The following is a 112311-nucleotide window of genomic DNA, read 5'->3' on the forward strand; positions in this document are numbered from 1 at the left end:
AAGCAAGGGTTAACAGCCAAACCAATCTCAATATTTATGGACCTGATTCTGTAGTTTACAGAAACACCCCATATGTGGTCGTAAACCGCTGTATGGGCACACGGCAGGGCGCAGAAGGAAAGGAATGCCATACGGTTTTTGGAAGGCAGATTTTGCTAAACTGTTTTTTTTGACACCATGTCCCATTTGAAGCCCCCCTGATGCACCCCTAGAGTAGAAACTCCATAAAAGTGACGCCATCTAAGAAACTACACCCCTCAAGGTATTCAAAACTGATTTTACAAACGTCGATAACCCTTTAGGTGTTCCACAAGAATTAATGGAAAATAGAGATAAAATTTCAAAATTTAACTTTTTTGGCAGATTTTCCATTTTAATAATTTTTTTCCGGTTAAAAATCAAGGGTTAACAGTCAAACCAAACTCAATATTTATGGCCCTGATTCTGTAGTTTACAGAAACACCCTATATGTGGTCATAAACCACTGTACGGGCACACGACAGGGCGCAGAAGGAAAGGAATGCCATATGGTTTTTGGAAGGCAGGTTTTGCTGAACTGTTTTTTTTTACACCATGTCCCATTTGAAGCCCCCCTGATGCACCCCTAGAGTAGAAACTCCATAATGGTGACCCCATCTAAGAAACTACACCCCTCAAGGTATTCAAAACAGATTTTACAAACGTTGTTAACCCTTTAGGTGTTTCTCAAGAGTTATTGGCAAATGGAGATGAAATTTCAGAATTCCAATTTTTTGACAAATTTTCCATTTTAATCAATTTTTCCCAGTAACAAAGCAAGGGTTAACAGCCAAAAAAAACTCAATATTTATGGCCCTGATTCTGTAGTTTACAGAAACACCCCATATGTGGTCGTAAACAGCTGTACGGACACATGGCAGGGCGCAGAAGGAAAGGAATGCCATACGGTTTTTGGAAGGCAGATTTTGCTGGACTGTTTTTTTTTTACACCATGTCCCATTTGAAGCCCCCCTGATGCACCCCTAGAGTAGAAACTCCAAAAAAGTGGCCCCATTTTAGAAACTACGGGATAGGGTGGCAGTATTGTTGGTACTAGTTTAGGGTACATATGATTTTTGGTTGCTCTATATTAAATTTTTTGTGAGGCAAGATAACAAGAAATAGCTGTTTTGGCACAGTTTTTATTTTTTGTTATTTACAACATTCATCTGACAGGTTAGATCATGAGATATTTTTATAGACCAGTTTGTCACGGATGCGGCGATACCTAATATGTATACATTTTTTTTTATTAATGTAAGTTTTACACAATGATTTCATTTTTGAAGCAAAAAAAATCATGTTTTAGTGTTTCCATAGTCTGAGAGCCATAATTTTTTCAGTTTTTAGGCGATTACCTTGGGTAGGGTATGATTTTTGCGGGATGAGATGACGGTTTTATTGGCACTATATTGGGGTGCGTGTGACTTTTTGATCGCTTGCCATTACACATTTTGTGTGATATAAGGTGACAAAAAATTGTTTATTTAGCACAGTTTTTATTTTTTACGGTGTTCATCTGAGAGGTTAGGTCATGTGATATTTTTATAGAGCCGGTCGATACGAACGCGGCGATACCTAATATGTATACTTTTTTTTTATTTATGTAAGTTTTACACAATAACAGCTTTTTTCAAACAAAAAAAATGATGTTTTAGTGTCTCCATATTCTGATCCATAGTTTTTTATTTTTTGGGCGATTGTCTCAGGTAGGGGCTCATTTTTTGCGGGGTGAGGTGACGGTTAGATTGGTACTATTTTGGTGGGCAAACGCCTTTTTGATCGCTTACTGTTGTACTTTTTGTGATGTAAGGTAACAAAAAAATGGTTTATTTAGCAGTTTTTTACAGTGTTCATCTGAGGGGTTAGGTCATGCGATATATTTATAGAGCCGGTCGATACCGACGCGGCGATACCTAATATGTATACTTTTTTTTCCCCCCTATTTTTTACCAATTTTTTTAAACTTTATTTGGGGAAAATGACTTTTTTTTATTTTTACTTGAAACTTTGAATTTTTGGAGGGGAAAACTTTATTTTTTCAACTTTTTATTTCACTTTATTTTTTGTCCCACTTTGGGACTTGAACTTTTGGGGGTATATTCCTTTACAATGCATTCCAATACTTCTGTATTGGAATGCATTGGCTGTATGAGTAATACTGTGTGTATTACTCATACAGCTTCCGGCCTGTGAGATCCAGGTGGCTGGATCTCACAGGCTCTTCCCCGGAAGACAGCGCGATGGCTTCCTTAGACATCGCGCTGCCTTACATGTCATCGGGTCCCCCCACAGCCCCATGGGGACCCGATGGCACAGCCGCCGCACTATAGAAAGCCGCAAACCGCAGGTCTGAATCGCCGACACGGGGGTTTAAGTGCAATAAAGTAAAGAGTTGATGACTTTGCATAGAGGAAACCGGGGAAAATGGCCAAAAACATCCAGACTACAAAGTTCCTCTGCTGGAGGCCTCTACCAACAGGTGTGTGATACTCCACCCAACAGCTGGTGCCAGGTGGCCTCCTCCCGAAGAATAAAGCAGTTTAATCAATGATCTGCAGATGGTATTTTTTCTAGGGAAGGGACAGCCTCCTCGCTCCAGCCGCCCTCCTGATGTCCAACCCATGTAGGTTTCCTGTAGCAGGGAATAGTAAGGCCTGAGTGTTACAAGTAGAGGATAGCCGTCCACCAGAGACACCGGAACATTCCCATTAAATTACTTTCTTTTCAGCTTCAGATCAAGAAAACTTTTTTTCTGTAAAAAATAAAAACCACACAATTCTTACACTGCTCCCCGAGCCAACAGTTTATTGCAGTTCTTTCTGATCTCAGCTATCAAAGCTACTGAAAACTCCCAGATCTCAGGCGGACGGGGAGAAGGGATCCGCCATCACACCTCTCTGGGAGATCTCGCTGAAGGCAGAGGCCGCCCCATATACCTGACAGCTGGCGGGAGGAGGCTGACCCTTCCCTCCAACAAATACCATCTGCAGAGCATAGATTCCTGCAAACTGTGCTGCACGGCTGTATTATAGAGATCCGTCCTTCCCGCTCCTCCGCCCCTCATGTCACATGACCCTCATCATAACCCTTTCCCCACCTCCTCTCCACTGCTGAGCACCGCCCCCTGCACTGATAACATGGTGGTGACGTCATCACAGGTCCTATCCCCCACCTCGCCTCCACTCCACTGCTGAGCCCCGCCCTTTGCACTGATCACATGACGGTGACATCACCACAGGTCCTTCCCCACCTCTCCTCCTCTCCACTACTGAGCCCCGCCCCTTGCACTGATCACATGACAGTGACGTCACCCCAGGTCCTTCCCCCACCTATCCACTGCTGAGCCCCACCCTCTGCACTGATCACATGACGGTGACGTCACCGCAGGTCCTTAAGCTCTGGCAGTGCAGCAGATACTGGGAAGGTCCTGGTCGGTAGTCAGGGCTCTTGCTCTCTCTGGTATCAGCCATTCCTCCAGCCTGCAGGTAAGATGAGCTGTGAGGAGACAGTGTGGTGGAGAGCTCAGACATGTCACCTCTGGAGATTCTCCTCCATTACACACAAGGAATCCTTCTCCACTCCTCATGTCACATGATCATTATCACAGGCCCTTCACCACCTCTTATCCAATCCAGTTCTGAGCCTCGCCCCCTGTACTGATCACAAGACGTTGACATCACCCCAGGTCCTTCACCACCTCTTCTCCTTCCACTTCTAAGCCACGCCCCCACTGATCACATGACGGTGACGTCACCCCAGGTCCTTCAGCTCTGGCAGTGCAGCAGATACTGGGCAGGTCCTGGTCGGTAGTCAGGGCTCTTGTTCTCTCTGGTATCAGCCATTCCTCCAGCCTGCAGGTAAGATGAGCTGTGAGGAGACAGTGTGGTGGAGAGCTCAGACATGTCACCTCTGGAGATTCTCCTCCATTACACACAAGGAATCCTTCTCCGCTCCTCAGCTTAGTATGATGGGGGGAGGAGTAGTGGGGATAGGGGGGGTTGTCATCATTCTGTGCTGGATGAGGGAATCTGCTCCGTATGAATGAGGGAAACACTTTCAGGAGCTTAGATACACACAGAGCTCAGAGTCTCCTCCCTCCACACCCTGCACTGCCAGGAGCTTAGATACACAGTGCACTGCCAGGAGTTTAGATACACACGCAGCTCAGAGTCTCCTACCTCCACACCCTGCACTGCTTGGAGCTTAGATACACACAGAGCTCAGGGTTTTCCCGTCAGTGCAGCTTTATGAGGGTCTGAGTTTTGCGGGATGAGTTGTACTTTTTCTCGGCCTCGTTATCGGGGACATGGGACTCACTGATTAACCTTTATTCCCTTTTTTTGGAGGCGTCATGAAGAAAACCAGCAATACGAGCCTTCTCCTGAATAAGCCACCAAGGATGGACAGGAAGGAGATCAGCAGAAGAATATTAGACCTCACCTTGGAGATCATCTCCCTGCTGAGCGGAGAGGTAAATTTTTCTAGATTTCTCTCCTCTTTATTGTATTCTGTAACAAGTCAGACATCGGGAAGGAGAATCCATCATAGGAAGTGATAGGAAGAGTCCAGGGTCCTGGAGAACGGCCTCCAGACCTTCCAAGTGACGGAGAACCTGAAGATCAGCCCCCAGTATGGTGAGTGATGTATCATGTGACCAGTGACCAATAGTCATGTTGTAGGAGCCATGAGAAGGTAAGTAGGCACGTTGTACCCAGGAGGAAAGGGCTGCTGTGTGCTGCTAGTGGCGTTACAAATACATTGTTAAAAGCAGGATTTAAAATCCTAAGAACAATTCCTGTTCTCTGTTGTATCTGGGGTAATCGCTAGCAGGACTGGAGACTTTCTTCGGTGCACACTGTCATATGTTAAAGGTATACAGAACTGGAGCAGGAGGTCTGAATACCGCTGTGACAGGTGGGAGCATGCTGCCCATCTGAAAGTTCACATTAGAGTTCAGAATGAGAAAATTGGTGATCTGGAGAGGAGCATGCTGCTCATTGAGCAAGCATTCAGTGGAGTAGAAATGGCAGCTGGAGATAAGGGTCAGGAGGAGCAGGTAGGTAGCTGGGTCAATGTATACAGGGGGAGTAGAAAGGGATCCAAGAACAGAGAGGCTGATTCTATTACTGTGCATCTAAGCAAAATTGCCAAGTTGGGTAATGATACAAGGGTGTCAGTCCCAGAAATGGCAACCCTAGAGGATACTGCTCTAACAGCCAGGATGGGAGGGGGGGGGGGGGGGGGGGTGCAAGTACAGGTGGGCCTGTACAGTTAGGACTTATAAGGGATTTTATTATCAGGACGGCGGATAGTATACCTGAATGGTTTGACATCTCCCTCGTACCAGGGTTCGGCATGTGGTGGAACAGGTGGATATGTTACTGGGAGGAACTGGTGATGACTCAACTGTCTTGGTTCATGATGAAACCAATGACAGAATACATGGAAGTTGAGAGAGGGTCCTTAAGAATAATTTCGAAGAAGTAGGTTGCAAACTTAAGGGAAGGACCTGAAAGATGGTAATCTCTGGAATACTGCCTTTGCCATATGCAACACGGGAACCACAGCGGGTCCTCAGTGAGCTAAATGAATGGCTGAAGTCTGGGTGTAGGGCAGAAGGGTTTTGGTTCTTAGAGCACTGGGCCCACTTTTTATTTGGGTACAAACTGTATTCTATGTATAATATGCCCCTTATTGGAAGGGGGTCTGCTGTGCTGGGAGATATTTCCATAGAGATGTGAGGGTGAGACAGAAAATGAAGTGATAGATAGGTGACAGAGGGGTCAGGATATATTGGAGGGTGGAGAATCGATTATGGGGGATTATTAAGGCAGTGGACAGGGAGATCCACATGTTACCAACCACCAATAAAAACTGGAACCTGAATGTGGAACATTAAATAGTAACTTCAATGTATGTTCACAAATCCAAATCTACATGCATCCTTACCACATGCGAGTAAGGACCTCTTTACAAAGCATTGGTGCAGCCTCATCCGGAACATGCAGTTCAGTTCTGGGCATCAGTTTATAGAAAGGATGCCTTGGAGCTGAAAAAGTACCAAAAAGAGCAACTAAACTGATAAGGGGTATGGAGGGTCTGAGTTATGAGGTGTCGGGAATATAAAACAAATGGCTTTATATAAAAGGATCAAAGAAAAAATTTCAAATGCAGTTGATCCTCGAGGTGGACATACATAACACCTCAAAAGAGTTTGATCAGTTATTTAATTATATTGTGCAATCAGTAAAACAAGGTACAGGCATCTATGCAAAAATATAAATGATTTATTATACGATAATTTAAAATAAAAAGATTAATCAATGGGAAACTCAATAATCTGCAAAGATACACAATGATATGCAGTACCAAAAATTCACAAATACCAGCATATACACAGTTCCTCTCAGACAGAATAATATAATACAATCCGCCTCGACCACAATTTTTAGATATAAAAACTCAATAACGTTAATAAAAGATATGAATCCTTGCTCTGCACCCAACTATGACAAATCACGGATAATGGGGTAGCAATATAAATTATCAAGCCTGGTATTGACTATGGAATGAGATTATTCCAATCGGAGAGTTACCTCTGAAATAAATATTTAGGTCTTTTATTCAGTAATAATATATATATATATATATATATATATACAGTACAGACCAAAAGTTTGGACACACCTTCTCATTCAAAGAGTTTTCTTTATTTTTATGACTATGAAGGCATCAAAACTATGAATTAACACATGTGGAATTATATACATAACAAACCTGTGAAGTGAAAAGGGCACACCTGTGAAGTGAAGACCATTTCAGGGGACTACCTCTTGAAGCTCATCAAGAGAATGCCAAGAGTGTGCAAAGCAGTAATCAAAGCAAAAGGTGGCTACTTTGAAGAACCTAGAATATGACATATTTTCAGTTGTTTCACACTTGTTTGTTATGTATATAATTCCACATGTGTTAATTCATAGTTTTGATGCCTTCATAGTCATGAAAATAAAGAAAACTCTTTAAATGAGAAGGTGTGTCCAAACTTTTGGTCTGTACTGTATATACATATTTTATTTTATTCAGTAATATGCATTGATACTGAATAGTGACAATATTGCTGTAGCACTTTTAACAACTATACATCTGCCAACATGATGCCCGCTCGCACGTGCAAGTCTCTGCTGTTTCAAACAGCAATGCAATAATGCCGATCGTGGTAATTAAATGCTTTAGATGCCGTGATCAAGTGAGATCACGGCACCTGTGCGCAAAAGCTTAGTACTGAAGCCCCGTGCGGCCAATCAGGACTTCAGTACATGCGCTGAATGCTCAGAGTCTCTATGAAGAAATTCGGAGCATTAATGCTGCAATTCCTATATTGGCCACCAGATGGCAGGCCAATATAAGAAATAAGGAAAATGCAAAGAAATTGTCATTTTTTTTTATCCATTATAGGTCAAAATGAAAAATTTAAAACATCATTTATAAGGTCATTTATGAGCCTTAAAATGATTATAAAAAAAAAAAAAAACGTTACAAAATATATAAAAAAAATATAAAAGTTTAAATCACCCCCCATTTCGTATAATAAAAACCCCCCACCTAAATAACAATAAATATAAACATCCTGGGTATCACTGCGACCAAAAACGCCTATAATATTAAAAAAATAAAAATAAAAAATCCAATACGGCGAATGGTGTAACGGAAAAAAGGGTCAAAATGGCCGATTTGCCATTTTTTCATTTCTTCTCTTACCCCAAAAAATGAAATAAAATGTGATCCAAAAGTCATGCACACTTCAAAATGGTATCAATAAAAACTATGAATTGTCCCGCAAGAAATGAGCCTCTAAACAGCTCAGTAGACATAAGTATAAAAAAAAGTTATGGGGGTCAGAATATGGTCATATAAAAAAAAAATAAAAGTCTCAAAGTTTAAATGTATTTTTACACTATTTACACATAAAAAACCTATACATATGGGGTATCGTTGTAATCCTACTGACCCAGAGAATGAAGGGCATAGGTCAGTTTTGCCGTAAACAATACGCCGTGGGAACTACATTTTATGCCATAATTAATGGTGACATTAGAAAGTACAACTTGTCCTACAAAAAATAAGCCCTCATACAGCTATATGACTGGAAATATAAAAAAGTTATGGCTCACGGAAAATAGGGAAGAAAAATGAAAACGCAAAAATGAAAAAAACAAAAACAAAACTCTGGTGTCCAAAGGGTTAATAATACGTAACAATATAAAACGATACATATGTCTTATTGATTTTCTTATACAAAACTAACGTTGATTATAAGCGTATATAGATATCACAGATTTTCTGCTTCATTAATAAACACCAAACTGTAGAGGTTATTAGCACCAGCTGCGTCTAGAGAGCACTCTTATCTCCTGTCATAAATCCATAAGGAGACAAGAAGGCCTCTGTTCAGACTGGTACATCCATGAGAAGAAATATTATTAGCGGTGACCTTTCCATGAACTTCTTTCGGCCATCTTTAAAATACATACATATAACAATATGGCCTCTTATAGGTATATATAATCTAATCCACTATAACTAGGATACTTAGATAAATGTTTTATACACTTATGAAAAAGCACAACAGAGGAAAGATTTGCAAATTTTTTTTTTTATAGTCTTGCATAGAGGCGTCTAAGACGGGACATGATTAACCTATATGTATAAATAAATGTGCCACAAGCCAGGCACTCCCATTCTCTGCTCTGAGGACCTGAGGATGGGAGTGGTAGTGATTCTGGCTGCAACAGTTGTTCACAATGGCAGTTCTCACAGTGATGCTCCCTGGGGCCACGGCAGTGATAGGAGGGCGCAGCCTTTATTCCCTCAGGTCACACCCTGAGGTTGGGAGTCCTGCTTGATGGTAGTTGGGGTCACCTTGCTATTGTGAGTTTGATGTGGGTGCATGACAGGAGATGTAGGTGCAGTGGCCGGCGAATGGTGCTGGAATCAGTACCCGGGCCAGTTGTAGAAAATAAACAAGTCTCTCATTACTGAATTGCAAAATGAGGGTTGTAGTACATCCAACGGTACCAAACAAAGTTCCCAACAATATGTAAAGCCTCATTCACACGTCAGGGTTCGGTCAGTGATTGTGAGCCAAAACCAGGTGCGGCTCTAAATACAGAATAGGCGCAGATCTTTCCCTTATACCTTATGTCTGTGGAGGCTCCAATCCTGGTTTTAGCTCACAAACACTGATGGAAATCACTGACCAAACACTGACGTGTTCAGTTCTCAACCCATCCCTTGGTTTAACCATGCTAGCTATGTAACTAGTTGACCAGCTATATAGACATATAGAAGATGACAATAGGAGGAAAGCCCATGGCTACCTTAATAATCAGTCATACTGCCTGGTTGGGTTGATCCTGCTAATTAAAATGACTTCCCGCTTTCCTGAGAACAAAGACGTTTATTCTTTATACAAACTAGGTCTTCAGTGCACAGAGGGGCGGAAATACTGCACTTGATTTTCACAAGACAGGTATCATTTTAGTTAGCAGGGTCATCCCTACCAGCCAGTATACCTGGAGTAGTAGTAGTATTGAGCCTGCTGACAGATCTTCTGTAAGTATTGTTTTCCTCTTCATCCACAGGAGTACACAATAGTGAAGAAGATATCGGGGGACTGTGTGACTCCCATTATCCATCTCCAGGAGTCAGGAGAGCGGAGCAGGACCCCTCACCCCATCACAGAGCCTCCCCCTCCCCCCCTGACACAGGAGCAGAAGATCCTAGAACTCACCCACAAGATGATGGAGCTGCTGACTGGAGAGGTGACACTGCTGGGAATGCTGGGAAATTCTCCAGTAACAGCACTGGAGGGGTCTGAGTGATGACGGTGTCATTGTGTTGTCAGGTTCCTATAAGGTGTCAGGATGTCACTGTCTATTTCTCCATGGAGGAGTGGGAGTATATAGAAGGACACAAGGATCTGTACAAGGAGGCCATGATGGAGGAGCACCAGCCTCTTATATCACAAGGTGAGACCCGTCATGTGCAGTGTATACACGTGTGTGCAGTGACATGTAATGGAGGAGCACCAGCCTCTTATATCACAAGGTAAGAGCCGTCATGTGCAGTGTATACACGTGTGTGCAGTGACATGTAATAGAGGAGCTCCAGCCTCTTATATCACAAGGTAAGACCTGTCATGCAGTATACACACGTGTGTGCATGTAATAGAGGAGCTACGCAAATCTGCAGGCTTTTTTAACATCATGTTAGGGCCCTGCATTTGCCTTATAAGTTAAACATAATCATAGGGCTTTATTCACCTGACAGATAGTAAATAGGTGTCGTATTGGCACTGCGATATTCGTGTAGACTGCTTAATGATGACATCATGCACCAGACCACCGCAGCAGGACGCATGTGTTACTGTGAGCTTAGGCAATTGCAACTTATCAGGGACATGTGTCGAGTTCTCCGGCCTCTCAAAGCTACCGCCAGATGTGAGAGTAGAGAAATCATCGAGATCAACTAGGTCATCCCTGATCTTGATATTGGAGCAAAAGCTCATACTGATTCCACAAGAGATGTTGAAAGTAGAACAGCTTACACCTCTTGATCACCGCCCTGTAGCTGTTGAGGACCCACATGGATGAAGTTGCATGGAGAAGGAAGGTGGAGGATGAGGAGCTACGACTGGTGGGGAGGATGTTTAGGAGAAGTTGCTGGTGCAGGGGGAAAAGGAGATTTTTGTATAACTTACCAGTAAAATCTCTTTCTCGCTCTTCATTGGGGGACACAGGAACCGTGGGTATAGCTATGTCCTCTAGGAGGCTTTGACACTAGTAAAAGCTGTTAGCTCCTCCCCTGGGAGCTATACCCCCTCCAGCCTGGAGAGAGAGCTTCAGTTTGTGTACAAGCAGTAGGAGAAGCAAGCCAACCAAAGAAAAACCCGTGGAAAACCAACCATGTCAAAGGACCCAACGGGGTTCAAACCAGCAACAGCCACAACAGTGGCCGGAAAATAATACTGGGTGGGTGCCGTGTCCCCCATTGAAGAGCGAGAAAGAGATTTTACTGGTAAGTTATACAAAAATCTCCTTTTCTCGCCCATATTCATTGGGCGACACAGGAACCGTGGGACGTCCAAAAGCAGTCCACAGGGAGGTAAAAACCACAGACCCATGGAATCAAGCATCCCTGCAGGCATCTAAGAACTGTCGCCTGCAAGACCACGCGGCTCAAGGCAGGGACCGCCGATGCATAAGTATGCACCTGGTAAATTTTTGTGAACGTGTGTATGGAGGACCAGTAGCCTCCCTACACAACTGAGCAGCCAAAGCACGATTCCCTCAAGCCCAAGAAGTGCCCACCGCTCAGCGGAGTGAGCCGTGACACCTAAGGGCGGAATCCTGCTCCGGGCGCGGTATGTTTCAGCAGTTGCAGACCGAATCCAACTTGCAATCGCCACTGTGGAGGCCGCCAATCCCTAGCGAGGACCCTTCAGAAGACAAAAAGGGGTTCCTTACGCCGAAAGAGACTGGAAGCTGCCAAATAATGATCGGAGCTCTGACAACGTCAAATAATCGAACTCCCTTCCGTAGGGTGTTAAGGGGAGGGACGGTGAAGGAAAGGCAATGTCCTCATTTATATGGAAGTCAGAGAACACCTTTGGGAGAAGAAGGAATGAGCCGGAGAACCGCCTTATCCTTGTGAAGAACCAGGAAGGGCTCTCTGCAAGAGAGTGCCCCCAACTCGGACGACCGTCAGATGGATGTGATAGCCACAAGAAAGGACTACCTTCTAGGACAGGAGCCGGAGTGAGATCTCCCGCAAGGGCTCAAAGGGAGAAGACTGGAACGCTGAGAAAACTATATTCGGATCCCAAGGTGGTAAAGGACTGTACGGAGGAACCGTATGTGCCACTACCTGAGGAAGGTTTCCATGGCACCAGGGAAACCAGAGTACACTGGAAGCCGCCCCAGGATAGAAGCGCCAACACCTGACCCATCAAGGACTAAGGGCTAAACCGGGTCCAACCCTGATAGTAGAAAGGATAGGATGGCGGGGAGAGAAAAAACGGAGTGAGGGGATGTCCCGGCTTTCACAGAATAATAGATCCTGGGCGATGCAGGCTTCCTGACCTGAACCATAGTGCGAATGACGTCCGCCGAAAACCCTCTCCAAGTCAGAATGGCGGTTTCAATAGCCACGCCGTCAAACAAGACCCTAAATGCTGATGTAGGACCGGACCCTGTGAAGAAGGTCATCTCTGAGCGGCAGTGACCAAGGGACGTCTCCTAGAAGGGGAACGAGGTCGGCGTACCACGTGCGACAGGGTCAATTCGGAGCGACTAGGATTTGTCGGAATGTCCTCCAGCTTGAGATTTCGTAGAACTCTGTCAAGGAGGGGAAGTAACATGTAAGGAGGGAGAACTCCCGCCAAGGAGAAATCAGGGTGTCCACGTCGCATGCTTCCGGAACACTGGCTCTGGAGAGAAGGTGGGAAGCTTCGCGTAGATACCGTTAGCACACCCAGACCAATGGAAGAGTCCCTGTAAAAGGAGGGATGTGGGGGGCGCCACAGCCCACCAGTCGGGACTGGAGCGTGCCTGGAATGGAAGGCCACCAAACGAATACCCCGTGCAAAGGCAGATGAGGGAAGGTAGTAATGTAGGAACTACTAAGGCATGCGGGGGGTGGCTATGAACCATGAGCCAGAGGAGGAAAAGACAGGAGAAGGATAGGCTAGGTCTAAGCCCATTCCCTGTCTGAGACCGGCGCTATACAAAGTGGCCAGGATTAAGTGGCAGTGCAGAAAAACTCTGCCTGGGGGAAGCCAGGCAAGGGGAGTCACACTGTATTGCTAGCCCCATACCCCAGCAGAGGAGGGGGCCACCCACAGAGGCCACCGAATTTAGTGCTAAAGAGTCCACCGCCTGACAAAGAGCTGTGCAGTAAGAACCCAAACATGTAGTGGTAACACAATACCGCTCCCACAGTAGTAGCCAGCACTTACCCCGTCAGCGCAAAACTGAGAGGGAGGCCTGAGGCTATCCGTAGAAGCCACGTACCATACTGTCCCAGTTAAGTGGAGTTAACCTTAAAAAACCCTACCAGGAAGGGTGCTGAACAGGCGCAACTGCCAAGCTAGTGCCAAGGTAGTGCCCCTACCTGTCACCACCAGATCTCTGAGAAGTTCTGATAGACGTTCTTCAGTACCTCCTGCATGATGTTCTTCTGTTTTGCTTTCGCTTTGACATCTCTTCTCCCTCTCCCAGCTGTCACCTATTAGCAGTGATTGCCTCCCTATATATCTCCTCCCATACTGCTTCACTTTGCGGTTTACACTACTTCCTGGATTGGGTTCACTGCTTGAAGTGGCTACTGCTGGTTCCTCAAGATAAGTCTTTTTCTGTATTTGTGTTTTCCTGTTGGCTTGAATCTAGGTGACCCTGACTCCCTCCGTATTGAGTGCAGGGAGCCGGTGGTCGTGTCCCCTCACTATTATAGGGTTTGCAGGTGTCACTCCGTCTAAGGTACGTGGACATGCAACTTTCTATCATTGAGATCTTTGCATGGGCTGAGCAGTGAGGGGGAGCTCTAGGGCATTAATAGGGCTCACCCTTTTGTTCCTTAGTTTGGGATCAAGTCAGTCGGATCTTTATTTGTTACTTATTGTTTCCTGCAACACCATCCGTGACACTACCTGAGGGGGACGTCCCACTGCAGCGACCACGAACTCGAGCATGAGCGAAAAACTGCACCTGTGGATGAGATCCAGCATAACCACAGTCCCAGAGAAGGGGGAGTGGTGGATAGAGAACACAGAGTTAGAAACTCTTGACTCGCTGGAACGTACTCGCCATATATGTGCAATGGAGTAGGCACTACGTATTGATTCGGACAATATCATGACCGACTGGAACAACGGGGGCCCATGGAGACGGGGTCTCTAGGACACAGAAGTGATGCTAGGAACCCCCTGAGAAGACAGAGGATGTTATAATCATGCACAACACCAGCACCAAAGGAAAGGAAGGAAAAACCACTGTGTCCACTGATGGCACCCATATAGCACTAGGGTAACAGTTCCGGCACCTGCTAGTACCAACTGTTGCCACGCCCCCTTGTGAAATAAGCGAAGGCACCTAGAGCCATGGCGCCGCAGAATTTCAGCATCTGAGGATGTTTAGTTATTCCCCCGCTAATGATCCTTGTTGAAGGGGGTAATGCAACAGAAAAACACGTGATGTGCAACACTCCGCCTATGGAAGGATAGCGCGACAGTCGGAACCGTATTCAATCGTAGTTCAATTACCTACCTAAGGAACCACGCCGGCGGAGAATTATCAACCAAATGACCCCAGAGGGTGGACTGGGAAGTTCCAGTGGTCCCCCACTGGATTGCGCAGATGGAGAATTATCAACCAAACGACCCAGGAGGGTGGATTGGGAATGTCAGAGGTCCTGTATGGAATTGCGCAGGTGGAGAATTATCAACCAACGACCCAGGATGGTGGATTGGGAATGTCAGAGGTCCTCTATTGAATTGCGCAGGTGGAGAATCATCAACCAACGACCCAGGAGGGTGGATTGGGAATTCCAGAGGTTCTCTACTGTATGGCGTAGGCGGAGAATTATCAACCAAACGGCCCCAGAGGACAGATTGGAAATCCTGCAGAGGTCCTTCACTGGATTGCGCAAGTGGAGAATTATCAACCAAACGACCCGGAGCGAGGATTGGGAATACTTCAGCTGTCGTCCACGGGACTTGCGAAGGTGAAGAATTATCAACCAAACGGCCCGAAGATCGGATTGGGAACTATGCGAGGTCCTCCTTATCCGAAAAAGGACACAGGCCCAGGCTGGGACCACACAGACAGGGTGGCCTGCGGTGATGAGGGCTGAGGAGGGGGACCTAGTTTTTTTTTAGCGGCCTCAATGACAGGTTAAATTTCTCCACAATTAAGGCCCACTGTACTAGAGGTAGAACCCCAGTAATCAGGGCTGCTCCTGAAAGGGGTGGATGATGGCGTTAGGGGTGGAGAGCGGGAGCCTCTTCCACTCCCCCTCTGCATGCCTGACCGAGCGCCCCGGTCCACAGCGGTGCGCTCGGCCTCCCGCTGTAGAACAGAGGAATTAACCCCCTGTGTGCCTTGTAAGGAACTCCGCCTGAGGGGGGATGTTATGGCACACTGTACTTGCGACCTGATGGCGAGTCCAAGTGATGAGGGCTGAGGAGGGCCTATTGATTTACACAGACAGCGTGTCCCACCAAGGCCAGGTCCAACCCTGATTAAATTATGTAACCATTGGCCATCATGGGGTCTTGAACCCCTGAGTATAGGCTGGCCCTGCTGAAAATGATGACGAGGGAGGGAGGGGAGGGTTAAACATACTTACCTAGTCCCGTGTACTCACCTGATCTTCTGTCCTGCCGCCATCTTCACCCTTCCTCTGGTCCAGCAGGGTCACCCCTTCAGCTACTGGCACCGTAGTGGCAGGACGCTGGAAAGGGGGCTTGGATGGGTGACCCTTCTGCTGGCAGGATGCAGGGGAGTGAGGCTGCCCTGGTCCACCTTGTCTTCTTGTGGGGGAGGAGGCAGCGTGGCGGACCAACGCTAGCGTGCTCTCCCGGGAGGCGAGGCGTCCACTGTTTCCCACCTTAAAGAAGGAAAACAAGAAACTAAAATAAAAAGGGAGGTCTTGCCTCCTATTGACACTAGAAAAAACTGAAGCTCTCTCTCCAGGCTGGAGGGGGTATAGCTGCCAGAGGAGGAGCTAACAGCTTTTACTAGTGTCAACGCCTCCTAGAGGACATAGCTATACCCACGGTTCCTGGGTCCCCCAATGAATATAAGCGAAAAATGGAGTTTTCCCAGAGACAGCTAGGGGATGAGGCTGATGATGATGATAATGACGATGACACTGGCCGTGACCAACCATCTCAATGCAGCTCAGAATATGAAATCTGTTTGCTTGGTTGCTGACATACTCTCAAGTGTATTGTTATCATCCAGTTAAATGATGACTACTGCTTTTAGACCCTCGCTATAGAAGTTAAACGGGGGAATGTTTTCCTCGTACTGAAAGAGGCTAAATTTGGATTACTAGAATATGCTCGTTACCCAGCTTGCCACTGATTTTTCTGAGCAGATGCCTGCCACCAGGAGGCCTCTTTCTGCTGACTTCCCCCCGTCTTCAAGTAGCAGAAGCCACGGCAATTGTTTTTGAACAAAGCAGGTGATTAAATAGAACTAAAACCCCATTTATTACCCTGATTCTGCAGATTGTAGAAATATCCCATATGTGACCCTAGAGTTCTACTTGACTCGAATACGAATCTCAGAATTGAAGGAGCACCTTGTAGATTTTAGGGGGTCATTATTTTGTAGGACATTTTTCAGGCACCATTTCAGATTTGCACAGGCGTTGATGTGCTAAAGCCTAAAGAAACACCCCCTAAAGACCACATTTTGGAAACTATACCTCTCAAGGAATTAATATAGGGGTTTTGGTCGTTATTGGCTTTGGAAACTGGCTTACTCTGTCCTGCCGATAATCCTTCTGGTAGTGCTTTTACTAGCAGTATTGTTGGAAGTGCAACTTGCTCCTTCTTCCCCTGAGTATTTTGTTTTATCAAGCTATTCCTTTTTTTTTTTTTGTACCAGGAATATATTTTACTGGTACACTCCACTTGCAAGGCAGGGTGACGCTGGGTTGTGATAGGCGGTGGAATTGGTGCCTGATCCGGTGATGTTAGATGGACATTTAGGGTTTACTACATTTACTCTTTGATGTACTTTCTGGTCTGACTATTTTTCAGCTATCAAGGACTTTCAGACAGTTCCATGTTGCTGGTTTCTTCTTACTACAGCAAGTTATTATTTCTAGGGCGACTTTATACTTTTGGGGGGCTGTGGTGGTTTCTTGCCATCCCGCTCTTGTTTACTTTCTGATGGTTTCCCCTATATGGGATACTGCTGTTCCCAAATGAGGTGCGGGACCCACCACAGCCTTCTTTCTTTATACAGAGCAGTGTGTTGTTTTTTTTCCTTTCTTTTTTATCATATATTTCTCATGACACGGATCTGGATTCCATTATCTTCCCACGCCTAGGGTGTTTCAGGGCACGATATTAGCAAATTCTGTCCGATATGTGGCTCCTGACTGTTTTTGTATCTATGTTTATACTGTTTTTGTTTATTAGGATTGATGTTCCACTCCTATTACTGATTACATGAGTACTTTTATTTCTCTTTTGGAATGTGAAAGATTCTCTTTCATAATGTTAGGAGGTTCAACTCTCCTCCTAAGAGGCAAAAAGCCTTCTTACAATATGACCGCCTCAACGTTCAGGAATCACACTTTGCCCACTCCTCTTGTCCTCGATACTTCCATAACAAGTATACGTTACTGGCTCATGCTCCACACCAGTTTACATACACTGCAAGACATAGCTGATTACTGGCAGAAGCCTGACACAGCGGGTCAATGGATGGAGAGGTACCTGCTCCGGAGTAGCAGGTGCGGACCAATACAACCAAGAGATAAAATTGTGGTCTTCAGCCAAGGTGGTGGAAGCAGCTAATGTAAAAGGAAGTGACGCATGCTGGCAACTCTCCTTTAATACGAGAGGAGGACCAGGAGTGGGTGGACTCGGGCCCAGCGGGCATTATGATAGACTATACAACTGCCTATTAAGATAGCAATAAAACTTGCTCCTGATATCAAGTAAACCATCACGACCACCATTTCAGCCTCACTGCAGTTACTACAGATGGAGGTAGTGGCTCATGCTGGGAGATTGGAGGAGTTATAACATTGAGTGAATATGCTGGAGTCTGAGTCGGGAAACACCCATGCCCATATAAGACAGCTACAGTTGGATAACTGTGTTGAAGGACCAGCTGGATGGCCTTGAAAATAGGTCAAGAAGAAACAACCTGAGAATCTTGTGGTTGCCAGAATATATTAAACTGCATTTGCTCCACAAGCATTGTGAGGAGAAAATGCCAGAGGCCTTAGCCTTACAAGGTACCAATAGGGTGGAACTGGTCCACTGCTATCCTCAGAATTTACTCAATCTACCAGAGCAGTGGTGACCTTTAGCTCCCCAGCGGAGACAGCTTCTCACTTAGAAGATGAAGGTCTGATGCTGAGTAACTGGGAGACCCAGGCTCACTCTCCCAGGAGTGACCTTGGCAAGATTGCTGGGCGACATATCGTAGATAATTGCGAGAGGGTCCCCGGTCCATGGAATCAACCATCTCCAAGTTATGGGCTACAGTCGCTGTGCCCAACTGCAATACTTCTTTCCTGAAGGAGCAAAGGCATCTGAAAACAAGTTGCTATGAGATTGTCCAGACGGACGGCTGAACGGTTATGTAACATATCTTCCGGTTCTCTTTGATATCATAATATACTTTTGATAGGCTGTTTGTCTTTCTTTGAATACTGGTTGGACTTCTCTTTAGGAATAGTCAACCCCTAAGCTTTAAGTTTGCTATGCCAATCTGCACGGGTCTTTCTGCAGGGGCTTGACTAAATGAGCAATGTTACTCCCAGAAAAAAGGGAAGTCTCTTGGTACGATAAATGCAGTCCGAAATGGAGGGAGATATGTGTACTGTGCTAGTTTTACCTCGTACATGTTCTTTTGTTTGGTTATTTTTCTTTTCTTATGTTATATTTGAGATGTTGATTGCTGTATGCCTACGATAGAGCACTCAGCCTTAGATTTAGAGGCAAATGTCCGTTCCCCCAGATGGTCTCCTATGTTGGAATATATCTCCTCTATTGCACCGCCATTATGCAAGTAATTTCTTGAAATGTTAAGGGAATTAGATCCCCTTTAAAGAGAAATAGCTGAAAACTGACTTAGATTTGTTACAGGAGACTTATTTGTGTAAATTGTGGGTAGGATCTGCTGGAGGGTTATATATCAGCCAGTCTGTTAGTCAGATCCATGATTAGAGATGCTCCTTCTCCTTTGAAGTTGACAGCATGGCGTGAAGCACAGCAGGCTTTTAATGACTGGACACTGCAACGCGAACCGCACTACAGCTCGGGCCTGAAGGCTTCCTTTTTCAGATATGGTAATAAGTCAGGCAAACTATTAGCGACCCTAGCACAAAGCAGATTTCAAACTACATACTTTAATACTTTACCTTGAATGTAGATGCAAAAATCCTCTCGCAGCTTATAGCAGATTGACTAGCGAATGTTATGCCTTCCCTTCTTGGCCCAGAACTAGTAGGCTTCACACAGGGAAGGTCTGCTATCACAAACATCAGGATGGTGTTGTCTGTTCTCGACCTTGTTTACCATCAATGCTGAAAAGGCTTTTGACAATGTCCGATGGCTTAAAATAGCCCCGTTCACTGATGATATATTATTTCTGTTAGATCCAGAGAAGGGAGTCCCGGTGATATTGTAGGCACTCACAGATTTTGGAATGTCTTCTGGATACCGTGTCAATATCTCTAAATGCGAATTGCTGTGGATAGGGGGAAAACCTAAAGTATCCTCTGTCTCTGTTCATGACCTCGGTTTATCTGTAGTTCAGGAAAGCGGGACATACTTAGGAGTGAAGATAGGGGCCACTCTCTGTACCAACCGAATTACTCTCCTCTCATCCATAGGATGCAATCTGATCTGTTGAGATGGTTAGGACTACCTCTGAATATGGAGGGTCGATGCCATCTGGTCAAAATGTCATGCTTTGCACAGCTTCTCTATCCCTTCTCTACTGTTGAAGAGCGCAGACGTGCAATATTTACACTCCAGTTTCACCAAGTTTACCTGGCCTAGGAGGAAGCCTAGGATAGGTTTATCTAAATGGATGTTGTCTAGAGATGAGGGAGGTGTAAATTTCCCTAATCTCAGAGGGTACGACTTAGCCTGCCGATTTAGACACCTCCTTGACTGGACACATGGTAACTCCTTTTATTCCAACAACTTGCCTTTTCCTGGGCTCTTATGGCCCTGGCTCAGTCAAGGTTGGCAACTCTCCCTCTATAAAGGGTTCTTTCCTTCTTAGGGATACCCTGGTGAAATGGAAAATCTCGCACCAACATTTTAAGCTTTCTTATCAATGCACAAACACAGAAATATAGTGGCAAATCTGGGGGAGCTGCTCAACCCCTAACACTGTAGCGTGTTTTTCATTGGGGGAGCAGCCCCACCGCATGTGGACCGCAGCAAACGACTATCCCCACCAAAAAAATGCATTTCTTATCAATGCTCTAAACACTTACCTCTTTGAAACAATCCTGACTTCCAAGTTAAAATGAGAAGCATTTTGTTTAGGGATCGGAAGGCGAAAGGAACTTGCCGTCCTGGGAAGTTGAGGCATAATGTGGAGGCAGGAGTTGTGCACCCTAATTAATTTGCAAGGAGTTTACTTATACCTGTATCAGCAGATCAGACACTTATCTCATAAACTAAATGACATTACGGGGTAAGCCTGGACGAATCCCTTTGACGGCCTTTTAGGGGTTGCCTCTAGAAGATCTATTTCTCAAATATATGGACAATTATGGAAATCCATCTCTTCCATACGACCAGAAATAGCATTCAGAGGATGGGTTAAAAAATTGCAGTTCTCTGAGGTCCTTCCATGCATTCTCATTGGATGGGCTTATTTCCGAAAACACCTAACTAATGTGGGTTCGAGACACAACGCAAAATACTTCAGAGAGCAATATATCATCTCCAACCTCCCCAGACCGGAAATCTTCTTGTCAGCGATTTAAGCCACAAACAATTTTATATTATAGACTCTGGGACTGCCCTAAACTTGTGTCCTAGTGGGGGGAGGTTTTAGACTGGGTGCACCAAATCAGTAGATTTAAGGGAGCTCTAGGTCCAACGGAAGTACTATTCAACTCTTGGCAAAGGCCACTTATCTCTCCCAAAAAACCCGCTCATCTACCTCCTATAGTTTATGCTGTTATTTTTCTAGCTAGAAGTGTCTGCTATCAGAGTGGTTGACATCTCGTTTCCCAAGTATGCAGCAGTTAATCTCCAGGCTCACCACTCTTTTTTTATCTGGAGAGATTGGAGACAATGAGACAAAGAAAAGTGTTTACTTCACATGGGATGATGTACAAGCAGATTGTCGGGAAGGAAGCGTTCCTTCCCGACAATCTGCTGATTGCTAGCAGTGCATTTACATGCATCGATCTCCTACAGCTAATGCCACCACTCTTCCCCATACTGTCTCGTTGTTTCCTGGCAGCAGATGGTGTTTACACAGCACAATTTACCACCGGGAAACAAAGATTTTTTTGTGCTGCACAAACAATCCAATTACCTGATCAACGAGCGTTCCTCTCGTTCATCGGGTATTCGACGGTGCATTCACACCACCAGATCATCCCTAACGAGCATTCACAGTAATGATCTGTTCAATTCTCGGCCCGTGTATAGGGTCCTTTAGACGCTCTATGGGAAGGTGGAAGTTTTTCCTAACTCACTTTTTTTTCTGATACTGAGCTGGAGGAGGCGATGATACCCAGTGGTAACAGAGAAAGAGACAAATGTATGCTGGGACGTCTGACAGTGTCCTGATGGATGTAAACGGTTTACGCTTGACCTCTTTTACTACAAGGTTACAGTTCTTATATCTGGTAACGGAGGATATATTTTTGGAGGTTTCATTGTAGGCACATTGCTATTACTTTATAATTGTTACTTTCTGTATGTTGAATGAGGATGATAGGAGTCCTCATTGCTTGCAACTTTTATTGAAAAACCATTAAAATATTTTAAAAAATCAAGAACATAATAAGGTTCAGAATAAAAACTATTCCGACTGGCACTAGCTAATCAAAGACAACCTTCACTGTATCTCATTTAAGCTTTTTGTGATGTTAAACTACAGCTGGATGCCACCCTCTTATACCGTACTGAAAAGGCGCATGGATGGACCCAGGCGAAATTTTATAAATTAGCCAACAAACTGGATAAAGTGCTTACAGTGCAGCTTTGCACCTGCCAGCAAATTAATATATCTATCAAATTTGAGACGAGAGAGGTCAGGTCACATCCAATCCTGTCAAGATATGGTATATCACAAATTCCATGCATTTTGCCAAAAGTTGTATTCTGACCCTATGGATGCTCCTGTTTCTGAGGTGTCTTCAATTTTAGCTCATTTACCAATTCCAAAACTGTTGCCTTTGGACACTGCCACTCTTAATCTCCCCATCAGTGATGAGGAACTAGATTCAACCATAATGTCCTTGAAAAGTGGGAAATCACTGGAAGAGGACGGGTTCTCTTCTCTTTATTTTAAAAAATGTAAAGATATTCTTTTGCCACATTTGAAGAGTTTCTGTGATTATATGGTGCAGGGTGGTCCACTACTTTCAGATCTTTTAACTGCATTAATTACAGTAATCCCTAAACCTGGCAAAGATCACTCACTCCCGGGAAATTATAGCTCAATATCCCTCCTTAATAGTGATGAGCGGCAGGGGCTATATTCATATTCTCAATATTTCACAAATATTTAGTAGAATATTCGTCATATTATCGCGAATTTCGAGAATTTGAGATTATTTTATCGAATGCGATAATTCAGCAATGTAAAAATCGCGTAATGTGAATTCGTAACATGAAATACAGGCGTGGGTCACTTTGGCTACATTTTTCAAGCTGGTATAAGTTTCCTGAGACTGGAGACAATGGTTGGCACGGCAGAACATTATAATAGCTTTATATGCAGATAAAGTCAAGTGCTCCAATATATTCGCGATTTGCGCTAATCGGCAGTGATTAGATTTTTTTTTTCACACTACGTGCAACTTCACATTTTAGCAGGTCTGACTACAGATTACTGATTGGTGCACTAAGTATTGTTCTGAACTTGACATTGCTTCCTTCTCATTGGCCCGCAAGCAAGAAGCAGAGAGGAATCATGTGTTCAGATGGAAAGAAATGCCAAATATATAGCACTATATTCTAAATATTCGCGAATTCTCGAAGTGGCGATATTTGCAATAAAAATTAGCTATTTCAATATTCGTGCTCAACACCACTCCTTAACATTGATTTGAAAATCTTCACCTCCATATTGGCTACCCGCCTAAATCGTTTCCTCCCCTCTTTAATACACGCTGACCAGGTGGGATTCATCCCTGGTAGAAAAGCCCCTGATAATGTGAGGAAAATATGTAACGTTATCTAGCGGGCTAATACAAAGTCTAAAGCCTGTATTACACTGCCCGATTTTTTGGCAGATAATCGCTAATGAGAGTGCGCATGAAGTAAATCTTTTTGCGGATGACATGTTTAACGTTCCTAATCCAGTGACCACGTTACCCAAATTATTAGATAGGCTCACCGTTTTTAGTCATAGGTCAGGACTACATATTCAAACTTCTAAATCTGAAGTTTTACACTGTAATAAGCCATCCCAGACACAAATAGTTGATTGCTGTTTATTTTGGATTCAAAACTTAAAGGGCTTCTGTCACCCCACTAAAGTCTTTTTTTTTTTTTTTTGTGTACTTATAATCCCTATCCTGCCATATTGCCATACATTATGTTGTTAATAATTTTCATTCAGTAGATTTAGCAAAAAACATACTTTTATGATATGCTAATTACCTTTCTACCAGCAAGTAGGGCGTCTACTTGCTGGTAGCAGCCGCAGAAAACCGCCCCCTCCTTCTGTCGATTGACAGGGCCAGCCCCGATCTCCTCCTCCGGCCAGCCCTGTCAGCATTTCAAAAATCGCGCGCCTGTGTTGATTCGGCGCAGGCGCTCTGAGATAAGGAGGCTCGCCTCCTCAGCACTCCCTCAGTGCGCCTGCGCCGATGACGTCTTCTCTTTCGGTGACGTCATCGGCGCAGGCGCACTGAGGGAGTGCTGAGGAGGCGAGCCTCCTTATCTCAGAGCGCGATTTTTGAAATGCTGACAGGGCTGGCCGGAGGAAGAGATCGCGGCTGGCCCTGTCAATCAACAGAAGGAGGGGGCGGTTTTCTGCGGCTGCTACCAGCAAGTAGACGCCCTACTTGCTGGTAGAAAGGTAATTACATATCATAAAAGTACGTGTTTTGCTAAATCTACTGAACTGAAATTATTAATAACATAATGTATGGCAATATGGCAGGATAGGGATTTTAAGTACACCAAAAAAAAAATGAGTTTAGTGGGGTGACAGAAGCCCTTTAAGATGATTACTTACCATATTTGGGGGTAAATATACCTAACTCTCTTGATTCCATTTTTAAATGGAAATATGTTCGCCTTATCCCAAAATCATGTCAAGAATTTATTTCCTGGAATTTTCTTCTTGGTTGGGCAGAATCCATACTGTGAAGATGGTTACACTGCCTTGTATCCTACATTATTTTAGAAACCTTATGGTACTTGTTTCGGAATCTGCACTGAAGCTCCTTCAAAATTAGATTTTCGGTTTTAAATGGGCATACAATCGCCCCTGGATCTCCAGATGAATTTTGCACCTCCATAAAAAAGTACAAGGATTCTCTATGCCTCACCTCTACAGGTATTATTATAGTGGCTTGGTTATCTCAACTGGTGATGACACCTGCAACTTCTAATCCCCCACAATGGGTGCTTTTAGAGTCTGATCTCCTAGCACCAGTAAGTCCACTCACTTTGATTTGGGCCCCAGACATTCCCCTAGCGGATATGGACCCTTCTGTGAAAGTCCCTTTCTTTATGCTTCAGCCATGGCAGACATTCCATTTCAAATATAAAATAAAGGGTACAACATCAACGATGCTCCCTATATTCCAGAACCGCCTTTTTCCACCTGGATTATCTTTCTTTGGTGGAAGCATGCCAAACTATGCCAGATTGGAGATTTCCTGCTCAACTTAAAACTCACGTCCAGGGACTATTTTCTTTCTTGCTTTTCTCCCCCACCCAGTGAACTTTTCCATTTCTTTTAACCTCCTTAGTTCCGAGAGATAAGATGGTTGAATATACCAATATTTAGAGGTTTTGTCAGTATAGAGGAGTAGAAAAAGGATCCCTTTCTTTCATTTATTCCATGGTCAATTTCACTCTTTCTGATACTTTTATGTATTGATGGAAATTGGATATGGGGGACACTCTTACTCTGGAACAATGGAATGATTGTTGTACGGTGATCAGCAATGGAGGTTGGCAGGTGACATTGACGGAAATATTGCTGAAGGTACTTCATAGGGTGCAATTAGTACCTTCCAGATTGCATATTATATATCAGTCATTCTCTTCTTTATGTTTTAGAGCAGGCATGCTCAACCTGCGGCCTTCCAGCTGTTGAAAAACTACAACTCCAGCATGCCTGAACAGCATACAGCTATCGGCCTACAGCAGGGCATGGTGGGAGTTGTAGTTTTACAACAGCTGGAGGGCCAAAAATTGAGCATACCTGTTTTAGGGGATGCCAAGAGACAGGTTATACCCTTCACATATGATGGACCTGTCCTATAGTTCATTGATTTTGGGCCAGTATTCAGAAAGGACTGTTTGAGGTCATTCATAGATGTCCCTCTGTCAGCTCCTGTCTATCTATTAGGTCTTATGTATTAATGCAACGTATACATTTTTACTATATATTTTGATGGTCGCGTGCATACATGTTGCTTCCAGATAGACGCCCCCTATTTATCCATCTTAGCAGTTATCCAGAGAATTAACCAAACTATAAAAAGTGACCCTCTCGGAAACTAGAAAACAGTTCTCTAAGATATGGAATCTATGGATGATTTGTGCTATGACCCCTACTTTTTGTCCCCATGACTGTAAGAGGGGGGGGGTGTTTTTTTCCTCTTTCTCTCTCTCTCTCTTCGCTCTCTCTTTTACATATATCCCTAGTTGGCCGAGGGGTGGGAGGACACAGCCCCTATCATTATTCTACAGATAACTCCTTTATTTGCTTTCTTTATTGTACTTTTTTGCTTTATCCACTTGCATATTTATGTATTTTCGTTCAACATTACCAGTAAATACTTTTGAAACATAATTTCATTTTTTGGGAGGTGAGACGTGACAAAAATTGCAATTCTTTCCACCACCAAATGAAGCATTAACTGGACACCGTTAAGAAAAGATGGGCGGGGCTAACTAGCAACCAATCTGTAATGTTAGTGCCACCCACACAGAACATCTTCATGTTGGCCCCTGTGTCAGGGCTGTAGAGGAGAAAAGATGTCATGGAGTGACATGGCAATGATAAGTCATACAGATTAAAGAGCCTACCGCAGGCAGCACATCATATAAATTACAGGGGCCACCAGAACTGGCAACTCACTTAAGTTCCAGACAACACAGCCAACTGGGAATCTGCTGCTGATATTTGACAGATGCTCAGTACAGGCTGCAGGAAAATAAGCAGTAGATGGAATTAGAAGCTGCAATTCCAACTGAAGCGGCTGCTGGAAAATGGAGGATCTCCGTGCAGAACCAGGAAAAATGAAGCTTGTACTGAGCATGTGTGAAAGTTCAGTAGCAGTAGTAGGAGGTGCACTGAAAAGTGCTTGACAATTAAGCTTTAGGTGGGCATTATGACATTTTCTTTTTGTGAATCCACCTAAGAGATCTAGTCAACATTTTTTTTTTATCTTAACAGAAAATCCCAGTAAGAATTCTGAAGAAAATATCATTTTATCACAAAATTATAAAGCAGAAGATGAAGATATCATGCAGCGCTCTTCAGGAGAAAACGTCAATGTACATTTAGGACTTCACAGTTCAGATCTGTTATATAATCCCCCTAATCATGAGGAACCTTCTCCTGACCGATCACTGATTGTTACCACAAGTACAGGTCAGAAAGGGGGTAAAAGGTTCCAGTGTGGTAAAGAGTTTTCAGAAAGCTCAGGCATTTCTACATACAGAAGAATTCACAGAAGCGAGAAACCATATTCATGTTTAGAATGTGGGAAGTGCTTTACGGAGAAATCAAATCTTCTCAGACATGAGAGAAGTCACACAGGAAAAAAACCGTATTCATGTTCAAAATGTGAGAAATGTTTTTATCAAAAATCTGATCTTGTCAAACATGAAAGAATTCACACAGGAGAGAAGCCATACTCATGTACAGAATGTGGGAAATGTTTTAATCAGAAATCAGATCTTGTTAAACATAAGAGAATTCACACAGGAGAGAAGCCATATTCATGTTCAAAATGTGGGAAGCGCTTTACAGAGACGTCAAATCTTCTTAGACATGAGAGAAGTCACATAGGAGAAAAACCGTATTCATGTTCAGAATGTGGAAAATACTTTATGGATAAACCAAGTCTTCTTATTCATGAGAAAAGTCACATAGGAGAGAAACCACATTCATCTACACAATATGGGAAAAGTTTTACACAAACATCAGACCTTGTTGCCCAAGAGAGAATTCACACAGTAGAGAAGCCATATTCATGTTCAGAATGTGATAAGTGTTTTACAGAGAAATCAAATCTTCTCAGACATAAAAAAAGTCACACGGGAGAAAAACCATATTCATGTTCAGAATGTGGGAAATGTTTTGCACAAAAATCAGATCTTGTTAAACATGAGAGAGTTCACACAGGTGAGAAGCCGTATTCATGTTCAGAATGTGGGAAGTGCTTTACAGAGAAATCAAATCTTGTTAAACATGAGAGAATTCACACAGGTGAGAAACCATATTCATGTTCAGAATGTGGGAGATGCTTTAAAGATAAAGCAAGTCTTGTTATTCATGAGAGAAGTCACATAGGAGAAAAACCATATTTATTTTCAGAATGTGGGAACAAAAAATCACAAACATCAGGCCTTGTTGCCCATGAGAGAATCCACACAGGAGAGAAGCCTTATTCGTGTTCAGAATGTGATAAGTGCTTTACAGGGAAATCAAATCTTCTTAGACATACGAGATGTCACACAGGAGAAAAAACATATTCATGTTCAGAGTGTGGGAAATGTTTTGCACAAAAGTCAGATCTTGTTAAACATAAGAGAATTCACACAGGAGAGAAGCCATATTCATGTTCAAAATGTGGGAAGCGCTTTACAGAGACGTCAAATCTTCTTAGACATGAGAGAAGTCACATAGGAGAAAAACCGTATTCATGTTCAGAATGTGGAAAATACTTTATGGATAAACCAAGTCTTCTTATTCATGAGAAAAGTCACACAGGAGAGAAACCACATTCATCTACACAATATGGGAAAAGTTTTACACAAACATCAGACCTTGTTGCCCAAGAGAGAATTCACACAGTAGAGAAGCCATATTCATGTTCAGAATGTGATAAGTGTTTTACAGAGAAATCAAATCTTCTTAGACATAAAAAATGTCACACGGGAGAAAAACCATATTCATGTTCAATATGTGGGAAATGTTTTACACAGAAATCACATCTTGTTAAACATGACAGAAGTCACACAGGGGAGAAGCCATATTCATGTTCAGAATGTGGGAAATGTTTTAATCAAAAATCAGATCTTGTTAAACATGAGAGAATTCACACAGGAGAGAAGCCGTATTCCTGTTCAGAATGTGGGAAGTGCTTTACAGAGAAATCAAATCTTCATAGACATGAGAGAAATCACACAGGTGAGAAACCATATTCATGTTCAGAATGTGGGAAATGCTTTATAGATAAACCAAGTCTTGTTATTCATGAGAGAATTCACACAGGAGAGAAGCCATATTCATGTTCAGAATGTGGAAAGTGCTTTACAGAGAAATCAAATCTTCGTAGGCATGAGAGAAGTCACACAGGAAAAAAACCATATTCATGTTCAGAATGTGAAAAATCTTTTACACAGAAATCTAGTCTTGTTAGTCATGAGAGAATTCACACAATGGAAATGCCATACTCTTGTTCAGAATGTAGGAAGTGCTTTACAAATAAATCTCATCTTGTTACACACCAGAAACATCACACAGCAGAGAAAACATACTCATGTTCAGAATGTGGGAAATGTTTTAAACAAAAATCATATCTTATTACACATGAGCGAAATCATACAGCTGAGAGGCCATTTTCATGTTCAGAATGTGGGAAATGTTTTAAACAAAAATCTAATCTTGTTACACATGAGAGAATTCACACAGGAGAGAAACCCTATTCATGTTCAGAATGTGGGAAAAGTTTTACAGATAAGTCAAATCTAGTTAGACATGAGAGAAGTCACACATGAGAGAAGTTATTTTCGTGCTCAGAATGTGGAAAATGCTTTATATCTAAAGCAGAACTTAAGGAACATCAGACAAGTCACACAGGAGAGAAGCTGATTTGATGTCACTTCTTCCGTATGCCTCAAAGCTACTTGAACAACATGTCCATTCGAAACTGTCCTCTCACCTCTCCTCCTGCTCCCACCACTCGACTGAGACTGCCCTTACCAAAGTCACCAATGACCTACTAACAGCCAAAACCAAAAAACATTACTCTGTACTCCTTCTCCTTGACCTGTTCTCTTTCTTTGACACTGTCGACCACTCCCTTCTGTTGCAAACTCTCTCATCTCTTGGCATCACTGACCTGGCCCTCTCCTGGATCACATCATACCACACATACCGGACGTTTAGCGTCTCCCACTCTCACAGCACCTCCTCGCCTCATTCCCTCTTTGTTGGTGTCCCGCAAGGCTCTGTCCTAGGACCCCTGCTCTTCTCTATTTACGCTTTTGGCCTGGGACATCTCATAGAGTCCCATGGCTTTCAGTATCAATCTTATGCTGACGACACACAATCTACCTCTCGGGTCCAGACATCACCACCTTATTATCCAGAATCCCACAATGTCTATCTTCTGTATCATCCTTCTTCTACTCTCACTTCCTTAAAACTTAACATGGATAAAACAGAATTCATCGTATTTCGCCCATCTTGCTCAACCACTCCAACAGACCTATCTATCACGATCAATGGCTGCACACTCTCCCCGGTCAAACAAATCTGCTGCCTTGGAGTGACCTTGGATTCTGCCCTCTCCTTCCAACCGCACATCCAAGCCCTTTCCACCACCTGCTGCCTCCAACTCAAAAAAGATCTCCCGCATCCGCGCTTTCCTTAACTTTGAATCTGCAAAAATGTTTGTACATGCCCTCATCATCTCCCACCTAGACTACTGCAACATTCTCCTCTGTGGTCTTCCATCTAAAACTCTCGCGCCCCTCCAATCTATCCTTAACTCTGCTGCCCGACTAATCCACCTCTCACCATGTTACTCCTCTGCCTCTCCCCTCTGCCAATCTCTTCACTGACTCCCCACTGCCCAGTGAATTCAGTTCAAAATACTAACAAATACATACAAGGTCGTCCACAACCTGTCCCCTCCCTACATCTCTGAGCTACTTTCCCGACACATCCCCACATGCAATCTCCGATCCTCACAAGACCTCCTCCTCTCCTCTTATCACCTCTTCCCACAATCGCCTTCAAGATTTCTCCCATGCATCCCCCACACTCTGGAACTTGCTACCTCAACATATCAGACTCTCACCTAATGTGGAATACTTTAAAAGAAACCTAAAAACCCACCTCTACAGACAAGCCTACAACCAGTGAACCTGCGGCCTCTATACCGCCATGACCAACCTTACCCTCACCTACTGTGTCCTTCTCCCATTCCATGTAGATTGTAAGCCCTCATGGGCAGGGCTCTCTCTCCTTCTGTACCAGTTTGCAACTCGTCTTGTTTATGCTTAGTGCAATTGTCTGTATTATGTATGTATACCCCTTTTTATATGTACAGCGCTATGGGATGAATGGCGCTTTAATAATAAATAATAATTATATGGGAAAAATGTTTTGTAAGGGAATCAAATTCTAAAACTTATCAGATGAAAATAAACCATTTTAGGGTACTTTCACACTTACGTTAAACTTTTCCGGTATTGAGTTCCATCCTCAATTCCAGAAAAAAATGATCAGTTTTATCCTAATGCATTCTGAATGTAGAGCAATCCGTTCAGTATGCATCAGGATGTCTTCAGTTCAGTTACTGTACAGTTTTTGGATGGAGAAAATACCGCAGCATGCTGCGGTTTTTTCTCCTTCCAAAATTCCGTATCCGGCATTATTATACATTTAAATGCATTAATGCCGGATCCGGCCCCAAGTGTTCCGGAAAAACGGATCCAGTTTTGCCAAAAAGTTAAATACGGTATTGCAATGCATTTGTGAGACAGATCTGCTTCCGGATCGTCTACAAATGGTATCAGTATAAATTAATGGATTGGTTGTGCACACCTCATATGGAATATCGCATATATATCAGGACTTGTTTGGATAAGTACTCAATATTTATTGTACATAAATTAAAAAGGGTTATATAAATACACTTGATAGCTGAACAATGTGTCGACAGAATATCTTCTTATTTAATAACTATAATAAAAATCCAATCCTAACGTGATGTTTGATGTGATCTGTAAACTATCTGTAAAAATATCAAAATGCACAAATATTATATAACAAGATGCACAAATAATATATATAAAATATTTGTAGGTGAGAGTGTGTGATTCACACTACCATTTCAAAAATATATTATAAAAATCAATAATCGAAACGTGACCTATAAGCAAAATATCTAAAGTGAATTTACACTCATTGAAATATGTAATAAATATAATAAATGGTGAGAAGAGCTATAAAGTACATATGTAGTAGGAAAAGCACAATGGAAGTATATTTCTATGGTGAGCAGTGCCCAGAGAATCTACATTTAGACACACTACGCCACAATGGGCAATAACATTCGATCCACCAATATTAGAATCTTCAAGGCGGAACCATATATTCAAAAAGGTTCTTAAATTCAGTCACCACAATAGTCAAATGAAGAGATTAATAGTCCACCGTTTTGCGGCAATGTGTCACCTGAGGTGAACTATATTATATTGGACATTGTTGTACCCAACAGTATTGTAATTTTGATCCAGCAGTGCTGTTGTTGAGAAATAGTTCCTTCAGAAAAACAGCACTAATCAAAAAGCAGTGATAAAAAAAAAAAAAGCTGTGATAAAAAACTGCACTATAGTGTAGCGAGGGTTAATTCATTCAACCGACTTATCCAGCTTTGTTAAGGTTTCAATATGTTGCGGTTAATTGCTTCTAAATAGATTGCTGTATATCTTCCTTTCTGATATTTTGCAATTGTATCAGTATATCAGGAATTGTGGCCTGCCGTACTCCTTAAATATAGATGCCGTTCTACGGTCTCATGATCACAGTCAAATGGACAGGCCACTTAGTTCACCTAGAGGTTAATATATTATAACTGCTACTCACGATTAGTTGGCCCTGATTGTAGATTATAGTATAGGCGGCTTGGTACTTCCACTCTGTAACTGCAGGCTAATATTTGTTTGTCTCTGTGGCCGCGGCGTCCCACGTGCTCACAGAGGCGGCAGTGTTTGAATCTTTCAGAGTGTGGAATAGCTGCAAAGTCCGAAGGTGTCAGTTCGTTTCACACAGCTGTAAGTAGCAGAGAGTGATGCATCAAATGAATACTTGGAGCGCTCCAAGACCTTGGGGATCCTGTATCAATATAGCATTAGGCTGGGGGTCCTCTTTACACCATGGTGTAAACAGTACCCCCAGCCTAATGCCAGTTTTTTAACTTCTTTTTCACCTTATTTTTTGTCCCACTCTGGGACTTCAACTTTTGGGGGTCTGATCTCCTTTACAATGCATTACAATACTTCTGTATTGTAATGCATTGGCTGTAAGTGTATTACTCACTGTAATACACTTACAGCTTTGTTGATTTGAGTGGATCAATTTGAGACTAGAGCACCCACTCCAGAATTGTGAAGGGAGTGAGCAGTTTGTCTATATTACTATTTTTACACTTACAGCTTCCTGCCTGTGATATCCAGGGGGCTGAATCTCACAGGCTCTCACGGAAGGCAGCCACGATGCCTAAGGAAGGGTTAAGGTGCCGGCATCTGTGTTTTCACCGATGCCGGTGCATAAAGCAGGGGTCCGTCTATCCGTGACTACCTAACTCCTGCAGCTGATCGGATCACCGTAGCTGTATGGCGCTGGGATTTCTGTCCCAGTTTCCAGTGCCTTACATGTACAGGGCTGGTATCCTACGGGTTTAAGAGGTTTTGTTAGCATGATTAACCCTATTATACCAGGCACACTGCCTGGTAAGGGCCATCATGCTGAATAAAACAATACTTTTCTTTTGTCTGTATGCTAAACGTAGATAAGATAAAATGTCAGCGTTTTTCTATTTATATGCAAATTAGCAACTTTGAGCACCAGAAGGCTGATCGGATCACCGTAGCTGTATGGCGCTGGGATTTCTGTCCCAGTTTCCAGTGCCTTACATGTACAGGGCTGGTATCCTACGGGTTTAAGAGGTTTTGTTAGCATGATTAACCCTATTATACCAGGCACACTGCCTGGTAAGGGCCATCATGCTGAATAAAACAATACTTTTCTTTTGTCTGTATGCTAAACGTAGATAAGATAAAATGTCAGCGTTTTTCTATTTATATGCAAATTAGCAACTTTGAGCACCAGAAGGCAGGGCTGAGTCCTTGGAGCACTGCTTTGTCACATTCCCTTTGCTTTGCACACTTCCCCTCCTCTTTATCGACAGGGCTAGATATCAGCATGCGGAGGGCAGAGCTATCTCCTAGCATCTACATATCATATACACTATGTACCATGAGGGTAATTTACGATCAGAAATATGTCATAATTGTGGCACACGCAGATTGCGGCACAAAGGTTATTTTCACCGCAATCTGTGATTTTTTTTTTCCCTACTCACACCAGGTCTAAAAAAATGTTGGCGTGGTGTGGGTGGGGATGGGCCGTCCTGATTTTAGCATGTAGAGATCCTTGGATTGAATCTTGGGAGAGATTTTCCGATTTTTCTTCAGACAATTTTTCCCCTCATTTTACTCATAATAAATGTCTATATCCTTATCATATTGAGAATAAATAAATATTGCTGGTTTCTTTATAATCATATATATTGTCTGTAAATAAAGCAGTGATATGTAGATGAGCTTTCTGAGCAGATCTCAGTGTGGTAAGGTTAGTAGTATATATGATATGTAGATGCCAGGACACGGCTCTGCCCTTAGCATACTGATGTCTAGTTCTGTCAATCAAGGGGAGGGTAGAGTCTGCATAGCACAGGGGTTGTTACGAAGCAGTGCTCCAAGTTAAATCCTGTCCCCTGGTGCTCAAACCTACTGATTGCATATGAACAGATATCTCTGCAGCTATTTAGACAAACAGACAAAAGAAAGGTATAGTTTTAATCAGCATTATGAGCCCCACCAGGCAGTATCTGGTTTAATAGCATTGATCATGCTGTCAGAGCCTCTTTAAACAATCCTAATTTTGATAGTATTTCTGGGTCCTGTAGTCCACCCATTCCAGATATTACTTTAGTTGCCCTCCTCTGAACCCTCTCTAGCTTTGCTATGTTTGCCTTGTTCACAGGAGCCCAGAACTGTACACAGTCCTCCATGTGTGGTCTGACTAGTGATTTGTAAAGTGGTAGGACTATGTTCTTATCACGGCCATCTATGCCTCTTTTGATGCAACTCATTATCTCATTGGCCTTAGCAGCAGATGCCTGACATTTGTTTCTACAGCTTTGTGTGCTGTCTACTAAAATTCCTAAGTCCTTTTCCATGTCAGTGTTACCCAGTGTTTTACCATTTAGTATGTACGGGTGACTTGCATTATTCCTTCCCATGTGCATAACCTAACATTTGTAAATGTTAAACCTCATCTGCCACTTCTCTGCCCAAACCTCCAACATAGCCAGATCAATCTGTAGCAAGTATACTGTCCTCTGTAGTATATATACAGTATACTGTCTTCTGTAGTATATACAGTTGCATGAAAAAGTATGTTAACCCTTTGGAATGATATGGATTTCTACACAAATTGGTCATAAAATGTGATCTGATCTTCATCTAAGTCACAACAATAGACAATCACAGTCTGCTTTTATTTAACACACTATTTAAACATTCACAGTGCAGGTGGAAAAAATATGTGAACCCCTAGACTAATGACATCTCCAAGAGCTAACTGGAGTGAGCTGTCAGCCAACTGGAGTCCAATCAATGAGATGAGATTGGAGGTGTTGGTTACAGCTGCCCTATAAAAAAACACACACCAGTTCTGAGTTTTCTTTTCACAAGAAGCATTGCCTGATGTGAATGATGCCTCGCACAAAAGAGCTGATTAAAAGACCTACGATTAAGAATTGTTGACTTGCATATAGCTGGAAAGGGTTATAAAAGTATCTCCAAAAGTCTTGCTGTTCATCAGTCCACGGTAAGACAAATTGTCTATAAATGGAGAAAGTTCAGCACTGCTGCTACTGTCCCTATGAGTGGCCGTCCTGTAAAGATGACTGCAACAGCACAGCGCAGACTGCTCAATGAGGTGACGAAGAATCCTAGAGTGTCAGCAAAAGACTAACAAAAGTCTCTGGCATATGCTAACATCCTTGTTAGCGAATCTACGATACGTAAAAAACTCTAAACAAGAATGGATTTCATGGGAGGATACCACAGAGGATGCCACTGCTGTCCAAAAAAAACATTGCTGCACGTTTATAGTTTGCACAAGAGCACCTGGATGTTCCACAGCAGTACTGGCAAAATATTCTGCGGACAGATGAAACCAAAGTTGAGTTGTTTGGAAGAAACACACAACACTATGTGTGGAGAAAAAGAGGCACAGCACACCAACATCAAAACCTCATACCAACTGTGAAGTATGGTGGTGGGGGCCTCGTGGTTTGGGGCTGCTTTGCTGCGTCAGGGTCTGGATGGATTGCTATCATCGAAGGAAAAATGAATTCCCAAGTTTATCAAGACATTTTGCAGGAGAACTTAAGGCCATCTGTCCACCAGCTGAAGCTCAACAGAAGAAGGGAGTTGCAACAGGACAACGACCCAAAGCATAGAAGTAAATCAACAACAGAATGTCTTAAACAGAAGAAAATACAGCTTCTGGAGTGGCCCAGTCAGAGTCCTGACCTTAACCTGATTGAGATGCTGTGGCATGACCTCAAGAAAGCAATTCACACTAGACATCCCAAGAATATTGCTGAACTGAAACAGTTATGTAAAGAGGAACGGTCAAGATGAGTCCTGACCATGGCAACATTTAATTCTTTGTGCGTTATTAGTTTAAGCAGACTGTGATTGTCTATTGTTGTGACTTAGATGAAGATCGGATCACATTTTATGACCAATTTGTGCAGAAATCCATATCATTCCAAAAGGTTCAGATACTTTTTCTTCCAACTGTATACAGTATACTGTCCTCTGTAGTATATATACTGTATATTGTCCTCGGTATTATATATATATATATATATATATACAGTATACTATCCTCTGTAGTGTATATATACAGTATACTGTCCTCTGTAGTGTGTATATATAGTATATTGTCCTCTGTAGTGTGTGTGTGTGTATATATATATATATATATATATATATATATAGAAAAAAGAAAAAAAAGAAAAAAAGATGAGCAGCACACACTTTGCAGAGGTGCAATCCCTTGGGTAGATCACGGACTTGATCCAATAAGATATATATATAGAAAAATCCAAGGCAGCACACGAATAACGGTGAAAAAAAGTGGTGTTTATTCCCACATGTGCAGACAGCAACGTTTCAGCTCTCTCAATGGAGCCTTTGTCAAGCCATAACAATCAGTGCAAACTCAAATGTTTAAATAGCATACATGATTATTGTGTAAATTACATGATTGTACAGAAAATTACATAATTATACAGGAATAGTCCATAAAAAATTCATCCTGGTTTCTCAAATAGGTGTCACATACTTGTAGTGCATCGACTGCAAAATTCATATTCATTATTAAAATTAAAATTGAACAGTGTCCCCAACTCACTAAATTGTGGTGTGAATACATAATTCATAATAATTACATTCAGGTGCCTGTGATTATGTGATATTTAAAAACATATAAGGAAACTCACATACTGGAGGAGAGCAGGAATCACACGGCGTCCGGAAATCGCAAACGCGCATGAGCGGAACTTCATCAGTCCCGCGAGACCGTCAATATTGCACAGAATTCAGAGGCCCACAACCAAGATGGCCGCACCTGAGCCGAAGCGATCTGCGCATGTCCATTCCCGACCCAGGGCGGAATCAGCATAGCCGGCGTAGCAGTCATGTGTCCTGTCATAAGGTGTAAACAATCCACCACGTCATGGACTATCCAGCGATCATACGCTGCAAATACTATATTAGGTCATCTCAAAACAGGGGTCCAGCGGTGTATTCCAAAGCAGTGGCATCCACCACCTATATATAATACCGCCTCATCCCAATATTCAACAAGGCATTATACTAACGTCCAAGTGGTTCATACAAACAGATGACAATCTCTCGTGCCCGCGGTCTGCAACCGAACCTCGATCGGAGACCCCGGGCTTGTGCGGCAGCTGCAGGCATGGATGCCACCAGTCAGGGGCCCCAAGCCACAGCTGTCCCAGAGAGAGATGCATCAGAACAATCATTCACTACACGTATCTCATGTCACCGTCCCTGATCCGTATACCTGTCAGTCGGGAAAGGCCACGCCCAAGATCGTCATCAGACCACGCCCCCTCCCTGGTCCCGGGTCTCAGAAATCTGATCATATAAAATATAACATTGTACAAATATATAAACATAATCACTATACAGTAGCCGATCGATCCTGCCTTCATCCAGTATTTCCAGAGATAATCCAATTGTGAAGCTTAGTTTCATATTGATCTAAAAAGTAATAAAGAAACAATGTTATTGTTCACTATTATTAAATGCTTGCACTTAAATACAGCCTTACTCCCGAGGTAAGTAGAATTTCCCAGAACCCCAATACATATAGACCACAAGACAAAACCAAAAGAAAAAAGAAAAAAGAAAAAAGGGGGGGGGGGGAGGGGGGAAGGGGAAGGGGAAGGGGAAAAGGGTCACCCACATTCATGACATGCGATACATAAAAGGATAGGGAAATGAAACAATACTAAAAGAATCAAATCACCCTAAAATCCACATTGAGCCCCATTGGTTTGAGAGTCTGCAGCTCAAAAATCCAATAGAGCTCCCTTCTCTTCAGACGTGTAGTCCTGTCTCCCCCCCCCCCCCCCCTTTTTTCTTTTTTCTTTTGGTTTTGTCTTGTGGTCTATATGTATTGGGGTTCTGGGAAATTCTACTTACCTCGGGAGTAAGGCTGTATTTAAGTGCAAGCATTTAATAATAGTGAACAATAACATTGTTTCTTTATTACTTTTTAGATCAATATGAAACTAAGCTTCACAATTGGATTATCTCTGGAAATACTGGATGAAGGCAGGATCGATCGGCTACTGTATAGTGATTATGTTTATATATTTGTACAATGTTATATTTTATATGATCAGATTTCTGAGACCCGGGACCAGGGAGGGGGCGTGGTCTGATGACGATCTTGGGCGTGGCCTTTCCCGACTGACAGGTATACGGATCAGGGACGGTGACATGAGATATGTGTAGTGAATGATTGTTCTGATGCATCTCTCTCTGGGACAGCTGTGGCTTGGGGCCCCTGACTGGTGGCATCCATGCCTGCAGCTGCCGCACAAGCCCGGGGTCTCCGATCGAGGTTCGGTTGCAGACCGCGGGCCTGAGAGACTGTCATCTGTTTGTATGAACCACTTGGACGTTAGTATAATGCCTTGTTGAATATTGGGATGAGGCGGTATTATATATAGGTGGTGGATGCCACTGCTTTGGAATACACCGCTGGACCCCTGTTTTGAGATGACCTAATATAGTATTTGCAGCGTATGATCGCTGGATAGTCCATGACGTGGTGGATTGTTTACACCTTATGACAGGACACATGACTGCTACGCCGGCTATGCTGATTCCGCCCTGGGTCGGGAATGGACATGCGCAGATCGCTTCGGCTCAGGTGCGGCCATCTTGGTTGTGGGCCTCTGAATTCTGTGCAATATTGACGGTCTCGCGGGACTGATGAAGTTCCGCTCATGCGCGTTTGCGATTTCCGGACGCCGTGTGATTCCTGCTCTCCTCCAGTATGTGAGTTTCCTTATATGTTTTTAAATATCACATAATCACAGGCACCTGAATGTAATTATTATGAATTATGTATTCACACCACAATTTAGTGAGTTGGGGACACTGTTCAATTTTAATAATGAATATGAATTTTGCAGTCGATGCACTACAAGTATGTGACACCTATTTGAGAAACCAGGATGAATTTTTTATGGACTATTCCTGTATAATTATGTAATTTTCTGTACAATCATGTAATTTACACAATAATCATGTATGCTATTTAAACATTTGAGTTTGCACTGATTGTTATGGCTTGACAAAGGCTCCATTGAGAGAGCTGAAACGTTGCTGTCTGCACATGTGGGAATAAACACCACTTTTTTTCACCGTTATTCGTGTGCTGCCTTGGATTTTTCTATATATATATATATATATATATATATATATTATACTGTCCTCTGTAGTATATATATCGAGTAAATTGGCCCCTGTAGTATATATACAGTATATTGTCCTCTGTAGTGTGTATATATATATATATATACACTGCTCAAAAAAATAAAGGGAACACTTAAACAACACAATGTAACGCCAAGTCAATTACACTTCTGTGAAATCAAACTGTCCACTTAGGAAGCAACACTGAGTGACAATCAATTTCACATTCTGTTGTGCAGATGGTATAGACAACAGGTGGAAATTATAGGCAATTAGCAAGACACCCCCAATAAAGGAGTGGTTCTGCAGGTGGTAACCACAGACCACTTCTCAGTTCCTATGTTTCCTGGCTGATGTTTTGGTCACTTTTGAATGCTGGCGGTGCTTTCACTCTAGTGGTAGCATGAGACGGAGTCTACAACCCACACAAGTGGCTCAGGTAGTGCAGCTTATCCAGGATGGCACATCAATGCGAGCTGTGGTAAGAAGGTTTGCTGTGTCTGTCAGCGTAGTGTCCAGGGCATGGAGGCGCTACCAGGAGACAGGCCAGTACATCAGGAGACGTGGAGGAGGCCGTAGGAGGGCAACAACCCAGCAGCAGGACCGCTACCTCCGCCTTTGTGCAAGGAGGAACAGGAGGAGCACTGCCAGAGCCCTGCAAAATGACCTCCAGCAGGCCACAAATGTGCATGTGTCTGCTCAAACGGTCAGAAACAGACTCCATGAGGGCCCGACGTCCACAGGTGGGGGTTGTGCTTACAGCCCAACACCGTGCAGGACGTTTGGCATTTGCCAGAGAACACCAAGATTGGCAAATTCGCCACTGGCGCCCTGTGCTCTTCACAGATGAAAGCAGGTTCACACTGAGCACATGTGACAGACGTGACAGAGTCTGGAGACGTCGTGGAGAACGTTCTGCTGCCTGCAACATCCTCCAGCATGACCGGTTTGGCATGGGGTCAGTAATGGTGTGGGGTGGCATTTCTTTGGAGGGCCGCACAGCCCTCCATGTGCTCGCCAGAGGTAGCCTGATTGCCATTAGGTACCGAGATGAGATCCTCAGACCCCTTGTAAGACCATATGCTGGTGCGGTTGGCCCTCGGTTCCTCCTAATGCAAGACAATGCTAGACCTCATGTGGCTGGAGTGTGTCAGCAGTTCCTGCAAGATGAAGGCATTGATGCTATGGACTGGTCCGCCCGTTCCCCAGGCCTGAATCCAATTGAGCACATCTGGGACATCATGTCTCGCTCTATCCACCAACGTCACATTGCACCACAGACTGTCCAGGAGTTGGCAGATGCTTTAGTCCAGGTCTGGGAGGAGATCCCTCAGGAGACCGTCTGCCACCTCATCAGGAGCATGCACAGGCATTGTAGGGAGGTCATACAGCCACGTGGAGGCCACACACACTACTGAGCCTCATTTTGACTTGTTTTAAGGACATTACATCAAAGTTGGATCAGCCTGTAGTGTGTTTTTCCACTTTAATTTTGAGTGTGACTCCAAATCCAGACCTCCATGGGTTGAAAAATTTGATTTCCATTTTTTTATTTTTGTGTGATTTTGTTGTCAGCACATTGAACTATGTAAAGAACAAAGTATTTCAGAAGAATATTTAATTAATTCAGATCTAGGATGTGTTATTTTTGTGTTCCCTTTATTTTTTTGAGCAGTGTATATATAAATCCAGGAAATCCACGGCACTTCCTTCAGTAAAAACGTAAGTGTTTATTCACCAGAAATACGTTTCGGTTCGCACACTGGAACCTTTTTCAAGCAGTGATGTGACATCACTGCTTGAAAAAGGTTCCAGTGTGCGAACCGAAACGTATTTCTGGTGAATAAACACTTACGTTTTTACTGAAGGAAGTGCCGTGGATTTCCTGGATTTATTAGTTTTTGAAGCCTGGATTGCTTCTTTAGCCGCTGGCACCTGCCATTAGAGTAGTGCTGTGCTGTTCACAGCTACTGAACACTTGCTATATATATATATATATATATATATATATATATATAGACCGTATACTGTCCTCTGTAGTGTGTGTGTGTGTATATATATATGTATATATATATATATAGTATATGTGTGTGTGTGTGTGTATATATATATATATACTGTCTATACTGTCCTCATACACGTTAGCACGTGTGTAATCTGACATGTAGTTAAACCCCCTGTGTTCTTGAGAAAAGAACAGCTTTAAACTTCTCTTTATTGCTAGTAGACTGTGACAGGAAAGGTGAAACTACAGAATAAAACAGTAGGATTTTAGAACATAAATATCCATAGTACATGGCATGAATAAAGAATATCTGCATGAGGTAATACAATAATAATGAGCTATCAAATTCAAGAAACATATAATAAACTACAGTAAATGTCACATAGATAGTGTCCTTACCAACTATGTTTGAAACCGGCTGTATAAAAAAATCATGGAGCAGAAGAACCAGTGAGAGAGTGGCTTCTCACACAGACATAAGATGGCTACTGCTTCTAATACAAGCACAAGACTACAAAGAACCAGGAACTACCCACAATGCCCTGGGACTCCCATAATGCATAGGAAAACAGGCTAGATGAAATACACTAAACTCACCAGTAGATGGTGCTGTTACCATACAATATAATGCAGATGAAATACAACACAGGTAAATTTTTATGTCAAAACTGATAAACACACAGACACAACTGGATTTGCATCTGAGAACAGAACACCCCCCGCTTGACGTCAGCCGACATCACTATTGTATTCGTTGGGTGCAAATAGTAGAACGAGTTCCCCTACTGGTCTGAGGAACAATTTGGTCTCTCCCTGTCTCCATATTTTAAATTTTACCTTGCGCATAATTCCGTCTTTACTTGGGAATGTCTTAGTAACAAGACCTAACGGCCACTCGTTTCTTCGTGACAGTCTTTCATTAGTACTACATCGCCTGCCTGGAGGTTAGGCTTGCTGGTTTGCCACTTTCTCCTCGGTTGCAGAGTGGGAATTTATTGCTTTTTCCACTTGTCCCAGAACGAGTTTGAGAGACTCTGTACTTGTCTCCATCGATTCCTTTAAAGATCTTTGGGATTAAATTCTCCAGGTTGAGCACAAATTTGTTCAGTCTTTTGTGTAAGCAGTGTGGCGGGGGTGTGAACTGTTGGGTCATCAGGATCGCTAGAAATCGGAGTTAGCAGTTTGGCATTTATGATTGCCGATACTTCCGCCATGAAGGTAGTCAAGCTTTCATGAGTCAACTTTAAAGATCCTTCTTGTAAGAAGATTGAGTCGAGGATTCTTTGTGTGATGCCTATTATCCTCTCCCAAGCACCTCCCATTTGTGAAGAGTGTCGTGGGTTAAAGGTCCATGTGCATCCTCGTTCACTGAGGTATCTTTCTATATTGTTAACGTCCAAGTTAAAAGAGAGTTGTAGTTCTCTCGCTTCTCCGACGAAGTTTGTGCCTCGGTCAGAACGAATGTGTTTGACAGGTCTTCTAATGGCAATGAAACGTTGGAAAGTATTAATGAAACAGAAAGTATCCATAGATTCAATTACTTCAATATGGACAGCTCTGATGGACAAACAAGTGAACATAATTGCCCAATGTTTCCCATGCACGCGGCCCCCCCCTGGTTTGCTGGATGACCACAGACCAAGGACCAAACACGTCTAGGCCAATATTGGTGAAAGGTGGATCCGTACTTAGTCATACAGGAGGCTTGACATCTTCGGTGTCTGTGACATACCACGAAGTTTCCGACAGGTAATACATTTAAATATGAATCAGCATACACATCTTTTAGCTCCAACTATCCACAGTCCAGCTGCTCTTAGAGCTCCTTCAGTGAAAAGACGACCTTGGTGCTTTGTCATGGTAATGTTGCAGTAGCAATATGATGCTGTCCAGGAACTATCATAGGATGTTTCTCTGCCAGACCTACATTGGCTTCCATAAGGCGTCCACCTACTCTTAAGAGCCCATCTTCATTGATCACTGGGTCAAGTTTCCTTAAAACACTACCTTTGGGCATGGGTCTTTGGCTGACTACACAGTCGATTTCCGTTGCATAGGTTTCATGCTGTACAGCTTGGCTAATAAAATTTTTTGACCGCTCTAGATTGAGAGCTGTGTAAACATTTTTACAATGATGCCAACCTCTACAGATACTTTTATCTGCCGATGAGGTTGCTTTGTACGTCCGAGCAATGTGAGTCAGGCAAGTGGTGGCACGGACACGAGATCTCCAAGTAGAGAACCTACTGAATCTATGGCATTTCAGGTGGTGGTCCAGAGTCTCCGTATGTAACAGATACATGAGGACGTATCTCAACATCAGCATGTGGGTCTACTAGTTCGAACATGGCAATTTCTGCTGTGTTGGGCGTTGGCCTATACAAAAAGGTTGGGCCTGGAAACTAAATTGTATCCTTGAGACGGTCAGCAGCGACGGATCTAGTTGCTTGGTCCGCAGGGTTGAGATGCGTAGGTACATATTTCCATTGTTCAGGAGAGGTAGATCTTCTGATCCTTAGCCCTCTGTTGTTGACGTAGACATAGAAGCGTCTAGCTTCATTACAGATATATCCTAGTACTATCTTGCTATCGGTATAGAACTCAGTCTTTAATCTCCAGGTCCATTTCTGTAGCGATTAGTTTGGCTAACTCCACCGGTAACACCATGACACATAGTTCCAGACATGGTACTGTGTGTTCATGGAGTGCTGTTAGTTTCGCTCTGCTCATGACGAACCCTACATGGCATTGTCCACTGGTATCTAACGTCTTCAAGTAAGCTACAGCCGCAATTGCTTTGATTGAAGCATCGCAGAAAACACAAAGTTTTTGTGTCTCAACCTTGTTAGTTGGTACGGAAACATATGGACGAGCTATGTGAAGATCAGATAAAGCTGTAAGGGAATTTTTCCAGGTTATCCACGTGGCTCTTTCCTTCATGGCAAGGGGAGTGTCCCAATTTGACGCTTCTCTGGTGAAGTCTCTTAACATAGCTTTCCCTTTGATTATAATAGGAGCTGCAAATCCCAGTGGGTCAGATAAACTGCTTATGGCCGACAGTACTCCTCTGCGAGTAAAGGGTTTTTCTTCTCTGTTAACCTGGAAGGTGAAGGTATCAGCTTTTATGTTCCAGAGTAAGACAAGGCTCTGTTTCATCGGAGGTGAGTCACAGCCTAGGCCTAAATCTTTTAAGTCATCTGAATGGTCCTGAGAAGGAAAGGCTTCCATCAATTTCTGGCTGTTAGAAGCTACGGAAGACTGTGGATCCCAGGTGGTCTTGATTGCCAACCCATATTAAGTCATCATAGGTGGGACCTGCAAAGGTACCTGGTGATAAAGTGGTTTGAGGCAGTTCCTTGATGAAGAAGTGATTTTCGTATGGTTGGAGAAGAGATGGGCTTCCATTCTCAAGTGTACTGGTAAGCATGCTGTTGACTGTTGTTGGCTTGCGTACACCTCCCAAACAGACCTCTCCTACAATGACCCATCCTAGGTCAAGTATCTGGGCATATGGAGCGTTGTGAGGTCCATTGATCTGCTGTCTAACCTTATGGACCTGTAGGATATCTCTCCGGAGGAGTAAGACTATCTGAGCCTCAGGATTAAGGTTCGGGATCAGGTGTATTATACACTTCAGGTGAGGCTGATGCACTGCTACTTCTGGCGTGGGTATCTCCGACCTGTTGTCAGGAATCTGGTTACATTCCAGTATAGTTGGTAAAGGCAGACGCACTTAACCATCGCTGGACTCAACTATGTAGCCGCTTGCCCTCCTTCCGGCTGTTTCCACAGTACCAGCACAAGTTTTTAGAGAGTAGGGGGGCACCAGGTCCTCTGATGTCGAAGCTATCAAAGAAGGCAGACTTCGCTAACAACTTAACAAGTTATTACTTTGATCGTCTAGAATTGCATACACTTTGATGGCTTTGCCTCGGTCGCCTGCTGGGTAAACCCTCACTAGGGAGATTTTAGAGCAGGATCTGCCTCCTTTGAGGTCTCTGCAAACCTCTGTACATTTAGAAGTAACTGCCAAAGCTCCCCGCTATGCTCTTGGGTTTTGGATGAAGCCCATGATGGTGGCCCAGGGTGTAGAGCTGTGTTATGATCTGTGCTGTCACATTTGGCACACTTTGTACTAACCTCACAGTCCCTGGTGAAGTGTGAAATTGAAGAGCAGCATTTAAAACAGATGTTGTTCCCCTTGAGGAAGGTCTTGCGGTCTTCCAATGACTTTCCCCTAAAGGTTCTGTACTTAAGTAGGGAATGAGGCTTCCTGTGTAAGGGACACTGTCTGCTCGGGTCCTTGGGTTTGTCTCCTCCTTGATAGGAGCTGAACTCTTTATGGACTGAACCTATGGAAGAAACCTTTATTTTGTGGACCTCCACAGTGGCCCTACGAGGTTTACTGACTGAGGTGGTGGCACATGACATCATGAAATGAAAGCTAGGATCATTTCTGATTTTTGCTTGTTCAGAGACAAAATCTACAAACACTTTAAATGGAGGAAATGGTACATTGTAAGTCTGTTTATACCGAGAACCATAAATGACCCACTTCTCTTGCAGGTTGTATGGGAGCTTCTGAACTATGGGATTCACACCTCTTGCAGTGTCAAGGAATGGAAATCCCGCCAGATCTCCTTCTGCCTTTGCTACATTCAGCTCCATTAATAAGTCACTTAACTCCCTAAGCTTTGAATAGCCTTTGTTCGCTATTTTTGAAAAGTCCTTGATTCTCTTAAATTAGGCGCTTTCTATGACCTCTGCTGCGCCATAAACCTCATCAAGTCTATCCCAGACCCTTTTCAGACTGACGTCTGGATAATTTACATTGATGTCTCTAATCCTTTTAGCGTGTTCGGCGGACTCACTTCCCAGCCATTTTACCAGGAGATCCAATTCCTCACTACATGACAGACCTATGTCTCTGGCATTTTGGAAGAAAGCTCACCAAGCTCTATAGTTCTCAGCGCAGTCGCTGAACTTTACAAGTTCTTGGTGACCAGTTCACGTCGAACAAGGAACCTGGCAAAGTCCATTGTGGCTTGATTGGCGCTGGAACCGGCTGGCATTGTGTTGTCAGAGTCAATGTCTGGTGCACGGCCATACCTGTTGGAAGTCTCTGGTTTTATCTGGTCTGTGTAATACCGTTCTGAAGTGAAGGGCATCTCTCTTAGCAGGGGCAGATTCCTGATTCTCTGTTCTGGAGAGAAGTAGTTGTAGCCGGTTTCACTCTGATGTGTATTCTCTAGTTTGCTGCAAGGAGACTGATAGTCGACTTTCTGATGATCAGAATAAGCATGTTGGCTTGGCATGTCAACAAACCGCTTTGTATTAAGCTGTGGATCTGGGTCGTTGTCTGACTTGGAATGTTGATAGACGTATGGTAAGGTACGCTGTTCTGGATCTTGGAATTCAAGTTCTGGCTGGACAAAATTTATTCACCCATGTGGCAAAAAAGAAGCAACGTTTCAGCTCAACAATAGAGCCTTTCTCAAGCATTGAACACAAGTGCAAAGTGAAATATATGTAGGTCAAACAATTAATCAAATCAGTGAACATTATGCAAAAAAGCCATGTGCAATTAATGACATAATTGTTCAATATATAAATAAAAATATTATATACTGATAAAAAACTGTGATCGATATCATATCATATACATAAGGTGATACAACAATATAATAAAAAATAGCAATGCTACATAGTATACAAAATTCATGAATGTATAGATAATAAAGTGCATATGTGCTTAATAACAAAGTATGTAACCCAATTAAAAACACCAATAAAAGCATGATCAAGGGGCGGAGAACAAAACATATAGCCATACCCAACAGGTGGATCAAATGTATCGTATATTGTAGCGCCGTTAGTGCCATACACATTGAGTGAGTATGCCAAGTGGTATCAGTATATCGCAGCTAAATCAGGGGATCTCCTGCTGGACAGAACACTTATGTGCGCAATAAAATCCCCTATAACCACATCTGGAATAAAAGCATAGTTAAAGAACATTTTTATAAATCCAACTGCTGGGTATGCTTGCTCCCGTCTCCCAAATCTACCTATACATCCTTTGATTCTACCGACCAGGAGGAGGAGCCCCTATATTTAATCGATCCTGCTAAAATCTCGGCCTGTCCTGTCAAGCTATCCGAAATTCCTTCTGGAAAGACCTTTGTTGCAGAGTCTCAGAAAGCAGGTCTTACTATGGGGTCATTTATCTAAAGTGGTGGGTCATGCCGGTCAGCGAAAGACCTTCAGGTTCATTGCGCAGCGGTACTGGTGGCCGTCCATGCGACAAGACATCCAAGAATTTGTCGCTGCTTGTCCGTCCTGTGCACATAATAAGACTTCCAAACAACATCCAGCTGGCCTTCTGCTTCTTTTTCCTGAGGTTCCCTGGCAACAAATAGCCATGGACTTTATTAGGGATCTACCCACTTCCTCTGGTTGTTCTGTGATTTGGGTAGTGGTAGACCGCTTCTCTAAAATGGAGCATTTCGTTTCTCTGCCTGGACTCCCTTCTGCTCCCCAACTGGCCAAGAAATTTATAGAGCGCATTTTCCGTCACCATGGCTTCCCAGAAAATAGAGTGAACATCAATGCCCCTCTTCTTCTAAAATTTTTTTTGTCTAGGGCCAGGCCTCAGGAGAGGGGGTGTAAGGGGGAAGGGGTTACTGTTAGCCCAGCGGTCCGTGCCGGCGCTGCTGCCCCTACCCGCAGGCACGGGCTCCCTCTTTCCCTCCTGCTGCCATGTTGACAAGTGCTGGCAGCTTTAGGCCTCTTTCACACAGGCGTTGCAGGAAAAGGTGCGGGTGCGTTGCGGGAACATGTGCGATTTTTCCGAGCGAGTGCAAAACATTGTAATGCGTTTTGCACGCGCGTGAGAAAAATCGGCATGTTTGGTACCCAAACTCGAACTTCTTCATAGAAGTTCGGGTTTGGGTTAGGTGCTGGGTAGATTGTATTACTTTCCCTTATAACATGGTTATAAGGGAAAATAATAGCATTCTGAATACAGAATGCATAGTAAACTAGCGCTGGAGGGGTTAAAAAAATAAAATAAAAATTAAACTCGCCTCAATCCACTTGATCGCGCAGCCCGGCTTCTCTTCTGTCTTCTTTTTTGTTGTGTGCAGGAACAGGACCTGTGGTGACGTCACTCCGGTCATCACATGATTCATCACCATGGTAAAAGATCATGTGACGGACCATGTGATGACCGGAGTGACGTCACCACAGGTCCTGTTCCTGCACACAGCAAAAAAGAAGACAGAAGAGAAGCCGGCCGCGCGATCAAGTGGATTGAGGTGAGTTTAATTTTTATTTTATTTTTTTAACCCCTCCAGCGCTATTTTACTATGCATTCTGTATTCAGAATGCTATTATTTTCCCTTATAACAATGTTATAAGGGGAAATAATATCGATCGGGTCTCTATCCCGATCGTCTCCTAGCAACCGTGCGTGAAAATCGCACCGCATCCGCACTTGCTTGCGGATGCTTGCGATTTTCACGCAACCCCATTCACTTCTATGGGGCCTGCGCTACATGAAAAACGCACAAAGAGGAGCATGCTGCGATTTTCACGCAACGCACAAGTGATGCGTGAAAATCACCGCTCATGTGAACAGCCCCATAGAAATGAATGGGTCAGGATTCCGTGCGGGTGCAATGCGTTCACCTCACGCATCGCATCCGCGCGGAATACTCGCCCGTGTGAAAGGGACCTAACTGTTGTATCTGTCCTCCATGCCTGAGTTTACTTCCTACTGGAGACCTGTAGTGTTGTTAGGGCTTGTATGGGTGGGTGTCTCCACACGCCCTCTGTCTCACCAGCCTATGGCTGGATTGCAGGAAGTATTTAAAGGCGCCTTCTACAGCAGGACGATGCCTGAGCACTAGCTTGTCTAGTTCCTAGTATGAAGGTGGGTTTTAAGTTCTGCTTTGCTGTGTACCAGACCCTGCTTTTGGAACTATCAGATTTTGCTTATTTGCCGCCTGCCTCTGACCTTGGACTTCATTTACAGACCTTGCTTGATCGCTGCCTGCCCTGACCCTGGACTTTCTGACCACGTACATCCCCTCGGTGCTTGCACCGGTATCTCTGACCCCCTGGTCAGCTGCCACTGACTGGGGGAATGTTCTGGAGTGACATATGGCTACTACCCTAACGGCCCAATCTTATCCTCACCATCTGAGGCTCTAGTGAAGACCAGGTAGTTGCTTAGTCACGCCCTTCCAGAGTATATCCAGTCAGAGGTGCAGTGGGGCCACACCCGCTTGCAGAACAACATGCTCTTCTTTAACCCTTATGGTAACTGGAAAATTATTAGCTAGAAAGTCTAAAAAGTCTCTCAGTATTCATTAAATGAAGAGGATATATATCACAACAACCATATAAAATGCAGTTACACAGTGTTAAACAATGCAAGTTAACCCTTTAAAGTGCAATAAAGTAAAGAGTTGATGACTTTGCATAGAGAAAACCGGGGAAAATGGCCACAAACATCCAGACTACAAAGTTCCTCTGCTGGAGGCCTCTACCAACAGGTGTGTGATACTCCACCCAACAGCTGGTGCCAGGTGGCCTCCTCCCGAAGAATAAAGCAGTTTAATCAATGATCTGCAGATGGTATTTTCTCTAGGGAAGGGACAGCCTCCTCGCTCCAGCCGCCCTCCTGATGTCCAACCCATGTAGGTTTCCTGTAGCAGGGAATAGTAAGGCCTGAGTGTTACAAGTAGAGGATAGCCGTCTACCAGAGACACCGGAACATTCCCATTAAATTACTTTCTTTTCAGCGTCAGATCAAGAAAACTTTATTTCTGTAAAACAAACACACAATTCTTACACTGCTCCCCGAGCCAACAGTTTATTGCAGTTCTTTCTGATCTCAGCTATCAAAGCTACTGAAAACTCCCAGATCTCAGGCTGACGGGGAGAAGGGATCCGCCATCACACCTCTCTGGGAGATCTCGCTGAAGGCAGAGGCCGCCCCATATACCTGACAGCTGGCGGGAGGAGGCTGACCCTTCCCTCCAACAAATACCATCTGCAGAGCATAGATTCCTGCAAACTGTGCTGCACGGCTGTATTATAGAGATCCGTCCTTCCCGCTCCTCCGCCCCTCATGTCACATGACCATCATCATAACCCTTTCCTCACCTCTCCTCCTCTCCACTGCTGAGCACCGCCCCTTGCACTGATCACATGATGGTGACATCATCACAGGTCCTTCCCCACCTCTCCTCCTCTCCACTGCTTAGCTCCGCCCCCTGCAATGATCACATGATGGTGACATCATCACAGGTCCTTCCCCACCTCTCATCCTCTCCACTGCTGAGCACCGCCCCTTGCACTGATCACATGATGGGGACATTATCACAGGTCCTTCCCCCACCTCTCCTCCTCTCCACTGCTGAGCCCCGCCCCCTGCACTGATCACATGACACTGACATCATCACAGGTCCTTCCCCACCTCTCCTCCTCTCCACTGCTGAGCACCGCCCCTTGCACTGATCACATGACACTGACATCATCACAGGTCCTTCCCCACCTTTCCTCCACTCCAATGCTGAGCCCCGCCCCCTGCACTGATCACATGACGGTGACGTCACCCCAGGTCCTTCAGCTCTGGCAGTGCAGCAGATACTGGGCAGGTCGTGGTCGGTAGTCAGGGCTCTTGTTCTCTCTGGTATCAGCCATTCCTCCAGCCTGCAGGTAAGATGAGCTGTGAGGAGACAGTGTGGTGGAGAGCTCAGACATGTCACCTCTGGAGATTCTCCTCCATTACACACAAGGAATCCTTCTCCGCTCCTCAGCTTAGTATGATGGGGGGAGTAGTAGTAGTGGGAATAGTGGGGGTTGTCATCATTCTGTGCTGGATGAGAGAATCTGCTCTGTGTGAATGAGTAGAATTAAGGGCTCTTTCACACTTGCGTTATTGTCTTCCGGCATAGAGTTCCGTCGTCGGGGCTCTATGCCGGAAGAATCTTGATCAGTTTTATCCTAATGCATTCTGAATGGAGAGAAATCCGTTCAGGATGCATCAGGATGTCTTCAGTTCCGGACCGGAACGTTTTTTGGCCGGAGAAAATACCGCAGCATGCTGCGCTTTTTGCTCCGGCCAAAAATCCGGAACACTTGCCGCAAGGCCGGATCCGGAATTAATGCCCATTGAAAGGCATTGATCCGGATCCGGCCTTAAGCTAAACGTCGTTTCGGCGCATTGCCGGATCCAACGTTTAGCTTTTTCTGAATGGTTACCATGGCTGCCGGGACGCTAAAGTCCTGTTTGCCATGGTAAAGTGTAGTGGGGAGCGGGGGAGCAGTATACTTACCGTCCGTGCAGCTCCCGGGGCGCTTCGAAGTGACGTCAGGGCGCCCCACGCGCATGGATCATGTGATCGCATTGGACACGTCATCCATGCGCATGGGGCGCTCTGACGTCATTCTGGAGCGCCCCGGGAGCCGCACGGACTGTAAGTATACTGCTCCCCACTACTACTATGGCAACCAGGACTTTAATAGCGTCCTGGCTGCCATAGTAACACTGAACGCATTTTGAAGACGGATCCGTCTTCAAATGCTTTTAGTTCACTTGCGGTGTTACGGATCCGGCGGGCACTTCTGGCAAATAGAGTACACGCCGGATCCAGACAACGCAAGTGTGAAAGAGGCCTAAGAGGGGCACTCTCTACATATGGGATCACACACAGAATAGATATGATAAATTTACATTTAATATCAATGAATCTTCACTACAGATGACGGTAACAATTGATCTACAAATAAAAATAGATATAGAGAAAATACACTCCCCAGGTGACAGAATGTATCAACTATTAAAAACAACAATTAATCACACATTATACTATTAAAATCTGCCTCTGTAGGGAAGAAAGAAAGGAAAATTGTCCACTGTATATGTCTCCTCCTCGTGGTATAGCTAGTCCTTAGACTTGGATATGGCAATATCATTCCAAATAGACTGTTCAATATTATAGTTGGTACCAACTTCTATTTGTTATTTTGTTCTGTTCAAAGAGCAGTAGTGCAGTTTAGACAGTATATGCAATCCATACAACTCTATGTGTCATGCTCCAATCCAATCTTACTATGCAGTCCATGCAGCCTTAGATACAGCAGGGTGTGCTGCTCTATTGCACTGTGCTCGGTGTATCTGCCTAGCGGCTGTATGATGTGCTGTTAAGTCCGGACCTAAAAATGGATGTCTCTTACCTGACTCTCGGTGTGCCGCTCACCCGCCTCCCAATAGTCAGCGTCTCTTACCGGTCTCCCAATTCACAGCGTCCTCCGCTGCCCTGCTCCTCACCCTGTACGCGGCTTCACACGTGGTGACGCAAGCGTCGGCGCGGCGTCTCACGTGACGCGGAAGGGGCGTTACTTGCCGGAAGAAGGGGTGTTCCCCGAAACGCGTATGGTCCCTGCAAGTGAGCAGAATTGACTGATGTGCACGCAAAGATCACAGAACTAAGAACGACAGGCCTGTCTAAGAATTGCTTCAGCCCGACTAGGACCTCCGGCATACATGATCAGCTGACCGGCAAGTAACGCCCCTTCCGCGTCACGTGAGACGCCGCGCCAACGCTTGCTAGGGATCTAAGTGCACTTACTATTATTCCTGGGCGCCGCTCCGTACGTCCGCTGTGGCCCCCGGTAATTTCTCAACATTCGGTGCAAGTAGGAGGAGACGCCAGTGTCTCTCCTTCTCCCTGACAGCAGCGCTGTCCAATCACAGCGCAGAGCTCAGAGCCAGGGAGAAATAAAACAGCGCTGCTGTCAGGGAGAAGGAGAGACACTGGCGTCTCCTCCTCCTACCGGCGCCCAGGAATAATAATAAGTGCACTTAGATCCCTGGGCGCCGCTCTATGCAGCCTGCTATTAAGTTCATATTCTTTGGACCCATGAAAGGTCCTCTTTAATACAAAGTCTTGGTAAAGTTGCAGCAGATGGCAGCAATATCACTTACTGCTTTACATGTTGGCTGCCCCATGGGTCAGAGAAAAGTCTATTTGTTAGGTCCCACTGAGTTCTAGTCACATGTCACTCAAACTACTGCACTGACCAGAGGCGGAGGAGGAGCATAGCAAGGTGAAAGGCCGCGGCTGCGGAGCACCAGACTTGTGCGGCAGTATATGACAGGTTTATATAAAGTGAAGAAAGAAAAAAAAAAAAGCCTGCTCGTCCCTGCAGCCATGTCCAGCCCTCCGCGTGCTAGTAGTAATGCAGGAGGCAGAGGCCAGTGACCGGGGAACATAAGCAGGTGGAATCGGACATTTTAGAAGTAGGTCAGCACACATGTGACCATTCCTATGACGTCATTAAATACCGCGTTTTTTTGGAAACGGTGATATCGCCATATCGCCGTGTTTTAATATCGCTGTATATCGTGGATACCGGTATATCGCTCAACCCTAGTCTGATTTTTGCGGGATGAGTTGTACTTTTTCTCGGCCTCGTTATCGGGGACATGGGACTCACTGATTAACCTTTTTTCCTTTTTTTTGGAGGTGTCATGAAGAAAACCAGCAATACGAGCCTTCTCCTGAATGAGCCACCAAGGATGGACAGGAAGGAGATCAGCAGAAGAATATTAGACCTCACCTTGGAGATCATCTCCCTGCTGAGCGGAGAGGTAAACTTTTCTAGATTTCTCTCCTCTTTATTGTATTCTGTAACAAGTCAGACATCGGGGAGGAGAATCCATCATAGGAAGAGTCCAGGGTCCTGGAGAACGGCCTCCAGACCTTCCAAGTGACGGAGAACCTGAAGATCAGCCCCCAGTATGGTGATTAATGTGTCATGTGACCAGTGGCCAATAGTCATGTTGTAGGAGCCATGAGAAGGTAAGTAGGCACGTTGTACCCAGGAGGAAAGGGCTGCTGTGTGCTGCTAGTGGCGTTACAAATACATTGTTCAAAGCAGGATTTAAAATCCTAAGAACAATTCCTGTTCTCTGTTGTATCTGGGGTAATCGATAGCAGGACTGGAGACTTTCTTCGGTGCACACTGTCATATGTTAAAGGTATACAGAACTGGAGCAGGAGGTCTGAATACCGCTGTGACAGGTGGGAGCATGCTGCCCATCTGAAAGTTCACATTAGAGTTCAGAATGAGAAAATTGGTAATCTGGAGAGGAGCATGCTGCTCATTGAGCAAGCATTCAGTGGAGTAGAAATGGCAGCTGGAGATAAGGGTCAGGAGGAGCAGGTAGGAAGCTGGGTCAATGTATACAGGGGGAGTAGAAAGGGATCCAAGAAAAGAGAGGCTGATCCTATTACTGTGCATCTAAGCAAAATTGCCAAGTTGGGTAATGATACAAGGGTGTCGGTCCCAGAAATGACAACCCTAGAGGATACTGCTCTAACAGCCAGGATGGGGGGGAGAGGTGCAAGTACAGGTGGGCCTGTACAGTTAGGACTTTTATTATCAGGACGGCGGATAGTATAACTGAATGGTTTGACATCTCCTTCGTACCAGGGTTCGGCATGTGGTGGAACAGGTGGATATGTTACTGGGAGGAACTGGTGATGACTCAACTGTCTTGGTTCATGGTGAAACCAATGACAGAATACATGGAAGTTGAGAGAGGGTCCTTAAGAATAATTTTGAAGAAGTAGGTTGCAAACTTAAGGGAAGGACCTGAAAGATGGTAATCTCTGGAATACTGCCTTTGCCATATGCAACACGGGAACCACAGCGGGTCCTCAGTGAGCTAAATGAATCGCTGAAGTCTGGGTGTAGGGCAGAAGGGTTTTGGTTCTTAGAGCACTGGGCCCACTTTTTATTTGGGTACAAACTGTATTCTATGTATAATATGCCCCTTATTGGAAGGGGGTCTGCTGTGCTGGGAGATAATTCCATAGAGATGTGAGGGTGAGACAGAAAATGAAGTGATAGATAGGTGACAGAGGGGTCAGAATATATTGGAGGGTGGAGAATCGATTATGGGGGATTATTAAGGCAGTGGACAGGGAGATCCACATGTTACCAACCACCAATAAAAACCGGAACCTGAATGTGGAACATTAAATAGTAACTTTAAATGTATGTTCACAAATCCAAATCTACATGCATCCTTACTACATGCGAGTAAGGACCTCTTTACAAAGCATTGGTGCAGCCTCATCCGGAATATGCAGTTCAGTTTGGGGCATCAGTTTATAGAAAGGATGCCCTGGAGCTGGAAAAGTACCAAAAAGAGCAACTAAACTGATAAGGGGTATGGAGGGTCTGAGTTATGAGGAAAGATTTGAAAAAATTAAATTTTTTATAGTCTTGCAAAGAGGCGTCTAAGATGGGACATGATTAACCTATATGTATAAATAAATGTGCCACTTGTGAAAAAAGATGGCAGCCTGCATATGTTCGCTGGCGAACAATGCGAACTGGCCATCACTGGTGGTAGTCACTCTGGCTGCAACTGTTGTTCACAATGGCAGTTCTCACACTGATGCTCCCTGGGGCCACAGCAGTGTGTCGGGGGGTAATAATTCAATTAAGAATTATTAATTATGGTCATAAAAATAATTAACCATAAAAAAATAAAATTTATAAAATTTGTCATAAATTCTTAAAATCATGACCTGGTGAATTGTAGACAACCGAATTGATACAATTCACATCTGAGTCCGACTATTTCCTCAGATAAATAAGTTCTTTTTGACGTGAGATGACGTTAATGATAAAATGTAGTTCTGCATTATACAATAATACACAGGTATAAAAATATGCAGATTTATTGGTTACAAGGTTATAAACATATATAAGTAAATAAACACAATGATACATGCAAATGAATATATATAGCGTTAATATAAAGCATTACAAGCTTAACAATACATGTGAGTGGAAATAACTTGTCACATTATAACCAAGCTATTATTAGGTTAGGATATCAAAGTAGGAACATAAGTTAATACATTACTTCTGTTCAGAGAAAACCTCATGATATCAAGATAGGCATGTCTAATCCTAGACATCAATATAGAATGCTAAATACATTCTGCCCCCCTCTAATCAACTACACATCACATGACTTCAAGATGGGCAAATCCATTCAAGGATATAACTTAGAAGAGACAATTATATCCTTCCGCCCATCCTGGACTATTTTCACGTATATAACTTTGGTAAGAATATTAAGACAAATAACAGGGATCTAGGATCTTAAATGGAAAGGATTTGAAACAAGTCTTTTCTGTGGGAATCCATCACTTAGCTTGTCGAAGAATGTTCTATCAATATATATATATATATATAGAAAAAGGAGAAAATCCAGCAGGAGCACCAGCCAAGGTGTGGGTGCAACGTCCAGTACAGGATAGTGGCAATATCCCAAGTATTGTAGAGACGGAAGAAGTTGGACTGCACTCCAAGATGATAGTGAAAATAAGCGATTTATTCACCCATAAAAATGGCACAACTTGCTTGAGGAAGGCTCTTGTGAGCCGAAACGTCGCAAGTTGTTCCATTTTTATGGGTGAATAAATCGCTTATTTTCACTATCATCTTGGAGTGCAGTCCAACTTCTTCCGTCTCTCTCTCTCTCTCTATATATATATATAAGCAATTATTTAATGCTTTGCTAGATTATGAGTCTAGATTCTTCTGCAGGTAGAATGAAGCCTCACAATATCCTAAAACTACATCTCAATATGGAGATGATCAATTCATTTAATCATTTATTTATTCGCCAATCTAGATGGTATAATTTCACCCACACTATCAAATTAGTCTTAATAAAATGAAATATAATTTTCTGTGTCTCTTACCAAGTCCTAGTAGGAATCTCACTTCTGCTCCTAGGAAAGCTGGGTGGTCCATCATAGCGCATCTCATTATGGCTTTCATCTTAATAGACCTCAACTTCTCTTCTCCTCTCTCTCTTCCTTTTCTCCCTTTCTCCTTCTCCTGTGTATGGCTTATGATCACAAACTTATCAGTTAGACACACCTTCCTAGTTTGGAACTTTCCAGTCATTGTCGGATGGGCGTGACCATTGATAAAAAATGTGACATCATAACCTTACCCAGAATGCACTTTTGCTACTGTTGTAATGTCACCTACTGATACCTAGGTGGCACTACTGTATAAGCTATCTGCATCATAGTATAAAGGGTTAACTTATGTAAGTCTGAATATACATTTTGACCTTAGAAGCTTTAATTCAAAGCCATAGGGATTAATTCTGACACTTGTAGCAATTAGAGACAGACCTCTAGGCGTCTCTTTAAACGTTTCTCACACTGCTAATTTATGGATCGGAAATGGCCTTGTTTTCTCACAGAGATATCAGTACCTCCTCTGTCATACCAAAGATGTGATTAATTGTTACAAAACACACATCTTCACAGACACTCTTCTAATGAGAAATATATACAATATACTGGATACATGTTGTCTTCGTAACATATAACAATATAATATAAACAAATATATATATGTCCTACTGATTGTCTTATGCTAAGGACTAACTAAGGCTCATTAAATGAATACATACATATTATATATTTTGCTTCATTAATAAATATCTAATTGTATAGGTAATGATCACCAGCTGCATAGAGCTCATCTTTACCTCCCGTCATAAATTTAAAAGTAGACAAGGAGGCATCTTCTCAGACTGGTACATTCATGGGAAGGATAACACTGAAGTAGAAACCTTTTGTGTGACCTTAATTTGGCCTACTCAAGACATACAAAATTGTAACTATATTCGAGCATGGCTCTTAAAGGCAATGAAGATCCATCTTGACAATAATGAATTGGATATGAATGTATTTACCTATGAAAAGGCACAACAAGTGATAGGAGGGCGCACCCTTTGTTCCCTTCGGTCACACCCTGAGGCTGGGAGTCCTGCTTGATGGTAGTTAGGGTGCCTTTGCACAGGATTAAGATACAGTGGGCCAAGACCTTGTTAAGTGAAGGGTGTTTTAGCAATATCTCACTCTCTGCAGTAAAGGCTCTATCAGGCTTAAACAAAAAAAAAAACCTTCTGCTGGCTTGATTCTAGGTGACCCTGACTCCGTCCGTATTAAGTGCAGGGAGTCGGTGGTCATGTCCCCTCACTATTATAGGGTTTTCAGGTGTCACACAGTCTTAGGTACGTGGGCATGCAATCGTCTACCATTGAGACCCTTGCATGGGTATAGCAGTCAGGGAGAGCTCTTAGGGTTTTATTAAGTGCAGGGAGTCGGTGGTCGTGTCCCCTCACTATTATAGGGTTTTCAGGTGTCACACAGTCTTAGGTACGTGGGCATGCAATCGTCTACCATTGAGACCCTTGCATGGGTATAGCAGTCAGGGAGAGCTCTTAGGGTTTTATAGGGCTCACCTATATGCTCCTTAGTTTGGGATCAAGCCAGTCCGACGTTTATTCATAAGTTTCAGCTATCTGCAACATCATCCGTGACATTATAAACCGCCGTAACCGTCTTAAGCATGGATCCGGTTTCAGCCTTGATTGACCGCATGCAAGGTCTTCCGCTGGAGGTAGCAGATCTCCGTAAAACTGTGTCTCAGTTTCAGATGACCGGTTCTGCTGGCATTCATGGAGTTTGTTCCGAGCCTAAGATCTCGCTTCCGGATACGTTCTCCGGGGGTAGTGAGAATTTTGTTCGCTTTAGAGAGGCTTGCAAACTCCATTTTCGCCTACTTCCCCATTCCTCTGGTGATGAGGAGCAGAGGGTGGGGATCATCATCTTGCTGCTCAGGGATAACGCTCGGTCTTGGGCCTTTTCGCTGCCGGTGGGGGCACGGCCCCTCCGATCGGTGGATGCATTTTTTGTAGCCCTGGGGCAGATATATGATGACCCGGATCATATTGCTCTGGCTGAATCTAAACTGCGTCTTTTATGTCAGGGTAAACAGTCCGCAGAGATATATTGTTCTGAATTTCAGAGATGGGCAGCTGATACTGGTTGGAATGATGCTGCACTCCGAAGTCAATTTTGCCATGGTCTTTTGGAAAGATTGAAAGATGCCTTTGCTTTTCATGAGAGACCAGCCTCATTAGAATCTGCCATGTCTCTAGCTGTTCGTATTGACAGACGTCTTAGAGAGAGAGAGGAGACGACTCTTTCCTGTCATATTCAGCCCAAGGACAGTTGGGCTGTCTCATTCAGTGCACAGGGGTCAGTCTGTCTCAATCCCCTCTGAGGAGGAGGCCATGCAGCTGGGTTTGCTTGCCTCTGATAGTAGAGGATTCAGCTCTCAGAGGAGGGTTTGTTTCTGTTGTGGGGGTATAAATCATTTGGCTAATGTTTGCCCCTCTAGGAGATTCATGGAGTTTTCAGAGGGTAATAAAAAGAAAAAAAAGAAAGAAACCCTCTAAAAAACTTTCCATTTGCTACTATTGGCAAGGTTGATGCGGAAATTGAAGGTTTGTAGTTTGCTTGTGGTTCCCGTTTTCTCCTACCTGCCAGGGTGGCGCTAGACAGAAAGAACATTGTTTGTGAGATTTTTGTAGATAGTGAAGCAGCTGTCAATCTCATTGATAATCAATTTGCAATAACGCATGGTTTCCAGGTATGCACTTTGGAAAAGGATATACCTGTTTTTGCTATCGATTCCGCTCCACTTTCTCAAAAATCGTTAAAGGTCATAGTTCACAATATCCGTTTGACTGTGGGTGACGCTCATGTTGAGGATATGTAATGTTTCGTCCTAAGCGGATTACCTACTCCTCTAGTGTTGGGGCTACCCTGGCTCACTAAACATAACCCCACCATTGATTGGCAAGCGAGGCAAATAAATGGTTGGAGTGAGTTTTGCAGAGAGAATTGCCTCACAGCGTCTCTTTCAGAGGTTTCTACCAAGACTGTGCCATCTTTTCTCTCTGAATTTTCGGATGTGTTTTCCGAGAGTGGTGTCCAGGAGTTGCCCCCTCACCGGGAGTACAACTGCCCTATTATTCTCATCCCAGGCGCCAAGCTGCCAAAATCACGTTTATACAATCTCTCCAAACCTGAAAGAGTCGCTATGCGTACTTATATCTCTGAGAGCCTGAGAAAGGGACACATCCGACCCTCGAAGTCACCTGTTGCTGCTGGGTTTTTTTTTGTTAAGAAAAAAGATGGTTCTTTAAGACCTTGTCTGGATTTCAGGGAGCTGAACTGTATCACAATTTGTGACCCATATCCGCTTCCTCTGATCCCGAACCTGTTTAACCAGATTGTTGGGGCTAAAGTTTTTTCTAAATTGGATTTAAGAAGGGCATACAACCTAGTCAGGGTCAGGGAAGGGGACGAATGGAAGACGGCCTTCAATACCCCTGAGGGTCATTTCGAGATTTTGGTTATAACCTTTGGTTTGATGAATGCTCCGGCCGTCTTCCAACATTTTGTGAACAGCATTTTTTATCATTTAATGGGGAAATTTGTTCTGGTGTATCTAGATGACATTTTGATTTTTTTCTCCTGATTTCAAGACTCATCGGGACCACCTACGTCAGGTCTTGCTGATTCTGCGGGAGAATAAATTGTACGCTAAACTGGAAAAATGTGTGTTTGCAGTTCCGGAGATTCAATTTCTTGATTTTCTTCTCTCCGCTTCTGGTTTTTGCATAGACCCTGAGAAGGTCCGCGCTGTGCTTGATTGGGAGCTTCCTGAGAATCAGAAGGCGCTGATGTGGTTTTTGAGTTTTTCCAATTATTACAGAAAGTTCATTTTGAATTATTCCTCTGTTGTTAAGCCACTCACTGATATGACTAAAAAGGGGGTGGATTTTTCCTCGTGGTCGGTAGATGCGCTTAACGCCTTTTCTAGTATCAAAGAGAGTTTTGCTTCCGCTCCCATTTTGGTACAACCTGATGTCTCTCTCCTTTTTATTGTTGAGGTGGACGCTTCTGAGGTGGGTGTGGGTGCGGTCTTATCTCAGGGTCCCTCTCCTGCCAAATGGCGACCGTGTGCCTTTTTCTCAAGGAAACTCTCCTCTGCAGAGAGAAATTACGATGTGGGAGATAGGGAGTTGTTGGCCATCAAATTAGCTTTTGAGGAATGGCGCCATTAGCTAGAGGGAGCCAGACACCCTATTACTGTGTTTACCGACCATAAGAATCTGGCCTACTTGGAATCGGCCAAGCGTCTGAACCCGAGACAGTCCAGATGGTCTTTGTTCTTTTCTAGGTTTAATTTTGTTGTCACGTTCCGCCCTGGGGTTAAAAATGTGAAGGCGGATGCCCTGTCACGTTGTTTTCCGGGAGGGGGGAACTTTGAAGACCCGGGTCCCATTTTTGCTGAAGGGGTGGTCATCTCTGCTCTTTATCCTGATTTGGAGGCAGAGGTTCAGGCAGCCCAGGCAGAGGCTCCTGATCTTTGTCCTCCTGGGAGGTTGTTTGTGCCTCTCGCTTTACGACAAGGTTTTAAGGAGCACCACGATACTGTCCTTACTTGACACCCGGGGAGTAGAGCCACAGTGGATCTCATTGCTCGGAGATTCTGGTAGACGGCTCTTCGTAAGACGGTTGAGGGTTTTATGGCAGCCTGCGAGACCTGCACTCGTGCCAAGGTCCCTCACTCACGGCCATCGGGTTTTCTCCTCCCGTTACCCATTCCTTCCCGTCCTTGGACGCATCTGTCCATGGACTTCATTTCGGACCTGCCTCGTTCCTCGGGGAAGACTATGATTCTGGTGGTAGTGGACCGTTTTAGCAAAATGGCGCATTTCATTCCCTTTCCTGGGTTACCCAATGCTAAGACGTTGGCACAAGCGTTTGTTGATCACATTGTTAAATTGCATGGCATTCCTTCAGACATCGTTTCTGATAGGGGCACGCAATTTGTTTCCAGATTCTGGAAGGCCTTCTGTTCTCGCTTGGGGATTCGGTTTGCGTTCTCTTCTGCTTTTCACCCGCAGTCGAATGGTCAGACCGAACGCGTCAATCAGAATCTGGAGACATATCTGCGCTGTTTTGTGGCGGAGAATCAGGAGGATTGGTATTCTTTTTTGTCCCTTGCTGAGTTTGCTTTAAATAACCGTCGCCAGGAGTCCTCTGATAAGTCATCATTTTTTGGTGCATATGGGTTTCATCCGCAGTTTGGGACATTCTCTGGAGAGGGGTCTTCTGGTTTACCTGATGAGGAGAGATTTTCCTCGTCTTTGTCATTTATTTGGCAAAAGATTCAGGGTAATCTGAAGAGGATGAGTGAGAGATATAAGCGTGTGGCGGATAAGAGACGTGTGCTTGGACCGGACCTGAATGTGGGTGATCTGGTGTGGTTGTCTATAAAGAATATCAAACTGAAGGTTCCCTCCTGGAAGTTGGGTCCTAAGTTTATTGGGCCTTACAAGATCTTGTCAGTCATCAATCCCGTTGCCTTCCGTCTTGATCTTCCTCAGACTTGGAAGATCCATAATGTTTTTCACAGGTCCCTATTAAAACCTTATGTCCAACCCACTGTACCCTCCTCTTTGCCTCCTCCTCCGATTGTTGTTGATGGTAATCTTTAATTTCAGGTCTCTAGGATTGTGGATTCTCGCATTATCCGCGGTTCTTTCCAGTACCTCGTTCATTGGGAGGGTTATGGTCCTGAGGAGAGGATGTGGGTCCCAGTGGCGGACATTAAGGCCACTTGTCTCATCAGGGCTTTTCATAGGTCTCATCCTGAGAAGGTGGGCTCTGAGTGTCCGGAGTCCACCCGTAGAGGGAGGGGTACTGTCACCGCCAGTTCTGTGAGAAGGTCTGGCAGACGTCCTTCTCTACCTCTTGCATGATGTTCTTTGTTTTGGTTTCACTTTGTCATCTCCTTTCCTTCTCTCAGGTGTCACCTATTTAGACTAATTGTCTTCCTATTCCCTCCCATACTGCCTCACTTTGCGGTTTATACTACTTCCTGGATGAAGTGTTCACTGCTGGAGGCTGCTGCTGCTGTTTACTCAGATAAGTCTTTTTATGTATTGTGTTTCCTTGCTGGCTTGATTCTAGGTGACCCTGACTCCGTCCGTATTAAGTGCAGGGAGTCGGTGGTCGTGTCCCCTCACTATTATAGGGTTTTCAGGTGTCACACAGTATTAGGTACGCGGGCATGCAATCGTCTACCATTGAGACACTTGCATGGGCATAGCAGTCAGGGAGAGCTCTTAGGGTTTGATAGGGCTCACCTATATGCTCCTTAGTTTGGGATCAAGCCAGTCCGACGTTTATTCATAAGTTCCAGCTATCTGCAACACCATCCGTGACACCTGCTTACCGTACTGACCCTGTGCCGTCTGCCCTGACCTGTGGACTGTCTCATGGATTCACACATAGACTGCCCACTCTGACCTCAGCCTGTTATTGACTACAAGATTTGCCTGTTCGCATATTGTCTATGATCTTTGTTGGTCAGCAGCCAACCACATGGAGACAACTCCATGAGGTAGCAGCCCGGTGTGTTCTCTGTAACGAAGAACAGATCCCTGTATAGGGGATAAAGTGTGAATACCAGGGAGTCGCCAGGATAATGCCCTTAGGTTCAGCCCTAAGTCACGTCCATTGATTTGAACAGCGGTTCCACAACCATTTTTTGTAACACATTAACGCTTATGTAAAGCCTTATTCACATGTCAGGGTTCGGGCAGTGATTTTCATCAGTGATTTGGAGCCAAAACCAGGTGAGGCTCTAAATACAGAACAGGCGCCAATCTTTCCCTTATACCTCATGTCTGTGGAGGCTCCAATCCTGATTTTAGCTCACAATCACTGATGGAAATCACTGACCAAACACTGACGTGGGAATGAGGCTTATCTGTGTAAACTGTGTAGAAGTCTGGTTCTCACTCCTCTTTCCTAAAATTCAGTTCTCAACCCATCCCTTGGTTGAACTTTAGGGACTTATGCTGTTTTTTAACCATACTAGCTATGTAACTAGTTGACCAGCTATATAGACATCTAGAAGATGACAATAGGAGGAAAGACCATGGCTACTTTAATAATCAGTCATACTGCCTGGTTAGGTTGATCCTGCTAATTAAAATTATGTTTGTCTTGTGAAAATCACTTCCCGCGTTCCTGAGAACAAAGATGTTTATTCTTTATGCAAACGAGCTCTTCAGTGCACAGAGGGGCGGAAATACTGCACTTGATTTTCACAAGACAGGTATCATTTTAGTTAGCAGGGTCATCCCTACCAGCCAGTATACCTGGAGTAGTAGTATTGAGACTGCTGACAGATCTTCTGTAAGGATTGTTTCCCTCTTCATCCACAGGAGTACACAATAGTGAAGAAGACATCGGGGGACTGTGTGACTCCCATCATCCATCTCCAGGAGTCAGGAGGGCGGAGCAGGACCCCTCACCCCATCACAGAGCCTCCCCCTCACCCCCGGATACATGAGCGGAAGATCCTAGAACTCACCCACAAGATGATGGAGCTGCTGACTGGAGAGGTGACACTGCTGGGAATGCTGGGAAATTCTCCAGTAACAGCACTGGAGGGGTCTGGGTGATGACGGTGTCATTGTGTTGTCAGGTTCCTATAAGGTGTGAGGATGTCACTGTCTATTTCTCCATGGAGGAGTGGGAGTATATAGAAGGACACAAGGATCTGTACAAGGAGGCCATGATGGAGGAGCACCAGCCTCTTATATCACACGGTAAGAGCCGTCATGTGCAGGGTATACACGTGTGTGCAGTGACATGTAATGGAGGAGCACCAGCCTCTTATGTCACAAGGTAAGACCCGTCATGTGCAGTGTGTACACGTGTGTGCAGTGACATGTAATGGAGGAGCACCAGCCTCTTATATCACAAGGTAAGACCCGTCATGTGCAGTGTATACACGTGTGTGCAGTGACATGTAATGGAGGAGCAACAGCCTCTTATATCACAAGGTAAGAGCCGTCATGTGCAGTGTATACACGTGTGTGCGGTGACATGTAATGGAGGAGCACCAGCCTCTTATATTACAAGGTGAGACCCGTCATGTGCAGTGTATACACGTGTGTGCAGTGACATGTAATGGAGGAGCACCAGCCTCTTATATCACAAGGTAAGACCCGTCATGTGCAGTGTGTACACGTGTGTGCAGTGACATGTAATGGAGGAGCACCAGCCTCTTATATCACATGGTAAGAGCCGTCATGTGCAGTGTATACACGTGTGTGCAGTGACATGTAATGGAGGAGCACCAGCCTCTTATATCACAAGGTAAGAGCCGTCATGTGCAGTGTATACACGTGTGTGCAGTGACATGTAATGGAGAACCACCAGCCTCTTATATCACAAGGTAAGACCTGTCATGCAGTATACACACGTGTGTGCATGTAATAGAGGAGCTACGCAAATCTACAGGCTCTTTTAACATCATGTTAGGGCCCTGCATTTGCCTTATAAGTTAAACATAATCATAGGGCTTTATTCACCTGACAGATAGTAAATAGGTGTCGTATTGGCACTGCGATATTCGTGTAGACTGCTTAATGATGACATCATGCACCAGACCACCGCAGCAGGACGCATGTGTTACTGTGAGCTTAGGCAATTGCAACTTATCAGGGACATATGTCGAGTTCTCCGGCCTCTCAAAGCTACCGCCAGATGTGAGAGTAGAGAAAACATCGAGATCAACTAGGTCATCCCTGATCTTGAAATTGGAGCAAAAGCTCATACTGATTCCACAAGAGATGTTGAAAGTAGAACAGCTTACACCTCTTGATCACCGCCCTGTAGCTGTTGAGGACCCACATGGATGAAGTTGCATGGAGAAGCAAGGGGGAGGATGAGGAGCTACGACTGGTGGGGGAGGATGTTTAGGAGAAGTTGCTGGTGCAGGGGGAAATTGAGTTTTCCCAGAGACAGCTAGGGGATGAGGCTGATGATGATAATGACGATGACACTGGCCGTGACCAACCATCTCAATGCAGCTCAGAACATGAAAGCTGTTTGCTTGGTTGCTGACATACTCTCAAGTGTATTGTTATCATCCAGCACAATGATGACTACTGCTTTTAGACCCTCGCTATAGAAGTTGAACGGGGGAATGTTTTTCTGATGCTGAAAGAGGCTAAATTGTTGGATTACTAGGATATGCTCATTACCCAGCTTTCCACCGATTTTGCTGAGCAGATGCCTCCCACCAGGAGGCCTCTTTCTGCTGACTTCCCACCATCCAAGTAGCAGAAGCCGGAGCAATTTGTTTTGAACAAAGCAGGTGATAAAATAGAGCTAAAACCCCATATTTATTACCCTGATTCAGATTTATTACCCAGATTGTAGAAATATCCCATATGTGACCCTAGAGTTCTACTTGACTCCAATACGAATCTCAGAATTGAAGGAGCACCGTGTAGATTTTAGGGGTCATTATTTTTTAGGACATTTTTTAGGCACCATTTCAGATTTGCACAGGCGTTGAGGGTCTAAAGCCTAAACAAAACGCCCCTAAAAACCACATTTTATAAACTATTCCTCTCAAGGAATTAATATAGTGGGGGATTCCTACCACAGTGGACACCTGAAGCCTATCTACACTACTGGGAGTAGCTATTAGCACAACAGTACTGCTGGACCAGTATTTGGACATTCTCCTTTCCCAACGCCCGAAATCGCCCTCCGCTAATAAGAGAATAAGGAAGGAAAACGAGCCCTCATAGCTACTGACTTGGGTTCAGCTTGTTTCAGTTGGCCTTTTGTTTTTCTTGGCCATCTTTTTTCTTCTATGTTGCCGTCTTGCTTCTCCTGAGTTGTCTCTAGAGCAGGGGTGCACAACCTGTGGGCCGCATGCGACCTCCAGAGCCATGGTTTACGGCCCCCATCCTGCTGGGCAGAAACACAGCAGATCGTGCGATCAGCTGTGCTTCTGCCTGGGGCCGCACAATTGCAGGATTACAGCTCCTGCTCCCGCACTGTAGCAGGAGCAGGACGGTCCCTCGGGGGAGCCGAGGAGAAGGCAGAGGCATTGTATCAGCGCTTCTGCCTTCTCCTCACACAGGTGAGCGGCTCGCTGAGCAGTTTAGACCCGGTGATCACGTGATGTCAGGGGCAGAGGAGTGCAGAGCTTCACCAGCCCTTCCCTGTACAAAGCTCCTTTGGATGCTCCAGTTTCAGTGGAAATAGTGCAAAAAAAAGTCTGTGTCCCCAAAGGTCTTTTATGGACCATTTGGGGACAAATTATGTGGCAAATATACCGTATTTTTCGCCCTATAAGACGCATCTCCGCCCCCCCTCCCCCCAAAAGTGGGGGGAAAATAGCAGTGCGTCTTATGGGGGGCGAATGCTGCGACCGTCCTGTGAATAGGCTGAGAGGGAGGAGGGGCTGGGGGCCGGCATCTGTTTTTGTAATGGCAGCGGGGCCCGGTGCAGTCACTGTATTCTACTACACCGGGCCCCGCTCACTGTAGTATAATCATATCTAACTTGTGGCTATTGTTAAAGTATTCCAATCATCTTAAATCTAGCGCTGTACTACTTACAACGAACTTCTTGGCAGTCAGGAGGGCGGGTGTAGCGTAGCTCACTACGCTCAATGTGCCTGCGCCGCCCACTTTATGAATAAAGCACGCGGTGCAGGCGCACCGGCCTCCTGACTGCCAAGAAGTTTGTTGTAGGTAGTACCGCGCTAGATTTAAGATGATTGGAATACTTTAACAATAGCCACAAGTTAGATATGATTATACTACAGTGAGCGGGGCCCGGTGTAGTAGAATACAGTGACTGCACCGGGCCCCGGTGCCATTACAGAAACAGATGCCGGCCCCCATTCACTACACAGGAACACTTATGGGGGATCTGTGGATGACACATAAGATGCTATATACACTCACCAAAAGAATTATTAGGAACACCTGTTCTATTTCTCATTAATGCAATTATCTAGTCAACCAATCACATGGCAGTTGCTTCAATGCATTTAGGGGGGTGCTCCTGGTCAAGACAATCTCCTGAACTCCAAACTGAATGTCAGAATGGGAAAGAAAGGTGATTTAAGCAATTTTGAGCGTGGCATGGTTGTTGGTGCCAGACGGGCCGGTCTGAGTATTTCACAATCTGCTCAGTTACTGGGATTTTCACGCACAACCATTTCTAGGGTTTACAAAGAATGGTGTGAAAAGGGAAAAACATCCAGTATGCGGCAGTCCTGTGGGCAAAAATGCCTTGTGGATGCTAGAGGTCAGAGGAGAATGGGCCGACTGATTCAAGCTGATAGAAGAGCAACGTTGACTGAAATAACCACTCGTTACAACCGAGGTATGCAGCAAAGCATTTGTGAAGCCACAACACGCACAACCTTGAGGCGGATGGGCTACAACAGCAGAAGACCCCACCGGGTACCACTCATCTCCACTACAAATAGGAAAAAGAGGCTACAATTTGCACGAGCTCACCAAAATTGGACTGTTAAAGACTGGAAAAATGTTGCCTGGTCTGATGAGTCTCGATTTCTGTTGAGACATTCAAATGGTAGAGTCCGAATTTGGCATAAACAGAATGAGAACATGTATCCATCCTCTGATGGCTACTTCCAGCAGGATAATGCACCATGTCACAAAGCTCGAATCATTTCAAATTGGTTTCTTGAACATGACAATGAGTTCACTGTACTAAAATGGCCCCCACAGTCACCAGATCTCAACCCAATAGAGCATTTTTGGGATGTGGTGGAACGGGAGCTTCGTGCCCTGGATGTGCATCCCTCAAATCTCCATCAACTGCAAGATGCTATCCTATCAATATGGGCCAACATTTCTAAAGAATGCTATCAGCACCTTGTTGAATCAATGCCACGTAGGATTAAGGCAGTTCTGAAGGCAAAAGGGGGTCCAACTCCGTATTAGTATGGTGTTCCTAATAATTCTTAGGTGAGTGTATATACAGCATATTAAGGGATCGCTCTCTCTCATGGGGTCGCAATCACAGACTTCTCCTCTAACAACGGGGTTCAAGTCCAAAAGGTGCTTTATTTTTGCACTTCAGCACCATCACACACATAAACATTGAAAATAAACACCTGCCCTTCTGGGCTCTACCTAATACACGTGTTGTCTCTACCTCACCTATAGAGCGCAGTTCACACACAGGACTAGATCCGGCTTTCTCAGCCATATACGGTCCAGCAGCCTCCAGGCTGTGACCACACCAGCACCCTTGGGGGGAGATGGTCCGGAAGTCCTCCCGACTCTGACCGTGCGACCCTCTCTCCGTAGGCGTCGCTGGGCCCCCCCAAACTTCAGGCTTTACAAAGCCTCGTGGCCCCTCAGCCCTCCTGGCTGAGGCCACACAGAGCCTCTCAGGCTCCCCTCTCTCTCAGGCTTCCTCAGCCTTTCTCCCTCCAAGTTATACACAGAGGGTTGTTTTATCCCTCCTTGATTATAGCAGCAGGCCTGATCTGCGATCACCTCTCGCAAAAGACAATACATGTAGTGGAAGGGTGTGGACTGGCAGATCCCACTACCAAACCTATCCCCCAGCCAACATGAAATCCAGCCCAGAACAACATCTAGACAAAACTGTCTCAGCAAACTACACTTTGCTGAAACCACCGTATTAGTATGGTGTTCCTAATAATTCTTTAGGTGAGTGTATGTGTCATCCACAGATGCCCCCATAATGGTGTCATCCACAGACCACCATTACGGTAGTTCAAAACCCACCAAAAGCACACCTTTTGGTTCAAAATATTTTTTTTCTTATTCTCCTCCTCAAAAACCCAGGTGCGTCTTATGGGCAGGTGCATCTTATAGGGCGACAAATACGGTATATATTAAAAGGAAAAAATAAATCTAACAAAAAAAATACAAATAAAAGGGGGAAAAAGTGTAAAATATAAAAAGTCAGTGTCCCCCAGAGGTCTTTTAAAGACCTCTTGGGGATTCAATTTCATAATAGAGTATTTGATTCATTCTCCCGGTTTTCGGGATTTCTTAAGACAAGATGTTATTTGATTTGGGAGTGATTAGAACCGCATTTTGGTGCTGTATTTGTAATGTCATTCCTGTTGTTTTTCTCACATGGATTATCTGAATGTCTATTGACCACACGAGAAAATGTACATGTATACTTTTATTATTGTACTTATTCTAATAAAAAGACAATTATACAAAAAAAAGACCTCTTGGGGGACATATAGTGCTGCAAAAATATATAAAAAAAAGAAAAGAAAATTTTAGCAAAAACATAAATAAATAAATAAAATACAAGTAAAAGAAAACTATAAAAAGGAAACAGTGCAAAATAAAATTGTTCACTGTCATATTATGTGGCAAAAATATATTTTAAGAATAAATAAGTGATGATAAAATAAAAAGAAAATACAAAAAAAAGGAAAAAGTGCAAAAAAAATGCCAGTTTTCCCCCAAAGGTCTTTTTAAAAAAAGAAAAAAAAACATGGTAAAATTCATAAAAGCAAAAAACTCCCACGCCAACCAAAACCATTACTATTATCACCCCATTCATGTGAAACTATACATATTGTATAATAAAACGATCCAACACATAGAGGGAACTAATTATAATAATATGCATATTTAAATAATGAGCTATAGTTTGAATGAAAATGACTTTTGTTTTAAATAAATTGTACAGTTTCCCGATAATAAAAGTAAAAAAATATATTAAAAATCCCTGTGTTATGTAATAAAAAGCTGCAAAAGTTATTTTGGTAGTCGAAAAAATAAAAAAGTTACAAGTGTTTGAACCACGTGCTCTAAATCACAAAAAAGTGACTGGTCATTAAGGCCTTTTCAGTCCTGGTCATTAAAGGGTTAACCAATAAGTGCTTTCCCGGCTAGTAAGGCCTCATACACAGGACCGTACCTTTTTCTTTCGGTCCGCAAGACACTAGCCATGTGTCCGCATCTTTTGCGGCCCCGTTGAAGTGAATGGGTCCGCATCCGAGCCACATAAAAAAATGCAGCTCAGATGCGGACTAAAACAATGGCCGTGTGCGTGAGCCCTTAGGGAAAGTGCTTACTGGTTATTGCAGGGACCTGGGGGTGCAGGAGGCGGTAATAACCAGTGAGCGCCGTCCTCTGCAGTGAAGTAAAGCACTCATTAGTGAATAGGAGGCAGGAAGGAAACGTCGCCACTTAAAGGGATTCTGTCACCTGAAAAATGGTTATTAACCTGGCTGACATTAGTGATGTGCTAATGTCAGTTGAACATAACTATATTAGCGCCATCTCACTGACTGAAGCCTTTATTGAGAAAAACAAACTTTTATAATATGCTAATTAGCCTCTAGTTGCAGGGAGGGCGTTGCCCCTGCTCCTAAAGGCTCCGTTCTCCCACCTCTGGCCACGCACTGCTACGCTAGAATGACAGGGCCAGGCAGCGTTGGTCTCCTAACTCCGGCCCTGTCTGCAGTGTAAATCTCGTGCCTGCGCCGTCCCGTTCAGTATACGGAGCAGGCGCAGTGAGTGAAGGGCGCTCGCCGGCTGCCAGCTTCATCACTGCGCCTGCGCTGAATACTGAACGGCGCGAGATCTCCCCAGTGCACAGGGCCGGCAGGAGGAGGTAAAAGCTGCCTGGCCCTGTCAATCTAGTGTAGCAGGGCGTGGCCAGAGGTGGGAGAACGGCAACGCCCCCCCTGCTCCTAGAGGCTAATTAGCATATTATAAAAGTTAGTTTTTCTCAATAACGGCGGCAGGCAGTGAGATGGCACTAATATACAGTGTCAAGAAAAAGTATGTGAACCCTTTGGAATGATCTGGATTTCTGCACAAATTGGTCATAAAAAGTGATCTGATCTTCATCTAAGTCACAACAATAGACAATCACAGTTTGCTTAAACTAATAACACACTAAGAATTAAATGTTACCATGTTTTTATTGAACACACCATGTAAACGTTCACAGTGCAGGTGGAAAAAGTATGTGAACCCTTGGATTTAATAACTGGTTGAACCTTCTTTGGCAGCAATAACTTCAACCAAACGTTTCCTGTAGTTGCAGATCAGACGTGCACAACGGTCAGGAGTAATTCTTGACCATTCCTCTTTACAGAACTGTTTCAGTTCAGCAATATTCTTGGGATGTCTGGTGTGAATCTCTGGGCCACTCCAGAAGCCATATTTTCTTCTGTTTAAGCCATTCTGTTGTTGATTTACTTCTATGCTTTGGGTTGTTGTCCTGTTGCAACACCCATCTTCTGTTCAGCTTCAGTTGGTGGACAGATGGCCTTAAGTTCTCCTGCAAAATGTCTTGATAAACTTGGGAATTCATTTTTCCTTCGATGATAGCAATCCGTCCAGGTCCTGACGCAGCAAAGCAGCCCAAAACAATGATGCCCCCACCACCATATGTCACAGTTGGGATGAGGTTTTGATGTTGGTGTGCTGTGCCTCTTTTTCTCCACACATAGTGTTGTGTGTTTCTTCCAAACAACTCAACTTTGGTTTCATCTGTCCATAGAATATTTTGCCAGTACTGCTCTTATGCAAACTGTAAACGTGCAGCAATGTTTTTTTGGACAGCAGTGGCTTCCTCTGTGGTATCCTCCCATGAAATCCATTCTTGTTTAGTGTTTTACTTATTGTAGATTCGCTAACAGGGATGTTAGCATATGCCAGAGACTTTTGTAAGTCTTTAGCTGACACTCTAGGATTCTTCTTCACCTCATTGAGCAGTCTGCGCTGTGCTCTTGCAGTCATCTTTACAGGACGGCCACTCCTAGGGAGAGTAGCAGCAGTGCTGAACTTTCTCCATTTATAGACAATTTGTCTTACTGTGGACTGATGAACAGCAAGGCTTTTGGAGATACTTTTATAACCCTTTCCAGCTTTATGCAAGTCAACAATTCTTAATCGTAGGTCTTCTGAGAGCTCTTTTGTGCGAGGCATCATTCACATTAGGCAATGCTTCTTGTGAAAAGCAAACCCAGAACTGGTGTGTTTTTTTATAGGGCAGGGCAGCTGTAACCAACACCTCCAATCTCATCTCATTGAATGGACTCCAGTTGGCTGACACCTCACTCTCTTGGAGATGGCATTAGTCTAGGGGTTCACATACTTTTTTCACCTGCACTGTGAATGTTTACATGGTGGTTTCAATAAAAACATGGTAACATTTAATTCTTTGTGTGTTATTAGTTTAAGCAGACTGTGATTGTCTATTGTTGTGACTTAGATGAAGATCAGATCACATTTTATGACCAATTTTTGAAGAAATCCATATCATTCCAAAGGGTTCACATACTTTTTCTTGCAACTGTAGTTATGTTCAGCTGACATTAGCACATCGCTAATGTCAACCAGCTTAATACCCATTTTTCAGGTGACAGAAACCCTTTAAAGGAGTTTCCTAGTTAAAATGATTTTTACCTAGTTCCTGCAGCATGGTCCCTGCCACAGAAGATTCCTACTTTCCTGCTCCATGCTGTTCTCGATGTCTCCATCCTCCAGTCTCGGAGCACCTCTCCAGCAAATGACTGACTTTAGCGGTGACACGCTGCTTGTGATCACATCACCACTGAAGCCAGTCATTGGCTGGAGAGGTACTGTTCAAGTGACTCTGCCCATAGCCAGCCAGATGTAAACAGCGCCGGAGCAGGAAAAGTTTGCTCAGGCCCATGCTGCAGGAACGTGTTAAAAATCATTTTTTTACCAGGAAATCTCTAAGCCCCTGTTACACGGCACAATATTCAGGACAATTACTGGGAACAAGTGTTCATAGGAGCGCTCATTCCTAATATCTGGCGGTATAATCAGCTGCTGATCAGCCGATTAAACAAGGAATCACTCGTTTGTCGACTGATTTGCCTATTTTATCAGGATGAAAGATGTACAATTATCATCGGCACATCCACCCGTGTAATCAGGAATCGGCTACCGATAATCTATAGAAGTGAATGAGGGAGGAATGACTGTGGTAGCGATCATTCCTCCCCAGTCACTTTGCAGTAGCCTGTGTAATAGGCTGATGCAAACAAGCGTTGATTAACTTTTTTTTGTGGCCCCTTAAAATAGTGCAATGTGACAATGCGGCCCCCAGACCAAAAAAGGTTGTGCACTCCTGATCTAGAGTCACAAGTACACTGCTCCTTTCCATTACAGGGAACTGCTGCCATCTAATGCTCATATGCCATATATCAGCTCAGTGGTCTACTTGGAATGTTTTTTCCGTTGACAGCCTCCTATCCATTGTGTATTATAGAGCCTAACCCTTCTGCGGCATCGGGCTCTTTTTGTCTACCAGTCTGGCTTAATTGCATAATTGTTTCTATTACGTAGCCTACAAAGTCGCAAAGAAGAAACTCAAGGAGAAGTCTCCTTCATGGCAAACTCTACCTAAGCTTTTCCGTAGACCTCAACCACCTGAAATGGAACAACCAGTCTCTCCCAGCGGGAGTTCGAGTTCTTTGATACCATCTGAGCCTGACCCAGCTATAGGGTCCCACGCACCAGCATTTGACCCTACTGAACTATATGCTAATATTAAAACGCTTTTCACTTCGAAGTTATCCAAGGCTGTTGGGAACTTTACCAAGCAAATGCAGGAATTGGGTACCTGAATATCTGATCTAGAGGATAGGATGAATGAAGTGGCAGATGCCATGGAAGAAGATAAGTCTCGCCTGCACGATTATGTTCATCGCCTGGAAGCCCTTGAGTATAAACGGGAGGACTTGAGAAATCGTAACCGGAGAGCTAACATTAGGATTAGGGGTAAGCCTGAATTTATTATGGCATTGCAACCTTTTTCAAGCTCTATTGCACCAGGCAGACCCTAATATGTTCAGAATAGACCGCGTGCATAGAGTACTTGGTCATACTAAAAATCGTAATGTTCCTCGGGATATTGTGCTTTGGCTACACTAACCTGAAATGAAGGATCAACTGTTAGCAGTGGCTCGAAATCTGTACAACTGTTTGCAGAACTGGCTCCTGCTACCCTAGAACGTCATGGAGCAATGAGTCCTGTTGCCATGGGTCTGCAACGAACTCAAATCCGCTGTCAATGAGACTTCCCTTTCGATGTGGTGTGTAGATTGGAAACCATCGCTACATGATGAAGGATCTTATGGAAGGCTATGAGATTCTGCAACAGGAAGGAGTCTCTTTTGAGCCACCAGTTGATCCGGCTCCACTGCTGCAGAGACCGGCCAGATCGTGGCAGGTTTAGAAGAAAGAATATTCCTGCCCTTCTTGAATCCCCAGGGTGAGCCTAATGGAGATCTTATAGTTAGACCCCTACCACAGAGGACTTGGCTTGATGGAACGTTATGTTTCTGCTGTCTATCTCATGATCTCTGAGGCTCTTTACTTCTGAGGCTTCCAGTTTTTCTATTTTACTTTGTTCTGATGGTGCTCCCTACTGACTGCTGGGATGGTTTTGGTCATTATTGGCTTTTCTCTTTGGCAACCGGCTTACCCTGTCCTGCCGATAATCCTTCTGGTAGTGCCTTTACTAGCGGTATTGTCGGAAGCGCAACTTGCTCCTTCTTTCCCTGAGTATTTTGTTTTTATCAAGCTATTACTTTTTTTTTTTTTTTGTACCAGGAATATATTTTACTGGTGCACTCCACTTACAAGGCAGGGTGACGCTGGGCTGTGATAGGCGCTGGAATTGGTGCCTGATTCGGTGATGTTAGATGGACATTTGGGGTTTACTACATTTATTCTTTGATGTATTTTCTGGTCTGACTATTTTTCAGCTATCAAGGACTTTCAGACAGTTCCATGGAGCTGGTTTCTTCTTACTACAGCAAGTTACTATTTCTAGGGTTGGGCTGGTGACTTTATACTTTTGGGGGGCTGTGGCGGTTTCTTGCCATCCCGCTCTTGTTTACTTTCTGATTATTTCCCCTATTTGGGATACTGCTGTTCCAAAATGAGGTGCGGGACCCATCATAGCCTTCTTTCTTTTTCTTTTATATTTTTTCTTTTCCTTATATATAGCTTTTCCCACCTTTCCATGCCAAACTATCCAATATACTTCTCTTTATACAGAGCAGTGTGTTGTTGTTTTTTTCCTTTCTTTTTTATCATATATTTCTCATGACACGGATCTGGATTCCATGATCTTCCCACGCCTATGGCTTTTCAGGGCACGAAATTAGCAAGTTCTGTCCGATACGTGGCTCCTGATTGTTTTTGTATCTATGTTTTATACTGTTTTTGTTTATTAGGATTGATGTTCCACTCCTATTACTGATTACATGAGTACTTTTATTTCCCTCTTGGCATGTGAAAGATTCTCTTTCATAATGTTAGGAGGTTCAACTCTCCTCCTAAGAGGCAAAAAGCCTTCTTACAATATGACCGCCTCAACGTTCAGGAATCACACATTACCCACTCCTCTTGTCCTCGATACTTCCATGACAAGTATACGTTACTGGCTCATGCTCCACACCAGTTTACATACACTGCAAAACATAGCAGCTGATTGCTGAAGCCTGGCACAGCGGGTCAATGGATGGAGCGGTACCTGCTCTGGAGTAGCAGGTGCAGAGCAGTACAACCAGGAGATAAGATCGTGGTCTTCAGCCAAGGTGTTGGAAGCAGCTAATGTAAAAGGAAGTGACGCATGCTGGCAACTCTCCTTTACTACGAGAAGGAAGACCAGGAGTGGGTGGACTCGGGCCCAGCGGGCATTATGATAGTTTATACAACTGGCTATTGAGATAGCAATAAAACTTGCTCCTGATATCAAGTAAACCATCACGACCACCATTTCAGCCTCACTGCAGTTACTACAGATGGAGGTAGTGGCTCATGCTGGGAGATTGGAGGAGTTATAACATTGAGTGAATATGCTGGAGTCTGAGTCGGGAGACACCCATGCCCATATAAGACAGCTACAGTTGGATAACTCTGTGTTAAAGGACAAGCTGGATGGCCTTGAAAATAGGTCCAGAAGAGACAACCTGAGAATCGTGGGGTTGCCAGAATACATTAAACTGCATTTGCTCCACAAGCTATGTGAAGAGAAAATACCAGAGGCCTTAGCCTTACAAGGTACCAAACGGGTGGAACGGGTCCACCGGATAGGCCCCCTGCAGGCAAATAACAATGTAGATATGGACAAAGCAGGGAGGCCTAGCAAGTGATTGCCTGGTATCTGGACAACAACCATAAGGAAGAGATTTTGCACAGTTTTCGTGCTAGCAAATTCCCCTTACTCGTAGCTGAGATTCTAATATTTGCAGATTACTACTTTGAGGTTACTCGAAGGCAGAGCATTCAGCTCTGTGTGCTCCACTCTGGTGACCTTTAGCTCCCCAGCAGAGACAGCTTCTCACTTAGAAGCTAAAGGTCTGATCCCGAGTAACTGGGAGACCCAGGCTCACTCTCCCAGGAGTGACCTTGGCAAGATTGCTGGGCGACATATCGTAGATAATTCCGAGAAGGTCCCCGGTCCATGGAATCAACCATCTACAAGTCATGGGATACAGTCGCTGTGCCCAACTGCAATACTTCTTTCCTGAAGGAGCAAAGGCATCTGAAAACAAGTCGCCATGAGATTGTCCAGACGGACGGCTGAACGTCTATGTAACATATCTGCCGGTTCTCTTTGATATCATAATAGACTCTTGAGAGGCTGTTTGTCTTTCTTTGAATACTGGTTGGACTTCTCTTTAGGAATAGTCAACCCCTAAGCTTTAAGTTTGCTATGCCAATCTGCACGGGTCTTTCTGCAGGGGCTTGACTAAATGAGCAATATTACTTCTCCATAGAGGTGATTGGGGAGGGGGCATCTACTCCCAGAAAAAAGGGAAGTCTCTTGGTGCGATAGGTGCTGTCCGAAATGGTGGGAGAGATGTGTACTACTGTGCTAGTTTTACCTCGTACATTTTTTTTTGTTTGGTTATTTTTCTTTTCTTATGTTATATTTGAAATGTTGATTGCTGTATGCCTGCGATGGAGTACTCAGACTTAGAAACAGATTTTGAGGCAAATCTCCGTTCCCCCTAATGGTCTCCTATGTTGAAATATAGCTCCTCTATTGCACCGCCATTATACAAGTAATTTCTTGGAATGTTAAGGGAATTAGATCCCCTTTAAAGAGAAATAGCTGAAAACTGACATAGCTTTGTTACAGGAGACTCATTTGGGTAAATTGTGGGTAGGATCTGTTTATGGCTCACCAGCTTGCGGTAAAAAGGCAGTGGTGTTGATCCTGATTAATAAACCCCTGACACATGAGATACGACGATCAGGGAAGATTGCTTCATATGCTTGTAAATACCCCCTGTGGTTTGCTGAGCTTCTATAATGTGTTTGGACCCAACTCTACTAATGATAACTTATTTTCTCTCCTTGAATCTTAAATCTTGGCAATGACAGTTTGTAAAGTAGTCGGGGGGACTTTAATTCTGTGATAGATCATAGGGAAGACAGGAGACATGACGATATAGTGATGGGAACACCACCCCCTCGACTGCATAACAAGGTGTTGGGTCCTCCTAGAAAATACGCCTATATGAGACCCTAGGAGATATCATAATCCTACTAGTAGAGAGTTTACGTTTTATTTCCCTGCTCATAAATCCTGGTCTAGCATAGATTATTGCTGAGAGTGATATCTACAGTCGTGGCCAAAAGTTTTGAGAATTACATAAATATTGGAAATTGGAAAAGTTGCTGCTTAAGTTTTTATAATAGTAATTTGCATATACTCCAGAATGTTATGAAGAGTGATCAGATGAATTGCATAGTCCTTCTTTGCCATGAAAATTAACTTAATCCATAAAAAAACTTTCCACTGCATTTCATTGCTGTCATTAAAGGACCTGCTGAGATCATTTCAGTAATCGTCTTGTTAACTCAGGTGAGAATGTTGACGAGCACAAGGCTGGAGATCATTATGTCAGGCTGATTAGGTTAAAATGGCAGACTTGACATGTTAAAAGGAGGGTGATGCTTGAAATCATTGTTCTTCCAATGTTAACCATGGTGACCTGCAAAGAAACACGTGTAGCCATCATTGCGTTGCATAAAAATGGCTTCACAGGCAAGGATATTGTGGCTACTAAGATTGCACCTCAATGAACAATTTATAGGATCATCAAGAACTTCAAGGAAAGAGGTTCAATTCTTGTTAAGAAGGCTTCAGGGCGTCCAAGAAAGTCCAGCAAGCGCCAGGATCGTCTCCTAAAGAGGATTCAGCTGCAGGATCGGAGTGCCACCAGTGCAGAGCTTGCGCTCACACCTGCCTGCTGCCATTCCTGAGCAAAGACTTTTGGAAGATGGCCTGGTGTCAAGAAGGGCAGCAAAGAAGCCACTTTTCTCCAAAAAAAACATCAGGGACAGATTGATCTTCTGCAGAAAGTATGGTGAATGGACTGCTGAGGACTGGGGCAAAGTCATATTCTCCGATGAAGCCTCTTTCCGATTGTTTGGGGCATCTGGAAAAAGGCTTGTCCGGAGAAGAAAAGGTGAGCGCTACCATCAGTCCTGTGTCATGCCAACAGTAAAGCATCCTGAGACCATTCATGTGTGGGGTTGCTTCTCATCCAAGGGAGTGGGCTCACTCACAATTTTGCCCAAAAACACATCCATGAATAAATAATGGTACCAAAACACCCTCCAACAGCAACTTCTTCCAACAATCCAACAACAGTTTGATGAAGAACAATGCATTTTCCAGCACGATGGAGCACCGTGCCATAAGGCAAAAGTGATAACTAAGTGGCTCGGGGACCAAAACGTTGACATTTTGGGTCCATGGCCTGGAAACTCCACAGATCTTAATCCCATTGAGAACTTGTGGTCAATCCTCAAGAGGCGGGTGGACAAACAAAAACCCACTAATTCTGACAGACTCCAAGAAGTTATTATGAAAGAATGGGTTGCTATCAGTCAGGAATTGGCCCAGAAGTTGATTGAGAGCATGCCCAGTCGAATTGCAGAGGTCCTGAAAAAGAAGGGCCAACACTGCAAATACTGACCCTTTGCATAAATGTCATGTACTTGTTGATAAAAGCCTTTGAAACGTATGAAGTGCGTGTAATCATATTTCACTACATCACAGAAACAACTGAAACAAAGATCTAAAAGCAGTTTAGCAGCAAACTTTGTGAAAACTAATATTTGTGTCATACTCTAAACTTTTGGCCACGACTGTACAATGGTAATTTAATACCACTCCCCAATCTCCTTGACACTAGCTGAGTCCTATGAGAGAGGCTCTGACATTTTATGGTGTTTTCCCTCAAACTTGACCAATGATGAGACATTTGCTGGAGTCCTGGTGGGAAGAATTTGCCTCCACTAATGAGGAACATCAGTGTTGGCCTTCGCTTTATTGGGACACCACTAAGGCTGCTCTACGGGGCCCATCATTGCATATGTCTCAGGTTGATGGAAAGCCATTGCTGGAGGGTTATATATCAGCCAGTCTGTTAGTCAGATCCATGATTAGAGATGCTCCTTCTCCTTTGAAGTTGACAGCATGGCGTGAATCACAGCAGGCTTTTAATGACCGGACACTGCAACGCAACCCGCACTACCGCTCTGGCCTGGAGGCTACCCTTTTCAGATATGGTAATAAGTCAGGCAAACTATTAGCGACCCTAGCACAAAGCAGATTTCAAACTACATACTTAACTTTCTTGAATGTAGATGCTAAAATCCTCTTGAAGCTTACAGCAGATAGACTAGCGAATGTTATGCCTACCCTTCTTGGCCCAGAACAAGTAGGCTTCACACAGGGAAGGTCTGCTATCACAAACATCAGGATGGTGTTGTCTGTTCTCGACCAAACCTGGCGCCGGTCCCAGCCTGGGCCCTACTCTGCCTTATTTACCATCAATGCCGAAAAGGCTTTTGACAATGTCCGATGGGTTAAAATAGCCCTGTTCACCAATGATATATTATTTCTATTAGATCCGGAGAAGGGAGTCCCGGTGATATTGTAGGCACTCAGAGATTTTGGAATGTATTCTGGATATTGTGTCAATATCTCTAAATGTGAATTGCTGTGGATAGGGGGAAAACCTAAAGTATCCTCTGTCTCTGTTCTTGACCTCAGTTTATTTGTAGTTCAGGACAGCGTGACATATTTAGGGGTGAAGATAGGGGCTAACCTCTGTACCAGCCGAATTACTCTCCTCTCATCCATAGGATACAATCTGATCTGTTGAAATGGTTAGGACTACCTCTGAATGTGGAGGGTCAATGCCATCTGGTCAAAATGTCGTGCTTTGCACGGCTTCTCTTTCCCTTCTCAACTGATTAAGAACGCAGACATGCAATGTTTACACTCCAGTTTCACCAAGTTTATCTGGCCAAGGAGGAAACCTAGGATAGGTTTATCTAAATGAATATTGCCTAGAGAGGAGGGAGGTGTAAATTTCCCTAATCTCAGAGGGTACGACTTAGCCTGCTTATTTAGACACCTCCTTGACTGGACACATGGTACCTCCTTTTATTCCAACACCACGTTGAAGCAACAATTTGCCTATCCCTAGGCTCTTATGGCCCTGGCTCTTTCAAGGTTGACAACTCTCTCTGTAAAGGGGTCTGTCCTTCTTAGGGATACCCTGGTGACGTTGAAAATCTCACACCAACATTTTAAGCTCTCTTATCAATGCTCCAAAGCTTACCTCTTTGAAACAATCCTGACTTCCAGGTTGAAATGAGAAGCATTTTGTTTAGGGATCGAAAGGCGAAATGAATTTATTGTCCTGGGGAGTTGAGGCATAATGTGAAGGCAGGAGTTGTGCGCCCTAATTAATTTGCAATGAGATCACTCATACCTGTATCGGCAGGTCAGACACTTCTCTCGTAAACAAAATGACATTATGGGGGAAGCCTGGATTAATCCCTTTGACGGCCTTTTGGGGGTTGCCTCTAGAAGATCTATTTCTCAAATATACGGACAATTATGGAAATCCATCTCTCCAATGCGACCAGAAATAGCATTCAGAGGATGGGTTAAAAAATTGCAGTTCCCTGAGGTCCTTCCATGCATTCTCATTGGATGGGCTGATTTCCGAAAACACCTAACTAATGTGGGTTCGAGACAATGCAAAATACTTCAGAGAGCAATATATCATCTCCAACCGCCCCAGACAGGAAAACTTCTTGTCAGTGATGTGGGATGCCACAAACAAATTTTATATCATAGACTGTGGGACTGCCCTAAACTTGGGTCCTAGTGGGTGGAGGTTTTAGACCGGGTGCACCAAATCAGTAAATTTAGGGGAGCTCTAGGTCCAACGGAAGTACTATTCCACGCTCAGCAAAGGCCACTTATCTCTCCCAGAAAACCTGCTCATCTACCTCCTATAGTTTATGCTGTTATTTTTGTAGCTAGAAGTGTCTGCTATCAGACTGGTTGACATCTCATATCCCAAGTATGCAGCAGTTAATCTCCAGGCTCACCACTCTTTTATCTGGAGAGATTGGAGACAATGAGACAAAGAAAAGCGTTTACTTAAGGTCCCTTTACATGGGATGATGTACAAGCAGATTGTCGGGAAGGAAGCGTTCCTTCCCAACAATCTGCTGATCGCTAGCAGTGGAGACCGGTGCATTTACACCCATCGATCTCCTCCAGCTAATGCCACCGCTCTTCTCCATACTGTCTCGTTGTTTCCTGGCAGCAGCAGCACAATTTACCACCGGGAAACAAAGATTTTTTTGTGCTGCACAAACGATCTAATTTTCTGATCAACGAGCATTCCTCTCGTTCATTGCGTATTCGACGGTGCATTCACACCACCAGATCATCACTAACAAGCGTTCACAGTAATGATCTGTTCAATTCTCGGCCCGTGTATAGGGTCCTTTAGACGCTCTATGAGAAGGTGGAAGTTTTTCCTAACTCACTTTTTTTTCTGATACTGAGCTGGAGGAGGCAATGAAACCCAGTGGTAACAGAGAGAGAGACAAAGGTACGCTGGGACGTCTGACAGTGTCCTGACGGATGTAAACGGTTTACGCTTGACCTCTTTTACTACAAGGTTACAGTTCTTATATCTGGCCACAGAGGGGACACATTTTTGGAGGCTTCATTGTAGGCACATTGCTATTACTTTATAATTGTTACTTTCTGTATGTTGAATGAGGATTGTGGCGAAAGCCACTTTGCCACAGTGTTTTGGAGCGGGCTGTTTGCCCGCCTCCTGCCCCAGGATTATGGCCCATACTAACTTTGAAGGAGAAGATAGACCGGCCGCACAATTTAAATCTGTGGAACTGTTTTGGGCAGGAAAGCCATGCTTGCGGCCGGCCAAATGTGACTTCCATGGAATTCGGGAATCCCTGCTCAGATCTGGGTGGTTTTTGGATATGTTGTTCACCTAGATCATAGCTATCCATGGATGTATAAATTATGGGGATATGTGGGGTTTTGGGGTGTTTTCTGTGTTTGGGGGAAAAATGTGTGTTTTCTGTCTGTGAGTGATTAAGTTAGCCCATTACGTTTGGTAATTGTATTTTGTTGATTGCGTCTCTGACAATGCCAGTGTGTTAGTTAATTGCGTCACAGACAATGCTCATTTTATTTTGTTGATTGCGTTACAGACAGAGGGAAGGGGATTTTTGTGTACAAATGCTGGGAAGGTTCAATACTGTAAATGCATGTGATTGGCTAAAATATAAACTGTCACAGTCTTTTACAAGGGCCCCAGGGGGAGTGTCCCTTGCTAGGAGACCTGCATAAAAGGCTGGAAAATAACCCATTAAAGAGCTCTGCTTAACCCTCAAGCAAAGTGTCGTCTCGTTCTTGGGGGAATTGGATTGTATGCTGATTGCCAGGAATGTAAGCCGATTGTATGCTTTTCCTGTTCCGCGGTTTCCAGGATTCGTGTAGTTTGCAGTTCGGCAGACTGGTGCTTGCAGTAACTGCCTGTGCATTGAAAGGAGAATATCGTCTGAACGGAGTTGTGTGCTGAACGGTCCGTTACAAGGATGATGATATTAAAAATCCAATAAAATGTAAAAAAACAAAACATAATAAGGTTCAGAATATAAACTATTCAGACTGGAAATGGCTACTGTAATCATAGACACCCTTCACTGTATCTCATTTAAGCTATTTGTGATGTTAAACTACAGCTGAATGTCCCCCTCTTATACCGTACTGAAAAGGCACTTGGATGGACCCAGGCGAAATTTTATAAATTAGCCAACAAACTGGATAAAATGCTTACAGTGCAGCTTTGCACCTGCCAGTAAATTAATATCTCTATCAAATTTGGGAAGCGAGAGGTCAGGTCACATCCAATCCTGTCAAGATACGGTATATCACCAATTCCATGCATTTTGCCAAAAGCTGTATTCTGACCCCACGGATGCTCCTGTTTCTGAGGTGTCTTCCATTTTAGCTCATTTACCAATTCCAAAACTGTTGCCTTCGGACACTGCCACTCTTAATTTCCCCATCAGTAATGAGGAACTAGACTCAACCATAATGTCCTTGAAAAGTGGGAAATCACTGGAAGAGGACGGGTTCTCTGCGCTTTATTTTAAAAAATGTAGATTCTTTTGCCACGTTTAAAGAGTTTCTACTATTATATGGTGCAGGGTGGTCCACTACTTTTAGATCTCTTAACTGGATTAATTACAGTAATCCCTAAACCTGATAAAGATCACTCACTCCTGGGAAATTATAGCTCAATATCCCTCCTTAATAGTGATGAGCGGCAGGGGCTATATTTGAGTTTGCCATATTTCACGAATATTTTGTAGAAAATTCGGCATATATTTGCGAATTTCGAGAATTCGAGATTTTATCGAATGCGATAAATCGGCAATGTAAAAATCGCGTAATGCGAATTTGGAACATGAAATACAGGCGTGGGTCACTTTGGCTCATTTTTCAAGCTGTCATAAGTTTCCTGAGACTGGAGAAAATGGTTGGCACGGCAGAACATTAGAATAGCTTTATATGCAAATGGAGTCAAGTGCTCCAATATATTCATGATTGCGCTAATCGGCAATGATTCAAATATTTTTTCGCACTACGTGCAACTTCCCATTTTAGCGGGTCTGACTACAGATTACTGATTGGTAAACTAAGTATTGTTGTGAACTTGACATTGCTTCCTTCTCATTGGCCCGCAAGCAAGAAGCAGAGAGGAATCATGTGTTCAGATGGAAAAAAATGGCGAATATTCGATATAAAAAATATATCGCACTACATTGTAAATATTCGTGAATTCTCAAAGTGGCGATATTTGCAATCAAAATTCGCTATTCGAATATTCGTGCTCAACACTACTCCTTAACATTGATTTGAAAATCTTCACCTCCATATTGGCTACTCGCCTAAATCGTTTCTTCCCCTCTTTAATACATGCTGACCAGGTGGGATTTATCCCTGGTAGAGAAGCCCCTGACAATGTGAGGAAAATATGTAACGTTATCCAGTGGGCTAATACGAAGTCTAATGTATTACAGATAATCGCTAACGAGCGTTCGCATGAAGTTCGCATGAATCTTTTTGTGGATGACATGTTTACCGTTCCTAATCCAGTGACCACATTAGGCCTCATGCACACGACCGTTGTGTTCCATTCCGCAAAATGGGGTTCCGTTGTTCCGTGATCCGTTTCCGTGTGTCTTCCTTTATTTTTGGAGGATCACCAGACATGAAGGAAAGTAAAAAAAAATCTAAGTCAAGTTTGCCATGCAAATGATAGGAAAAAAACGGACGCGGATGACAATCTTGTGTGCCTCCGCGTTTTTTTACGGTCCCATTGACTTGAATGGTTCCACGAACCGTTTTCCGTGAAAAAAATAGGACAGGTTATATTTTTTTGACGGACTGGAACCACGGATCACGGACGCGGATGGCAAATGGTGCATTAGCCGAGTTTTCAACGGACCTATTGAAAGTCAATGGGTCCGCAGAAAATCACGAAAAACGGAACAACGGACACGGAATAAAACAACGTTCGTGTGCATGAGGCCTTACCCAACTTATTAGGTAGGCTCACCGTTTTTGGTCATATGGCAGGACTACATATTAAAACTTCTAAAGCTGAAGTTTTACACTGTAATAAGCCATCCCAGACACAAATAGTTGATCGCTGTTAATTTTGGATTCAAAACTTAAGATGATTACTTACCATATTTGGGAGTAAATATACCCAAATCTCTTGATTCCATTTTTAAATGGAACTATGTCCGCCTTATCCCAAAATTATGTCAATAATTGATTTCCTGGAATTTTCTTCTTGGTTGGGCAGAATCCATAATGTGAAGATGGTCACACAGCCTTGTATCCTACATTATTTTAGAAACCTTCTGGTACCTGTTTCGGGATCTGCAATGAAGCTCCTTCAAAATTAGATTTTCTGTTTTAAATGGGCATACAATCGCCCCTGGATCTCCAGATCAATTATGCACCTCCATAAAAAAGTAGGAGGATTCTCTGTGCCTCACCTCTGCAGGTATTATAGCGGCTCTGTTATCTCAACTGGTGAGGACACCTGCAACTTCTAATCCCCCACAGTGGGTGCTTTTAGAGTCTGATCTCCTAGCACCAGTGAGTCCACTCACTGGTGCTTTGGGCCCCTCACTGGTGCTTTGGGCCCCTCACCAGTGAGTCCACTCACTGGTGATTTGGGCCCCAGACATTCCCCTAGCGCAGTGGTGGGCAAACTTTTTTGTCAACTGAGCCAAATATCGCCAAAACCACGATTGAAATTTCTTTCTAGAGCCACATTTTTAAAACCTAAAATATTGCGTCAACAGTACCAGTGAGGACTATTAGGGCTCATGCACACGACCGTGTGCCCGCCATTGTCATATTGCAGGCTGCATACGGCGGGTCCGCAATACATGGGCACTGGCTGTGTGCAGCCCGCATCATGGACCCATTCAATTGAATGGGTCCGCGATCCTCATGCAGCTGCCCCATGGTCTGTGTCCGTGCATTGCGGACCGCTATTTGCAGTCCGCAGCACAGGCACAGCGCCCTTACATTTGTGGGCATGAGCCCAGAATGTGTTTTTACATACTTTTATATGTACTTTCTTTTATTTGGATCTTGATTATTATTTCATTTATCTTTATCATTTTTTACTTTTATTAAACTTGTCTGCAGATGTGGATGTAATGTGGATGACGCACTTATGGGGGATATCTGTGGATGACGCACTTATGGGGGATATCTGTGGATGACGCACTTATGGGGGATATCTGTGGATGACGCACTTATGGGGGATATCTGTGGATGACGCACTTATGGGGGATATCTGTGGAGGGCACTTATGGGGGATATCTGTGGATGACACATATATATCATAAGATGCTATATATGCCCTCCACAGATATCCCCCATAAGTGCCCTCCACAGATATCCCCCATAAGTGCCCTCCAGTAAGTAAAGTAATGTATTAGTGGGGAAAAGGGAGGAGGCAGGGACACTTGCTGCGGGGCCGGTGCAGTGCCCGGCGCTGTGCACACACCGGGGGCAGCTCCTACCTTTCTGCTGCAGGACATTTCGCTCCTCCTGAGCGGCGGCCTCTTCACCACTCCTCACATGGCTGGTGTTCTGCCGAAAGTCCGCCGCTGCCCGCCCTTCTGCTGCTGTGCGCAGCGTGACATCTCACCCTCCGTCATGCGCCTCCTGCCCCGCCTGCCTGCTTCATTCATAAAGTGGAAGGAGCAGACAGATGGAGCAGGAGGCGCATGACAGACATTTTGCAAGCAGCTTGAGCGGCGCGATATGGCTGCGCGGCCGCCCACCTGCCAGCCCGCACCAAAGAGCTGCATTTAAGGATCTAAAGAGCCGCTTGTGGCTCGCGAGCCGCACTTTGCCGACCACTGCCCTAGCGGATATGGACCCTTCTGTGAAAGTCTGTTTCTTTATGCTTCAGCTATGGCAGACAGTCCATTTCAAATATAAAATACAGGGTACAACATCACCGATGCTCCCTATATTCCAGAACCGCCTTTTTCCACCTGGATTATCTTTCTTTGGTGGAAGCATGCCAAACTACGCCAGGTTGGAGATTTCCTGCTCAACTCAAAACTCACGTCCAGGGACTATTTTCTTTCTGGCTTTTCTCCCCCACCCACTGAACTGTTCAGGGTCAATCAGGTTTTCCATTTAAAAGGTTTCCAGGTTAAAAATCCCCCTTAGTTCCGATAAGATGGTTGAATATACCTCCTTTGAGAGATTTTGTCAGTATAGAGGAGTAGAAAAAGGATCCCTTTCTTTCATTTATTCCATGGTCAATTCCACTCTTTCTGATACTTTTATGTATTGATGGGAATCGGATTTGGGGGACACTTTTACTCTGGAACAATGGAATGAATGTTGTACGGTGATCAGCAATGGAGGTTGGCAGGTGACGTTGACGGAAACTTTGCTGAAGGTACTTCATACGGTGGAATTGGTACCTTCCAGATTGCATATTATATATCAGTCATTCTCTTCTTTATGTTTTAGGGCAGGCATGCTCAACCTGCGGCCTTCCAGCTGTTGGAAAAACTACAACTCCCAGCATGCCTGAACAGCATACAGCTATCAGTCTACAGCAGGGCATGGTGGGAGTTGTAGTTTTACAACAGCTGGAGGGCCGAAGGTTGAGCGTCCCTGTTTTAGGGGATGCCAAGAGACAGGTAATACCCTTCACATATGATGGACCTGTCCGATAGTTCACCAATTTTGGGCCAGTATTCAGAAAGGATTGTTTGAGGTCGTTCATAGATGTCCCTCTGTCAGCTCCTGTCTACCTATTAGGTCTTATATACTAATGCAACGTATACATTTTTACTATATATTTTGATGGTCGCGTGCATACATGTTGCTTCCAGATAGAGGCTCCCTATTTATCCATCTTAGAAGTTATCCAGAGAATTAACCAAATTATGAAAAGTGACCCTCTCGGAAACTAGAAAACAGTTCTCTAAGATATGGAATCTATGGATGAATTGTGCTACGTCCCCTACTTTTTGTCCCCATGACTGTAAGAGGGGGTGGTGTTTTTTATTTTCTTCTTTTTCTCTCTTCGCTCTCTCTTTTACCTATATCCCTAGTTGGCCGAGAAGTGGGAGGACACAGCCCCTATCATTGTTCTACAGATAACTCCTTTATTTGCTTTCTTTATTGAATTTTTTTGTTTTATCCACTTGCATATTTATGTATTTCTGTTCAACATTACCAGTAAATACTTTTGAAACATAATTAGATTTTTTGGGAGGTGAGACGGGACAAAAATTGCAATTCTTTCAACCACCAAATGAAGCATTAACTGGACACAGTTAAGAAAAGATGGGCGTGGCTAGCTAGCAACCAGTCTGTAATGTTAGCGCCGCCCACACAGAACATCCTGATGTTGGCCCCTGTGTCAGGACTGTGGAGGAGAAAAGATGTCATGTAGTTACATGGCAATGGTAAGTCATACAGATTAAAGGGCATACTGCAGGCAGCAAATCATATAAATTACAGGGGCCACCAGAACTGGCAACTCACTTAAGTTCCAGACAACACAGCCCACTGGGAATCTGCTGCTGATATTTGACACATGCTCAGTACAGGCTGCAGGAAAATAAGCAGTAGATGGAATTAGAAGCTGCAATTCCAACTGAAATGGCTGCTGGAAAATGGAGGATCTCAGTGCGGAACCAGGGAAAATGCAGCTTCTGCTGAGCATGTGTGAAAGTTCAGAAGCAGCAGTGGAGGAGGTGCACTGAAAAGTGCTTGACAATTAAGCTCTAGGTGGGCATTATGACATTTTTTTTAGTGAATCCACCTAAGAGATCTAGTCAATAAAGCAGTTTTTGTTGAGGAATGTGGGGACTGATCAGAATCCTGAACTTTGTCAGTGTATAGAAAGCTTTATAAGGCTGAAATTATATTTGTAGTTTTTTCAACCTGTAGTTACTGCTGGATCTAATTCCAGCCTAATAGGAATGTTATATGTTTTCTCTGCGGTTTGGAAAAAAAAATAAAATTTTTTATCTTAACAGAAAATCCCAGTAAGAATTCTGATGAAAACATCATGTTATCACAAATTTATAAAGCAGAAGATGAAGATATCATGCAGCGCTCTTTAGAAGAAAACGTCAATGTACATTTAGGACTTCACAGTACAGATCTGTTATATAATCCCCCTAATCATGAGGAACCTTCTCCTGACCGATCACTGATTGTTACCACAAGTACAGGTTTAGAAGGGGGTAAAAGGTTCCAGTGTGGTAAAGAGTTTTCAGAAATCTCAGGCATTTCTACATACAGAAGAATTCACAGACGTGAGAAACCATATTCATGTTCAGAATGTGGGAAGTGCTTTACGGAGAAATCAAATCTTCTTAGACATGAGAGAAGTCACACAGGAAAAAAAACTCATTCATGTTCAAACTGTGAGAAATTTTTTAATCATAAATCAGATCTTGTTAAACATGAGAGAATTCACACAGGAGAGAAGCCATATTCATGTTCAGAATGTGGGAAGTGCTTTTCAGTGAAATCAAATCTTGTTAAACATGAGAGAATTCACACGGGAGAAAAACCATATTCATGTTCAGAATGTGGGAAATGTTTTGCACAAAAATCAGATCTTGTTAAACATGAGAGAGTTCACACAGGTGAGAAGCCGTATTCATGTTCAGAATGTGGGAAGTGCTTTACAGAGAAATCAAATCTTGTTACACATGAGAGAATTCACAAAGGAGAAAAGCCGTATTCATGTCCAGAATGTGGGAAGTGCTTTATAGAGAAATCAAATCTTCATAGACATGAGAGAAGTCACACATGTGAGAAACCATATTCATGTTCAGAATGTGGGAAATGCTTTATAGCTAAACCAAGTCTTATTATTCATGATAGAATTCACACAGGAGAGAAGCCATATTCATGTTCAGAATGTGGGAAGTGCTTTACAGTGAAATCAAATCTTCGTAAACATGAGAGAAGTCACACTAAGTTAGATTAAAATGGGTGGAGTAGAGGTGGACTTTTTAAAGGCACAGTAACAGGTCTTGGAGAGCCAGAATTCTTGCTGTTTCTCAGGGGTTCAAATACTTATGTTCAGCAGTGCAAGAAAAATAAATTTTTAAAAATCATACAATGTGATTTCCTGAATATTTTTTTTAAATTCTGTCTCTGAGTTGGAATGCCTGACCTGAGACCACCTTGGCGCTTGGTAGGCGGGCTCAGATGTGTTTTGATCAAAATATATTGGCTAAGTGTCTCAGATATTATCATATCAGAGTGAGGACTTTGTCCATATATAATGCTTGCATCTACTTTAGTAAGTGCATTATTATCTTATTTCTGTGATTTTCTTCAATAAGATGGCCAGTGACATCCGCAGATTTGTATATTATACCGTGCAGGATGTTTTTATCTTAGTTTTTTCTGTGATTTTTTTTGTCTATGTAGTATTTGCTTGAGGGAGTGGCACCTTCAAGTGTGAATGCGCACCTATTTTATCTTGGGAGTAGCATTCCTCTGCACTTTTGCCCTTCCTATCCAATAGAGCGACTTGATTAGGTGGTACATATAGGTGTGCTTGTTCCTCCTCCCATTGGTTGCTTGATGCACATGGAGGTGACTAGGAGCAGCACACCATATATGCGGCGTCTGCACTCCTGAACATAGAAGCCCAATGGCTTAGGTAGGTTTAGCGTAGGACCTGCCTGACCTGAGACCATCTTGGCGCTTGGTAGGCGGGCTCAGATGTGTTTTGATCAAAATATATTGGCTAAGTGTCTCAGATATTATCATATCAAGAGTGAGGACTTTGTCCATATATAATGCTTGCATCTACTTTACTAAGTGCATTATTACCTTATTTCTGTGATTTTCTTCAACAGAGTGGGGATGCACCTACAATGTGAATTTCAGACCCCTCCATGATTTCTAAGTGGGAGGCCTTGCAAAATCACCAGGTGTTCAAATACTTCTGTTCCTCAATATATATATATATATATATATATATATATATATAGTGAAAAATGGCGGCACTGGCTCCAAAGAGAGAAGGCGGGTGCACGTCCCAAAGGGAATGGACTGATTTCCCTGGTGGATATATTCAGAAAAATGAGCGGCACTCCAGAAATAAAAGCAGTGAACCCTTTATTCACACCAGTGGTGCAACGTTCCGGCTCTGGTCACGAGCCTTTCTCAAGCAAAGATACAACTCAAATGACAGTGATTATATAGGGGATACAAGTCACGTGGTCACAACCCAGTGGGTGTGTTCAATAATTCATAAAGATACATAACAATCATTAGTGGTGAATATACATCGTGCCGTTGGTACAGGAAATCATACTGATCATCATTATAGGCAGTGACAAGTGTTAAATACAAGACAATGTATGGATCAGGTACATAAACATGAACATGATCGGATAATGTGCCAACATATAGTGTATACATCATAAATAAGTATATGGGGGAGGAGCAACAAAGTAGTATCGCAGAACATACCTACTGAGCGAGGAGGCTCATTCAGCGCCGTGAAGTCGGCGTTGTGGATGTCCTACTGCGCAGGCGTGGCAGCACACCAATCGCGAGTACTCAGCAAGCCTGGAATACTGCACGTCATCGCAGTGGGCCGGCTTCAATACGTCACTACAGACGTCCTCCCAGAAGAACACAGTGTATAATCCTGTGCGCATGCTCAGTAGAGAATCGAGCTAAACGCGCCATCTTAGTTACTGGAAGACTGCCCCTGAACCACCACTCTGCATATCGCACCCCACCACAAACAAAAGCGGGCATAGGGGGTTGGAAAAGGGCAAAGGGAACCCCATGAAACAGGGTACCCATATACCCCGTCCTGGCAGAGAACCCAGCACAACCACGGTAACCGTTGTGACCACGTGACTTGTATCCCCTATATAATCACTGTCATTTGAGTTGTATCTTTGCTTGAGAAAGGCTCGTGACCAGAGCCGAAACGTTGCACCACTGGTGTGAATAAAGGGTTCACTGCTTTTATTTCTGGAGTGCCGCTCATTTTTCTGAATATATCCACCAGGGAAATCAGTCCATTCCCTTTGGGACGTGCACCCGCCTTCTCTCTTTGGAGCCAGTGCCGCCATTTTTCACTCTACATTTTGGCTTATTGGTTGAGCACGGTATATTTCTTTTTTCCTGCATTTTATCATTTATATAGTTTTTTATGATGTCTACATCTGAACCCGCTTCCACCAGTGGTTGTGTGTACACAACGGAAGATGCTGAACGTATCCTGCGAGACATAGGGGGAGATACCACCTTCCTCAACACCCCATCTGCAAAAGAGCTTAAGCGCAAGTATGAAAATCTTTCCAAACGCATCATATCTCTGCGTCTTCATATGATGACCCTTGGTGAATACCATAGGACACAAAAAATTCCCCGAGGGATGCGGTCCAATATCCGACCTAATTTGTTTTTTGATAACCCTGTGTTTTGCAAAAAATTTGAATTTTTATCAAATCGCTATTCATTGGACTTTATTTTGCTCAACATTGAGTATCTGCAACATGAATTGTCTATTCTGCAGTGCGAAAAGGGTGATATTGAAGCTGGTCTGCAGTCTCTTTTATCCCCTGAAGATCTCACCAAATATTTGGAGGATACGTCCTCCCACATGGAATCTTTCCAAACAGAATCAGAGGAAAATAAAAGGGTGAAATGGTGCAGGGATGCAGACGACTACAGGAAAGGGAACATCTACAATTGGCAGACCGACAGACAACCCAACATGCAACAGCGAGACAACAGGAGACGGAGAAAGACAACTCAGGCATCCTCTAATGTGGAGCAGTCTTTTTTAGAGAAGGGTCCACAGCAACCGGAGAGACGCGGCGACGCATCAGGAGAGGTGGCCGTGGACACAGGAGGGCCAGGCGGAGCACGCAGCAGCAAAACCAGGTCAATGGCGATGAAGTCCGCTCCAGGGAAGAAGAAGTGACTGTTGTCAATTTATCCTCTAAGGAGTTGACTGCTACTCAAGTGAGTGTCCTGTCCAAGGGATTTTCATTTTGTCCCAGTGCACCAGTCGATTGGTTTGAAATTGAATCCAATCTGTTTTCCTTCTTTCGGCGAATCAAGCTGAAAGTATGGTTCCACAAGAAGAGTGCGGTTGCGAGACCCCAGATGAGTGATTTCACCCTGGGTTCTCTCAACCTTTTTTCTAAAAGCAATTTTGTACCAGTTATCAATGAGCCATCTGTTGATGCCTATGTCAGTGCTGTCAGACAGGGAATCTCTGAGCTCAGGTCATCCTCATTGGGGAAGCCTGATTTCAGATATCCCAATCTGACTACCACTGAGATAGAAGCCTTGGAGTCCCTCAGATCCGACCCCACCCTCACTCTCAAACCCGCTGATAAGGGGGGTGCGGTCGTGGTGATGGACACCACTAAATATGTACAGGAAATTATGCGACAACTGGATGATCCACAGGTGTATAGGATTTTAGATTCTGACCCCAAATTTATGATAGCGGACATTATCCGCCGATGTCTCAGGGAGGCTCTGACCGCAGGTATCATCGATGGGGGTCTTAGTGATTTTCTTGAGGTAGCACATCCGGTCACTCCGGTGATCTATGTGCTGCCCAAGATTCACAAGACCCTCATCGATCCCCCGGGACGACCCATTGTCTCGGGCTCTGATTCCATCTTCAGCGGCATAGCTATATTCCTGGACAAAGTTTTGCGGGAATTTTCCATAGGGGGGTCATCCTATATACAAGACACATCTGCATTTTTGACTAAATTACAAAGCGTTGATTTAACTCAGGTGCCTTCAGTGTTACTCGCATCCTTTGACGTGACTTCATTATACACGTCAATTGTACATGACAGGGGCCTCAGGGCGGTGGAGAAAATGCTGAGGACATCATCTTACACTCCTCAAGCTGCTGAATTTATCATTGATCTACTGAAGATTGTACTTGAATATAATTACTTTCTCTTCAGGGACGTATTTTATTTGCAAGCACGTGGTGTGGCCATGGGGTCTCACGTGGCCCCCACGTATGCAAATATTTTTATGCGGTGCTATGAGGAAGATGTCGTCTATCTGTCCCACCACTTCAGCCATGTGCTGAGGTGGTGGCGATATATCGACGACATCTTCCTCATATGGACAGGTTCCGAGACTGACCTGGTTGAATTTCATGACTTCTTGAACAGCCATGATCCTGACCTACAGTTCACCCTCATTCATTCTCGTACTGAGATCCAGTTTTTAGATACACGAGTAGTGTTCAACGAGGGTGTGTTGCACACTGAGCTGTACACAAAACCCACTGACACCAACACGTTTTTGTGTTATAACAGCTCACACCCTCAGAGAATGATCCGGTCGCTACCCTTCTCCCAATTTCTTCGTGTCAAACGTGTTGTCTCTGATGAGAGCAAACTGGATGCGACTCTGAATTCCATGGCTGTTAAGTTCCGCGACAGGGGTTATCCTAAACCACTGCTGAACGAACACATGGACAGAGTGCGTATGTTTGATAGGACTGAGCTACTGACAAAACGGGACACTGTCCAGAAAAAGGCCAGGATTCCGTTTGTTTCAGTATATACTGAACTCAGTCCTTCAATCAACAGGATACTGAACAAACACTGGGGACTGTTGGGTACATGCTTCAAAGACATCCCTGAGTTCTCACGTCCACCATTGGCATCATATCGTCGATCACGGAATCTGCGTGACCAGTTGGTCAAGGCCGATATTGGCTCCAGGGTGTCTTTGAAGCAAACCAAATTGACTCAGTCTGGCTTAGGCTGCTTTCCCTGCCTAAACTGCGTTAATTGCAGATACATCCGTAAGGGAAGGTATTGTGTACACCCTAATACCGGTGTGTCCTATGCTATTTCATTTCACCTGACTTGTGATTCTAATCATGTCATCTATGTGTTGTCTTGCCCATGTAATTTGCTTTATGTGGGTGAGACAACAACTGAATTGAAGACCCGCCTCAATAATCACCGTCTCAGTATACGCAAAAGACGGCTAGATTTGCCGGTAGCGAAACATTTTACTGAGGCCATGCACAAAGAAGGTGATCTGAGGTGTTGGATCCTGGATCATATACCCCAGCCTCGGCGAGGGGGGGGGGGGGTAGATCCAGGATACTTAAACGCAGAGAGTTGAGCTGGATCCATAAGTTGGATAGCTTGAAGCCAAAGGGCTTGAACGCTGATTACAATTTTGGGGATGTTCTGTGAGGGTTGGTTTGCCCTCTCTTTATTGCTCGATACTGTTTTGCACTATTGTGTACATACGCTGAGAGTTATATAACTCATGATTCTCTTACTCTAACTTTTTTTCTCATCCTTTCTAGATCACTTTCACCTTGCACATTGGGGTATGGAACATATGGCTGGAGTATACGCAGCATACCATGGAAGGGGTTCATTCTATTATAGTCTACATTTTATACTTATGCTTGATTTAGTTTTGTTGCTGACAGGCATGGCAGACACCGCATTATGATATTCTATCAAAATCCTCCTTTTTACAATTTTTCCTTTTATATTGGGAGCTGCACTGTACACACTTCTGCAGCATCCGTGGACCATACAGAGGAGATCCCTCTCGGGCAGGTGGGGAGGTTGGATCTCCTGGCGTTATCCCTGCAGACACTGCGGTTACCTTGGTTGTGCTGGGTTCTCTGCCAGGACGGGGTATATGGGTACCCTGTTTCATGGGGTTCCCTTTGCCCTTTTCCAACCCCCTATGCCCGCTTTTGTTTGTGGTGGGGTGCGATATGCAGAGTGGTGGTTCAGGGGCAGTCTTCCAGTAACTAAGATGGCGCGTTTAGCTCGATTCTCTACTGAGCATGCGCACAGGATTATACACTGTGTTCTTCTGGGAGGACGTCTGTAGTGACGTATTGAAGCCGGCCCACTGCGATGACGTGCAGTATTCCAGGCTTGCTGAGTACTCGCGATTGGTGTGCTGCCACGCCTGCGCAGTAGGACATCCACAACGCCGACTCCACGGCGCTGAATGAGCCTCCTCGCTCAGTAGGTATGTTCTGCGATACTACTTTGTTGCTCCTCCCCCATATACTTATTTATGATGTATACACTATATGTTGGCACATTATCCGATCATGTTCATGTTTATGTACCTGATCCATACATTGTCTTGTATTTAACACTTGTCACTGCCTATAATGATGATCAGTATGATTTCCTGTACCAACGGCACGATGTATATTCACCACTAATGATTGTTATGTATCTTTATGAATTATTGAACACACCCACTGGGTTGTGACCACGTGACTTGTATCCCCTATATAATCACTGTCATTTGAGTTGTATCTTTGCTTGAGAAAGGCTCGTGACCAGAGCCGAAACGTTGCACCACTGGTGTGAATAAAGGGTTCACTGCTTTTATTTCTGGAGTGCCGCTCATTTTTCTGAATATATATATATATATATATATATATATATATATATATATGGAAAATGTATGGCAGCACCAATTCACAGCATAAATAACGGGTGCTATGTCCAAGGGTGTCACTGCTTACCCACAAAATATAGACGGAAACGGACAGCACTTTTAGTAGAAAAAAATTGTAGTTTATTGGGCCACAGTGGCACAGTGAGGCGACGTTTCGGCTCAAAACACAGAGCATGCTTGAGAAAGGCTCTGTGTTTTGAGCCGAAACGTCGCCTCACTGTGCCACTGTGGCCCAATAAACTACTATTTTTTCTACTGGAAGTGCTGTCCGTTTTCGTATATATTATATTATATTTTGTGGTGATGTGTACAGTATAAGTGCTGGGAGGCGTCTATATCCCACCCAGATACCTCAGCTGGGTGAGATAACTGAAATCCAGAAAGCTGCAGTGGTTTCAGCAAAGTGTAGTTTGCTGAGACAGTTTTGTCTAGATGTTGTTCTGGGCTGGATTTCATGTTGGCTGGGGGATAGGTTTGGTAGTGGGATCTGCCAGTCCACACCCTTCCACTACATGTATTGTCTTTTGCGAGAGGTGATCGCAGATCAGGCCTGCTGCTATAATCAAGGAGGGATAAAACAACCCTCTGTATATAACTTGGAGGGAGAAAGGCTGAGGAAGCCGGAGAGAGAGGGGAGCCTGAGAGGCTCTTTGTGGCCTCAGCCAGGAGGGCTGAGGGGACACGAGGCTTTGTAAAGCCTGAAGTTTGGGGGGGGCCCAGCGACGCCTACGGAAAGAGGGTCGCACGGTCATAGTGGGGAGGACTTCTGGACCATCTCCCCCCAAGGGTGCTGGTGTGGTCACAGCCTGGAGGCTGCTGGACCGTATATGGCTGAGAAAGCCGGATCTAGTCCTGTGTGTGAACTGCGCTCTATAGGTGAGGTAGAGACAACACGTGTATTAGGTAGAGCCCAGAAGGGCAGGTGTTTATTTTCGATGTTTATGTGTGTGATGGTGCTGAAGTGCAAAAATAAAGCACCTTTTGGACTTGAACCCCGTTGTCAGAGGAGAAGTCTGTGATTGTGACCCCGTGAGAGAGAGCGATTCCTTAATATGCTGTATATACACTCACCTAAGAATTATTAGGAACACCATACTAATACGGTGTTGGACCCCCTTTTGCCTTCAGAACTGCCTTAATTCTACGTGGCATTGATTCAACAAGGTGCTGATAGCATTCTCTAGAAATGTTGGCCCATATTGATAGGAGAATCTCGTGGTGATCACAGCACTCTATCGATAACTGACTGGTTTGGGTGCACGTCTCGGTGTGTTCCTAGCTCCACCTCTTGGAACGTATAAATCTTCAACAATTTAGACAGCACTCCAAGGTTAGTTAATTGATTTTTATTTTGTTTTAGCCGGACATAGTGGTCCTTTTTTCAGACTGAAGCAACGTTTCGGGCAACAGGTATGCCCTTCATCAGGCAGTAATGTGCTCATACGGGTGTGTGGCCGGCATGCCGGCCACACACCCGTATGAGCACATTACTGCCTGATGAAGGGCATACCTGTTGCCCGAAACGTTGCTTCAGTCTGAAAAAAGGACCACTATGTCCGGCTAAAACAAAATAAAAATCAATTAACTAAACTTGGAGTGCTGTCTAAATTGTTGAAGGCCCATATTGATAGGATAGCATCTTGCAGTTGGAGATTTGAGGGATGCACATCCAGGGCACGAAGCTCCCGTTCCACCACATCCCAAAGATGCTCTATTGGGTTGAGATCTGGTGACTGTGGGGGCCATTTTAGTACAGTGAACTCATTGTCATGTTCAAGAAACCAATGTGAAATGATTTCGAGCTTTGTGACATAGTGCATTATCCTGCTGGAAGTAGCCATCAGAGGATGGATATATGTTCTCATTCTGTTTACGCCAAATTCGGACTCTACCATTTGAATGTCTCATCAGAAATCGAGACTCATCAGACCAGGCAACATTGTCCAATTTTGGTGAGCTCGTGCAAATTGTAGCCTCTTTTTCCTATTTGTATTGGAGATGAGTGGTACCCGGTGGGGGTCTTCTGCTGTTGTAGCCCATCCGCCTCAAGGTTGTGCGTGTTGTGGCTTCACAAATGCTTTGCTGCATACCTCGGTTGTAACGAGTGGTTATTTCAGTCAACGTTGCTCTTCTATCAGCTTGAATCAGTCGGCCCATTCTCCTCTGACCTCTAGCATCCACAAGGCATTTTTGCCCACAGGACTGCCGCATACTGGATGTTTTTCCCTTTTCACACCATTCTTTGTAAACCCTAGAAATGGTTGTGCGTGAAAATCCCAGTAACTGAGCAGATTGTGAAATACTCAGACCGGCCCGTCTGGCACCAACAACCATGCCACGCTCAAAATTGCTTAAATCACCTTTATTTCCTATTCTGACATTCAGTTTGGAGTTCAGGAGATTGTCTTGACCAGGAGCACACCCCTAAATGCATTGAAGCAACTGCCATGTGATTGGTTGACTAGATAATTGCATTAATGAGAAATAGAACAGGTGTTCCTAATAATTCTTTAGGTGAGTGTATATATATATATATATATATATAAGGAAAATCAGACAGCACTCCAAGTAGAAAACAAAATTTATTCACCCATGTGGCAAAAAAGAAACAACGTTTCGGCTCAACAATAGAGCCTTTCTCATGCATTGAACACAAGTGCAAAGTGAAATATATATAGGTCAAACAATTCATCAAATCGGTGAACATTATGCAAAAAAGCCATGTGCAATTAATGACATAATTGTTCAATATATAAATAAAAATATTATATACTGATAAACTGTGATCGATATCATATACATAAAGTGATACAACAATGTAATAAAAAATAGCAATGCTACATAGTATACAAAATTCATGAATGTATAGATAATAAAGTGCATATGTGCTTAATAACAAAGTATGTAACCCAATTTAAAACACCAATGAGAACAAAACATATAGCCATACCCAACAGGTGGATCAGATGTATTGGATATTGTAGCGCCATACTCTGCGTGTAGTGAGTCACAGTGCGCATGCTCCAGGTTACGGCAAGCAGGAAGTGACACGCAGCGAAAAACAGCGCATGTGCACCACATACCCGCTCCACATACAACCATCTTAAGTGTGGTTTCTGTAAAGTAGTAGTAAGCGCACAAGCACAATGAAATTACACCACCATATTGGAATCTGGCGGACTGCCCAAATAGTAAGTACGAGCCAATATGGAACTCATATTGGCTCAAGAAAAACTGCTAACATTTCTACCATATAAAGGAGAGGACACACCTCTTCAGAGGGGTGAGAGCTCCCCAAGGTAGGCACCTCAGACTAACGTGTGAGTACATTGAGTGAGTATGTCAAGTGGTATCAGTATATCGCAGCTAAATCAGGGGATCTCCTGCTGGACAGAACACTTATGTGCGCAATAAAATCCCCTATAACCATATCAGGAATAAAAGCATAGTGACCAATAGAAGTGAAAAAAAAAAAAAGTTAAAGAATCTACCTATACATCCTTTGATTCTACCGACCAGGAGGAGGAGCCCCTATATTTAATCGATCCTGCTAAAATCTCGGCCTGTCCTGTCAAGCTATTCGAAATTCCTTCTGGAAAGACCTTTGTTGCAGAGTCTCAGAAAGCAGGTCTTACTATGGGGTCATTTATCTAAAGTGGTGGGTCAGGCCGGTCAGCGAAAGACCTTCAGGTTCATTGCGCAGCGGTACTGGTGGCCGTCCATGCGACAAGACATCCAAGAATTTGTCCGTCCTGTGCACAAAATAAGACTTCCAAACAACGTCCAGCTGGCCTTCTGCTTCTTTTTCCTGAGGTTCCCTGGCAACAAATAGCCATGGACTTTATTAGGGATCTACCCACTTCCTCTGGTTGTTCTGTGATTTGGGTAGTGGTAGACCGCTTCTCTAAAATGGAGCATTTTGTTTCTCTGCCTGGACTCCCTTCTGCTCCCCAACTGGCCAAGAAATTTATCGAGCGCATTTTCCGTCACCATGGCTTCCGGGAACCTAGAGTGAACATCAATGCCCCTCTTCTTCTAAAATTGTTTTTTTTTAGGGCCAGGCCTCAGGTGGGGGGGTGTAAGGGGGAAGGGGTTACTGTTAGCCCAGCGGTCCGTGCCGGCGCTGCTGACCCTACCCGCGGGCACGGGCTCCCTCTTTCCCTCCTGCTGCCATGTGCCATGCTGAGAACCTGGCAGCTTAACTGTTGTATCTGTCCTCCATGCCTGAGTTTACTTCCTGCTGGAGACCTGTAGTGTTGTTAGGGCTTGTATGGGTGGGTGTCTCCACACGCCCTCTGTCTCACCAGCCTGTGGCTGGATTACATGAAGTATTTAAAGGCGCCTTCTACAGCAGGACGATGCCTGAGCACTAGGTTGTCTAGTTCCTAGTCTGAAGGTGGGTTTTAAGTTCTGCTTTGCTGTGTACCGGACCCTGCTTTTGGAACTATCGGATTTTGTCTGTTTGCCGTCTGCCTCTGACTTCGTTTACAGACCTTGCCTTTTTGCCACCTGCCTCCGACCTTGGACTTCATTAACAGACCTTGCTTGATCGCTGCCTGTCCTGACCCTGGACTTCCTGACCACGTACTTCCCCTTGGTGCTTGCACCGGTATCTCTGACCCCCTGGGTCAGCTGCCACTGACTGGGGGAATGTTCTGGAGTGACATATGGCTACTACCCTAACGGCCCAATCCTATCCTCACCATCTGAGGCTCTAGTGAAGACCAGGTAGTTGCTTAGTCACGCCCCTCCAGAGTATATCCAGTCAGAGGCGCAGTGGGGCCACACCCGCTTGCATAACAACATGTGCAATGAGCAGGACCGTGGTACGGTTACACGGACGCCAAATTATGCAGTGGGTCCGGATATGGGTATAGAAATCTATAGTTTTTGTTCGTGACGCCAATGGCAGCGTGCGCAGGGTACAGTCTCAGGGCCCTTTAAGGTGTTGCAACTCACGTACCAGGCTAGGAATGCCAGAGTGGGGTAATGTCTCTGTATGGTAGTAGTAATAGTGTCAACGGTGTCTCCTACCTTGGTACGGCTGGACTCCTGGCTCACTTGCAATAAATGAGTGTGTTGCTAGTTGGAGTAATTGAGGAACTTGGTAGTAATGAATAAACTCCATTCTTGGAATATAATTCAACTTGTCTTTACTGGAGGCAGCATCAATCCATATGAGTTACAGCAATAGTCTTGGGTCCCAGCAGGTATTGGCAATGTATGGCAGGGATCAATATCTCTTCTGCTCCTATCATGTGCCTGGAGAATATGGCAGGAATCTGTCTTCTGCTCTGTTGGGGACTGACTAGCTGAGGAGGAATTTGGCTTCTCCTGGTCTCTGGATAGTTACTCACAGTTATGCTCACAGGGAATGGCTCTTCCTGGAGGTGGCTGCTTGTTTGTCACCAGCCGAGGCTGAAGGCTCAGGCTGGGAATTAAGATCTTTGGTCTCAACCGAGACAAGATCCTGGCTTGGGATCCCTGGAACTGGGAGCTCCTACCAGCACAGGCTTCCCCTAGCCAGGGTGGCTGGCACACTCACACTAACTTCCTTCCCTCCCCATGAGGCAGGACATGGGCCAGCCCACTTCTGCTCATAGAGGGGGAGCTAAACTGGAATGTACTATTCCAGTTTAGAAACACTAAACTGACACTAAGGCCCTGCTGACACATTGCTGCCACCTGCTGGTGTACATGGAAATTACAGCAAATATATGTAACAGGCTTAGAAAATGCACATTTGTGAGGAATATCAAATAAAATCACATTAGATGACAAGGCACATGTTACCAACAAATAGTAGCGGGGGAAAAACTCTGGGATGTTACACATGCTCTTCTTTAACCCTTATGGTAATTGTGGAAAATTATTAGCGTCTCATTATTAGCTAGAAAGTCTAAAAAGTCTCTCAGTATTCATTAAATGAAGAGGATATATATCACAACAACCAAACAGTGCAAGTTAACCCTTTAAAGTGCAATTAAGTAAAGAGTTGATGACTTTGCATAGAGGAAACCGGGGAAAATGGCCACAAACGTCCAGACCACAAAGTTCCTCTGCTGGAGGCCTCTACCAACAGGTGTGTGATACTCCACCCAACAGCTGGTGCCAGGTGGCCTCCTCCCGAAGAATAAAGCACAGTTTAATCAATGATCTGCAGATGGTATTTTCTCTAGGGAAGGGACAGCCTCCTCGCTCCAGCCGCCCTCCTGATGTCCAACCCATGTAGGTTTCCTGTAGCAGGGAATAGTAAGGCCTGAGTGTTACAAGTAGAGGATAGCCGTCTACCAGAGACACCGGAACATTCCCATTAAATTACTTTATTTTCAGCTTCAGATCAAGAAAACTTTATTTCTGTAAAACAAACACACAATTATTACACTGCTCCCCGAGCCAACAGTTTATTGCAGTTCTTTCTGATCTCAGCTATCAAAGCTACTGAAAACTCCCAGATCTCAGGCGGACGGGGAGAAGGGATCCGCCATCACACCTCTCTGGGAGATCTCGCTGAAGGCAGAGGCCGCCCCATATACCTGACAGCTGGCGGGAGGAGGCTGACCCTTCCCTCCAACAAATACCATCTGCAGAGCATAGATTCCTGCAAACTGTGCTGCACGGCTGTATTATAGAGATCCGTCCTTCCCGCTCCTCCGCCCCTCATGTCACATGACCCTCATCATAACCCTTTCCTCACCTCTCCTCCTCTCCACTGCTGAGCACCGCCCCTTGCATTGATCACAATGGTGACATAATCACAGGTCCTTCCCCACCTCTCCTCCTCTCCACTGCTGAGCACCGCCCCTGATCACATGATGGTGACATCATCACAGGTCCTTCCCCACCTCTCCTCCTCTCCACTGCTGAGCTCCGCCCCCTGCACTGATCACATGATGGTGACATCAACACAGGTCCTTCCCCCGCCTCTCCAATGCTGATCCCCGCCCCCTGCACTGATCACATGATGGTGACGTTACCCCAGGTCCTTTCCACACTTCTCCTCTCTACTGCTGAGCTCCGCCCCTACACTGATCACATGATGGTGACGTCATCACAGGTCCTTCCCTCGCCTCCTCTCCAATGCTGAGCTCCGCTCCTTGCACTGATCACATGACACTGACATCATCACAGGTCCTTCCCCACTTCTCTCCACTTCTGAGCCCCGCCGCCTGCACTGATCACATGACAGTGACGTCACCCCAGGTCCTTCAGCTCTGGCAGTGCAGCAGATACTGGGCAGGTCCTGGTCGGTAGTCAGGGCTCTTGTTCTCTCTGGTATCAGCCATTCCTCCAGCCTGCAGGTAAGATGAGCTGTGAGGAGACAGTGTGGTGGAGAGCTCAGACATGTCACCTCTGGAGATTCTCCTCAGCTTAGTATGTTAGGGGGAGTAGTAGTGGGGATAGTCATCATTCGGTGCTGGATGAGGGAATCTGCTCTGTATGAATGAGGTAAACACTTCCAGGAGCTTAGATACACACAGAGTTCTCCTACCCCTATAAATCACCCCAATGGACAGTGACTGCAGTCATTACCTGAAGGAGCAGTGAAATAGCCAGGGGTTATGTTAGCAGTCTGTAGTGGGCTGTCGGTCACAAAGGGCGACGCAGATGAAAACACCGGCACTGATGGGCGGGGTTTAGCGCTGCCCTAGCCAGTAAAACGACTAGGGCAGCGTTAAAGCCTTCCCATCAGAGCCTGTGACATCACCGAACACACTGCCGGATGGAAGTTTCCGCCCGGCAGTGTGTTATTAAAAACAAAAGAGACTTTGCACTGCACGATTTAGCGCAGGGCAAGGGAGAGCATCGGAGCATGAGATGCTCCGATGCTAGCCTCAGGGGGGCTGCCTGGGTGAAAATAAGGGTATGTCCGGGTTCAGCTTTGAACCCGGACAACCCCTTTAACGTTTATAACTTTTTTTTTGGAGGGAGGATGAAGAAAACCAGCGATACGACCCTTTCCCTTCAGTTCAGCTTTATGAGGGTCTGAGTTTTGCAGGATGAGTTGTACTTTTTCTCGGCCTCATTATCGGGGACATGGGACTCACTGATTAACCTTTATTCCTTTTTTTTGGAGGCATCGTGAAGAAAACCAGCAATACGACCCTTCTCCTGAATGAGCCACCAAGGATGGACAGGAAAGAGATCAGCAGAAGAATATTAGACCTCACCTTGGAGATCATCTCCCTGCTGAGCGGAGAGGTAAACTTTTCTAGATTTCTCTCCTCTTTATTGTATTCTGTAACAAGTCAGACATCGGGAAGGAGAATCCATCATAGGAAGTGATAGGAAGAGTCCAGGGTCCTGGAGAACGGCCTCCAGACCTTCCAAGTGATGGAGAACCTGAAGATCAGCCCCTTAATGGTGAATGATGTATCATGTGACCAGTGACCAATAGTCATGTTGTAGGAGCCATGAGAAGGTAAGTAGGCACGTTGTACCCAGGAGGAAAGGGCTGCTGTGTGCTGCTAGTGGCGTTACAAATACATTGTTCAAAGCAGGATTTAAAATCCTAAGATCAATTCCTGTTCTCTGTTGTATCTGGGGTAATCGATAGCAGGACTGGAGACTTTCTTCGGTGCACACTGTCATATGTTAAAGGTATACAGAACTGGAGCAGGAGGTCTGAATACCGCTGTGACAGGTGGGAGCATGCTGCCCATCTGAAAGTTCACATTAGAGTTCAGAATGAGAAAATTGGTGATCTGGAGAGGAGCATGCTGCTCATTGAGCAAGCATTCAGTGGAGTAGAAATGGCAGCTGGAGATAAGGGTCAGGAGGAGCAGGTAGGTAGCTGGGTCAACGTATACAGGGGGAGTAGAAAGGGATCCAAGAAAAGAGAGGCTGATCCTATTACTGTGCATCTAAGCAAAATTGCCAAGTTGGGTAATGATACAAGGGTGTCGGTCCCAGAAATGGCAACCCTAGAGGATACTGCTCCAACAGCCAGGATGGGGGTGAGGGGTGCAAGTACAGGTGGGCCTGAACAGTAAGGACTTTTATTATCAGGACGGCGGATAGTATAACTGAATGGTTTGTCATCTCTTTCTCGTGCCAGGGTTCGGCATGTGGTGGAACAGGTGGATATGTTACTGGGAGGAACAGGTGATGACTCAACTGTCTTGGTTCATGGTGAAACCAATGACAGAATACATGGAATTTGAGAGAGGGTCCTTAAGAATAATTTTGAAGAAGTTGGTTGCAAACTTAAGGGAAGGACCTGAAGGATGGTAATCTCTGGAATACTGCCTTTGCCATATGCAACACGGGAACCACAGCGGGTCCTCAGTGAGCTAAATGCATGTCTGAAGTCTGGGTGTAGGGCAGAAGGGTTTGGGCTCTTAGAGCACTGGGCCGACTTTTTATTTGGGTACAAACTGTATTCTATGTATAATATGCCCCTTATTGGAAGGGGGTCTGCTGTGCTGGGAGATAATTCCATAGAGATGTGAGGGTGAGACAGAAAATGAAGTGATAGATAGGTGACAGAGGGGTCAGGATATATTGGAGGGTGGAGAATCGATTATGGGGGATTATTAGGGCAGTGGACAGGGAGATCCACATGTTACCAACCACCAATAAAAACCATAACATGAATGTGGATCATTAAATAGTAACTTTAAATGTATGTTCACAAATCCAAATCTACATGCATCCTTACTACATGCGAGTAAGGACCTCTTTACAAAGCATTGGTGCAGCCTCATCCGGAATATGCAGTTCAGTTTGGGGCGTCAGTTTATAGAAAGGATGCCCTGGAGCTGGAAAAGTACCAAAAAGAGCAACTAAACTGATAAGGGGTATGGAGGGTCTTAGTTATGAGAAAAGATTTGAAAAAATTAAATTTTTTATAGTCTTGCAAAGAGGCGTCTAAGATGGGACATGATTAACCTATATGTATAAATAAATGTGCCACAAGCCAGGCACTCCCATTCCAAAATGAGGGTTGTAGTACATCCAATGGTACCAAAGTTCCCAACATTTTCAGGCCAAATCTTCCCAGATATCGATGTGTGGATATAAGCCAGAAAGAGGGAAAGAGTACTACAATCCCCAATCTCTACAATGTTTCTATCTCTGCAGAATCTAAGGCTGGCAATAACGTTGTTGACTGGCACAGGATTAAGATACAGTGGGCCAAGACCTTGTTAAGTGAAGGGTGTTTTAGCAATATCTCACTCTCTGCAGTAAAGGCTCTATCAGGCTTAAACAACAAACACCTTACTGACTGACTCCAGTGCTCTGCTGTGCAGACTCTGGATCTGCTTGTTCCTTTCTTTCTGCAGTACTGTGTAGTACTGATAGCTTTCTTTTGATGGAGATGCCTCAGATATAGTCATTCTCTGGGATGTAGCACATGTAGCTTCCTCTCACTTCCTCAAGTAACACACAGGGGAAGAGTCAGGACTGTTCACCTCAGATACATACAAAACTATACTGGGTTGTACAAAGCATTAAATAACATTACATAACAATGACAATTTCCAAGAACCCTATTCTGGGATCCTGCAAATGTCCTGTACAAAAATATGTTGAAAAGCTGTTCCATGTAAAATGCCCTCAAAAGACAAGGGGGCATTTGGAGAAAAAAAAGTTCAGTCTCCAGAGGCGACAAAGCTTCTTCGCCGTAAGAACTGTGAATCTGTGGAGTAGTTGACCTCAGGACGTGGTCACAGCAGGAACAGTGGATGGTTTTAAAAAGGTCTTAGATGTAGTTACAATGGTGATTCCTGGCCTCCGCCGTCCGCTTCCTGTGTGTGAATAAGGGCACGGCTACACTGGTCACGCTACAGCTGCCACAGCCATGATGACTGAGTAACTGTGATCCTATAGAAATGAATGGGGTCGCCGTGCCAGTCGCAAGAAATCCAGTGTTGGATTTCATTAAACTGCCGTGCAATCCCATTAATTTCTATGGTATCACCGCTACTCTGCGATACTGGCTGCGACAGCTGACCAGCGTAGCCGTACCCTTAAGGCTATTCATTGTATCTCACCTCAGTTGCAGTATTGCAAGGGTTAAAGGGGTTATCCGGGAACAAATATTTGTGACCTATCCCCAGGATCAGATCAGTCCCACAGCCTCTTCCTATGCCATATGACATTGAGCTGTAATACCATACACAGCTCCTGTAATAACGCTGTGCTTGGAAAACTGCCGGGAGGCAGCTGCACTCTCCAGAGCTACGGGGAGTGCGACTGCTCCCTGTAACAGCTGATCGGCGGGGGGCCGGGACCTGAGGATAGGTCATCATTATCCTTTACTGCAGGCATGCTCAACCTGCGGCCCACCAGCTGTTGTAAAACTACAACTCCCACAATGTCCTGCTGTAGGCTGAGAGCTGTATGCTTTTCGGGCATGCTGGGAGTTGTAGTTTTGCAAAAGCTGGAGGGCCGCAGGTTGAGCATGCCTGCTTTACTGGATAACCCGTTTAACCTTCTCTTGATCTGTAAGCTGCTGCGAGGCTGTTTCCAGTTGCTCTTCAGCCTAGGCTATATATACAGGGCTTGTTGTTCCATCCCTTGCCTGAGCTATAGATCTCATTCGATCTTGCTGGGTCTCTAACTTGCTAGAGGCTGTTCAAGAGCTATAATCTTGTTTCTGCCTGAGTACCGACTTCTGCCTGATTCCTGTATTCTGACTCTCTTCTGCCTGATACTCAAAGCAAAACGCCCGATGTAAAGCTGTCTGTTAAGACATTAACAATATACCCCAAAGCAAAAGAAAACAGAACAGCAATTGTATAATACAAACCGGATTCCAAAAAAGTTGGGACACTAAACAAATTGTGAATAAAAACTGAATGCAATGATGTGGAGATGGCAAATGTCAATATTTTATTTGTAATAGAATGTAGATGACAGATCAAACGTTTAATCCGAGTAAATGTATCATTTTAAAGGAAAAATACGTTGATTCCAATTTTCGCGGTGTCAACAAATCCCAAAAAAGTTGGGACAAGTTGCAATAAGAGGATGGAAAAAGTAAATTTGAGCATAACGAAGAGCTGGAAGACCAATTAACACTAATTAGGTCAATTGGCAACATGATTGGGTATAAAAAGAGCTTCTCAGAGTGGCAGTGTCTCTCAGAAGCCAAGATGGGTAGAGGATCAACAATTCAATTGTTGTATCCTACAAGGTAAGATATCCTAATTTTACACCTCCGATTATCAAATGTACAGTAAAACTTCCATAAACACATCCCACAAGGTAGACACAGATATTTTCCATCCTCCTATAGACGCAAAATTTTTCATCCTCCTATACCAAGGACTCCTCCCAGATGTTTGAATGATCCTACACCAGTTACTTTATTAATGCACATAGAATGTATATCCATGTAGATTGGAAGGACAACCTAATGAAACAAAACTAAAAAATATATTAAAGCCTACATAAAAACAGTTTAAAAAGGTCAAAACAGATGATAACACCACTAAGACCAGTAGAGGATGATTAGAAATGGAAAATGCAGAGACCTATCTAAGAAAAGGGGAAAAACTGAGGGCCTCATTCAAACCCAATGGCATTACCCTATTCAGTACAAAAATCCACTTGACTTCCTTCTGTGCTAGAAGCTTTTTCCATTCCCCACCCCTCCCGCCTATCAGAACTCTATCGATCCCCCTTACCTTAAGGAGTGAACCGTTACAGTTAAAGTGCCGGGGAGTGGTTTTCAGAATCAAGAGGTCTTCATCTTTTGCTCCAATGATGCCGAGGATATGTTCCCTCGTACGTCTTTTCAGTTATCTTGTAGTCATGCCTACGTAGAGAAGATTACAGGGACAGCTTGCTATATATATCACACCTATCATTGTGCAGGATATTGTGTGTGTGATCTCATAAGATCTCTGACCTGTGTAATCCGTAAAAGTAGTCGTTCTCAGAATGTTCGGACAAGCTACGCATTCGCCACCAGGGCGACAGCCCCATTTTGGGCCTTCGGAACCGAATAATTTGTTAGGGTCTTTTCCTTCATAGTGACTGTGGACCAGGATGTCTTTGAGATTTTTTTCCCGTCTGAATGTTAAAGAAGGATACATAGGCAGGTAGCGTCGCAGAGTGTGGTCCATTTGTAAGATGTTCCAATGCTTCCTGAGTATGGAAACAACTTCTCCGTGCCCGGAGTTATATGAGGTAATGTATATCACTACTTTGTCGTCTTCCTTATGTCTGATCTGATTTTGTAACAGTATGTCTCTCTTTGACTGTTTGGCACGTAGATAACCTCGTCTTACCGATCGATCACTGTAGCCACGATTTTTAAATCTCTTATTTAGATAGTTGGCCCACCTCTCGAAATCATCATCTCTAGAACGGATTCTTCTCAGTCTCAGGAATTGTCCAATAGGAATTCCGTTAAGCAATTTTTTGGGATGGAAGGAGTCGGTGCGGAGGAGACTGTTCACCGCAGTAGGTTTTCGGAAAAGATCTGTGTGGACAAAGCAGTCATTATCCACGTGTAGAGAAACATCCCGAAAATCCATCTTTCCCCTTCCCATCTTATATGTGAGATGAATGTTCATGTTGTTCTTATTAAGAGACGCCATGAACAAACTCAAATCCTCTACACTGCCCTGCCATATCATGAGAACATCATCTATGTAATGGCACCATAGATTAACTTTCTCAATCTGGTTAATGGGGTCAGTTAGAAATATCCTCCTCTCCCACAGCCCCAGGAAAAGATTTGCGTATGAGGGCGCACAAGACGCCCCCATCGCAGTTCCCTGGAGCTGTAGGTAATACAACCCTCGAAAGATAAAGAAGTTATGCCGTAATGTGAAATCAAGAAGTTCAAGAATGAATGACCCATACTCACTTTGTATATTGGAGGTCATCAGGAAGTGTGTTGTGGCCAGAATGCCGTCCTCATGACGGATGGATGTATAGAGTGATTCGACATCACATGTAACGATGATCATGTCTTCATCCAGCTGGAGTCCATTCAGTTTCGGTAATAGGTCGCCCGTATCTTTACGATATAATGGGAGGATTTGAACCAATGGCCTCAATACATGATCAATTAACTTGCTGATAGCTTCACACATATTGTTGTTACCTGAAACTATTGGGCGGCCTGGTGGAGTTTTTGCATTTTTGTGTATCTTCGGCAACATATAAAATGTCTCTACGGTTGGATTTTTGATAAATAGACATTTCTGTTCCTTGGTGTTAATCACTCCCACATCAGCCGCTTTTTGTAAGATCGTTCCAAGGGCACTCTGGAAAGTGGTTAAGGGGTTAAATGTCAGTTTCTGATAACAGTTAGACGTAAACTTCTGGACTGACCTCAAATCCTCCGTCACTACTTTGACAAAGATGTAGATGTTAGCAAATAGTGACGTTGGTGTAAATTTTTTGGATTTGGGTACCAACGTTTTTTTTTTTTATCTACTCACCGATGTCTTTTCCACTTGTTCCTCCATGAGTTCATTTAAAGTCTGTATTGCTTCCAATTCTACCGCCATGAACAGTGACTCCTCCGCACTCTCCTTGTGATACAGTTTCTTAAAAATTTA

General features: G+C 44.2%; 1 protein-coding gene and 2 long non-coding RNA genes across 3 annotated transcripts; 2 read left to right on the forward strand and 1 right to left on the reverse strand.

Annotated features, from left to right (window-relative positions):
* The first annotated feature begins 3820 nt into the window (after positions 1 to 3820).
* LOC120991295 lies at positions 3821 to 9705 on the forward strand. Its single transcript, XR_005776617.1, has 3 exons — positions 3821 to 3878; positions 4368 to 4492; positions 9663 to 9705. It is a non-coding gene; the product is annotated as an uncharacterized LOC120991295 (long non-coding RNA).
* Positions 9706 to 10017: 312 nt separating this feature from the next.
* LOC120992083 (zinc finger protein 585A-like) lies at positions 10018 to 91384 on the forward strand. Its single transcript, XM_040420834.1, has 3 exons — positions 10018 to 10049; positions 26616 to 29147; positions 90757 to 91384. The coding sequence occupies exons 1-3, from the start codon at positions 10019 to 10021 to the stop codon at positions 91287 to 91289; spliced, it is 3096 nt and encodes a 1031-aa protein (XP_040276768.1). The 5' UTR covers position 10018; the 3' UTR covers positions 91290 to 91384.
* Positions 68029 to 90452, reverse strand: LOC120992085. Its single transcript, XR_005776919.1, has 3 exons — positions 90323 to 90452; positions 72246 to 72255; positions 68029 to 68039 (listed from the first exon to the last, which is right to left on the reverse strand). It is a non-coding gene; the product is annotated as an uncharacterized LOC120992085 (long non-coding RNA).
* Positions 91385 to 112311: the final 20927 nt, after the last annotated feature.

This window comes from Bufo bufo, chromosome 2 (assembly GCF_905171765.1).
Source record: "Bufo bufo chromosome 2, aBufBuf1.1, whole genome shotgun sequence".
Taxonomy (NCBI): Eukaryota; Metazoa; Chordata; class Amphibia; order Anura; family Bufonidae; genus Bufo; species Bufo bufo.

What these genes read in the sequence shown, in the direction of transcription:
- LOC120992083 (XM_040420834.1), top strand. Translation starts at nt 10,019, where the DNA reads ATGGAGGAGCACCAGCCTCTTATATCACAAG. An exon ending in CCAGCCTCTTATATCACAAG is followed by an intron (nt 10,050 to 26,615) that starts GTGAGACCCGTC and finishes TTATCTTAACAG; the next exon opens with AAAATCCCAGTAAGAATTCT. An exon ending in TAAGTCAAATCTAGTTAGAC is followed by an intron (nt 29,148 to 90,756) that starts ATGAGAGAAGTC and finishes ATCTTGTTAAAC; the next exon opens with ATGAGAGAATTCACACAGGA.